Source organism: Canis lupus, chromosome 13 (genome assembly GCF_011100685.1).
Source record: "Canis lupus familiaris isolate Mischka breed German Shepherd chromosome 13, alternate assembly UU_Cfam_GSD_1.0, whole genome shotgun sequence".
In the NCBI taxonomy this organism is placed as follows: domain Eukaryota; kingdom Metazoa; phylum Chordata; class Mammalia; order Carnivora; family Canidae; genus Canis; species Canis lupus.
The window spans coordinates 33,511,429-33,655,607 of record NC_049234.1 but is presented as its reverse complement, the minus strand read 5'-3'; the positions used below and the strand labels follow the sequence as shown (position 1 = coordinate 33,655,607).

At 40.1% G+C, this 144,179-nt stretch overlaps 2 long non-coding RNA genes across 8 annotated transcripts; one reads left to right on the top strand and one right to left on the bottom strand.

Annotated features, from left to right (window-relative positions):
• Positions 1 to 38,664: 38,664 nt before the first annotated feature.
• Positions 38,665 to 75,796, top strand: LOC111098567. The gene is made up of 3 exons (XR_005368788.1): positions 38,665 to 38,834; positions 64,201 to 64,350; positions 75,249 to 75,796. It is a non-coding gene; the product is annotated as an uncharacterized LOC111098567 (long non-coding RNA).
• On the bottom strand, positions 69,884 to 98,048 carry LOC102154983. 7 transcript variants are annotated; one of them, XR_005368784.1, is made up of 8 exons: positions 97,965 to 98,048; positions 94,984 to 95,173; positions 94,722 to 94,892; positions 89,132 to 89,335; positions 87,246 to 87,393; positions 82,663 to 82,717; positions 81,710 to 81,805; positions 80,241 to 80,311 (listed from the first exon to the last, which is right to left on the bottom strand). It is a non-coding gene; the product is annotated as an uncharacterized LOC102154983 (long non-coding RNA). The 7 variants fall into 7 exon arrangements; XR_005368785.1 differs by lacking the exons at positions 80,241 to 80,311; positions 81,710 to 81,805 and adding an exon at positions 69,884 to 70,240; XR_005368786.1 differs by lacking the exons at positions 87,246 to 87,393; positions 89,132 to 89,335.
• Positions 98,049 to 144,179: the final 46,131 nt, after the last annotated feature.

The following is a 144,179-nucleotide window of genomic DNA, read 5'->3' as shown; positions in this document are numbered from 1 at the left end:
AATTTTAGATATCAGCTAAGGTTTGAATTTTTCTAAATGGATCTACTGATAATTAGAAGGCAATACATAATTGTTGTAAGGGAGGATCAATGTAGTCAGATGCAGAGAACAAAAACTGGAATATTGACTGTAAAGCTTCTATAATTCTGGACTTTGGGCTTCCAATGGTCTGGTTTACTGGCATAAACAATAGGCTCATAAAAATCTTTTTCTCCCCTGAATTTTCCCTTTTTCTTTTTTTCTCCTGGTGAAAGGATAAAAAAGTCACTGATGCTAATGCAGCAGCTGAAAATGTTTAAAACACAAGAGATTTAGATGTAGCATCAGGGATCTCCTCCCATCTCACTTACAGTGAGGAAGTGACAGAAAGTAAACAGATGGGGGGGACCAAGTGTATATTAGACTTGTCTTTGCTTTTTGAATAAAACTAAAATATATGGCAATTTCCATATGGAAGTCCCCCTATTGTGGCAAATATAGAATAGGAATGGTGGTGATTCTTATTTATTCTGGCATGTATGATCAAGAAAGACTGGATACAGCCCCGGGCATTTTCCATAGACTCAGAATGGGAGGGGAGAGAACCCACATGGTCCTAATGCTCAGAGATAGGGAGAGAGCATTGCTGAGCTCAAAATTAGTTAAGAGAGCTAACAGATAGGATGGGAAAATGTAAATTATCAGCATGAATATATGTGTCAGAGGAAGCAGGTAAACCATACCTCCAGGGTTCTGATGCAAGTACAGTCACGTCTTGGCAGGTGGAACTCCTCATCATAGACATACTTAAGGGCTTCTCCAAACATTAGAATCAACCACTGGGATCAGAAAGGGGCTATAGGTTGACAAAATTTTTACTTTATTCGATTGAATCTATGTGGAACTTCCAAGATAAAGTTCTCTGCTATAGGTGGAAAGAGGCTCAAGATAAAAATACAGGAAGACAAAGAAACTTCTAGAAAGACAAGGAAAATCTAACGATAGGATGACATTCAATAAATAAAGATTGAAGTATTTCTGAATCTACTTGGACCAGTTATAAAGCCACGTTCTCCAATGAGAATTTATTTGTAATAAAGTTGGTATGTTCATCTTTATCCATCTACTTTTTAATTTTTAGTTTCTCAATTGTTTTTGAACTTCCTCGCAAAACAGGATACTGCTAATTGCTCTTTCCAGCTCCTGTATCTAGTGATGGTAATGGAAAGTTACAAATAATTCAGTGGGAAGCAGGGCTTTAATGTTTTGATGGGTGAATACCCAGCAAATGTAGACCACTACAGAAGAGGTCAGCGTGGTCTGGGTGGAAGAGTGTGTGTAGGAAGAACACAGTACTTATACTTAGTCTTGGAAGATGAAGAGATGAGCCAGTCAACATGGAAAGAGAATTCCAGGGAAAGGTTCATGCTATCAAAGCAAGGAAGCTGAAAAAGCAGTCTCTTTTTCAAAACAGAGACTGTTTGTGAAACTCAGAGCCAATTTCAATGACCAGAGTGTGTAGCATTCAAGGAGAGACACAGCAAGTGAGATCACCAACATTCTTGTTAACCGTGCTCAATGGGTGGATAGATTAATCGCTACCAATTTATTTTTTTAAAGATTTTATTTATTTATTCATGAGAGACGCAGAGAGAGAGAGAGGCAGAGACACAGGTAGAGGGAGAAGCAGGCTCCATGCAGGGAGCCTGATGAGGGACCCGATCCCAGGACTCTGGGATCACGCCCTGAGCCAAAGGCAGCCACTCAACCACTGAGCCACCTGGGCATCGCAATAGCTACCAATAGCAAATGCAGGTGATTTTCATAATAGTTGTAAAGGCTTGGCCAGAGAAATACTCAAAACTGTAGCAACAGAAAATGATCTGTAGAGATGGCTTGTGACTGGTTTTATAGGGATAATCACAGTAAGTACTTTTAAAAAAATTTGTCTTAATACTAGCAAAGAAAGCCGTATAAATCAATAATGAGAACTAATATTAAATGGACTCTCTAAATGATCTAAATGAAGTATTCTTGCCCACAGCCACAACTGCGACAGATTTCTACAAAGACCTGACTCTAAGGTGCTCATGTACCGTCAGAAAACAGCGTAGCTAAATAGACATATTTCAGAGCATATTACAATAGCAAAGGGGAAAGTTACACCGAAGGGACAACTTGGTTGAGAATATACAATGAAAAATTATTTAAAATATCTATTTTCATCCTGAAAATGAGTGTTGTGGGAGTAGCTCTCTAGACAAGGGGCCAGTTAAGAGAGCTAAATCTTCCCACATTTTTTACAATTAATGGCATTACCATGTTTAGGTACCTGCCTCTCATGAAACTTTTCACACATATATTGGAGTCAGAAATGTTTAGTGCTGTATAGTTCATCACATGTATGATTTTTTAAAGAATCTGACATTCTTTATTTTTTGCTGAAACTCAGAACCATATTAATCAAGTTCTGGGTTGTGGCACTCCATTGGTTCAAGCATAGCCCTCTTTGCTGCTGTTCAATCTTCAGGCCTTCCTCCCTTTCTAAAATGATATAAGTTTATACTGTCATTTATTATATGATTATACATAATGTAGACACATATGTGATTTTTATAAATAAGAAAATGAACACCTCTATATCTGCCAATATATGGACCAAGTTCTAGAAGATATCCAATAACTTTGATCTCTCCTTAAGTGCCACCTTCATCTCATACACTACCTCCCCACTGGTGTAGATAAGATTATCAATTCAAATTAATGTTTATTTATTTGGCACTGACATTGAGCAATCCATTTACGATTTATTAATTTCACACATTTACAGAACACCTACTATATGCTGGCAGCCTGGTGGCAAAATCAGGCTTGGTTGTGACTTTTATCCGATTTATAGTCTAGCAACAACAAAACACTAAATGCATAACTACTGGAAAAATACTTGTGATCCCTGTCCTACCATGGTGTACAGTCCAGACACATCTAAAGTCTGATTAAAATGTTGCTTGTTATTTTCAAAACATCATAGTCATCTCTTCTTCTGTAGGTTTGTTTTTGTTTTGTTCTGTTGTGTTGTGTTTTTAATTCAAAGCACAGGATTCATGTTGGCATGGCCTGGCAAACAGTTTTGTTTGGGATCTGGACATGCTTGAATTCTGGTTCCACACTGATGAGTTTTTCAAACTGGGGCAAGTTTATTCACTTCTCCGTCTGTTTTTGTTTTCTTTTGAAAAAAATTCCTGCTTGCTAACTTTGGAAGGATGGATTGTTTTGTGAGCTATACTTAAATAGTTGTGCAAGTCTCTTGGAAAATGTAAAACAGCCACGCATGAGTATCATTTAATATATTTGGCATGCAGTTTTGTAAGACTCTTATCTTCTCTCATGCACTGATCATCTCAGGAAATTGTGACCTTCATTTCCAACAGGCATCCCCACATCTTTCTACCTTTTGTTTGCTGCTGGAATGTCCTTTCTTTTTGCCTCCTCCAGAGATCATATTCATCCTAAGGTTGTTTTCCAGAATCTGAAGCACTCAGATCCAGATTATACACAAGACATAAAAAGGCCTCTTTTTTTCTGTGAAACCTACCTTCCTCTTCCCCAACTCTTTCACTAGTCAAACTGAGGTAATAATTAGCTCAGTTAAATCACCTACAGCCTATTCCAGGGAGGATACATAATGCATAATAGAAGTGCCTCTAACTAAGTGACTTTAAGATATAGCTGCTAGGATGTGGGCATCAGTTCAGTTCAAAAACAAGTCTGAGAGTTCCAGCTGAAATCCAGTCCCATCCAGGTGAGATCAGATCAGATGAAGAAGGGTATGATAGAGATGTACCGTTTGCTCTAAAACCATGAGTTGAACAGTAGGAGCATAAATGATGTTGTGAGTGTCCACTGTAGATGATAAGATTCTATGCATTGCCAATAATCCAAACATATGTGCCTTATTTGTGTCCCTTAAAGAAAGCAGCACACAGTTCCAACAACTAATATTTTAATGTGCTTATGGTCAATTTCCTTACAAACTTCCGAAATTAGTTTTGAAGTGACTAATATTTGATATTTTTAAACTAGAATTAGTGCATAAGTAGAATTTCCTGAAGATTCTAATTTAGTATTCTAACCAAAAAATATGGTTGCCACGCAACACTTTGTCTGCAATATTGCAAAATTCCTACTGTGCATACGTAATCAGAGATAATTGGGATTCTCATAATTTTGTTCTGAAGTATGTCATCTGTACTGTCTTGGGTTGGTTGAGAATTTTGATTGCTGCTATTTTGGTCATCATTAATATATATGATGGATGGATTATACAGTTCAGTTTAATTTTGCTGATCATTTGGTTCTTGTATAATTACTGTGTTTTTAAGACTCTGATTCTTATTTGTTTTTTTTGTTTGTTTGTTTTGTTTTCCCAATGTCTTTATCATCAATGAATTACTTCTCTCTCTCTCTCTCTCTCTTTTTGCACATCAGAATTGGGAAAGAGTAGAAAAGATCTTCATGGTCATGGTCATGTAAGAGATTCTATGGCCCCTAATAGGTCCATAAGATCCCGTAGTGCCAAGATGCTCTGTTCTCAGGGATGCCGACTGCTTCTGAGGTGGGCACGTGAGGTCCCTACACGTGGAGCCACATATGATGTGATTATGAGCCTCTCTATATCTCAGTTTATAAACTGTAAACATCAAATGAGCATAAGACAGATCAGGGCCACCTTGGTCACCACATGGTAGCCAGACTCAAAGATGTTAAAGAAGTCAGAGAGAAAAGAATTCATGAGAACTTTTGGGCACTGTATCTAGTTATGAGCAGAGGAATTTCTACAGATACACTCATCATGGTGTTTATATTTATTTTTGCTTATTTGTTTTATACATTAGTTGAATTTCTGCTACTTGAAAGTAAAAGAGTCTCTATTAAATCTGATCTGTCTGGTTGCACAGTCCTTCTTATCAGGGCAGAAATTCCACTCCGTATCCTCTCTGGCTTCACTGACTATAATGTAATGAAAGAGAAGTAAAGATCGTTGTCAATCACGAATAACCCTACTTTGGATTAGTATACCTCTTCATCCTCCTCATTGCTTTTGAGATGCCTTCTTTTCTTATTCCAAGTATGAAATTCCACTGTTAGTAGAACAGGTGACAGTTCTTAGAGATGCAAGTCTGGAGGGCCCAATGGAGACAGGTGGGTGGAGGGAAATGCAGTGGAGATGGTAAGAGAAGCAGAGCTACAGAGGAAAAAGTGAGACCTTCCAGAGGCCTGCCGCCATACCTGAACGTCACTCCTGAACCTCTGCCCCTCTGAGTAACAAGAGAAAAGTCTCCTTTTTGCCTATATTATTTTTTTTAAGATTTTATTTATTTATTCATGAGAGACAGAGAGAGGGAGGCAGAGACACAGGCAGAAGGAGAAGCAGGCTCCATGCCGGTACCTGACGTGGGACTTGATCCCAGGTCCCCAGGATCACGCCCTGGGCTAAAGGCGATGCAAAACTGCTGAGTCGCCCAGGCTGCCTCCCTATACTAGTTTGACTTGGTTGTGCATCATTTGTATCTAAAAAATAGCTGAAACTGATATGAGTATTGCTTATGATATGAGGGGAACAGAAATGGCCCCCCAAAACATGCTACTTTGGCATATTGATTATTTTGAATTAAAGTTATTTAAGAAACAGCTGGTGCAAAGACACTCTGACCTCCTCTGGCCCCCTGAAAGTAGGAAATAAATCTCTCTTGTGAAAGGTCCTTTCTCTGTACGGGGGGTAGAAGTCTTCCTTACCACTAGACAGAGGGAGTTTACATAGCTGAGAAGGCAAATAAACTTGGTTACTTCTTCACTAATTTACTACCCTAAGCCTGAACACCTTCGTCTTATTTGTTTCTTTGTCTAACAACACTTGCTGCTTTGTCTAACCATATCTGCCTGCTTTGCTCACTTCTTTGAATCTCATAGTTTTATGGACCCTGATACATATGAAATTAAAATTAAAAATTTTCTCCTATTAGTCTGTCTTACATCAATCTAATTGCTAGGCCAGCCAAAGAACCCAGAAGGAAAGAAGAGAACATATTTCTTACACTGCAGTTCACATGGTAGAGACAACAAAAGCTGTTGGTGTTGACTTCGGGTTGCTCTATTACTCTATCAAACTTCTATCCACTTCTAAGGTTCTCCCCATACATTTGTTTGACTGTAATCCTGCCTCTGGCTGGTTGTAGACCACCCTGGTAGCAGGCTGATGAGTTTAGAGAATGGAGTATCCATTCCCCCACTGGGAGGGACCCGACAATCTGGCATCTTCATTCTAAGAACACATCACTTTGAGAAATAACTTGCTTATGATCATCTCTTAAAACTTTATTTTGGTGGTTTAGAATCATTCCTTTTTACAAGTTACTTATTTATTTACTTGAGAGAGAGTAGAGTGAGAGAGCACGAATGGGGATGAGGGGCAGTGGGAGAAGCAGACTCCCAGCAGGGAGCCCAAGACAGGACTCAATCCCAGGACCCTGGGATCATGACCTGAGCTGAAGGGAGTCACTTAACCAACTGAGCCACCCAGGCACCCTGAATCATTTTTTTTTTAAAGGAGGCTAAACACAGAATAAACTACTCAAGACATTAAAAAAAAAAAAATCCATCAGGCTCAGGAAACATGTGTGAAGAATGTGATGATGTTCTGTAGCAATCCTAGCACATTATGGGCTTTCTCAACAAGAAGGCATCTGCTCAGCCATCCTTTCTGACCTCCACACCTGATGCTTTCTGCAGAAATTTCTCCACTGTGTTCCCAGAATGTGTTTTCCTTGCCTTTGTACGGTTGACACAAAATATGTCATTATTTCAGAAAGCAGTACATTCCCTTGTGAGACTTCTCAGATGCGTATATAACCTCCCCTTCTTTAGCCTACACTCACTGGCCCTGACTCTTCTGGGACCACAGAGAACAAGTCTACATGCTTCTCACCTTGAACTTCTCCATGTAGCAGAAGCCACTTTCTATGCTCAACCCCCTACCACCTGCCTACATGCTCCCATGATCTTATTTCATCCAATGTGGACTTTCCTTCATTATTCACTTTATCAATGGATCTCATATAAAGGCGACCAGTGAACACCAAAGTCCCAGGGATTTATAAACATAAACAGCACATGCATCCTCCCAGCATAACAAATCTGGTTCTTTGTCTGCTGATTTACCTGTATTTAAAAAAAATCCTTTGTGATTCTGATGAGCACTTTATTTAGAATGAACCACTGATTTGTATAACATACATTAGAGACACAGATATGCTTATTTTCCTCTGACCTTATTTATTTGGGTTGATGTGCCTGCCTGTTGATTATTGATGCCCAGACAAGGTGATTTCTCTTTCTCCTTATCTGTACTAGTGACTGAATCGCAAAGCTGTTGTGCAGATTGAGCACTTAAGATGGCACCTGGCATATGAGAAGCTTTCAATTAACACACCCTCTTACTCTCTAGCACTGAGTGATCATTGGGGATTCTTTCTGAAAAGAGAGCGTGTGTAAGACAGCTTTACCCTTGTATTTCTACTGATCGTCAAAGGGACCACATCCAAGGGCTCTCTGTTCCTTCTTCGGATGCCACATTTTTAACTATTTGAAGAAAGAAATCAATCCCCTCCTTTCCCCAAGACACTGCTGTTGTTTCAAAAAGGAAGTCAATCTGTGGGAACAAGGAGGGTAGAAGCATACATTTATTGAGCTCCTGCCATGTGTCAGATACTGTACCATTTTAAAAATCTTTCTAGTGTATTTATTTTTTCATTTAGTTCTCACCACAACCAAATGAAGTAACTGCTGCAACAGCTCAGAAAAAAAAAAAAAAAAAAAAAGACCCAAAGAGAAGTGAATGTGGAGGATATGGCTACAGGTCTGCCTGCCTCTACTGTCTCCGATCTTCCTTTCCCAAAGTGACAGCAATCTACAGGAGAGAAGCATCCTCATGGGCAGTGTCCCATTCATCACAGACACATGCACTGAGCGACAGCATGTGTGAGGCCATTTAAAAACTCATTTCAACCGAGGAGAAGCCTAATGGGTATGGAAGAGGTCAATTCAGGCGAACAGATGAGGCAAGCATTGCCTAGGATATTTTAAGATGATAATTAATCACCCTTAATATTGCAACCATCTAAATACTGCAGGCATTTGCTCTCAATCCTTATCTAATTCTGATTACTTCTCATAAAGAGATCCATTTTGAAAATGACCATTTTCTTAATGTAGTGGAAATACATTTTCAATTTTCTATCTGCGTAAAACATATCCCCAATGACTCTGAGATTTAACTTAGTAAGTTGCTGAATGGGGCAACAGTGATGAATGGGTTGAAAAACTAAAACGGTCCCCTTATCATCCCCTTCCTTTTGCTTTAATTACTAGAATTATTCATGAGATACCTGCACACATAAAAAAAAAATAAAATGTGCAAATTCACTCCAGGCCAGAAAGAAGTGAAGAAAGGTAAACATGGAATAGGACAGTGGCTTGAAAGCCTCTCCTATGCCCACAGATTCCACTGAGGCCCTAAAAGCAGCTCTGAGAGGCAGGAATGTGTGCTTCTAGTTGTCTGTCCTCAGAGCCTTTATCCACATCCTCTCCTGTCGAAACCCTACTAATCCTTCCATCCTCAGCTCCAACGCCGCCTCCTCCAAGAAGCTTGCTCAGATACTCAGCCTGATGTGGTCTCATGGCCTTCTAGAAGCACACACAGAATGCTTTGGACTGTGGTTGTCTGTGTTGCATTCTCTCCTTACTAGTTCTGCTCATAGGCATTATTGTTGTTCCTCTCCCTATGTTGTCCTTAGGATAATTCACTTTGGTCCCCCTCAGTCTAGGAAGGTAAAATTGCTCTTTCAGGCATAGTAGAATTGATTTATTTGTATCTGTCTTTCAAAGCCAGTCTGCAGATTGTTACACGATCAGTCCTCCTAAAACTCAAACCAAAGAGTCACCACACAAAACCCAGTAAGGTCAACAACAACAACAACCAATAAGCACATGTGATCAGAAATCTTCACTAGATGTCCAGGACAACAGAATCAAATGCCAATACAGGGGTCAGGAAGTAATTATTTGTGGCTCTGTGGGTCTTATGGTGTCAGTTACAAGGACTTGGTTCTGCTGCTGCAACATGACAGGGGCCAGCGGTCACCCATAATCAGTGGGTGTGGCTGGATTCCAACAAAACTTTCTTCACAAAAGCAGGGAGTGGATAGAATTTCACCCACAGACTGTAGTTTTAAAATACCTGCTTTTTGTTTAGTCCACTGAAGTTTAAGCATTTTGGAGCCATGGAGCTTTCTCTCCCAATAAAATCTTAAATGCTCTTCAGCACATCCACGGGATAAATGATGCATCCAATGAAGCATCCTTTTGTCAGTTTCAAGTTACCCATCTCCAAAATGCAGTCTTTCCTGTGCCTTCTCCTTGCAGAGCCAGCACCTTCCTCTTTACATGCAAAGAAGGCCATTTCTGAAAGTCTTTCCTGATTCTCTTCAATCCATTTAAGGGTGTTTTTTTCTTTCTCCTCTAGTGTCTCATTCTGACTTCTCCCAATTCTCAGCAAGCAGTTATGTGTACATTTCTCTCTATTCTGTTGCCTACCACCCAGTTTTAGCCTCCAGACGAGATGTCCATGACTACCTTTGGTAGACTATAGTATTTCTTAAATTCAAATTTAATTTCATTATTCCTCCTGTAACCATAGCTGAAGAATCCCTGCCGCCCTTTCACAAAAACGTGTGTATATATTACTTGGAGGGAAGAGAGAGTGTCCAACATATAGGGGCTAACTTTGGTCACTGGGCAGCCTCAGGAAAGTTCTTGAAGTTCTCATTTCTTTATGATGTTCCACCATATAAACAAGCACACCTAGTACACTGCAGGCACGGAGTAATATGTGCTCTATGAACCATTAAATGCTGCTTTTATTATAAGACTGCCAGGCATATGAAATGGAACCACTTACATAAAGCACTAGGCCTACAGGAAAGCAAATAATACATTAAAAAAAAAACTAGTAGTTGTTATTAATCATGTGATCTTCCCACCTGCAATACGTCTTGCTGTCCTCTAACTATCAGATCACTTTGTGTCTTGGTGCTTATCACTTCATATTTGGCATTACAATTTTTGAATGAATAACTTCATGATCCCTCAAAGCTTGAAGGCACTTGAAAGTAGAATCTCTATGTTGACATCACCCAGCACAACCCCGGGCACAGATGGAGAGGTCAATAAATGTGTTTTGTAGGAATAGATCAGCCAGTGAACCTGTGATCACTTAAATCCATCAGGCAAGAGACTGTTAGGACTCCTTACTTGAGTGACTGGGGAGGGGAGCTTTTCAGGGCCTGAATGGAGCCTCTGAGCACAAGTGTGTGATGTCATATGTGTGGTTACTCCGGGGTGTGCACGCTATGGGGATGGAAACTCTGCAACTGGACAATTAGGTGAAGTTAGGCACCTGCAAATGCAAGTAGTTCAAAGGTGATTTCACATGTACCATCACACCTGGACTTAGGGGTGTGAAGAATACTCTTAGATTGTTGAATTAAGTAATCCTTGAAATATTAACTAGCACACAGGAGACCTTGAGTATTAGATAGATCCCTGGAATAGGAATTCCAACAACTGGACCCCGGTCAAATACTAACCAATGGTGTATCAAATTAATTGGATGATGTTGGATTAACTAAATATCAATTCAGCTATATTACTCACTGGCTGTTTGACTATATAACATTTGGTTACCACTCCAGCCTTAAGATTTATAACATGGGTCAAATATTACCTATTTTGTCCATTTGTTGAAACTGAAGAAAAAGGAAAGAACAAACACCAAACTCTAAAATCGCCTCAGTGTCTCACTAACACATCGATAATCTTGCTATTTCTCTCCCAACATTGCTTCTTTACCTGTTGGCACTCAGCTTAGCCCTCCTAAATTTAGAGGTCTGCAGATAGCTGTCATGGAGGGTTGATGATCCTGTACGATGGTCTACAATCATGTGGTGTATTAAAGACAAGTGTCATTATGAGAAATTTTCAGAAAAGAGCAAGGCCCCAGTTTAGCGGGCCAGAGATGGAAGATCATACGGGCTGGTGTGATATAGCCCCAGGTACCACAGCCCAGTAAGGAAGCAGAGGCCCAGAGAAATGACAAGCAACGTCATCTCAGTGCTGGGTGTGATGCCAGGTATGTAAGTTTTTTTTTTTTTTTTTTTTTTTTGTGTGTGTGTGTGTGTGTGTGTTTTAATGAATAGGAGAAAAATGGAAGAAATGAATAATTGAATCCCCCAAGAAATGAATAATTGAATCCCGCACACAAAGAGGAAATGCAAGAGCACAAGAATGAGTGTGGGCCTGCATTTTGCTGTAGACAGAATGTCAGTTTGGGAGTGAGGAGACTTGATAGGAATGTCCTTCTGCTACCATCAATCTGATCAAACTTGGCTGAGGAGAACCTCAGTGAATGTAACTAGAGAAATACACCAGGAAATATCTGCTACAGAGTTCGACCACAGTGAACCAAAACAAATTTTGACTAGATGCTGTGTAAAGCACAGTTTGTAAATTGTTAACTTCCTCAAATAGTAGGTTTTATTTGTAAATAACAGAGGAGAGAGTCCATTTCTACAACAGCATTCTCTAGATTCTTTTCTTCTTTTGACTATAACATTGAGTGTATCAGGAAGGAGACTTTGGATGAGGCTGAGTTGTGACAGCTGTCCTCAATGGCGAGAGTGTCCGGAGAGCTGGCCACTCTTGAGGGTTGGCACTGGGTTTATTTAACTATCATCTCAATGCTGGGCATGATGCCAGCACATACCAGGTGCTTTTTCTTCTTTTTTTAATGAATAAGGGAGAAAATGAATAATTAAATTCTCCTGCACGTAAAAGAAAATACAGGAGCAGAGGCATGAGTTTGGTCCTACACAAAGAAGTGCTCACTCTCTCTTACACCCTCAGACCTTCACATGTGCTGCGCTCAGATGGTCTGTGGAAGGAAGGGGCTTCAGACCACCCCAACCAGGCTGTCGGCATCCAAGGAAGACTTGGTTCCACATCCCAGATCAATGGGCCCTTCTCTGCTTTCCTCTCACAGAAAATGTCATGAGCCAAGCTCAGTCATTCAAAGCCCTCTGCTCTATTCACTCCTCACCTGCTCCATCTCTAGGCATTAGCCTTGAGCATCAGCTCTGAGAGCCACATCGAAGAGAGATTAATCTAATGAGACTGACAGGGAAAGAGAAGAGAATATGCAGATTTTGGAATAAAATACAGTGAGAAGCCTGTTCCTAGAAGGAGTAATGTATCTGAACACTTGATAGGTAGGTGCCTTTCTCTTCTGACAGAAGCAACCAATAGCCTTGCCAAAGAGGAAACCTCCCTCCAATGGTCTTGATACCAGGCTGGAACATGAGATGAGAAAGGGAGGATGGTTATCTGCCTTTTCCTGCCTTCATTTGTGAGCCCCTCTTCATTCCCCTTGATTCCCATGCCCTGTCTCTTCACTCTCCTGTGTGCACCTAGCCCTAGCCCAACAGCCTAGACCTGCAACTGGCTCCTTTCTCTTCCTTCTACATCTCTTCTTCCTGGGCAATTCCATCCCTGAGATCCTCATATCTGTCACTGAGCCCAAATGACTCCTCCTCCTGAACTCCAGACATCTCCATGAAAGATAGGGGTGAAAGGAGAGGGTACCAAGTCCAGGAACTTAACAGTAACATACCCAAAAAGAGAAACCAGTGGAGCTTTAGCTGAAGATTGCTAACATTAAGTTGAAACCAGAGGGATGGGCAATAAGGTAAAGAGATGATATGCAGTGCAGGAAAGCAGAAGTGGTTTGGAATGTAGACCACAGATGTCAAGAGTGCACAGGGCCTTCCTCTTTCAAAAAATTCCCCTTCATGTCATGCATGCAAATTCTTCTGTTAATGAGCCTCTCAGTGCTTACTGCTTGGTAGATAGTGAGCTTCAGGAATCCGGGGACATTGTTAAGTAGTCATTTCTCATCTAAGTGGTCAGTACAATGCTAAACACATACAACGATTGATACACAGAATGTTTAAAACAAACATGCATTATCAAGCAATCACAAAGACAGTCATACAGCTTGGAAAATATCCCAGCTCTATTTTTTAGGTGCTCTGGTAGCACTTTGTATGAAAAAATCTTTTTGTCAAAAACACAGCAGTATTTTAGAGGAGGATCCGGTTAGCCTAGTTATTGTCAGCAACAAAACCTTCAGAATCTAGGGTTGACCCAGAACCTTTTGCCAAACCATGCCTCTGATGCCAAACCTAAAGGTGCTGATCAGAGAAGTGCTTCTAGATGCATATAACCTTTCTGTGGCATGTAGGGAATTGCTCTAGAATTTTTCAGCCAGTTCCTATATTTTGAATGTTATTAATGATACCAAGAGTCTATTTCTAGAATGTCTTATGTTATTTATAAAGTCTATAATTTCACCAATGACTACTTACATCTCCTTTTATTATGCTAATTGGCAAAACATCTGGTGTTGACCAGAGTTAAAGATAACTGAAACCCCTAGCTGTCATCTATGGAGTGTATATTTTTTATTAAGACAAGTAATAGCTTCTACAGTTTAAACTATCACCTACTAATATCATAACACCCATGCCAAATGATTCTAAAGATGACTGATATATCAATACCTCTTATCCTATCCTTTCTTGGGGCTTTTGGAACTCTTTCTTTGGGCACTTTATTTTTCTGTGCAGCTGACTAAAGATATATACATATGGTAGTCATCATTTTCATCTGTAAAGATTTTAAAATATAGATGTTCTGGATTTCCTCCCTAAGATGAGAAATAACAATGTAGACATTTAGAAGTATAGTACTGAGTTTTCTTTCCTAGGGCAGTGATGGGGGGAAAAAGATGCTAAAGGTTCTAGACCCAATCCCAATGTGTAGGGGAGGTAGGGGTGGGGCTCCTACAATTCAACTCCATCCTGACTGTCTATCTGGAGACAGCATCAGATCCCATGGTTAAGGGTCTGTCCTAAAGGACTGCTTCCTAGCCTCTTCAGGTATCATCAAAAGTCTAGGTTGTCACCTGTGTTTCTGACCAACTGGCTTTAGATTGGGGATTCCAGTAACCCTTTCTTGGATTTCATTAATTTGCTAGACTGCCTTATAGACAAACATTTTACTTACTAGATATTTGTTATAAAAGGATGTAATTGAGGAACAGACAGACCAAAGAGAGGCACAAGGCCAGGCATGGGGGAAAAAACCTCTGTCCTGACAGATAGGTATAAAAGTGATTGGTGCTTTGGAGTGGAAGAGAAGGATTCAGTTTAGTGGAAAAACTAGAACTTTTAGGTGACACTTGTCAGTGGGCACAGTGATGTGGACAAGAAGGCAGAGGGAGAAGAAATGCATCAAGGTAGTTAAGGAAGTCAGAAGGGGGTGTTTGTAACCTCACCTCCATTTGTATTAAGATGCATTCTGATGGAAACGTCAATTTTAAAAAAAAAATATTTACTTATGTATTTTAGAGAGAGAGAGTGAGAGAAAGAGAGAGAGACAGTTCTAGTGGGGGGAGGGGCAGAGGGAGAGAATCTTAAGCAGGCTCCACTCACAGCATGGAGCCTGACGTGGGGCTGGATCTCATGACCCTGAGATCATGACCTGAGCCAAAATCAAGTCAGATGCTTAACCACCTGAGTCACCCAGATACCCCAGAAATATCAATTTTTAAGAAAATAAAAGTGGAGTTGCCCTGCTTACAATAGCAGTGGAGGTCCCAAGCTGTGCTTGTTTGACCCCTACCCCATAATTCCTTCCTTCTGCCCTAGGGATGGCTGAGGAGCCTCCAAGGCATCCCACAGCTCTTGAGAATCTCATTGTAAAGCCTTCACTTTAGAGTTAGTTGTATCAACAAGACGGTGCAGTTCCTTGAAAGCAAGAGAAGCCCATGTCACTGCCCAGAAGTCCTCCAGCCCAATGACTGCCTTTCTAACAAGGACAGAGAGTAGCAATATTGATCACAGTCAGCTGTGCTAACGATGTTTGAGCACCTACTGTATGCTCCAAACTGGCTAGACCTTGACACGTATTGTTCCATTTAATCCTTTCCACAGGCTTATAATAAAGACTTTGTTAGCATTTCCAGCATAGACACCCGAAAACAAGCTCAGAAAGAATTAGTCACTTGTTGGAGTTTGTACCCACGATGTGCCTGGAGCCATGGAGATGGCCACCAGTGCCTCCCTTTCTGGACAGTCTGCCTCTTACTCTCATGTGCAAGACTTCATCACTTAACTCCTTGCCAACCCCCTACCCACCCCAGGTCCCTGAGCTGTTGCTCACAAAGGTGGCCTGCACTAGGGTAGACAGCTAAGATGGGAAAGGCTAAATGTGTTCTTAACCTTTGCTGTTTGACCCTGGGAAAAGTACATAAGCTCTCTGAGTTCCCAACTTCATCTCTTTCTCAGGGTGATAACCCCCTCCAACTGACTGCTGGGAGCATTAAATGGGTGGCTCCTGCAGCTCACTGCAGCCTATCTCAGCAGATAAGAGACCCCCACCCTCTGCTTCTCTGCCTGGGTGCCTCTCTCCAGGCTCAGCCCATTAAAATGTGCTCAGCAAGCAGCTCATTTGGAGGCCGCCACCTCAAATCAGATAATAAGCTGCACAACACTGTCTCCATCACCACCTGTGCTTCGCGGAAATCACATTCCGTTCAATTAAGTTAAGTGGACTCTGAAGTAGAGTCACATGGTTCTGCCATTTGCCTGATTTGGACAGAAAGACAGGAGGGGGTGGGAGGATTGGTATGTGCATCCTGCCCTGCCAGTGTCCTGATACGAGGACATCAACAGGATGCCGTTTCAGAGAGGAGACAGTGCGCCCTCCTGCAGCCTTCACGTCCAAGGCCTTGTGCTCCTTCTAGGCACCAGCCCTGATTACAAACATTTGGAAAACTGGGGTTATGACAAGAGCCACCCAAGGTGACCCTGCGGGGCCACAGCATTCTGCAGGAGTGTCACTGTGTAAGGTTTCTCCTGGAAGGCAGGTCTGCCTGGGAAATCCCCCTGCAGCATCCAGGGCGGTCTGTGTTAGACGTCTTTGTCACCGAACATGGATTATGTCCTTTTGGGGGGGCATGGAACTCAGCTGCCCTGTGGAGACATAAACTGCTCCCCAGGACCTCCTCCAGCATTTGCACTGGACGATCTGAGGTTGCCATGCTCCTCTGGATATCAGTATTCTGTCTCACAAAATGGGCACCACGGTTGTAAATCTTCACCTTGCAGTAGGTGATGGTCAACTTACATAGCATGTGTTAAACCAGTTTGCAAACTGGGAAGCAGTCATGCATTCTTTTCTAAAATATGAGGCTTGAATCAGTAAAGAGTATATTCATGTCCCATTGCTGCTGTAGCAGATTGTCATCAACTGAGTGGCTCAAGGCAACATAGACTTATTATCTTAGAAGTTGGAAGGTCAGGAGTCGAAAATTGGTGAAGGTCACATTGGGCTATAACCAAGGTCACATAGGGCTATAATCACTTGCATTCCTTTCTGGAGGTGCTGGGGAATAATCTGTTTTATCACCTCTGTCAGCTTTTAGAAGCTGCCTGCATTCCTTGACTTCTAGCCTGATTCTTTGTCTTCAAAACCAGCAACACGCAGCCAATCCTTCTCATGCTGTCATCTCTCTGGTTCCCTATTGCCTGCTTTCCTCTCCCACTTAGAAGGAGACTTGGGATTACATTTGGCTACCCAGATGATCTCAAAGTCAGCTGATTGGTGACCTTAACCCATCTGCAATCTTTGCTTTGTAAATTAACATATTCATATGCTTTGGGAAGGAAAACACGTATGTCTTTTTATTTTTTTTATTTTTTTTAACACCTAGAACTTTATATTTTTTTCTATTTTCTATTCATTTTTTTTAATTTATTTTTTATTGGTGTTCAATTTACCAACATACAGAATAACCCCCAGTGCCCGTCACTCCCACCCCCCGCCCTCCTCCCCTTCTACCACCCCTAGTTCGTTTCCCAGAGTTAGCAGTCTTTACGTTCTGTCTCCCTTTCTGATATTTCCCACACATTTCTTCTCCCTTCCCTTATATTCCCTTTCACTATTATTTATATTCCCCAAATGAATGAGAACATATAATGTTTGTCCTTCTCCGATTGACTTACTTCACTCAGCATAATACCCTCCAGTTCCATCCACGTTGAAGCAAATGGTGGGTATTTGTCATTTCTAATAGCTGAGGAATATTCCATTGTACATATGTCTTTATAGGGGGTCTTAGACTTCCCCTAACAAGGGGTTGCTGAGCTGGGGTGGATAAAAGAGGTGATAAACAATAGACAGAACTGCTTCAATTCTTAAGAAACTTACACTCAATTGAATCCTGGTTCACTATTTCTCACTGTGTGGCCTTGGGCAGGTGACTTAACCTCACTGGGCCTTTGGTGTCTCTCATCTGTTCAATGTGGGTAATATCAATAATGACTATTTCCTGGGATTGTGGCTGAGTTTAAATAAGTTAATGCACAGAGAGTGTTGAGTACTGAGAACAGTAGGCCCATAGTAGATAGTGGGTAGCCATCATTAATGTGATAGAAGGGATCTGCTGAATGAATGAATATAGAAAGAAACAAGAGGAGTCTTACCTGAGACAGACTCTGGATATCATATAAACAAATTTCAAACTACATTCTACTGGGGAACAAGAGGTAGAGTCTGTTTGGGCAGGATGTGGAAAGGAGTCTCTGAGAAGAGGATGTAGATGGGGCTTGCAATCCCTGTGCACACACTTCTGAGGATGTCATGAGCATTGTCTCAGGTAATCTACATGGTAACCCATCTGACCAATAAGAACCCTGAAGTTCAGAGGAGTTAAGGATGTCTGAAGTCATGAATCTGTACTGAATTCAAGCCTGCAACCCAGCTTTGTCAGAGTCAAGAGTTCCTGGCACCCAATCATTACTCTGGAGAAATTCAATAGGGTCACCATGCTAGTTAATTTTACAGGTTGACGTGGATAAGCTATGGTGTCTAGTCATGTGGTTAAACACAGGTCTGGATGTTGTTGTGAAGGTATTTTTTTGGATGCAATTGACCTTTACATCAATAGACTTTGAGTCTACTGTCTAAGTCAGGTTACCCTTCATCCACAATGTGGGTGGTCTTCATTTAATCCCTTGACAGCCTCAAGAGCAGAGGCCCAAATTTCCTGAAGAGGAATTCTCAAGAATAGACATAGACAACACAGACACCCTGCCTGAGTTTCCAAACTGTTGCCCTGTGAAATCTGGACTCAAGACCACGACATCACCACCTCCTTGGATCTCCAGGCTGCCAGATTTCAGACTTGTCAGCCCTCACATTGTTATCTTTGTCAGTTTCCCCTATTTTCTCTCTCTCTCTCTCTCTCTCTCTCACCATGGGCAGAGCAGTCATCATATTCTATGTATAAATATACCAAGGCAGAATCATATGATTCAGAGAAGCTTAAATAAGCGAAGGAGAATCCACCGCATTCGCATGGTTTGGTGTGAAGTGAATTGGACTATAGCGGAAATGCTGGCTGTTAACTAATGCTTTCAGTTGGTTAACATCCTCTGCCTTTGGGCAAACCACCCAGCCTCTGGAGGCCCCAGCACCACACAATCCATTTACCCTAGCTCACTTTACAAAGCAATTGACCTGGCTGTTGAGAGACCGATCATGTTTGCTCTGGCAAGAAATAGCATACAAACTCAGGGTGCTTTAGGTTGTGGGGCTACCCTTGATGCAACAAAACTTTGTCAACAAAAGTGTCTGTGGATACTGAAGTTTGGTGCTGGAAGGTTATCAGTGATCCTCACCATCCCTATCCTTTCCATTATGAATATGAGCAACTGTGACCAGACCAGGGTCACCAAGAGTGGGGAGTGAGTCAGAGCAGATTCCGCTCACATTTCCAGTGCATGCCCTCAGGAGTTCAGCTGTGATAAATGATGCCCCTTCTCCCACCTGACAAGAAGAGTAACATTTTATGTCAGGGCTCAAGACTGGAAGTTTTCCAGAAAGGGCGATCAGGGGCCTTTTTAACAGAAGCAGGACATTCACAGGAAATGCCAAATGCTGACTAGTCTCCACGCAGAGCCCTGACCAGAGCCTTCCAAATGTCAGCAGCTCAGGGAACAATATCCAGCTGTGTGAATTCAAGACCCACCTCCCCCAAATAGTAATTATGCAAAAGTATCTCTCAGTGAAAATGGAATGCAAAGCTGATTTTCTTTCTTTTTTTGTTGAATTCCTCTTTGCCACAGATGCTTACTGTGTTTTTCAGGGTCTGGCTCCTTGGACACTGTAGCATCAGGGTACTGGCCATTATAAGCCCCTGTGGATCTTTGGGCTCCAGTACAGTTTACAGGGTGCTGATGCTGGTTGGTTGGTTTAGGAACTGCTCCAGGATATGCCCAACTTTGGGACTTGATGGTAAGATACAGTTTCCCTCAGTCAGGCTTAGGAGAATCTAAGATGTCGATAGATGATTCAGATATGGAGACAGTGGTACAAGGGACATTCGGCTGTATCTGAGCTCCACTTCCCTTTGTTAGCTGCCTGGTCTGAGTTGGAGTTTCTCCTTTACATGAGAAGCCGACCTCTACTGCCAAGAGCTTCGTGCATATCTGTAGAATGCCCAGGGCACGTTCAGCATCCGTTAAGGACTTCTTAGCTGTGAAATTAACATTCCTCTCTACGATCTGTTTTGAAGTCCTCATGAGAGAGAGAAGTTCCTGAGACAAGTCCTGCTAGCTGACCAGGTTGGGTTGTCTGAACCTATTATCTTGCCTTATGGCAGGAGCATTTTGACCATTAAGACCCACAATATGGTAGGATCACGGTAGTAACATGACTAAGATCTACTGACAGTATGTCTCAGGTTACTTTGAAACACAAACATGCATCAGGTATGCAAGGGCCTATGTGATGTGTATTTAGTTACTGGTTAGTTTATATTCAACATAGGTAGTGACCATGTGCCATGGGGTTTCCGGGTACATTAAAACGGGGAAGTAAGGCAGGACGTCGGAAGAGAAGGACGAAGAGAGAGAGGAAGGAGAAGAAAGAAAGAAAGAATAGACAGCAAGACAAGAGGGAAGGAAGGAAGGAAGGGAAGGGAAGGGAGGGAGGACTTTTTCTTCAGGGAAGGGGGGGGAAGGAAGAAATGGAAGGAAGGTAAGTGAAAGGAAATCCTTCCCTTCCTTCACTGCCCTCCCTTCCCTCCCTTCCCTCCCTCCCTCCCCTTACCTCCCTTCCCTTTCCTTTCCTTTAAATCCTTTCCTTTCCTTTCCTTTCCTTTCCTTTCCTTTCCTTTCCTTTTTTCTTTCCTTACCTTCCCTTTTCTTTTTTCCTTTTTTGTATTTTGCTAAGCTGTTTCATATGTATAACACAGACTGAGAGACTCCTCCTGTTCCAGAAAAGTTTAGGTAAATGTGAGCAACTTACCTGTCAGGGCACCTTCATTTGGGATAAAAACAAAACAAAACAACAGCTGCTAAATGATCCTTCAGACACATAACCTCGAACCATAGTTGTCAGAAGAAAAAACTGGAAGGTTGATTTCTACTTTTTAAAAATGGTTTGAAGGAAACATTTTTTAAGGTTTTCTTTTTCAAGACAAATATGATCTGATTTGGGATCTTTGCTATAATTCCTCCTAAATTTCTCAGCCTAAATAGGCTGAGATAAAATATTGGAAGTAGTTTTTCCATGTCAAAATCAAGTGATTTAAAAAATAAATAAGTAGTTGAAACCAATTTATACTAAATGCAAATATTAAATCTCCAAGATATGTCTCGTTCATTAGAAGTCAGATAATCAATGTGAAATGCTGCCTAATAAAGTGTTGGAGTTTCTTTCATTCATTAGCTGGATGACTTTGGGAAACTTGTTTAATCTTTCTGAGCCATTTTCTTTAACTGTGATATAAGGGTTGTTCACACCTCCCAGAGGGCTCTGTGAAGATTAAATACCACTCCTCATGTGACTGTGCTTGGTGCTGTGCCTGGAGTGCCATATGCCAGCCTGATAACCCCATGCCACTAGCTGTGCCTTCCTGATGTGGATCCTTGTGATGCAGCAATATCCCATGATCCTTTCTTCTAGATCCCAGTACCTCTTTCATCTCTGAAAGTTCATGATTTTAAGTCAGAGCAAGCCTGTGGACAATCAGAGGGTAGGTCTGGTGCACTGTCTATCGTGATGGGTGTGCATATCCATGCACTTCTAGAATAGTGTCCAATGGGACTTTCCTTTCTTCAATGATGTAAAGATTCTATGTCTGCACTATCCAGTTTGCTAGCAGCTGACCACATGTGGGTAGGATGACCAAAGGACTGAGTTTGAGATTTCATTTAATTGTAATTAATTCAATTATAAAAAAGACACAGTGTCTAGGGACTTCCTGTTGTATTACTCAACTGCAAAACCCGCCCCAGAGTCATCCTAGATCTGTATAATTCTCTTACAGCTGATCACTCCCTGATCTAACATTTTATTCTACAAAAGGGTCAGAATGATGACAAGCATATAGAAGACACCAACTTGATATTTATTAGGAAGAAGGAGATGAGGAAAGAGAATAGAAAAGCAATTTGAAAGGGTAATAATAGCCTTAATCTAGAGCTTTCTGAAGGGTTTATAGTGTTGATGATACAGATGCTGATCTTACTGATGTAGAGTTCCAGCCACTAACTCTCTGCTATTCCTGTTACCAGTATCATGTAAGTGTTTACTAATGTTTTTTATCCATCAGTCATTGCTTTAAGAATTCAATCATGTGTTACCACAAATTGCCTCTTCAATGGTGCTATCAGGTAGGTATTCTTTCTGTCTTGGCTTTTCAAGCATCTAAGAGGAGCACAGAGGTCCTGCCTCTCTCTGTCTGGCATAGGCATCCATGGTCCATCAGTGACAGCTGTCCATTCTTTATCAGAAACAAGTTAAGGATGAAAATCTCCCTGCTTTCTGTGGTCACTAATTCTATGTTTGAGTGTCACTGGCAGGTTCCTTCTTTGTAGCAAAATATGCCTTCTTCTTATTCCATCCAGAATCTTGCCCTCAAAGCAAAGCAGAACATGGTAGACCTGAATGGAAAAGTCACCCAGTGGCTTGGGCAGATAAAAGACCACACTTTTGGAGCAGAGGTTAAGTTTTCATAGAATTGTGGACTCCAGCTTCATCATGGCCAGGGTGACAGGCCTTTTGAAGGTTTCCAAATGGTCCCCTGCCTCTAAATACTGTATTAAACCCCACAGGAGGCAGTGAGCGCCTAAACATTCCCAGGTCAGGAAGAGGGCAGCAAGTCCCTCCTCAAACTCCCCAATTTCTTTACATGTTGCCTTCTCTGAGCACTCCCTGTCCATCCCACCTCCACTGTCACTGCCCCGGCAGGGTGACTCCAACCATTTATTCATTTGCACTTCTTCCTTTGACTATTGTGTCCAGCACCATTAACTCTAGCACCTGGAATAGTGCATAGCTCAGAGCAAGTTCTACATATTTGTTAAATAAACAAGTCAAGAGCAATGGTTCTGCTTTGTAAATACTTGTCTGTAGGTCTGTCTCCCACCCAAGCATGAAAGCACCTGCATTCAGGGCTGTGGTGAATGGCTGGCTGGTAATGTATGTGCATGTGGGGGCGGGGAATGCAGACCTTCATGTATTCAGAGTGTGCTGAGCATGATGCTGGGCACTTTATTTGAGCAGTTCTCATTAATTTTTCCACAAACCTGTGGGGAGATATTTTAAAGGGAAGAACACCGTGACCCAGAGAGCTTTTATAGTTTGTCCACCTTAGTCACTGCACTTTGGGATAGCCATAGCAATAGGCAAATCTAGTTCTCAAAATCCTGCCTTGCCTCTGCTCCACATATATCCCCAAACCCACCCAAGCATTATCTTGTTTCTCTTTCTAACGTAAACTTATTTCTACTTACTTTTTCTACTTACTTTTAGTGTTTTCAGGTTGGGAAAATGTGTGATGTTCTGTATTTCTGTAGCTGGACATTTTAATTTCTTATCTCTTTTATCACTTACACAAAGCAGTTTATTTGCTCTCAGAAATCTACAAAGTGAGAGGAAGGACAAGTGGTTCATAGGGTGATTGAGGCCTTAGCACGTCTAGTTGGAGCAATACCTATCATAGACAGTAAGGTTCAGAAAGAAGGAGGGAGGGAAAGAAGGAAGAAAAGCATATGTAGGTGAAAGACAGATTTTGGTGTGGGAAGATCTGGTCGCTCACAATGTGTGAGCTTGGAAGTGACCTCACTCTCTGGGCCACCTTTTCCTGCATCTGTGCAGTGGGGAGTACGACACTCATTTGTAAGACTTGTTTTTAGAATAATCTAAAATCAAGGATAACCATAGCTCAATCACTAGAAGGCACACTACAAGGGTTCCTGTGTTCCTCTTCACTCTGTAACATTTTGTCATTTGAAGGGGTTCTCCTTGGGTTGAATATTAAGTAATATCCACAGTGGGGTGGGAGCCACAGCACATTGAATCTGTCCATTACACTGATGCCCACTGAAGTCTCCAGGATGAAACAGTTGCAAATTATTACTCCAGATGCTCTGTTGGCTGGATTTGTCCTGATAGGTAAGGACGGATAATGATGATGATATTTTTCTTAAAAAATAATAAAAGCAAGACATGTTTATGGTGGGAATTTGGAAAATAAAAATAGTAAGAATGCCAAGAAGATATCAACAATGGTTTCATGATTCAGAGAAGTCATCCTCACATTCCAGTGTGTTCCCTACAGATGCATTTTCTTTGCATCTCTATCTACCCGGACATACTAATCATGTATGACTGGTTGTACATCTAGATTTTAAGTTCCTTGAGGGCAAAGCTCTTCACAAAGAGTTTTGTTGTTTGACTTTATCTTTGATCCCTAAAGTAATGCCTGGCACATGAAGCAGGTTCTCAAAACATGAACATTTATTGGATGAATGGTGATTTACATGACTAGAATTGTATTTTCTATAAATCTGAACATTTTACACTTTCACTTTAGAGTGTTTTTATACAGCATTCAACATTCTTTGACACACTATGTAAATAAGTGCATAACACTAAACCTTTGGACCTGCTGTGGTGTATGCAACTGATTCTCAATGTAGAAGACTTTACATATCTTAAATATTTAAAAAATTACAAGTGATACTGTCATAAATATCTTCATACAGAAATATAGAGAGATAATTGAGGCACAGCGTTCAGGACCTTCGGAGACATAAAAATCATATTAGACTATTTCTTTCAGGATGACTCCTTAATATAGATACATCTCAGTTTGTTTTGAGGCTGTTGATGTACATTGTGAAATTGCATCTAGAAGGATTCGATATTTTCCAGTTCTACCAGTAGCATCTGAGAGTAGTCCTCTCAACCTTTGTTCATTACCAATATATATTTTCATTTTTGCTAGTTTGTGGTTGACACATGGTACCAAACTGTTATGTTAATAAGCATTTCAGTAAGGCAAGGCTATTTATTTTCGTTAAAATTATTCGATTGTGTCAAGATGCTTTGTGAAAAGGCAAGCCAGCACTGGCATCCAGAGCTTACATATGCCTTCAGAAGAAAGACTAACACAACTGGAAAGTAAAACAGTAAACCCTCAGGCTTGCAGTCACAGAGCCAAAGTGGCAGAGGATGTGTGGCTGTGAGGAGCAGAGAGTATTATTTATTAATAGCCCATAACACAGATAAACCAAATTAATCATCTCTGCTAAAAACACAAATTTCATTAGATATCTTTGATGTATAGTCAATACTAAGTAAATATTTGTTGGGTTAATTTAATAAATATGCTAGGTACTTGGACAAATAATATTTGTCTTATTTATCTCCTAGCTAAATTGAGGCTTCTTGTCGTGGTAGGTGCACTATAAGAGATACTTAGAATTCTAAGTCTTAGATGGTACTGTTAAAAAAAATAGTGCACCGTAATAAGAGGGATATGGCTAAGAATGCCTGAAAAAAACGCATGAAAGTTGGGCCTCCAAGCAGGGGGGTGTTTTACTAGGTAGTACAGAGTTTTTAAATAATGGACTTGTAAATGTTTGCTCAGTTTTTGCATAGCCAGTGCAAGCCATGCTTACCCATACATCGCCCCAGCCAACTAACCACACTGGGAAGGGCAGCTTTAAATAATAGAGCTAGACACTAGGATTTATGAAGCCAGTATTCTGTGGAATTGCATAAAATGCTTAAGCATACAATTTCCCAGATCCACTTTTGCATTTTGAATTCTGTTGTATTCCTATTGCTATTTTGTCAATAAAGTTTCTCCAGTGGATGCACTTTTATTTTCCCCAGGTCACTGCTCTATAACATTGAATAAAACCCGTGCCAGAATTAATCTCTGCGGAGCTTAATCTCGGCCGTTTGTGCTTTTAATTATTCCACTTGCCATTTTATTTTGCTGAGCCTACATGGTAGGAGAAAAGGAAAAAATTGATGAACAGCAGAATGAAGCATAAACTCATAGTCATATGTACACATTTTGCACAAGCTCCCATACAGATGTGCACAAAAGTCTCACATTATAGTTGATCTATATATCCAAATTATTCAGTCTCATGTTAGTCCTTCCTGGATTGGAAACTGGTGCAAACCTAACTGTGATTGAGAAAAATATGACCATCCTAAACCTTTCCAGACCCCTTCTTTCAGCACCTTCGTCTGTTCCACATGGCTACTTTTAATCTGTTCCATGCCATTTATATGTCCTAAATTATCTCTACTAGAAATACACCTCTTTCTCTCCCTGGCATCACATGCTTTTTCTACGAGTACCCTTAGAAAACTTGACCCTCCAAGTCTTAGAATGAGCTGTCAACATTCTCCATGACTCTTACTCATTTCTCTGGATGGATATCAGTAACCTGAACCAGGGAGATGCAATTCAGTGATTGGACTGGAAAAATTTTGATTTTTCCTCAGAAATTCAGAACTGGGATATTAAAACAGATTTAATTAATCATAGGCTCCAGACTAGATGAAAAGATTCATGTAATTCAATGCTGCAGGCTAAATTGGGGTTTCCAAGATGGACTACATGCAAAAAAAAAAAAAAAAAAAAAAAGGAAATTTGTTTGCAGAGAGAAAAAATATATAGATGAGGAAAGATGCAAAATTAAGAGAGCATAAGTATACTGGTCTTCTGTTGTTGCTGTAACAAATTACCACACATTTAGCAGCTTAACAGAGCATAGCATTATTATCTCACGGTTCAGTCAGAAGTTGGACGTGGGTCTCACTAGGCTAAAATTAAGGTCTGTATTCCTTTCTGGAGGCTCTGGGGACCATCCACGTTCAAGCTCATTCAGGCTGTTGGCAGAATTTAGGTCCCTGAGAATGTAGGACTGACATCCCTGTGTACTTGCTGCCTATCAGCAGCAAGGAGAGGTCCCAGCTTCTCAAGGTCACCCAACTTCTCTGGCTTGTTGCCTTCTTCCTCCATCCCCGGAGGCAGCAATGGTGGTGATTCAAGTCCTTGTCACTGCAAATCTCACCTCACTGCCGCCTTGCTTCTCCTCTGTTTTCTCTTACTGCTGTATCTCTCTCATGCCAGCCCCCACATTCCCTGTTTTTGAGGTTTCATGCAATTAGATTGGCTTCACCAAATGATCCAGGGCCATCTTCTGGTCCCTGCCCTCAGTAATTGATGCAGAGTCCCTTTCCAGCAGGACTTAGGTGGGTGTTTGATTGAGTCACCAGGATTTGGGGTGCTGGAGGAACATGTGTAGAGCCTGCTGCCACAGGGAGAGACAGACAGAGGGTGGACGCAGGGAGCCAGATGCTTGGAGGAGTAGACTGCATACCTGATACCACTTGAACCTCTGGTTCAAATCCTTCCTGAGGCTTCAAACCATCTCTTTCCCTGAGTTTCCATGAGCTGTCCCTACATCCTTGCATCAGCACCCCTGTTTGCTTACCCTGGCTCAACAGGGTTCTGTTAACAAAAAGAAAAATAAACAATGCCCTCCATCTAAGACTTTTTGTCACAGTGAAAAGTTCTAGACATTAAATAACAATATAGTGTTTAAGAAAGTGTACTCAGGGTTCATTCTATACGGATTCAACCAAGCTTCCTATTCTCTACAAGTTTAAGTTCTCAGAGCCTCAGTTTTCTTATCTGCACAAGTGAGATTATGTAGAAGTTAACTCATTGACTGCTGGTAAGGATTAAGCAGAGAATGTGAGCAAAAATTATCTCTGCCAGCAACATATAATAAAAGCAGATGTGAAGAAGTGACCCATTCAAACTTTTATGTTCATTTTTAAGTTTTCTTCACCCTTAGTTAGTAAGGAATACAATAGGCAAACTCAGTTTCTCTAGATTCTCCAAATATGCACCAAAACTCTCATGTATTTTTTTTCTTTTTTTTCTCTGTCCTTTCAAAGCCATCCAGACTTCATCCAGATTTCACCCTTCTCCCCCCAGTAGTATTTACTGGGCTTGGGTCTACTAAGCAAAATGTGGCTTGTCTTACTATGCTGTGTGCCAGTCTCAGCCTATTGATAACCAGTGTTGTGGCTGGACCAGCCCTTTTTGTTTTGATTGTGATTGTAAGACATCACCAGTGATAACAGCCAAGAAACTTTAAAAAGACCCAGCAATTGTACTGCTGGGGATTTACCACAAAGATACAGATGCAGTGAAATGCCAGGACACCTGTACCCCGATGTTTCTAGCAGCAATGTCCACAATAGCTAAACTGTGGAAGGAGCCTCGGTGTCCATCAAAAGATGAATGGATAAAGATGATGTAGTCTATGTATGCATTGGAATATTACTCAGCCATCAGAAACGACGAATACCCACCATTTGCTTTGACGTGGATAGAACTAGAGGGTATTATGCTGAGTGAGGTAAGTCAATTGGAGAAGGACAAACATTATATGATCTCATTCATTTGGGGAATATAAAAAATAGTGAAAGGGAAAAAGGGGAAAGGAGAGAAAATGAGTGGAAAATATCAGTGAGGGTGACAAAACATGAGAGACTCCTTTCTGGGAAACGAACAAGGGGTGGTGGAAGGGGAGGAGGGCAGTGGTTGTGGTGACTGGGTGATGGGCACTGAGGGGGCATTTGATGGGAAGAGCACTGGGTGTTATACTATATGTCGGCAAATTGAACTCCAATAAAAAATATACAATAAAAGGAAAAGAAAGAAAAGAAAAGAGCAAAAACAAAAACAAAAAACGTTGTTACTTACAAGTCCTGAAAATTTCAGAGCCACACAGTGAGTTTAGAGAGAGAAAGAGAGTGGGAAAGCCTGAAGTTCTGTATTTATTGGGGTAGATGGTGGGGGCCTAGAGATTTATGGGCTCAATCTCTCTCTCTTTTTTTTTTAAATTTATTCAGAGGCAGAGAGAGAGAGGCAGGCAGAGAGGCAGAGACACAAGCAGAGGGAGAAGCAGGCTCCATGCAGGGAGCCCAATGTGGGACTCCATCCCGGGTCTCCAGGATCACACCCCAGGCTGCAGGCGGCGCTAAACCGCTGCGCCACCGGGGCTGCCCTATGGGCTCAATCTCAATTGGTGAATTAAAAATAGGAGACTAGGAATTTAAAATATGAGAGTCTAAAGTGTGGGGAGAGAAAAGTACAAGTAGTCCAAAAGGTCAATTATCCAGATGAACTAAGGTATCTAAAACAAAGGGGCCTGGATGGGGAGGGGAGGATTGGCTCTTCATCTAGTCTTGTGGCTGGAAATGTATTTATTGGAGATAGCCATCTCTGCAGTGGGTGCCTTGGCAATCAAAGCTTAAGACATATACTTCCGTTATGAAAGAAAAAACAACTCTCAGAGCCTATACTACATTTTATAATCCTATTAACATTATGAGTAATACTTTTACTTTAAAGAAAACGGAGAATTATGAGTTTTGAGCACTAGGATCACATATTTTTTTTTCCTTAAAATATTCATTTGTTTAGTGTAGAGAGCAGCTTTGAGAATCCATACTAGATAGGAGCCAGGAGACCAGCTGGATAAACAGAGGGATGGAACAAATGTCTACAGGTGTGGACACGGATGGGGCAAGAGCCAGAAGTTCCTTTCTGATGGAGGCTATTTTGCCTGGGACGGCTGTGGCAAGGTTGTCAGGTGAAAATAAATGAAACATTTAAGGTGTCACCAGACTGCAGAGTTTGAAGTAGTCCTTGTGGGAACAGCAGGATGATTGGGAATCATATAAGAACTTATGGGCAGTGCTGAATCACAGACAGCATGGGATTTGCTGTGATAGAATCATAGTTAGCAAACTCTCAGGGCTGTAAGGATGAAATGGATGACGGTATTCAGAAAACTAAATGCAGTGATTTTAATAATAGTCATTAATAGTTAACAATGCCTGAGAGCCAGCTTAGTGCTGGTATTGGATAAATTCTCTTGTAAGTAATACCAGCCATCCAAAAGAATGAAATCTTGCCAACATGGATGGAACTAGAGGGTATTATGCTAAGTGAGATAAGTTAGAGAAAGACAAATACCATATGATTTCAACTCATAAAATTTAAGAAAAAAACAGATGAGCATAGGGAAATGGAAAGAAAAAAAAAAGTAAGATAAAAATTGAGAAGGAGGCAAACCATAAGAGATGCTGAACTCTAGGAAACACACTGATTGTCACTGGAGGGGAGGTGGGCAGGGGGATGGGGTAACTGGGGGATGTGCATGAAGGAGGGCATGTGATGTGATGAGCACTGGGTGGCCTAAGCACCTGATGAGCCACTAAATTCTACCTCTAAAAACAAACAAATAAAAGTAACACCACAAAGCAAGAAGGAAAGCCAATAGTCAACCTTTTAAACAAGTAAACAGAGAAACAGAGAGGTTAATGAACCAACCTCCAACCACATCAATGTAAATGGAGGATGCAGAATTTGAACACAGGTCACCTGAGGTCAGAACTGAAAATCTTAGTAGCTGTCTATCTGGGAGAAGGCCCGAGGGAGAAACATAGGCAGGGAGGGAGCTCTCCTAAGAGTAATTGCTCTAGCCTTTAATCTGTTATTTTTTTTTTTATTTTTTATTTTATTTTATTTTATTTTTTGTGGTAAGAGGAAAGCAGAAGAGAAATAGAGTGGTGAGAAAACTCTTTGCCATGACCACCACTGGTATGTTTTATGAATACTTCTCTTTGATGGTATAGGTGGTTTCCACCTGGAGATGATTCAGTTCTCTCAGTGGAAAACTACATTCCTACACACACAGCTGTTGCAGTGAGCCTGCAGAGCTGATGGAGTGTTGCACATGGAACATTTTCTCATCGCCTGTGGTCTCACACCTGTCATTAAATTAAGACTTCCAAAAGAGAGAGGCTATCAAGTTTATACCAACAGATGAATTGAGATTGTACTTAGAGTTTACAAGAGCTAGGAAAGCTGGTTCAGAAGCTGGTTATATGTGCGTTCTTGTAACTGGAGCTAATAAAATTGACATAAATCAAGACTAATGGGTGTTCTCTAGTGAGCACTTCCACAGATTAAATTAATGCTTAAGCAATATTTATAGTCATTTATAAAAGCCTTTGAAGATGAAAACCATTCTAACTTTTAAGTTTTATTGTTATGTAAATGAGGAAGATCAATCTCTTACAAACTCTTTAAGATAACTTAAAAATGAAGAGGTGGCACAATTATTTTAAAATTCTTCAAATTGGATCAATGATATGATTCTCTTTATTGTGTTATTTCATGATGTTCGGGGTTTTTTCATCAAATATTTAAATTTCACGAAATGCAAACAAAATATTCCTTTTACTGTCCCATCCTTCTTTCTCTTTGTATGCATATACAGAGAGAAGAATATATAGATACCAATAATATGGATAAGTCAAGGAACACTTATTAACATAAATATCTTCTTATATATTTGATTCTTGTGTAGTTCATTTATCTACCTATTTGTCCAAATATCCAACTCCTACATTCCATTTCTTTTTTTTAATAAATTAATTTTTTATTGGTGTTCAATTTACCAACATACAGAATAACACCGAGTGCTCATCCTGTCAAGCGTCCCCCTAGGTGCCCGTCACCTAGTCACCCCCACCCCCCGCCTTCCTCCCCTTCTACCACCTCTAGTTCATTTCCCAGAGTTAGGAGTCTTTATGTTCTGTCTCCCTTCTGATATTTCCCACACATTTCTTCTCCCTTCCCTTATATTCCCTTTCACTATTATTTATATTCCCCAAATAAATGAGAACATACACTGTTTGTCCTTCTCCGATTGACTTACTTCACTCAGCATAATACCCTCCAGTTCCATCCACGTCGAAGCAAATGGTGGGTATTTGTCGTTTCTCCTGGCTGAGGAATATTCCATTGTATACATAAACCACATCTCCTTTATCCATTCATCTTTCGATGGACACCGAGGCTCCTTCCACAGTTTGGCTATTGTGGACATTGCTGCTAGAAACATCGGGGTACAGGTGTCCCGGCATTTCATTGCATCTGAATCTTTGGGGTAAATCCCCAGCACTGCAATTGCTGGGTCGTAGGGCAGGTCTATTTTTAACTCTTTGAGGAACCTCCACACAGTTTTCCAGAGTGGCTGCACCAGTTCACATTCCCACCAACAGTGTAAGAGGGTTCCCTTTTCTCCTAATCCTCTCCAACATTTGTTGTTTTCTGCCTTGTTAATTTTCCCCATTCTCACTGGTGTGAGGTGGTATCTCGTTGTGGTTTTGATTTGTATTTCCCTGATGGCAAGTGATGCAGAGCATTTTCTCAAGTGCATGTTAGCCATGTCTATGTCTTCCTCTGTGAGATTTCTGTTCATGTCTTTTGCCCATTTCATGATTGGATTGTTTGTTTCTTTGGTGTTGAGTTTAATAAGTTCTTTATAGATCTTGGAAACTAGCCCTTTATCTGATATGTCATTTGCAAATATCTTCTCCCATTCTGTAGGTTGTCTTTGAGTTTTGTTGACTGTGTCCTTTGCTGTGCAAAAGCTTCTCATCTTGATGAAGTCCCAATAGTTCATTTTTGCTTTTGTTTCTTTTGCCTTCGTGGATGTATCTTGCAAGAAGTTACTGTGGCCGAGTTCAAAAAGGATGTTGCCTGTGTTCTCCTCTAGGATTTTGATGGAATCTTGTCTCACATTTAGATCTTTCATCCATTTTGAGTTTATCTTTGTGTATGGTGCAAGGGAGTGGTCTAGTTGCATTCTTCTGGGTGTGGATATCCAATTTTCCCAGCACCATTTATTGAAGAGACTGTCTTTCTTCCAATGGATAGTCTTTCCTCCTTTATCGAATATTAGTTGACCATAAAGTTCAGGGTCCACTTCTGGATTCTTTATTCTTTTCCATTGATCTATGTGTCTGTTTTTGTGCCAGTACCACACTGTCTTGATGACCACAGCTTTGTAGTACAACCTGAAATCTGGCATTGTGATGCCCCCAGCTATGGTTTTCTTTTTTAAAATTCCCCTGGCTATTCGGGGTCTTTTCTGATTCCACACAAATCTTAAAATAATTTGTTCTAACTCTCTGAAGAAAGTCCATGGTATTTTGATAGGGATTGCATTAAATGTGTAAATTGACCTGGGTAACATTGACATTTTCACAATATTAATTCTGCCAATCCATGAGCATGGAATATTTTTCCATCTCTTTGTGTCTTCCTCAATTTCTTTCAGAAGTGTTCTATAGTTTTTAGGGTATAGGTCCTTTACCTCTTTGGATAGGTTTATTCCTAGGTATCTTATGCTTGTGGGTGCAATTGTAAATGGGATTGACTCCTTAATTTCTCTTTCTTCAGTCTCATTGTTAGTGTATAGAAATGCCATTGATTTCTGGGCACGCTACCTGCCATGCTACCAAATTGCTGTATGAGTTCTAGCAATCTTGGGGTGGAGGCTTCTGGGTTTTCTTTTTTTTAATTTTTTATTTATTTATGATAGTCACAGAGAGAGAGAGAGGTACAGAGACACAGGCAGAGGGAGAAGCAGGCTCCATGCACCGGGAGCCCGATGTGGGATTTGATCCTGGGTCTCCAGGATCGTGCCCTGGGCCAAAAGCAGGCGCCAAACCGCTGCGCCACCCAGGGATCCCGCTTTTGGGTTTTCTATGTAGAGTATCATGTCATCGGCGAAGAGGGAGAGTTTGACTTCTTCTTTGCCAATTTGAATCCCTTTAATGTCTTTTTGTTGTCTGATTGCTGAGGCTAGGACTTCCAATACTTTGTTGAATAGCAGTGGTGAGAGTGGACATCCCTGTGTTTTCCTGATCTTAGGAGAAAGGCTCCCAGTGCTTCCCCATTGAGAATGATATTTGCTGTAGGCTTTTCGTAGATGGCTTTTAAGTTGTCGAGGAAAGTTCCCTCTATCCCTACACTCTGAAGAGTTTTGATCAGGAATGGATGCTGTATTTTGTCAAATGCTTTCTCTGCATCTAATGAGAGGATCATATGGTTCTTGGTTTTTCTCTTGCTGATATGATGAATCACATTGATTGTTTTACGAGTGTTGAACCAGCCTTGTGTCCCAGGGATAAATCCTACTTGGTCATGGTGAATAATTTTCTTAATGTGTTGCTGGATCCTATTGGCTAGTATCTCGTTGAGAATTTTTGCATCCATGTTCATCAGGAATATTGGTCTGTAATTCTCCTTTTTGGTGGGGTCTTTGTCTGGTTTTGGAATTAAGGTGATGCTGGCCTCATAGAACGAATTTGGAAGTACTCCATCTCTTTCTATCTTTCCCAACAGCTTTAGTAGTATAGGTATGGTTTCTTCTTTAAACGTTTGATAGAATTCCCCTGGGAAGCCATCTGGACCTGGACTCTTGTGTCTTGGGAGGTTTTTGATGACTGCTTCAATTTCCTCCCTGGTTATTGGCCTGTTCATGTTTTCTATTTCTTCCTGTTCCAGTTTTGGTAGTTTGTGGCTTTCCAGGAATGCATCCATTTCTTCTAGATTGCCTAATTTATTGACATATAGCTGTTCATAGTATGTTTTTAAAATCGTTTGTATTTCCTTGGTGTTGGTAGTGATCTCTCCTTTCTCATTCATGATTTTATTAATTTGAGTCTTCTCTCTCTTCTTTTTAATAAGGTTGGCTAATGGTTTATCTATCTTATTAATTCTTTCAAAGAACCAACTCCTGGTTCTGTCGATCTGTTCCACAGTTCTTCTGGTCTCGATTTCGTTGAGTTCTGCTCAAATTTTAATTAACTCTCTTCTTCTGCTGGGCGTAGGGTCCATCTGCTGTTTTTTTTCTCTAGCTCCTTTATGTGTCAAGTTAGCTTTTGTATTCTTTCTTTTGAGTTCTTTCCAGTTTTTGAATGGATGCTTGTATTGCGATGTATTTCCCCCTTAGGACTGCTTTTGCTGCATCCCAAAGATTTTGAACGGTTGTATCTTCATTCTCATTAGTTTCCATGAATCTTTTTAATTCTTCCTTAATTTCCTGGTTGACCCTTTCATCTCTTAGCATGATGGTCCTTAACCTCCACGTGTTTGAGGTCCTTCCAAACTTCTTGTTGTGATTTAGTTCTAATTTCAAGGCATTATGGTCTGAGAATATGCAGGGGATGATCCCAATCTTTTGGTATCAGTTCAGACCCAATTTGTGACCCAGTATGTGGTCTATTCTGGAGAAAGTTCCATGTGCACTTGAGAAGAATGTGTATTCAGTTGAGTTTGGATGTAAAGTTCTGTAGATATCTGTGAAATCCATCTGGTCCAGTGTATCATTTAAAGCTCTCATTTCTTTGGAGATGTTGTGCTTAGAAGACCTATCGAGGGTAGAAAGAGCTAGATTGAAGTCACCAAGTATAAGTGTATTATTATCTAAGTATTTCTTCACTTTCATTATTAATTGGTTTAAATATTTGGCAGCTCCCACATTCGGGGCATATATATTGAGGATTGTTAAGTCCTCTTGTTGGATAGATCCTTTAAGTATGATCTAGTGTCCCTCTTCATCTCTCACTACAGTCTTCGGGGTAAATTTTAGTTTATCTGATATAAGGATGGCTACCCCTGCTTTCTTTTGAGGACCATTTGAATGGTAAATGGTTCTCCAACCTTTTATTTTCAGGCTGTAGGTGTCCTTCTGTCTAAAATGAGTCTCTTGTAGACAGCAAATAGATGGGTCCTGCTTTTTTATCCAGTCTGAAACCCTGCGCCTTTTGATGGGGTCATTAAGCCTGTTCACGTTCAGAGTTACTATTGAAAGATATGAGTTTAGTGTCATCATGATATCTATTCAGTCCTTGTTTTTGTGGATTGTTGCCACTGAACTTCTTCTTAAAGGGGAATTTTAAGAGTCCCCCTTAAAATTTCTTGCAGAGCTGGTTTGGAGGTCACATATTCTTTCAGTTCCTGCCTGTCTTGTAAGCTCTTTATCTCTCCTTCCATTTTGAATGAGAGCCTTGCTGGATAAAGTATTCTTGGTTGCATGTTCTTCTCATTTAGGACCCTGAATATATCCTGCCAGCCCTTTCTGGCCTGCCAGGTCTCTGTGGAGAGGTCTGCTTTTACCCTAATATTCCTCCCCATAAAAGTCAGGGATTTCTTGTCTCTTGCTGCTTTAAGGATCTTCTCCTTATCTTTGGAATTTGCAAGCTTCACTATTAAATGTCGAGGTGTTGAATGGTTTTTATTGATTTTAGGGGGGGGGGATCTCTCTATTTCCTGGATCTGAATGCCTGTTTCCCTTCCCAGATTAGGAAAGTTTTCAGCTAGGATTTGTTCAAATACATATTCTGGCCCTCTGGCCCTTTCGGCACCCTGGGGAACCCCAATTACACGTAGGTTTTTCTTCCTCAGGCCATCGTTTATTTCCCTTAATCTGTCTTCATGGTCTTTTAATTGTCTGTCTCTTTTTTCCTCAGTTTCCCTCTTTGCCATCAACTTGTCTTCTATGTCACTCACTCGTTCTTCCATCTCATTAACCCTCGTCGTTAGGACTTCTAGTTTGGATTGCATCTCATTCAATTGATTTTTAATTTCTGCCTGATTGGATCTAAATTCTGCAGTCATGAAATCTCTTGAGTCCTTTATGCTTTTTTCTAGAGCCACCAGTAGCTGTATAATAGTGCTTCTGAATTGGCTTTCTGACATTGAATTGTAATCCAGATTTTGTAACTCTGTGGGAGAGAGGACTGTTTCTGATTCTTTCTTTTGAGGCTGAGGTTTTCCTTCTAGTCATTTTGCTCAGTGCAGAGTGGCCAAAAACAAGTTGTATTGGGAAAAGGAGAAAAAGAGAGAGAAGGAAAGAAAAGAGAAAAAGAAAAAAGAAAAAAGGAAGAAAAAAAAGGAAAAAAGAGATGAAAAAGAGAAAGAAAAATAAAGAAAGGGGGGAAAAAAGTGTGGGGGAATCAATCAGAAATAAAAAAAAAAAAAAGAACATGGGGAGTATCTTCTGATTGTGTATACTTTAAGTCCCTTGACTTCCCCTGGAACTTGTCCGTCTAGCTGGTCTTCTGGGGGAGGGGCCTGTTGTGTTGAGTTTCAGGTGTTAGCACTTGGGGGAGCTGCTCTGCCCCCTGCCTGGTGCAGGGCTCAGTGGGGGTTGTTTATCCCTTGAGGCCCCAGGAGGAACAACCCCAGTGGCTGCGGCAGCTCTGGAGCCCTGGAGTCAGCTACTGCAGTAACTATGGAGCTCTCCCTCTGCAGGGGCCTGGATGCGCTGGGGGCGGGGCTGCTGTTCTGCTCAGCTCGGGGCAGGAGCGTCCTTGCTGTCCTTGGCCCTCCCGGCCTCTGCCTGTCCCAGGGGGAGGCCGGATCCTGGGGTGTGTCCCGGCGCCCTGGGCTCCCGGTCTGCGCTGTTGGATTCGTGCTCCCTGCCGCGCAGCCCCCTTGGCGGAGCCGCCACCCGAGCCCCTCCGAGCTGCTCCAGGTCCCGCCGTGCGCGCTGCAGCCCTTAGGGACCTCGGCGCACTCTCCTGGGCGCAGGTGTCTGTTAGTGTCCCAGGGAGCCCGAGGGCATCCCCGCCCTCCTGGGTCCTGCTCCAACTCCCTGCGAGCCCCTTTCTGCCAGGGAAGGTTGGTGCAGCTCCTGCTTCTCCGGGACGGGGCTCTCCTGTCCTGAGGACACTCGCCTCGGCCTCAGCCCGGCTCCTCGCGGGGCCCCTCCCCCTTGGAGGCCTCTCGTTTCTTTATTTCTTTTTCCCCGTCTTCCTACCTCGATAGAAGCGTGAACTCTTCTCACTGTAGCATTCCAGCTGGTCTCTCTTTAAATATCAGGCCGAATTCATAGATTTTCAGGAATGATTTGAAGGTTATCTAGGTAATTTGGTGGGGACAGGTGACTTGGGGACCCTACTCTTCCGCCATCCTGCCCCTCCTCCTCTACATTCCATTTCTTATCTAACTCCTAGTTAATCTGTCACATCCATTGCAGGAATCACTTTTCCAAGAAAATCTCTTGGATTCTTGTGAGGTGTGAAGAGGAAACCTATTTTTACATTAATATTCACATTTGTATTCAAAATGTTTATGTACCTGGGAAAATCCCCGGTATGCTGCCCCAGGCACAGCCCCCAGCAGTGTCTTGCACACAGCAGATGTTTGTAGTTTTTGTGCTATTACCACGGCGCTGAAATTAACTGATAGAGTGGTCAACGAAGTGAGCCCACAAATGTCAAAATTATAATTAAAATCCCAGTGTTCTGTCTTTAAATCCTCTAGCATGAAGCAAAAATGTCAACTTTATTGCTCAGTGTACTTTATTAATTAGCTAGCAAATATTTATGTAATGTCTGCTGTGGATTTGGGTACTGTTCTTTGTGGGGAGAGTATGAAATAAGGTCACTAAGCTACTGCTCTTCATGGAGCTTAAATTCTCAACTCAACTAAGTTTGTTTTGGTGTGTTAATGGACAAGAAAGAATATTATGCATTTGAGAATGATTTTCAAAGTTGAAGAAAGAGGGAAGCCTGGGTGGCTCAGCGGTTTAGTGCCGCCTTCAGCCCAGGGAGTGATCCCGGAGACCCAGGATCGAGTCCCACATCGGGCTCCCTGCATGGAGCCTGCTTCTCCCTCTGCCTGTGTCTTTGCCTCTCTCTCCCTCTCTGTGACTCTCATGAATAAATAAATAAAATCCAAAAACAAACAAACAAACAAAAACAAAGTTGAAGAAAGAAACAGAAGTACCTGCTCAAAACTTACTTCCTACTCGGTAAATTTATACCATCAATTTCAGGTACAACCCATTCCATCCTACTATCTAAGAGATGCTTTTTAAAGCTCAAAGCAGTTCCTTCTTATAATTAGGAGCTTGTTTGTATTAAATATGGATCCCTTATGTCTTTTTAGGACCTACTTTTATGTTCCACTGCAAATGCTGTTTTTTTTTTTTTTTTTTCCTCCAAAAGAATATTAGTTAATGAATGTCCTTTTGGGATTAGATTCTCTGGTTTAATCACAGACAATCCTTGACTTAATGATGGTTCAATTAGATTTTCATACTTCACGATGCTACCCTAGTGATCTGCATTCAGTAGAATCCATACTAGAGATTTGGAACGTGGATCGTTTTACAGGGTAGGGATCCAGGGTGTGCTACTCTCACAATCCTCTCAGATGATGTCATAGGGTGGCAGCACTCAGTCAGCCAGCGATCACGAAGGGCAACAACTGACACACTGATGACCATTCTGTACCCATATAGACTTTCCATGTGTCACTTTCAGCACAGTATTCAATAAATTACATGAGGTAGTCAACACTTTATTGTAAAATACGCTTTGTGTTAGATGATGCTGCCCAACTTTAGGCTCAAGTAAGTGTTCTCAATGCATCTGAGGTAAGCTAATATAAGGTGTGATGATGTTCGGTAGGTTTGGTGTATTACATGCATTTTGACTTACAATATTTCCAATTTACCATCGGTTTATTGGGACAAAACTTCATCATAAGTCAAGGAAGATCTGTATTATTCTTCCAAGATCCTGGATCTGTAAATTAATCTATTTGTTTTTATTTTTTTATTATAGCATGATACTACTAAATTACTTAAACTCTATCAGATTATCAGGAGATAAATGTTAATAATACATTGATTGAGGGGCACCTGGGTTGCTCAGTTGGTTAAACATCTGCCTTCCAGCTCAGGTCATGATCTCAGGGTCCTGGGATCGAGCCCCACATTAGGCTCCATGCTCAGCAGGGAGTCAGCCTCTCCCTCCTGCTCTCCATCTGCCTCTCTCCCAGCTTGATCTCTTTCTGTCTCTCAAATAAATAAATAAAATCTTTAAAAATAATAATATATTGATATAGCCATATATTTTACAGAGCACTTTCACTTTCTTTATCTCACTTGATGGCATTGCTTGAAACTTATATTTTCATGGGTTGTAATTTAGACACTTTTAGAAATTCTATAAGTATGGGATCCCTGGGTGGCGCAGCGGTTTAGCGCCTGCCTTTGGCCCAGGGCGCGATCCTGGAGACCCAGGATCGAATCCCACTTCGGGCTCCCAGTGCATGGAGCCTGCTTCTCCCTCTGCCTGTGTCTCTGCCTCTCTCTCTCTCTCTGTGACTATCATAAATAAATTTAAAAAAAAAAGAAATTCTATAAGTAAAATTAAAATCATTTAATACCAAGATATTCAAGAAAAGGGCTCATGTATACTATATAAATATAAAACACAAATCAGTGAAGAAAACAAAAATACAAAATTAATTCTACCAGATAGATAATTTATAAATTGGATTTGCACCCAATCAGAATGCTATTTGGAAAGATAGTCAAAACTTAACAACAATCAAAGGAAGTAAAATTTACAGCAATGGACATTTCAAAACCTAAAACTAACCTTAGTTCAAAAATTTGATTGTGCTATTAATTATTAATGAGTATAATGTAACATCAAACAAATGTGCTGAATAAAAGCAAGGATGAATGACCAGAGAAAAATTGCCCTCAGGATTGTAACACTTGATAACAGAAGTGTGGTAAGAAGATGTGAAATAGGAAATGCAGTGTAAGATAATAATGGAAATATACATACCTTTTATCTATGTTTCTTCCAGTTTAACCTAAGGGAATATTATAGACGCATGAAACGGTGCATGTATTAACATGCTGGAGGGAAAGCAAAATTTTACTTCTGCCCTCTCAGTCTTTTTTTGCTATCCCAGAGAGTTCAAGGGACATGAGACATTTCTAGGAGTTGTGCATGGCATAGGAGTCCTCTTAAGGAATGAAGACCCAAAGAAATGGTGCAACTTATGGCTTTTCTATCAGGTTGAACAAAGGCCATTGTGAGAAATCAACTAACCTCTGTGGGGAGTCCTAAGGGAGATAAGAATTATTTCAACAAGGTCTGTTTGTAGAATTCTCTTGGTCTCAACTTCTCATCCTTGATGACAGAAGTGTGACTTTCCTTCTAGTGTAGGGAGAGTATCATTTATGAGCGTTTTCATCTCCTATTTCCTGGAAGAATAAGGAGATTAGAATGCTCTTTTCAGATCTGTTGTTTTTCAAGTGCCTTTAGCTCAAAATAGTCCATATGCAGACGTGGCATATTCTGGGATGACATATTCTGTTACCCTTCAATACTTACCACAGCACTATCTATACACAGGAAAAAGAAAACAGTGTGAGATTATAGTATTATATGGGTTGTTTTGATACATTATCCCAGTAAAATATTATAAAAACATTAGAAAATCATAATTACACAAGATAATGAAGGAATGCTATGAACAACTCCATGCCCACAAAATTGATGAATTAGACAAAATGAGCTAATACCTTGAAAGACATGAACTACCCAAACTTAAACAAAAAGAAAAACTTCTGAATCACCTGTGCCTATTAAATTGGACAAAGAATTAAAAAATTTAAGGAAGAAATGATACCAGCTCTCATCAAACTATTCCAGAAAACAAAGGTAGAAGAAACACTTCTTAATTCATTTTATGTGAACGTAATTATCTGAATACTAAGTACTACAACCAGATAAGGACTTTACAAAGGAAGAAAATTATAGACCAATATCTCTCATGGATATAAATGAAAAGATCCTCAACAAAATATTAGCAATATTGATCCAACAAAGTTTTAGGACTCACACCACCCTATTTCAAGAATTATTACAAATTCACAGTATTCAAGACAATGTGGTATTGGTAGAAGAATGGATGCATAGATCAATGGAACAAAATAAAGAACTCAGAAGTACATCTACTGAATATTAGTGATAACACAGCCCAAATATAGCCCACTAAAATTCAGCAAAGGCACAAAGGCAACTCGATGGAAAAGGATCGGCTCTTCAGCAAAGACACTAGACCAACTGGACACCCATTTACAAACAGAAAGAAAAAACAAACCAAGACCTTGCATCTTATGTAAGAGTTAACTTAAATGCATCTCAAAGATAAAATGAAACTATTCAGTGTGCCAACTTATATCTAGAGACTGCCATGACTGTGTAGACAGAACTACAGAAAGAATGGTGCTTAGCTAGGGATAATAGTTAACTATCCAGAATAATTGTTTTATTCTTTTCCAAATTTGTGCATCTTGCAGATTTTCTGTAATGAGTGTCTATTATTTTTATAAGGGGAGAATTACACGAGACCTTTAAAGGCATAGAGTAAAATCCATTAATTGAAACCAGAATGAAGACTGTTGACACAGCCAGTTTACTGCTGCCTGAGGGAACAGAGGGTCAATGTCCTGTCAGCCCCACTGGTGTGAGTCTTCATCTCTTCTATGGCTCTTTGGCAAGACATGGCTGCCAGAGGATGCCAGTGAACATGGTGCTCTGAGGAGCTGCACATCCTTCACTTTCATAAAAGCAATGATAAGATAAGGGGAAAAATAGTCAGAATTCACCTTTTTTTTTTGTACTTTGGAAATGAATCAAAGGCTTTCACCCCCGCCCCCCCAAGGACCCTCTGTTCCACAACATCAAAAAGGCTGGGTCTTGGAACGGTGAGCTTTGTGGCATCTTAACATACTTCAGTCCTATCTTGCATAATTTCATTCAGGACAGTCAGAAAGGTACCCTTGAATTCCTTGTGCTGTAGGGAGGACAACAGGCCTCACTCACAAAGAATGGCAGTTTATCATTTATTCTCAGGGTCTGGTGGCTCTTTGTTAGACTGGCTCCAATGAATTGTCATTATTTTGACTAACTTGATACTAGCTTCCTGCTCAAGGTTCTGGGAAGTGGAAGGGGACATTTGTGGAAGTGGAAGACAAGCCATTGTCTTGGCTGCCATTGCCTGGAGGACAAATCCCAGCTGCTGCAACAATGGAACTAAAATGCTTGGGAGGAAAGGCTAGGGAATTAGGTGTCTCTAAAGACTTTGAGAAACTCTACCATATTCCAGAAATCTAGGAAGTCAGCTCCTGCTCAGCAAAGACCTGAGAAGACCAGAGACTAAAATCTCCTGATAGTGTTGAGGCTCTGTGGAAGCTGAGCCTGATAGCTCAAGTGTTGCAGGAGGTTAGGGAGAGACCTCAGGTTGACTACAGAGTTGCTGTTGGCAATGGGAGTCTCCCCTGTCCTTGGAACATACACTCTGCCCCCATCCTATTCACACAGTGGGGGCCATTTCTAAGGGCGCAGCCCTGAGAGAGCCTCATGGAAGTGATTGTTTCCTCTGAGGCCTCTCTGTAATCTCAGAAGATCCCGTGGCCAGGAGGGATACACCTGGTCCTGCAGCTAAGACCAGCCTCCTAAGTAAGTCCCCCTGCTTCTCCCATCTATCTCCTCTCCTAGAGTGCCTGCCCTTTCCTTCTTCACTCCCTGTCCTCCCTGCACAGCACAGCTGGTTGGGATTTCCCAGAAAGCTACCAAGAATCCTTGGGACAACATTGGGCAGTCAGTTAGTGGTTGGGTCCTAGGACCTGGGCCCTGGGAAAGGGGCATCCTGGGGACCCCAGCTTGGTCACAGCTCTGTGGGAAGAGTGGTGGCTAGTGTGTTTGGCACTTGGGGACATAGAGCATGCCCTGGCAGCCCTGGGCCTAACAAGTTGCAAAGCAAGGGTGTGGCACATAGAGTGGGAGTGGGGGGGAGTGTTAGGGGGGTGGGAGGTAGAGGTAGGGGGCTGGGGTGAACCTGCTGTGGGGCAAGCTCATGGGCCACCAGCACCCAAGCAGAGGTTGGGACTGGGGGCTGGTGGGCATGTGGAGGAAGAGCCACTGCCCTGCTGGCTCCACGGCTGGCAGACCAGGCAGGAGAGAAGGACAGGCAGGTGGGGACCTTGGCTGCCCTTTGGCAAAACCAAGAGAGTGCAGGCTGCCTGGCTTATGGCCCAGACACTGTGACACGGTCTGATGGCAGTGCTATGGGGTGGAATCCCAGGGAAAGTAAGAGAAGAGGAGGAGGGCATACTGGGTTGGGGAATAAAGCGAGCAAAGCACCTCTACCACTGAACCTCTAATACAAAGGAAAGCAGCCAGTGGGATCGCCTCCCCACTTCTGGAAATGTTTATCATGAGAGAATCTACACCTGCTGAGCTAATTGATTAAACTGGCAAATTCAGGGATTATCCAGGCATGGTTGGCAGAGATGGGATCGGGGTGATGGCATTTTCCTGACTGGGCAGGAGGCAGAGAAAATGAGCGATGTCGCCCCACACCCTGCCCTTTGGCAGTGCCTGCAGGAAGCACAGTTTTAAAATAATCCACTGTTTTACTAAATGGATTATTCTAGCCTGTGGGGGAAGCTGAGGCCAATGAGGCAGACCTCCTTGAGCTCATGGAACCCTGGAAATCTAGAGAGGAGTTACAGCAAATCCTTAGCAATTTGGGAATAAGACAGGCCATCTATGCCCCTGTTTTTTAGGTCCCTGATTGGGCCACATTCACTTCAGGAATGAAAGCTAAGATGATCCTTTTTTGCCCCCAGTACCAGATATGGAACGTGAATAAGTATGTTAAGCACAGTTGTCAGGCAAAACATTTATGATGTTGGGCAATCCACTGCTGATCTGGGGAAGCTGACAAATCCAAGGTATGAACTATGGGAAAGACCAGAGAGAGAGCTGGAGTTTGAAAACTTAAAAGGCTATTCCAATCTGTGGTAAAGAAGGTGGTAAAAGTGACCTGGAAGCAAATGCAGTTTGTTCTCACTGATGTGGGGAATCCCACTAGAAAAGTTAGACCAGCCACCCCATGCTGTGTGTGTTGGTCAGCCTGTGGAGGGCCTTAAAGCCTGAGCAGGGTTCAGATCTGCCCCACATGCAAGTTTTTTTAATTTAAATTCTAGTTAGCTAACATATAGTGTAATATTGGTTTCAGGAGTAGAATTTAGTGATTCATCACTTACATACAACACCCAGTGCTCAACACAACAAGTGCCCTCCTTAATACCCATCACTCATGGAGCCCGTCCCCCCACCCATCTCCCTCCATCATCCCTCAGTTTGTTCTCTATCATTGAGTCTCTTATGATGTGTTTCCCTCTCTCCTTCTCTTTTTTCTTTCACACATTTCATCCGTTTTATATCCTAAATTCCACATACGAATGAAATCATATGGTATTTGTCTTTCTCTAACTTATTTCACTTAGCATAAAACACTCTAGCTCTAACCACGTCATTGCAAATGGCAAGATTTCATACTTTTTGATGGCTGAGCAATATTCATCAGTTGATGGACATTTGGACTCTTTTTATAGTTTGGCTATTGTTGATAATACTGCTAAAAACATTGAGGTGCATGTGCCCTTTGAATCTGTATATTTGTATCCTTTAAATACCTAGTAGTGCAATTGCTGGATTGTAGGGTAGTTCTCTTTGTAACTTTTTGAGAAAACTCCATACTGTTTTCCAGAGTGGCTGCACCAGTTTGCATTCCCAAGTTATGGTCCCTTTGACACTGCAAATTGTGTACCCCCTCAACCCCAACCAAGAATGGGAGGATTTTATCCCCCCAATACCAGAGAGCATACTGGGCGATGATATCCTACAAGGTAAGACTTTGTAAGCCTCTATTGGTGAATTCTGTCTCTGGTTAGAGTAATCAGACCAATGCTGAGTGGGAATACCAATTGATAACAAAAATGTCTACAATTCCTACAAGGGGTGGTGACTTCTCAGTGGTACAAACTGCCTGGGAAACAGGGAATAAGAGGAACTATTCAAGAACTGCACCCAAGGGGTACTGCATACCATGTCATGGTGCTTTTAACAGTCCTATGTGAAGTAAAGAAAAGTAAACCTAAAAGATGTGTAGGATGCCATCAAATGTCAACACTCATGGAGTAAGTTCCAGAAGAGACAAAATGGATGAGAAAAAAAAATATTTGAAGATACAATTGGTAAACCTTCCTCAAATTAGATGAAAACATTAGTCTACTTATACAATAAGCTGAACAAATTCCAAGTAGGATAAATTTAAAGAGATTCACAGCAAACCACATAATAATTAAATTCCACATAATGAATGTAAAGACAAAGACCTTTGAAAACAGCAAGAAAGAAGCAACTCATAAGGAACAAGGAATCTTCAAAAAGATGAACAAGTAGGTTCTCATCAGAAATCACAAGGGCTGGAAGGGAGTTGGAAGACTTACTCAAATCGCTGAAAGAAAAATTGCTGACAGCCAAAGAATTCTGTATTTGGCAAAACTGTCTTCAAAATAGGAGAAATTCAGAAATTCTCAGAGAAAAAGTGAGATTTTGTTGCTATCAGATCTGCCCTACAACAAATGCTAGAGGGAGTTTTGCAGCCTGGAAAGAAAAGACACTAAGCAGTAACTCAAACCCACATGAAAAAAATAACAGTGAGAAATATAACTATGTAGGCAAATATTGAGGAAAAAACGATACAAATGTATTTTTTAAATCCTCTCAAAACTTCAAGATTTCAACTCTTTGTGCTCATTTTATTTCCAATTCATTACAAGTTCCAACTATTATGGATCCTCATGTTAATCCTAAAGAGCCCTCCTATGAATCCTGTGTTCCAGGTAATTTAAATGATCCATTTCCTTTATAAAAATTTGACAGTCGTGTTTCTCATTGTTCATGACTCTGCTATAGCTAGGGCGAATCTAATAGGCTCATTTGGGAAGTATTACTGCATTGTTAGCTCAAGGATAAAGCTGAGGTCCTTGGTACTTCCCAATTTTATCTGGATATTTAGGAATATCTCCAGTGGTTTTATGTGTGGATGTGATGCTAGAAAGTGGATTAGAAAATAAATACTTTAGGTGATTTTTTATTAAAGTATAATTGGCATGCAATATCCTGTTAGTTTCAGGTGTACATCAGAATGATTTCATATTTTATGTTATAAAATGATCCCTGTGATAAATCTACTTAACATCTGTCATCAGGGATGCCTGGGTGGCACAGTGGTTAAGCATCTGCCTTTGGCTTAGGGTGTGATCCCAGTCCCGGGATCGAGTCCCACATCGGGCTCCCTGTGAGGGTCCTGCTTCTCCCTCTGCCTGTGTCTTTGCCTCTCTTTGTGTGTCTCTCATGAATAAATAAATAAAATCTTTAAATAAATCTGTCATCGTATAAAGTTATTACAGTATTATTGACCATATATCCTACACTGTGCATTACATCATCATGACTTATTTATAATTGGAAATTTGTATCCCTTTATCCCCTTCACCTGTTTCACCCATCCCACAACCCTTCCACAACCTTCTGGTAAATGAGTTTATTTTCTGTATCTATATATCTGCTTCTGTTTTGTTTTTTCATTTGTCTTGTTTATTTAGATTCCACATATACATGAAATCATACAATATTTGTCTTACTTTCTCTGACTTATTTCACTTAATATAGTAACCTCTAGGCCCATCCATGTTGTTGCAAATAGCAAGATTTCATTATTTTCATAGCTGAAAAATTTCCATTTATGTCTCTTCTTTATCCATTCATATATTGATGGACACTTAGGTTGTTTCCATATTTTGGCTATTATAAAAAGTTCTACAACAAAACAGGAATGCATATATCTCTTTGAATTTGTGCTTCCATTTTCTTTGGATAAATACTTAGAAGGAGAATTGCTGGATTTTATGGTATTCTATTTTTAAATTTTTTGAAGAACCTCCATACTAGCTGTACCAGTTTGCAATCCCACCACCAACAGTACACAAGGGTACATTTTTCCTCTCGTCCTCACCAACTATTATTTTTTTTGTCTTTTGGATAATAGTCAGTTTGACAGGTATAAGGTAACATCTCCTTGTAGTTTTGATTTATATTTCTCTGATGATTAGTGCTGCTGAGCATTTTTTCAAGTGCCTGTTGATCATTTGTACATCTTTTTTGGAAAAATGTTTATTCAAGTTATCTGTCCATTTTTGTTTGTTTGTTTGGAGGGGGTGCAGAGGGAGAATCTTAAACAGACTCCACACCCAGCGTGGAGCCCACTGCATGGCTCAGTTTCACAACCTTGAGATCATGACCCTAGCTGAAATCAAGAGTCAGACACTTAACTAACTGAGCCACCAAGGCAATAGATAACTGGCTTTTGATTTGTGGTGCCAATTAGGTTTATACATAGTAACTTTTGCATACTGAAGTCTATATTAAGTTGATTATCACTTAAGTTTGAACCCACTCTTTACTCTTCTCCCTTCGATATTTTAAGTATATGTTTTTATACTTCAAATCCTTTTATTTTGTGCATCCTTTGACTGATTTTTACAGACACACTTGATTGTACTGCTTTTTACCTTCCTACTGTTTTTAATCCTTCTTATGGTCTTTCTTTCCATTCAAAAATCTCCCGTTAAGGGCAGCCCCCGTGGCACAGTGGTTTAATGCCTCCTGCAGCCCAGGGTGTGATCCTGGGGACCCGGGATCGAGTCCCATGTTGGGCTCCCTACGTGGAGCCTGCTTCTCCCTCTGCCTGTGTCTCTTCCTCTGTGTGTGTGTGTGTATGTGTGTGTGTCTAGGAATAAATAATAAAATATTTTTTTAAAAAAATCCCCCTTTAAAATATCTTGTAGGGCTTGTTTAGTGGTCATGAATTACTTTAACTTATCTGGGAAACTGTGTCTCCTTGTAGCATGAATGATAGCCCTGCTAAGTGGAAATTTTTTGGTTGCAGACTTTTTTCTTTCAGGACTATGAACATATCATGCCACTCTCTTGTGGCCTGCAAAGTTTCTGCTGAAAAATCCACTGATAGCTTTAAAGGGTTTCCCTTGTATGTAACTGTTTTATTTTTCTGCTTTTCAAATTCTCTCTTTATCACCACTTTTTCCATTTTATTACTATGTGTCTAGGTGTGGAACAATTTGGGCTTGAGTTGGTATCTGCCAGAGATGCAGTAGCACCAAACTTCAGGAAGATTTCCCTATGTTGTTCCCTGGGAAGCTTTGGTTGGTAAATGGAGCCTGCAGGAAGGCCAGATGTCTGCCCCTCGTCCACTGCTGGGGCCCTAGTCAGATTTAGTGTCAAAACTTGGAGCACAGCTTTGAATAGGATCCAGCTAAGGGTATATGAGAAGGGGCAGATCTGCAGGAGAACACTGGGGCAGGATGTGCAGTAGCAGTAAGGTTTGTACAGGTCTGCTCTTTGAGGAGACATAGATCCAAGGGCTGGCTCTAGGGGGTGTGTCCTCAGGGGAATATAAAGACATGTTGTTACTAAGTTAGGTGGTGAGTATTGGCACTGTGCTGGTTCCCACAGGTGTCCATGTATTTAGGCTGGTGGGGAGGGGAGGGGAAATGGTGTCTACCAGCTCTTTTTTTCTTAGAGAATTCTCCAAAATATTCCTGCCCCTCCAGCACAGGCTCTGAGATTATTAAATATATCTCCTTTCCATATGTCCCACGTGTTTTTCAAGCCGTTTTTCTCTGCTGTATCTCAGTAGGGCTGTTGGTTCTGTGTCTCTTTAATGGTGGGCCTCAGTTTCCTATCACCTTCCACCTTTCCCAGAGCTGAGCTTCCTGATTTTTATTTTTTTATTTATTTTTTATTTATTTTTTATTTTTTTATGATAGTCACAGAGAGAGAGAGAGAGAGAGAGAGGCAAAGACATAGGCAGAGGGAGAAGCAGGCTCCATGCACCAGGAGCCTGATGTGGGATTTGATCCTGGGTCGCCAGGATCGCACCCTGGGCCAAAGGCAGTCACCAAACCGCTGCGCCACCCAGGGATCCCTATTTTTATTTTTTAAAATTCCAGGTGGTAAGCCCTATTGATTGTGAGAACTCATGAAATTAGGTCCCTCTGGTTTTTAAACCTGAATGTTATAGGAATTTGTTTTCCCTATGCAGGTCTCCTTGTGCCTGGGGGGCCTGGTGTGGGATCTGTTTCTCTCCCTTCTTTGCAACTGTAGCATCTCTCCCTCCCATAGATGGTTGCACTGGTCAGTTTAGCTTCCTACCCTCTTCTATATGGATTTGTCTCTACATTTTACTCTGGAGAGTTTGTTCTTCCCGTCTTTGGGTCATTTTCTGGGTTGTTTATACTGATGTGGGTGTTATCTAGTTGTATCCATGAGATAAGGTGAGCTTAGGTGAGTGTAGATCTACTCTATCATCTTCCCCAGAGGTCTTCTCTGCCCATTTTTAAAATTAAGTTGTTTATTGTTTTGGTATTAAGCTGTGTAAGTTCTTTATATATGTAGGATATTAAACCTTTACCAGATGTATGATTTGCAATTATCTTCTGCCATTTAGTAGGTTTCCTTTTTATTTTGTTGATAGTTTCCTTCACTTTAAAAAAGGTTTTTAATGTAATATAAACCAACCTGTTTATTTTAGTTTTTGTTGCCCGTACCTGAAGAGCCCTGTCTGAAAAAAATGTCACTAAGATAGATGTCAAGGAGATAACTGCTTATGTTTTCTTCTAGGAATTTTATGATTTCAGATCTTACATTCAAGTCTTTGATCTATTTTGAATTTATTTTTGTATGAGGTGTAAAATAGTGGTTGAGTTTCCTTCTTTTACCTATTTTAGGTGAATTTTTAGTCAATCATTGAGAACTTCTTCTAATCCCTGCCACACTGACACATAAAATGTGCAGGCTAATAATTGGGAAATCTCCATTTACAGTAGGATATTGACAGGCTGGATTACAGGCTGAGAAAGGTTAATAGAGTGGAGTGTGTTTAGAAACTATCTCTCAATAGGAACAGAAGAGACTGATAACATGAATCTTAGAAAAGAAGTGATTAAAATAGTGCTTTTCAAAAATGCTTTTAAATTACTAGAAGACTTTGATTTTGTGACAATTAAAATCCTAAGTCACAAAGCTGATAAAAAGGAGAGCTGCTGTGGTTGAAACAAGGTCAAAACCTTGAGACCAGTCTCTGAAACTTAATTCAGCCCTTTTATCTTGGAATCCTTCCTGGAGTTACAGAAAAGCACTTTTCTAAGAAGATAGTCTAGGTGCTGTACTATGTGATACTTCAAATTTCATCATAAGGAATAAATAAAAATAAATTATATTGACATAAAAGAGAGCCTCAATATTATCTTTAATATGGGCAACTGGCTTATAATAGAACACATGGCTTTATGTCTGATGATTGTTTTGATAATAATAATTATTTTTACCAATTATTGGCTGATTACCATGGTTATGAATCAGGAGTTAAAACCAGAATTTTAACATTCCCACGTACTAATTGTTTTACTTTGAGCAAATAACTTAAGCTATCTATGATTGAATTTCCTCATCTGTAAAATGGGCATATAATATGTCTTTCTCATAAGTTTTATGTTAAATGTTTAAATAATCTGTGATGCAGTTAGAATGGTGTCTGGTACCTAGGTGCTATTAATTATGTGCTTGATGTATATACATATATAACAAGTCAATGCCCAAACAAATCTATGAACAAAAATTTACAGATGTGTAAACATTAATTATTTATAAAATTAAAACAACAGAGGTTTAATGACAAAGGAGAGTTTGTTTAGAACATCCCTGTTTTAGCTAAGGAAGAGAAGTTCAACATTGTATCTGATAATGAATTCATGATTAAAAAAATATTTTTAATTTATTCATTTGAGAGAGAGACAGACAGACAGACAAAAGGGAGGAGAAGAGAGAAGGGGACAAGCAGACTCTGTGCTGAGCACAGAGCCTGATGTGGGGTCTAATCCAGGACCCAAAGGTCATGACCTGAGCCTGATCAAGACTGAGACACTTAACTGACTGAGCCAGCCAGGCACCCTGATTTTGTGATATTTTTAAAATCAACGTGCTGTATTCATCTCAATCACTTCAGAACAAATAAGCTCAAATGAACATCTAGCATTAGATTCCTGATATATCTGGATTTGTTTCTAATATACAAACTTCTAAGGGGATCTGTTGTGGTGAGTTCTGAATACTGGCACTAGCCCTAATATTAGGCTGATTGACAAAAAATGTGCAAGGGTCTGAGTAGAAAGGAGTAATTAAACTACCAAAACTAGAGAGGATGCAGAACAAACCAGAAGATGCTCCTGGGTCCATGGTAGCAGTCAGATAAATCATTTAAGTTATAGCAACAACCTGGTGTAATTAGTGAAATAGGAAGTGAGTTTAGGGTTGAAACACCTAGTGTCAGCTTTAGTGACTCTTCTGTCTTCCTTCTCCTGATGGTAACAGAGCCAGGGTGTGGCTGACAAGGCAATAAGCTGGGGGTCCTGGTAGACATTTTCCTGGGAGTCTGCTCAACCTAAATCTCATACTAACATGACAAGGAATTTGCAGTAAAGTTGAAATGATTCATCATTAATGGGTAAATTCCCCTGAGACATTGCAACTCGGGATGTTAATCCATTAGAAAGATTCCAGTATTCTCAAGGATGTTATTTCTTTTTCAGAGGCCATTTTGAAAAGTTTCTCTAAACAAATAGTTTCTCTGTCATAGGACTTCTTTGCCTGCATCTTCTCCTCACATAAAATATTGATATAAAAGAGAGCAAAAATGCTAGGTATTATATTTTCTTCATAATATTTTTTTCTGCCGAATGGCTTCAGAGTAGGAATCTCTGATTGCACAGCTTCATTGTGGGAACTGGTACTTCCCCCTCTCCCCCAGCTGGGATGAAAAAGCAGAAAGTCCTTATACTAGGCTTCTAGGATCCTCCTGCTTTTGAGTGTCAGGACAAACTAGGCCATCTGGTTTTCACAGTACTGTCTTTCGTGCCTCCATTCAAACAGATGGATTCTTGGATTAATACAAGAAATGGACCAGCTGATGGCTCTATTTATCAAATATAAAGTGTAAAGGGTTGGAAATAAGTGTAACAGTATTTCTGACTCAATTATTATCACCTTCAAGAACATAAAAGCTGTCAGATGGTTTAAAAGAAATAGAGAAGAACCTTAATTCTGTATAAAAAAGAATTACCCCTTTGAAGGGGTAAAACAATTATTCTGACTTCTTTTTAAAATGTTATGGTAAGAAGAATAAAAATGAGGTATTGATTAGCAAAAACGAAACAAAAGACACGATGTCTATAAAGGAGAATGTACCCAGGAGAATGGCAAAAGAGAAAGTGTTTATTCATTGATTTATTGCTTGATGGAATGATTAGTTAGTTCATATATTTGTTCTCTCAGCAAATGGATATTGAGTACGTAGCCCTGGGATTTCCCATAGTGCCTTTTTTTGCACTTGTCTCCTACCATTGATATTTGTGTTTCCTATGCTCTAACTGTACTGAACTAATTACAGTTCTTAGAAGTCACTGTGCCATGTTATGTTCCCAAATAGTTAAGTTTGTATTAATTTGAAATACTCACTTTCCTGCCAAGGACTTTCCTATCATTTTTAAAAGACCTTATTCAAATTTTACATCTGTGACATCACCTAAGACCTCTTAAGGCAGTTTGCATACCTGTTGCCATGTCCCTACAACCTACAACTTTGCAAATGCCATGATTCTAGAGAACTTAGGAGGAATGTCATGTGAGGTACCAAAGTGTGCCAACCTCATTCTCATACGTTGACATTTGAAGAAGAGAGAAAAATCCGTGGTGAAAAACTAATCCTGAAGAGGAAAAATGAGGAAATAGGAAATCACTTCAAAATTTCATTTAGTGTCCTCTGTGATTTGTAGGTGGAGATTGCCTCCATCAGAAAGAGAACTGGAATGCTCAATAGTACATGTGGTGAAAGTTTGGAGAAAAGGAACTGCTGAGTTAAGATGAACACTCTAGGACCTGGTAGGAGGGGACGCTGGTAGAAGGCAGAGCTGAGTGTGAAGCATGTGAGCTAATAAAGCTGCTAACTATCTGCATCATGAGCAGGTGATTCACAGCCACTCTACCTTTCAAGGCCATTAATGCCCCGTTTAGAATATCCAGGAGATGGATTACTGTACTAACTACTTTGCACACTGGATTTACAAGGAGGATTTACTGGAATATTTCCTCCTCCAATAAATCACAGTATGAATATTGATTGTGGTGCCCTCTACTTATCTAAAAGTTTTATGTGAATTATAAAAAAAAAAAGCAGCGACTCTTTCAGTGGAAGGATTTGAAGGGGACGGATCTTGTCGAGAAAACAAATCTATGGATGTGTTCTAAAATATGCCAGGCCAATGTTATACAGTGAGGGATGAGTATATAACACAGCACAGCCAATTGGGACCAATTTATTAGATGCTATACAAGTGCTAAACTGCCTTAAATCAATAGTTTGCAAGGCAGCAGAAGGTTGGGCGTAATAAGTCATCATCTTAATGAAATATAGATTATTCCAAAACTATTAAACAAGCAGTTGGTGTCAGGAAAATTGTTCACTTTTTCAGAGCTAAACAAAACCATCTATTTCAGAAGAGGGAAATCAATAGACGTCTGCAGGCTGGCATGGAGCTTGAATATATAAATAAACGTATAGCTCAAATTATTCATTGGCATCTAGTTAGATTATACTATCTTCATCATTACTTAATTTCTAAAAAAATAATTTTATTGAATTATACTGAATTAGAGAATAAAAGCAAATATTTCTCTTTCACTTCTGTTCATTTTCCTTCCCCTATTGTTTCTCCTCTCTTTGCTGCCATTTAGAGTATCTATTATCTGATAATAGATAATGTCCTGGGTGATTGGTGGGGGTTAATTTAGTTAGTGTTTAAAACAGTTTTGAGAAATAGGTATTACTACTTGGTGCCACTGTGTAGGTAATAGGTGTTCAGAATAATTTTTATAACTTCCCAATGTTGAACATTCAGTCATATAGAATTGAGCATGTAATGTAGGCATTTGAATGGACTCTGCTTTACATCTGGACACCTCGAGGACTTTCAAATCAATCTCTCCATATGGACACCAGATGGACACATGCTGCCCACATTCCCATTTGCAGACACCCACCTCATCTAGGTGGCTACAGGGCTCAGTCCTATCCCAAGACAATCATCTTCCAAACAGGCATTTTCCAAGATGGCCCATCATCAAAGTAACCTTGGGCCAAGGTCAATAATACAGAATCCCTAGATCATGCTGAAATTGCAAGTGAGATATCTAAGAGGAAATCTGGAAACTTTTCTTTCTCTCCATTAAGATTTCAAGTTTGGGAAACATCCCAATCACATATATTTTAAGCTCCTTGCTGAGATTCTTGGGTTCTGAAGTCTGCCATTAAAGTCCATATCCTCTAATAAAGGAATAAGGAAACACTGCAGTGTTTTCTCTGTTAATATGATCTTTCTTCCCTCTCCATTTCATTTTTTGTTTTCTTCCTCTACCATGTTCCATTAGCATCATCAGTATATCCCTGACCCTCATCTTTTATTATAGATATTTTAGTAGATTTTCATACATTCATTCACTTAGCATTCAATGAATGTTTATTGAATGCCTATGTGTGAAAGGAGTGGTGCTATTTAATGATCCTGACATTTTAACATAGACTTTAAGATGATGGCATGGGAGTATTCACTTATTTAAATTAGTGAAAGATCCAAGGCCACCTGGGTGGCTTAGTCTGTTAAGGGTCTGTCTTCAGCTCAGGTCATGATCTTGGGGTCCTTGTATGGAGCCCTGAGTTGGGCACCCTGCTTAGTGGGGAGTCTGCTTCTCCCTCTCCCCCTGACTCTCCTCTCGGCTTGTGCTCTTGCTCTCCCGCAAATAAATAAATAAATAAACATATAAATAAATAATCTTTAAAAAATGAATTAATTAATCAATTAAGGGGAAGATCCAGAACTTGATTTAAGTTATTATGATTGGGATTTTGCATCTTTCCAAGGGGTTTCCACGTGTGTCAGTTCACCTGAACCCTTAATAACTTCTAATATTGTCCTCTTAGGAGTGACTTCACTTATTCATTTATTTATTTTAATTATTTATTTTTATTTATTTATTTGACAGAGATAGAGAGCATAAGCAGGGTGAGCGGCAGAGGGAGAGGGAGAAGCAGGCTTCCAGGATGACCAGGAAGCCCAATAGGGCTTGATCCCATGACCCTGGGATCATGACCTCAACCAACTGAACCACACAAGCACCTCTATCATTTATTAAAAAACAACAACAACAACAACAACAACAAAACATTTTTAAGTGTCTTTTTTATACTAGTTTCCAGGGATAAAATGTTAAGTTTAAAAGAAACATAAACTCTAGCTTCCTGAAGTTTGGAGTGCTGGGGAAAGCAGTAACTGAAAAACAGCTATCCAAATAATATATGATTATAATTGATGATGAATGCTACAAAGATACAGAATGCTAAGAGAGAATGTAAGGTGAGGCAGGACCTTGTTGGGTTGGCACAATTTCCTTAAAGAAGTGATGCTGGAGGTGATTCTTGAGACCTGAAACCTGGATGAAATAGAGAATCTCACCAAGGACTCAGAGCAGCAGCAGCTTGTGCAAAGCCCCTGAGGCAGCAGGATGCATTGCATTTTGAAGGAAAATAAAATAGAGCTACTGTGGCTGAGCAGAAAGGGAGAAGGGGGAACATAGGGCTATAAAGGAAGAGAGTGCAAGTTATGCTAGAGTTTCCATGTTGTGTGAGCATTTTGGTGTTTACCCTTAGAGAAAGGGACATACAAGCATATTGAACAAGAGACTGATATAACCAGCCAAGTTGAAAGGTAGGAGGCTTGCTCTCCACTCTAAGACACCTCCTCCTCTAGGAGGAAATGTGACCTCTTGTAACCGTCAGAGTCCTGTCTGCTTGACTTCACACCCGCACCCACCTACTCACTGCTGGCCTCCACTGACATCACACTCATGGGTGGCATTACTGGGAAAAGTTCAAAAAAAGTATTAGCTCCATGCGCTGTTCTGTGAAACGTACACCCATATCTGGTGAGACCTACCAGGATATGGGCAGGTGGCTATCATCCAACACAATCATTAGAAGTTTTGACTTTGGAAGGAGGGTGATTGATTCCTTTTGGTCCCATCATAAACTAACCAGACTTGAAGTCATGTCAGGCTTATACTGAGAAAAGGTAAGAGGGAAATCATAAAAGCAGGCAAAGAGGCGAATCTTAACAGAATCATGGCAGATGTGTGCAGAGGAAATGTAGGACAAGCGTGATAGCATACACCAGAGGACCTGGTGGTGGAGGTGAGGCTGTGTCAGGGGAGATGGCTGCAAATTCATCTGAAGTGACTGTTAGAAACAAGGGTGGAGAGATTTGTTTGGCCTTCAAACAGAGCTTCCTCCAATCAGATAGCACAATTGGGAGGCTATCATAATGCAACTGGAGGTAATGCATGTGATTTGTAAATGCTGGGAATCACTGCTGCTCCCAGCAGCGCACGATGGATTGCATAATAATCTTGTACAAATCCACACCAAATGTTATAAAGTAGGAACTCCAAACGCATTCATCTTTCCTGGCAAACCGATGCTCAATTTTTTATTAAATAATGAGTGGTAAAATGCAATTTGCTTCTGTTTTTACTCTGAATACCAGAATGCTCTCAAATAAAGTTAATGCGTTTTAGTCATTTCCCATGTACTAGAGTTTTTGAATAATTGATTTCCTTGCCCCAGCTACCATTATTTAAACAATAGATTTTAGCCTTTATATTCTTCTCTTTTCCTTCAAAAATGCGTGCAATTTTTAATGCGTGCTATTCCAGATTCTGTTATGCATGATGGTGTAATGTGTACCAAAAAAAAACCCCAAAAAACAAAACAAAACAAAACAAAACAAAAAACCAAACAATGAATGAGCTTCTATATATTTTTTTTTATCTATCAATGCATTTGTCTGTATGTGTGTTGGATAGAATTTGTTAGAAATAAAGACCACATATTTAATGATCTAACTGGAGCCAATCTATGATGACTTGTTTTGAAACTGGGCTTTAATTTTTAGGGAAAGCTAGTATTCAGTCATGGTAACTTTTTAGCTGTGTGCCTTCAGGCAAGCTGCTTCACCTCTATGTGCTTTCAATCTCTTTGCAAACAGGGACAGCAGTAACTCTTGCTTTCACCACCGGGAGGATGAGCAATATGGTGATGCCCATGAGGCTGTCTGCAAGAGTTACTCCTTTTCCTTTTTAATAATTTCACCCATATGAAAGTGGTTAATGATTCTAACAAAGACAAAAGCTGGCAAGATTTAAATTTCATTCCTACCAAATGGTGCTGGTGAACATAGAGGAATAAAATGCTAATGAAATCTCCTCTAATTTCTCAAGGCTGCTAAATTCAGCTGGAAATAGCAAAGCACCAGGATTCTTCACAGACGCTTTCAATACTTCAGCTGGCACTCCTTTCTGGAAATACCACCCAACCCAGCTTCTGTATGGTAGCTTCATGCTTAGGGCTCTGGGCCCAGCTGGATCTCTAAATACTGAGAAAGGAAGAATGCAATTGTTAGCATTCAGCATTCAGTGAATATCATAATCTTGAAAACTCCCTGCCTAGGAGGACTTACACTCTGGACAATAAATGTAGGAAGACATTTTGGCACTTAGAAAAAAATAGCCAAAAATAAATCTTTCCAAGCCCAGTTGGTTTAGAAAATGAAGTAAGCAAGGATTCGAGGAGATCCTTTTCCTTCTTTTCTGGGCGTGTTTTCATTATAATCCTTGTCATCATGAACACTGTTTCGGGAGGACCATCTGAATCTCTGTAAGTGAAAACAGTGTTCCTGGGCCCACACGTTGCTGTAAGGAAATGTAGAGGAACTGAATGTCAATATGCAGTTTTCAGATAATGAATTTATGCCCTGTCTTTGTGCACAGCATTCCCTCTACCGGAATATTTTTACCATCTGTCCTTCAAATCCCAGCTCATCTGTCACTTCTTCTAAGAGGTTACCCAGACCCCTTCTCTGTATGCAGGCCATTGATTCCTTGCCCGGGGTCACTTGACCCCCTACATTTGAACCATCACCCTCTGTGGAGTGCAGTGCTCAGTGATATGCTAGCATTGTGTCACTTAATCCTGAGAATTAGTGTGCTATTATCTCCGTGATGGAGGTGTTGAAACCCAAGTGACTTTGGGTTATTTGCTTAAGGTTATATACCCAGCCAATACCTGGATCTGAATTTGAATCCAGGTATAATTGGCCCCATTAATGGGGTCTCTAACCTACCCTACCTCACTAACTTTGATCAAAAGTCTTATCCCAATCTTGAAGGGGTGTAGAGATTACTCACACCTGCTATTCTCCATGGTATTTAGACCGACACAACGGTGGATCACATAAGAGCACTCCAGATGTAGATTCTTGACTTGCAGAAGGATGGGCCTGCATTCAGTTTCAAGTCCTGTCCCATGGCTTAGTAGCTTTAGCTAATTCAATTAAACTTTAAGCTGCAGTTTCCTGACGTGGAAAAAGAAAAACTTAATGCTTCACACACACAAATTATTACTTTATGATTTTGTGAAAGTTAATTGAGATACTGATATAAAGTGATTGATCTAGTACCTGTTCTACAGTGTTGGTACATGATAGCTATAAAGATAATAGGAGTCTTTATCATTATCATCTTAATTATATTTCAAAACTAGAAAGGAGAGTGAATTAAAAAAATATCTGAGCCCAGATATTTTGAAATGGTCTGGGCACTTAGATCTCCCTCTTCTTAAATGTTCTTCTCTGTAACATTCATATTAATGTACTCATTCATTCAACACATATTCTTAAATAGCTACTATATGTTGGGTGCTATCCTAGTGCTGGGCTTGTCATTCTTTAAGTTGTGGGTTAACTCATTCTACAGGGAAGCAGCTCCTGCTCACCTTATCTAAAATACCTCAGAGAATTCTCTACTCAGTTCTCTCCTTAGTCCGTTGTTTGCTTCCTTCATATGTACTTGTATTAAATTTGTTTTTCTGTTTACTTGTTTACTGTTCTTCCCCATGGAGAGCAGGAAACAGGACTTAGAGCACAGTGCTCAGTTCATTAGAGTTATCCAGTCGATATTAAAGAATGAATGGCATAAGCTAAAGAGAAATCTATAAACTGCCAAGTAAAAGGAGCCACATCAATTAACCCAAACTAGAAGGCGTACATGATATGTATATGAAGAGAGAGAAAGAGAAATATTACATAGATAAAAGCCAGGAAAATCAGGTAAAGGACAAATGAAGTAGAAAACTGAAAATATATAACAAATCTCCTACAAAATTCCTGAGGGAGTAAACAAAATACAGACCAGTTATTTCTAAATTATTTAGAAACAAAAATCAGACAAGGAAAGGAACATGAATTAATTGGTGACTGAGGGACACAAACAAGGTAGTATGGAGTAGAATAATCCCAACTTTATAAAATATTGCTCTCTTTCATCATACTCACACATGTGCCTCCATATTGGTGTGGACTTACTGAAAGGCGCTAACCATGCTGGCGCCTAGTGCTTCTGATGGTTACCTTCAGGTAGTGAGCCTGGCAGTGATATTTTGTTGCCTTTGTTCTTATGCATGTAAACTTTTTTATAATCATGCATCATTTTTATGAAACTTACTTTTCTTTAACATAAAAATAGACAATGACTAGATTCTAACAGTGATTGATTTTTGGAGATGTAGACAAGGACTAGTGTCATATTATTCTCTGTAATTTTACGTGTATTTTTCAATTGAAATTGAATTTTTTTTCAATGAAAACTATAGAGCAAATGCTGAATGATCTGAGGCAATCATACAAAACAGTTCCTGTGGTCCTCTGGTGGTATTTATATGCCAGCACAGTGGGACAGTTTTGGGAAATGTGTAGGTCAAGTTTGAAGAATTGGAGCAAAGTTATACACCTTGTGCACTGATTCATTCGCGGGTTTATGACAGCATTATGAATGTATCTGTTTATATGTCTGTTCTACTAGAATATGAGGCCCTCAGGGCAGGATATTTGTCAAATAAGAAATAACTTTACTTTCTACAGAGGCTGACACATTATAAGTGCTTAGTAGCAGTTTCTTGAAAGAAAGTGCATTGACTTGGCTCTAACCAGCTGCGAAGGCTTAGCCTTGCCAGGGGACTTCACTTTGTCCCTCTTGAAAGGAACATTTCCTGTTATTTTCCCCATCAGCAATATAACGTAATCTGCCCTGTGCTGAGACTCAGGTCTTCAGATGATGAAAATCCTTAGACACTTGACTCAGGTAAGACACTTGGGTTTCCTCCAAATAGAAGCAGGGCTTCAGAAGCTCATCATATGCTCCATTTAATTACTTGCCAATTCACAGCGTTGAGTTTCTCATGGTGCTAATGGAGCCCCCAAGAAAGCTGAGAGAATGGCATAAAATGTGCTGGTATTTTAATGGGGTTGGGGGTGGTGAGTGTTAGATACAATTTAATCTATAGGAACTAATAGCTTTTGAAATAATGATGCCTCTTGACTATTGATTTGAAAGCTACTCAAAGTAATTGAACATTTATTCCAACTCAGAGAAGTGTTGCTTTTATTTTTGTGTTCTTGATTTAAGGCTGTAGCAATTGGTTCACACTTTGAGACACCATAGGGCATGCAATTATGGCTTAATTGAGTTACCATTAAAAAATTTAAATACATGCAAGCTTAAAACGATGAACATGCATCATGCTGGAGGTATATGTATTTAAATTAAAATTACATATATCTTAAGGTATTGCTATATGTATTCACATATATGAATGTATTAAATATTTTAATTTTTAAAACTGAGAAAAATATAAATGAAAATTTTAATATTTTCTTCTGGCATCCAGCAGACCAATTTGGGCATCCATAGAGTGATAGTACTCTACAGTAGGGATTACTCACTCATGAATGGCTTGAATCATACTATCTGGGTTAATCCTGAGTCCCCCAGAATCAGCTGGTTCTGAGACACAGGGGAAATTTTGTCTTTTCTTTGCTTCATTTGTCCTTTATAAAATGGTCTTCCCTGGCAACCACAGGCAGGTGTCTCCCTGTCACTTCTCTCTACTATGAAATTTTGTACATGCCTCTATTCAGCCTCTTTTATATTTCCTTGTGGAGGCTGTCTATCTCCCACACAGAATTGCTCCGAGAGCTCCGTACTTTGCTTTTAACCCAGTCTGATGAGGCTCCAGGAAGTTCCAGGAAGGTCAAAGGAAGATGGCACTGTTTATTTTATTTGCTTTGTCTTGTGTTTCTTTTTATTCAAAAAATATTTGTTGAGTTCTTCCTATGTACAAATGACTGCCTTATAGGAAGTACTCAACAAATATTAGTTGCTATATTATGTATGATGGCCTCTTGATAGGAAGGTAACATCCTACAAACAGCAGTCTTTTGAGTGTTTTCTATGTGTATCCCATTGTTTTTGTTATTCTGCTGGCATCTAAGGATTAGTCCTTGCAAGGGTTCTAAAATGGAGACCATTCTGTTAAAATACCCATCTTAAGATTACTTATGTTTGAGTTAGGCATACATTGTCCTACATTTTCAAGTTTTCAATTAACAAGTGTACTAAATGGTGCCACGATATAATCTCCTAATATTTATTTGCTTTCTTCTTTGTAACATGACCCCTCAATTATCTTAGTAGTAGGACTCCTGCACATACTGCTAGAGGGACACACATTTTCTAACACAGCAAAACCCTACCTATACAGATGATTGCCAAAAGGTATACAAATTAAAAATCATACAATGAAAGAATAGGTTCTGAGGCTCTGTTCAAACAAAGACCATGCAAAGATACACAGAAGTGGTATGACTCATAGAATCTTGGGCAGCCCAGGTGGCTCAGCGGTTTAGTGCTGCCTTCGGCCCAGGGCCTGATCTGGAGACCTGGGATCGAGTCCCACGTGGGGCTCCTGCATGAGGCCAGCTTCTCCCTCTGCCTGTGTCTCTGCCTCTCTCTCTGTGTCTCTAATGAATAAATAGATGAAATTTAAAAAAAAAAATCTTAACATATTAAGATTCAAGGTGTGGTGGTTTTATTTTTTTAATCTTTTATTTTTTAAAGATTTTATTTATTTATTCATGAGAGACACACACAGAGAAAAGCAGAGACACAGGCAGAGGGAGAAGCAGGCTCCAGGCAGGGAGCCCGATGTGGGACTTGATCCCAGGACCCCAGGATGACTCCCTGGACTCAAGGCAGGTGCTAAACCACTAAGCCACCCATGTGTCCTGGTGTGGTGGTTTTAAAATGCACCTCTAAATTCTCTGATGGTTTGCCTATAAAAAGTGAAGGGTATTTCCTTTACTCATGAATATGGGCTGGTCTTTGTGACTCTTAATAATGAATAAAATGGGCAAAAGCAATGCAGTGTGACTTCCAAGGCTAGATTAGAAAGGGGATATATTTTCTACTTGTCTCTCCCTGTCTTTCTTACTCTCCTTTGCCATGTGGTTTAGAGCTCCAAGCTGCCATGTTAAAAGGCCACCTGTCCTGAAACCACCATGCTAGAGAACCCACTTGAAGAGCCAGTCTGGAGGAGTCTCATCTCTTCTAGAGCTACTCCTGCCCAGCTGAAGCTTACCCCTGCCAATCCTTGTTTAAACTGTAGTTTCATGAGAGAAAATGAATGTCGCTATAGTTTTATGTGAGTAAATATCAAGGTGGCTTGTTATGCCAATAAATAGAAGGGATTTTCAGGGAAGCAGGGCAATATATGCTGAAAAGCACAAAGAATTTCAAAGTCCCATAATTAGGCTTTTTCCCCAAAATTGTTTGGCTCCACCTACCTTCTGGATTTTAGACATTGGCTCATTGGTGGACCCAGAAGTTCTGTCCCACCATCTTCTAGCTCTACTATCTTTTTCAGCATCCATTTTGGTAAGGATCGGGCTTCAGGAGGAGCTCCACTGTGCTGGAAAGAGCCACCGGTATCAGCTCCAGTGCCTGGTGTGATCTGATGGGATCTGTAGAATCTCTGGCTTCTTCTGGCAATAGGTCAGCCAGGAGAGAGTCCTAGTTTTCACAGGATTTAGTAGATATGAAAATTCAGAAGGAGGGATGTTAACCATACTAGCTAACATTATTTTTGCTGCTTGGCATGTATTAATTCATTCTCTGGTAATCTTAATTGAATTTCTTTTATTATTTTACTACTTGAAACATAGGGTTTATTATATGTGGGCTCTTCTCTGATCTATGAATTTTAGCTGTAAAGAAAAACGGTAGAGATATCTTAGGTGAGAGAAGAGATGAAAAAACCCCAAAGCATGGGTCCTCAAAATCTCCTTCTAAGGCTTGTGGGTAAATGTTTAATGTTAGAAAAACCCATAGGTTACATGAAGACTAAATGGTAGCCTACACATTTTTTCCTTGTTATGTGTCTACTGCTTTGTCATGAGGGGTGGAGTCATTGTGTGGGGAATGGTTGATCCTGGGGGTGTATTGTGACAAGTTCCATTGGAGGAAAGTAGAAATATTTTTATACTCCTTAATCAGAATCTTCCCCTTGTGACTGGTCTTGTTCTAGTGAAGCAACAGAAGGCTGCCATTAATAACAATTCTTTAAAAATATTTATGTGTCTTTGTCTGGTTGTTCTAATTAGTTTTTACACTATATAAAAGTTCAAAAAAAGCCATAGCAGAGTGTGGGAGGGAGGGATTCCAGGATCTAATGGATGTTGTTCAGTAGCAGTGGGATACATTCAAAGCTTTGGATAAGTCTAGAAAGAGAAATAAATCTTTAAAGCAACCAAGAGTATGGCTTTGGGTGCTGAGGTTAAATGGAATCAAATTCATAGAGAGTCCATAAAATAGTGAGATTTTTACTTCATGTACATCTATGACAGCTTCCTCAAGTTCCAAATGGAATTTGGGCTTAAAACCTACCTAAAAATGAATCATCATTTGGGCTTTGACTTGCAGGTGTCTCAATGTGTTTGACTCACATGTGGAGCCAAGTTGGGCCAAAGAGCTGAAGTAGGCAGCATGCTTAGGTCATTGGCTGCTGCATCGCACAAATGCACCATGCCACCATCAAGATAGGCAGCCAACTTCATGGAGCTCTTCTGAAATGTAAGTCATTGTACATAAACCTGCAGAAATTGCTTCTACCAGCAAACAGTGGTATAGTAGGAGGAAGATCAGGGGTTACTTAATGACCATCCTTACCTTCATTGGCATTCCAAACTGAAATTTGTTCCAAAAAGTAACCAGCAAATCAATACCAAACAACCAGCAAGCAACAAACATGGTAGTACTTTCCATCCAGTGGAGATCAGAAGCTCAAAGCTACAGGTGGCTGTTCCCCACACAGAGGCCAGACCCAGACTGGTTCTGACCAAGTAGCAGTGAGAGAAAGGATGAAGTGTTCAGAAAATGAGAGAAACCAACAGACAGCTGAGTGATTTGATTGCAGCTCAGGGGCAATATTCTTTATGTAATAATATTCTGGTCTGTTAAATTTAATAAATCTCCTTTTGATATAGTGCCAGGCACTTGCTGTGGTGAGAGAGCCAATCCACATGGCCTCAAAGGAAGAGTTTATCTTTGAAGAGGGTTCTCAAATGGCAAAGAACCTCGACACTCATGACTCCCACTAAATGGTCCATCAGATGCTTGTCCCACTTCAGTTGTTTTATTCTCTCCCAAACCAATTCAAGTCCCCTTCCTTCCAAGTACCACTCAGGGGTGCTAGCTCTGCATTTCGGAAAGCAAATATATGTATTTCCTCACCCCAAAGCCCTTCAATATTTCCATTTGTTTATATAATAGATTTATGGTGCATCTACCATTTGCAGGACACTTCGGGACTCTGGAGACTTAATAATTTAAAAGAAGATGGAAAGCTCTGCCCCCAGGGAGTGCATGGTCCAGTCAAAAATATAGTGCATGAAATTAGAAAAAAATATAATAGGATTCTCAGTTATGAAATAATGCATTATGGAATTATTATGTTAACAAGTAGTTTAACTTTTCTAAGTCAACAGTCTTCCATTCTTTAACCATCTCTATCTGAGGATTCTGAATATATGTATTGTGTATCTAATATATATATATATATATATATATATATATATATATATATATATATGAGATAAAAAGAGCAAGTATATGTGAAAGCACCACAGTTGTATTGGTAACAACCACTCCTGTTTTTAGATGTACTCTAATAAGAGCCATGATGGAAATAGGAATGTTTCTTAGTGGGACTTCATAACAAGAGCACCCAGTTCATATTAAGGGTGGAAAGGGAAGGCTTCCTGGAAGAGGGGAATGGAGACTTAGTGTTAGGCACACAATTTCACTAACAATAGCAGTTGGGGTGTTAAGAAGGTATATGAAGCAGAAATAGTGCCTGTCACAGCCACTCTTCTACCTTTGGTGGAACTGCACAGACCATACAAAACTAACACTTATGTGCAATTTAAATAAAAAACAAAGACAAAACAAAAAAATGTGGGCCAGATCAAATCCAGGTGACACAGGGATCTGGCCCTGGAGAAGGAGGCCCAGAGGTTCAGAGGGAAGCCTGGGGGTGAGGAAGCTGGCAGGGCTCAGGACAGCCTGCTGTATCTCCACTAGAATTCAAGGGATGGGTTTTCACCCACACATGCTCTTCAGGGAGATCAGCCCCTCCCCTGGTACATGCGGACCCAGGAATACTTCTCTGATATGGTGAGTTTGGGCCCCGCTTCCCAAGTGATATGCCGTGACTATCCTCTAAGACTTGACTTTCCCTTTAGCTTAGAAGTTGGCAAAGTGGCTCCTTGGTTCCTTACCTACTAGTTTTTTTTTGGAAACTTGACTTTTGCTGTGTGAAAAGAAACATCAAAGACAGGTGGTGATATTCAGCTCATTCAGTACCCTCTTCAATCCCTGCTGGCACTCAAGAAGCCTCATCTGTGAACTTGCAGTGAACACGGGCACACTTGATTTATGGATGCCTGCATCCTGAGGAAGACAGGAGTCCTTTGGTGAGTCCCTACCTCCTCTAAATGGGAGACGCTGGCACTGCATGACATGGGTACTCAAGGAAGATGACACCTGCTCCCACTCCAAACTGTCCTTTTCTTCAACATTTGAATTCTCCATGACTTGGCTCTCTGCTATACTGAGAGCATCACAAAACATATTCTGGCACTTTCTCACCAGTGGCAATTTCGTTGGATGTCTTAAGCTAGGTCCCCAGCCCAGGCTGACTATAGAGGAAGACCAGCATTGGGAGGGAGCAGTGGCTCTCATGCTATCCACCAAAGACTGCACATCTGTGCCCTCTCCATTTGGATATGATACTTCCTTGCTTCAGGAAATGATTTGATTCCCCGCAGCAAGCCCAGATCCTGGCTCCATGGCCAATGCCCGTCCCTGCCTACTTCCCATGAACTGTTTTGTCTGCAGGAAAGCCAGGTGCTTTGTCATTTCAGTTTTCTTAGCCGATCCTTCTTCCAGTCCATCTTTGCCTTTATTTGCAGATCACTGCTGGCTCTCACGGTGACTATGCCAGGGAAACGCCAGAGATATTCGCAGGCCCGACCTTGGGGTCCTAGACTAGTTTTGAGTTGCCATCCTAAGTTTCCAATAGTACATGAAAAGGACAAACTCAGAGGAAATGAGTACTTAATTCTCTTCCTGCTTTCAGTATTTGACACCCAAATCTCTCCGAAGATTATAGCCTGGTGAGCTACGCATGACCGCAAATGAACTTCCAGGACTCGTTCTGTTTCCTGATTCAAAGCCTCGAGAAAGACCACTCAGACGATTTCACTGTATGTCACACCTGAAGAAATGATGAGAGTATGTCTCGCACACCTGTCACTTGGTGCACTGTAGGTTTTAAAGGATGTGACATAGAGAAGAGAGGTTGGACACACTTTTTAGCACAGTCTGTAATGATCGTGACAAATGGCTGGCCTGATAGAGCAGCGGGAAGCCTTAGTTTGTACTGGCTAAGCTCATGTACTGCTGGCAGATGTAGAAGCTATACTATTTTGGTAGGGGTATCAGGCATAGGAAATTGAACACAAGGAAGAGCTCTTATGATAGGCAACTGACTCTCTATATGTTTATTTTAAAAAGTCCTCGGTTGCCTATTTCATGGAGGAGAAATAAGGTCAATGTTAAGATAGGTGTGCTCACATTTGTGTGCTGGGACAGTCTCTCAAAGTCATGGATTGATGGTGACAATTGGGTTGGCATGCAGGCACATTGGGCATTGATCAAAAAGACATAGGAGAGGTAGAGATAAAACCTACATGAGGAGCAGCCCATGTTTGTCGGGAAAGTGAGCCTGACCATCTTTTCTAAGATGACAGAGCCAGGGAAGGATAAGAGAAAGGAGGGATACCTGAGGCTTCTACTTCCCTCTTAAGCTGTATTATGAAAGATTTAACACAGGAACAGAGAGATGGTCTGAGCATTGAGGAGTAAAATATTAAATATATCTCTTGTCCTGGATTCTTACCCCCAAATACATTAATCACTGACATAACTGTACCACTGCTCTAAGAAGACGGTGTCCCTGCCTCCTGGCTCAGGAATCCCTGGTGCTATTTCCTGCCACCCTGGAGCTGCCTCAGGTTGCCTTGGTAGCCTGGAAGCATATCTAGAGGAGGTGACATGTGTGCCTCTGGCAGGAACTAGCCTCACAATAGCCTCAGGCTTACAACTATCAGGACCCAGAAACAGGTTACTTAGAATCCAGTGGGGAAAAAGGATGAGGCTCTTCTTAGCAGTCAGGAAGATTAAGGCCAGTTTCTAACAAAAGACCACAAAAAACTCTGTTTACTTGGCATTATTTAAACTTTTCTAATCTCCCATAAGAATATCATTTTTTTTTACTGTGGTTATGTTTGCAATCTGTTACAGACCTAGAGGAAGGATGGAAGGGGATGGTACATTCCCCTGTACCTGGGATGGCTTTCCATCTCTCCTCCCCTAATGATAATGGTGGCTGCCCTTTATGGAGCCATACCTTGCATATAGATTGCCGGTACTTCTCATAAAACCTTGCCAAGTATTGCCATCATGGAAATGAAGGAACTTCAGTTAAATCCAATGATAAACACGTAAATGTTTACAAATGGCCATTGATTATTGAATCTATACCATTAATAATATATTGTGCTAGAAGCCTTGCATGCATTCTTAGTTTCTCCTTCACAGTTAACCTACAAAGTAGGTTCAATTACTTCTATTTTACAGGTGTCAAACAGAAATCCATAAAGGTAGAGTAACTAAGGTTTTATACAATTAGCAATTAAGTCCAGGATACAAATACATGTTCTTCTGGCTGCAAAATCCATTTTCTGACCATCGAGGCAATGCAATATTTAGAAAACATTCTACATAACTCCTGTCATTACTAAATAAATCTGATATTTCAGGCTTCTAATAACCGACTGAGTCCATATTAGTACTATAAATACTCTAGAGAAAAAGAGTACATTTGCTTAAATTCAAAATGATATATAAATTGATGCCCCAAATATATTGGTAAAAATAATTTAGGGGCTTTTGAGGGGCACAGCCAATTAATTGTCTGACTCTTGGCTTTGGCTCAAGTCATGATCTTCCAGTCATGAGATCAAATCCCTCTTTGGGCTCCAAGCTCAACGAGGAATTGATAAAGTTTCATTAACCCTCTCCCTCTGTTCCTCCCCATGCATTCTCACTCGCACTATCTGTCTCTCTCTCTCGCTAAAATAAATAGATAATTCTTAAAAAAATCATCATAATAAGGTGAGACTAATTCATAATACTCTGTAGGTGGTTTGTTTGTTGTTAATACATGTATTTGTGTTAGTTGGAGTCCCCACAGGACACATGGAAAAGAATGACTGAAGAAGGAGCCTTTCTAAGGCTGTGGCAAGGTTAAAGCCACCTAGTATGAAGCTTCCTTGGGCTAGGCTAGGCACAAGAAGCCAATGACTCCTGGGCTTGATGTTTCAAGAGGAGGGAGTAGTCACTCAAACAGTAGCTGTAGGACAAGGCCCCTCGACAAGAGCTGAGGCAGAAGCAGGGGAGTGTAGGCATTCACAACTCATGGAAAGAATCAGAAACATGAACATGGGGACCTCTATCTCCTGCCATACTCAGGGTTCCTCATTGTTCTCACCTTTCCACCCCCAAGAGATCGTAATGCAAGTAAAGCTACTCAGGGCATAGGGAAGGGAGTAGGAGGGTATAAAATGGATCTAGGGGGATCAACACAGAATATTCAACACAATATCTACTTTCATGGTAGGTGGTTATAGCAGAGTAAAGGTTAGATATCCTTACCATTAACTCTAGAATCAGATTACATCTGCCTCAATCTGTTCACTGGTTGTAAACAGGAGACACTGACCTTAGCTCTGTTTTAGAAGAGATTCTCCCAGGATAGACCCTGAGTAAAGAATGTGGGTGCTGGTGATTTTTTATAAAAGAATTTCAGGTTGGGTTGTCAGATAAAATAGAGGATATGCAGTTAAGTTTGAATTTGAGACAAATAACAAAGAAGTTTTTGGTATAACTATATCTCAAATATCCTATCAGACATAGATATACAAAACACAAAACAAAACAAATTTTATTTTTCTAAGACAAGGAAAAAAAAAAAACAATAAGGGGATAGTTGAAACATGGAGGGGCATGGGAAGGAATCCAACAAGGCCGCATTTCCCTAAGTCCTAGACTCAGCTTGGTCAGGAAGGGAGCTCTGGAGTATGGGTTATACCTCAGAATCAATCTCTCATCCTTGCAAAGGGACTGGGTCCCTGCTGTCTCACATCTCACCAGTTGGTCATGGAGAATGAGCTCTGCGTGTGGCGCAGGGCAGTGGAAGATGTACAGTTCCATTCTCAGGCATTCTGGATCTTCCTAACAGCTGCCAGTGTGGCTGTAGTGTCCAAAGCATTCCTCGGAACGTCACACAGGCAATCAGTTAGTGTTGGTCACACAGAAATTGAGGGATGAATACACGGATCTGGTAAAAGAAATAGGAAGGGAAATGGCTAGGGCCATACAGTTTCTACTACAATATCTTAAGCAAAATGCAAATTTGTTAAAATGTTTCAGGGAATGCATAGTAAGACCTGGAAATGGAGGCCACCACCAGTTGTTTCTAGAGGCTATGCTTTTGGAATGTTGGCCATCCCTTTGGAATGGCCTGGACTAGCTGCCTCTGCCACTGTGGCTCTTAACTTGCAGAACCAGGTGAGGGCTCTGACTGCCCCCCCTAAGCTGCAGTCTGCCCTCCTTCCCTCTGAATGACTGCCCTCAAAAAGAGCATCAGGTGCTAATATCAAGCGATGGCTAGGGACAGGCAGCCAAACAATGACAAATGCTGGAAATCCATTCACACACATGCGGCAAGTAGGCATCATTTATTTCACACTATAAGTGACAAAAATCAGAGAAAGGAATAAATAACTTGAGTTTTTTTTAATTAAATTTTCATTGAGCACCTACCATGTATTTTTCAGAATTATCTATTTCTATCTTTGTGATTATTGTCCACAGAGCATTTCAGATGAAAATCGTATCACACTTCTGTTCAGTCTTCTCCAAAGTCTTCTCACACTTGGAACACATGATAAACTCTACACGCTCTTGTCGCACCTCTCCCACCCTTATTTCTATGACATCCTTGCTTGTTCGGCTGCAGGTGTCCTGACTTTTTACTCTCGTTTGAACCTAAAGACCATTCCCACTTTACTCCTTGATATTTTCTCTGCCTGAAACATTCTTCCCCGGAATATCTACACAATTGTTACTTTATTGCTTCATTTAGGTATCTGTTCATCTCTCATCTCCACAGAGGCATCCTTCCCTAATTTCTCATTATGCACATTTTGCAAGAGCAGCTTCTAGCCCCATCATCTCTATCCCTATATCTTGGTTTATTTTTTCTCACAATTAGTATCATGCAGACTATAACATATAGTTATTTGCTTATGCTCTATTTCATTCCCTATCTCAAATATATATATATATTTATATATTTATAAATATTATAAAAAATATTTATATATATAAAATATATAAAATATATAAAATATATAAAATATATTTATATTATATATATATATATATATATATATATATATATAGTAACATTTCCAAGAGGGCGGTTGCTTAGTTTGTTGTGTTCAGTGCTGGTCCCCAGGCCCTAAAACAGAGTCTGGCACATAGAGGATGTTTGAAGTGTTAGTAGAAATGAGGAAGAGAAGAAAGGTGGAAGGAAGGAAGGAAGGAAGGAAGGAAGGAAGGAAGGAAGGAAGGAAGGAAGGAAGGAAGGAAATTCAAGATCAACAGATGCAGAGAGTGGTAATCAAGAACCTTGCACACATCTTCCTGTTCTTTTCCCTTTTTTTTTTAGATTTTATTTATTTATTCATGAGACACACACACACAGAGAGAGAGAGAGAGAGAGAGAGAGAGGCAGAGACACAAGCAGAGGGAGAAGCAGGCTCCATGCAGGGAGCTTGACATGGGACTCCAGGATCACACCCTGGGCTGAAGGTGGCGTTAAACCGCCGAGCCACCCAGGCTGCCTTTCCTGTTCTTTTCTGAATGATTTCCTCACCTCCCTGCTTAAGCAAAAACGTGTCTGACTTCAGAAAAAGCTGCAGCCCTCAGAAGGGGAAGCGCCCCCTTACCTTATAGCCAAGTGTACATGGGCATGTCCGTGTTATGATTATTGCTCTCTCTGGAAACACCTACTCTAGATTTCTGGGGGTCATACCATCCAGGCAGGTCCACCCTTACCTCTGCTTTTGTAAATGTGATCTTGAACCCTGAGCCTCTATTTCGGGTTCACGGTCTTTCTCCCCTTATAAGACCCTGTTTTTATTCCATCAGTAGCAGTTTCTTAACTCAGCAACACAGTGTCAGCAGATTCTCAAACTTAAGATTCCATGGACTGATGGTGCTTTAATAGAGCAAGAAATAGAAACCTTTAATTAAAGAGAATGCAGATACTACATCTGATTTACTAAGCAGCCTGGGCCCTGTAGAGGCAATTGTGACTACCAGTAAGATGTGTTATGAGCCATATAATATTGGCATCAAAGAGCAGAAGTCTAAAAATTTGGGGAGCAGGTAAAACATTAGATACTTTTAAAGTATTATTATAATTCTTAGGATATTAAATAGGCTATGAAAACCACCATTCAGAGACGGTTTGCTACATTGGGATGTAATATTAAAGAAAGAACTTGGATGTGTATTGCATGCGCTGAAGAATATTTTTCTAATTTTTTTCCTGTGAAATTAGATTGCTGAAAGTCATGAAAATAAGTGAAAAGTTGAATGATGTGTCACTCCCTTTCCTGACCATTGGTTTGCAGCTGTGATCACGCTTGAGGGAGGCCAGGCCATTCTTTTAGAAATGAGGGCTGCTCATAGTGGCATACAATAGGATTGTTCTTTCCCATTCCTATTGAAACTAGACACTGTAACATGACTTGACCAAAAAGAATAAAAAAGGAGTTCTATGAGTCACTTCAACAATGATGCTCTGCAAGTCAGTGGATAATTTGCTTCCTTCCCTTCATCTTGTTTGCTTCTCATGTTTGTTAGATGGGGTCTCCATCTTCTTGGGTCATAGTGACAATAATAAGATAAAGCACCTGTTGACCATGGTGTAACTAAAAACTTGGCTTTCTTAAGTCACTAGTTTGGGGGTTGTTACTGCAGCACAAACCTGCTTATTCTGACAGCTACAGAAATTGGCAGCCAAAATTGGGAGAAAGAATCATGGCAAATACTATGTTTGTGGGAGTTTTAGCATAGAACGATGGGATGATAAATGTGGCTGTTAGACCATGATTGGGAGAAAGGGATCAAACCTAAACAACCAAGTCCAGGAAAGAAAATGCTATAAAAATAAAGAAAGCCTTGAGGCATGGGATCAAATCCAGGAATTGACACTTATTTATGAGAATATGGAAGGTAATGAAAACCAGATATCTGTTTTGGCAAGTTCATGGGATTGCTTGCAAAATTCTCCTGGGTTGGAGAATGCACTAGGCTGTTATCTGCCTTGGTTAGTCTCATATTAGGTAGGAAATAAAGCAAACAAGACAACAATAGAACAGTGATACTTAAATGCCTGTTGAGTGTTTTCTTTATTTCCAGTCCACAGGAGACCATAACTGCTAAGTGAAGTGACATGAATTTTAAATTATCAATTAGTCCTAGTGATCTGTATAGTGTAGGAATACTGCAGAGTCACACACAATAGGACTGGAGACACAGCATGATCCCACACCAGCCAAATAACACTGGAGACAGATGCACCAACATAGTGTTGGTAAAGACACTGCAGGTTCATTATGAGGATATAAATCTTGTACAGGAAAGCCATCATGGCATATTTTTAGAAAGCAGCACTTGATGGTAGTCAAGAGGATGACTTGGTGGAGGGAACAGATTGCTGAGTGGCTGAGTGTTGAACTACAACCCTACGACAGTCACTAAGCTGTTGAAATTCTTTGCTCTTTGGGTTCTTTTTCTTTAAGATTAGAAGAGTGCCCACCTGGAATATAGCATTTCCCAGTAAATGTTAACTATATGTACTGAAGTAAACTATTTTAAGGCCATGCATGGTAACAGGAACAGAAAACACGTTGGAGCCTGATCCATCTGTGGGAAGCACCAATGAGATAGTATCTATGCAGATAATAGAAGGAGGAAGTAATCAATACATTTGCTAGTTACTGTTTTTATAGATGGGAAGATTTCTGGTACTACGCCTACTGCCCCCATCTCAACAGCATGGCATCACTGGATGAGCAAACCTTCAGGCTCTTCTTGAAGAGCTCTGGAGTATGGATTATACCTCAGAATCAATCTCTCATCCTTGCAACGGGACTGGGTCCCTGCTCTCTCACATCTCACCAGTTGGTCATGGAGAATGAGCTCTGTGTGTGACGCAGGGCAGTGAGAGATGTACAGTTCCATTCTCAGGCATTCTGGATCTTCCTAACAGCTTCCAATGTGGCTCTAGTGTCCAAAGCACTCAAGGCTGCCATCTTGCACTCACCACCCACTTCTTCGCTCCTGCCCATTTCCCCCTGTAGTCCACTCCCAGGTTGTTTGGACAAGACTCAGGCTTCTGGCCCATCTGGACAATTTATGGTTGGAGCCATTGAACCAGTTCAGAATGCTCTCAAGCCATGGGGTTTGGAAGGCTTTTGCCATTTCCTCTTCTTCTTGAAAAAAAAATCATAATAATGATCCTTATTTTATGTATTACTTAGTTCTAAACAATTAATTGAAAAGAAGACTGACATTCAGTTTTAAAACATTATTAAATTTGATAAAAGCTTCCAGTAGAATCTGGACTAGACTCTGTACTCACTGAGCAGAAACCTCACATCTCCTAATCCAGACACTGCTTCACTGCTTTACACATTAAATCCAAATAAAAACTGCAAGTGGTCACCAAGGAGGACAGAGCTGTGCACAAACACACGTGCTTTTCTATGTCTTTGCAATCTCTGTGCCATCACTGTTCACCATGAATCTGCCGCTCTAACGTGAAGACATGTGGTGGGCACCACAAGGGATGGGACCGTGGACTGCTCCCAAAGCAGGCTCGGATGATTCGAAACTTCATCAACTTATTCTTGAAGCAAATCTGTGTGCTGAGCCCAGGTGCGTGTCAGAGTCTGGTTCAATAGCTGAGCATCCCGAGGACTGACCTTTATATAGAATTACGTGTTTATTTAAAGAGAAGTCATGAGAATCTGCTCATTCGAAGCAAATATACATGCATGAGAACATGTGTGATGTGTGGTCCTGTGTTGTGTGCTTGGGACTCTAGCAGGTGTAGTAGTTCTGTAAAACTCAAATGAAGAGTTTTTGTTCATTTGTTTCAGGGAAGAATATCTCATCATTGATGTTGTTAAGAATTTCTGTTCATGTGATTCTAAGGCAGGCATTTGGTCAGCCTCATTGTGTTTTGTTTTTTTCCTACATTTTCCAAGACAATAAAGCTCCTTATGGCCTACCTTCAGGACAAGCACCCCAGAGCCCAGCATTCAGAGCCAGTGTGTCGAGTTTCCTTTCTGCAGGGCCCTGGCCCCCATCTCAACTTCTTGCTGCTGGATGAAGAACCATGTTCACCTCTCAATGAAGCGCGGGCCTGATGAAGATGGACAAATGCCCAGAGACTCCAAAAATCTCCCTAGAATATTTGCAGTGGTTTCTACCTGTGTGGCCAGTGCTATCCAGGTCACTGAGAAGGGGCAGAGGTCGGAGGCCATGCTTTTCCATGTTCCTCCTGTTCTATTTCTGGCTCCTCATGCTTCTGAAATCTGCCTGTTGTGCAGTTAAGGACACAGTTAAGTCTTCATGCACCCAGTGGAGATCTGTGCTGATTCATGTGTGTGGAGTGCGTTGGGTAGGGGGGTGAGGTGGGGGTAGAGAGAGGATCCCAATGCAGCAGAAACAGCCCTCAAACATGTACAGTGTCTTGAGCCTCTGTGACATCAGCATTATTGTGCCACTCTTCCCCCAACCCGGTGTGGATAAAGCAGAGAGAAATCTATGAGATGCATACATGTGTGCATTTTCTATATCTATGTGTGCATAGACACATGCATACATAAGGACTTAATGTGTTTGCTTTCTCTCCAAACAACTGATTATATAAAAAAGAATGATAAGAAAAAATTACAGAGAAAACAATGAGTTTAATCATGGCTTTGTTGTCACACATGCACGAAGCACAGCAGCTGTCAGAACTGTGATAAGAAGGTGACTTTGCTACCAAGACAGAAGTGTTGTCCTCCTCCTCCTTCTTCACCCCATACCTACCTTTCTCTGGTTGTTATTCAGCTTCAAAACCCCCAAATTCCATGCATAATTGACTGCAGTTTTAGAGGTTTCAAAGAAAAGCCTTCTGGACAAAATTTTTCATTAATTTATTTTTAGCCAGAGAGAAACAGGTGATAACCTTTAAAAATAAGTAAATGGAACAACTGAAAAAAACACACACATGCAAGGGAAATGAATTATTTTCCTTTTGTTACCATTTTCCTGAAAGTTTAGCATTTTTTTCTGTGATATATTTTTTTTTTTTTTTTTAGTCTTGTTAAACTTCCTGAAAAGACATTGTGCCATAAAATGCAAGAAGGGAATAAAGTCTCTCATTAGACTTGGCACCTGAGATAAGGTCTTAGGGGAGCTCAGGAGACAAAAGTACTGTCTACCTGAGACATGCTGTAAAAGACTAATAGTTTGAACCGTGGTTCAAAACATATCTTAGTAGAGACATTTTAATTAAATTCCTTAATATAACACTATCAAGAGCTAATATGTGCTGTGCCTCTTAAAACAAAATCAGACACATTTCCCATCCTAAGAGATCTTTTCATCTGGGAAAGCAGTAGGATGGGATGGATGGGTAGATGGTAGGAGGTTGAAGGATATTTACATGATTATTTCATTTAATTCTCACTGCATTCCCGTGATGGCCATGTCCTTGTTTTGTAGTTGGGAAACTGGTGTTCAGGAACATCAGTGAGGGAAGTAGGTGTAAACCACACAGCTGTTTGGTACCTCAGGTTGGATTCAACGAGCCATAAAAAGAGACACAAAAAATGTCGTGGGCTTCCAGAGGAAGGGCAGATACCATTTTCCTGTTGTGGGGATGGTAGGAATAGGAGCAATCCATGGAAGTTTGTTTAGACGGACCTCAAATACGGCAGTTTCTCAGGAAGCTGGGGAAGGGGTGTTTTGGGTGGGAAAGGTAGCATAAGGAGAACAGGGGAAGGAGGAGCATGGTGTCTGTGGAAGAAGTGACCTGAGAGCAGGGATGGGCTGTGTAGGGTCCATGGTGTGCAAGGGGATAGGAAGACCAGAGAATGGAGAAGTTGTTCTGGTTAAGATTATGTAGGACAAAAGTTACAGTCTGAAAAAGTTAGTTATTTCAGGTAATAACAAACCACTGGAGTTTATGAACTAAACAGTGGTGTGGTCAGTATTGGCTTGGAATATCAATCTGTCGCAATGCATAAAACGCTCTGATGTGAGAAATCCCTTACACAGCTCCATGGGAAATATAGTGGAGATGGAATGCTCTGGAAGCAGAAGACATGGGTTGCATTCTTTCTCCGGGAAACAAAAATAACTGATGTTTGTTGAGTACTTATCATATTCTTGCTTTTAATAGTCCTTCCAAAATTTTCCAAATCCCGTGGAACTGTAATCCTAGGAAATGCCTTCTTCCTGTCTGTTGAGGACAAATATAAAGTAATTTGCTGAACACACATTATTGGTTTTGCCATCAGAGCAGTGGAGGGTGACATGGTGCTTCAGCGGGAGGGGCTGGGTGTAGCAGAGGCTGCTGGCACTTCTCAATACCTGAGCTTACCCCTCCTTAGCACGTAGGGGAAATGATGTTTATCCACCCCTTGATGCTGACCTTGAAATGGGGTCAACTACTCGGTAAAGCAGCCGGCCAGGGTAACGTGAGAGTCATACCACAAGAACTGTTGAGCTTCTGTTTGCAAGGAAATGCATCACTGACCTCCACAGAAACACAAATAGATAAATAAAAATAAATAAAACAGTAAAACAAGCCCTGTCATATCAAACCACTGAGATCCACTGAGATTTTAATATGCTGGCAAACAGCTCCATGGTAGGCATTAGGATGGCCCTGTTGAGAATGATGGAGACACCGCATGCAGCAAGTGATAGTCCGTCCTAGTTAGAAGCCTGAATTCTGGATTAAAGCAGAGCTTTTCTTCTCAGCCCTAGGTCTGGAAACTGACAGCTATTAAGCTACTGCTATGTGTCAGGTGCTTTAAATGCTAAACATAATATTTGAAAGAGCAGATTATTAGATATTTTTGTTTAGATGGGGACAAAGGTTAAATATGTTTCCTGAGGACACAGAAATGGTAATGGGAGACACCAGGTTTCCATCCTCCAGTCCCAGGGATGTGTGAGCATTCTGTTTTTGGCTTTTGCAGGTGAAGTGTTAAGGTGATTATTGAAGTTTAAATCTCATTTCAAAAGAAGACCGATAACACATTTTTTTTTTAAACAAGGGCACAATCTCTTTATGTAAACTGTTTCCATGGGCTAAAGGAGTCAATCTAGAAAGTGCTTTAAAAAAAAAAAATCTGTGATTTTTTTTTTGCCAACTTATTTCTAGATATCTTCCCCTTGTAGATATTTTAGTTTATGAATTAAGTTCCTGACAAATATTGTCATGATTCTTTACTCCTTGGTAATAGAGCAGGATTACACGTCCATACCCTGGAGGAGCCTGGTGGTGATAGAATATATTTTTCTTATCCCTTGACTTTGTGCTGAGCCACTAGCTCATGTGGCCAATGCCTGGTGCAGACACAAGGCATGTTAAAGCTTCACATGTGCCTATGTACTCACGCCAGCCTTTTCGTCCTCCTGTCATTACCGTGGAAAGATTATGTCACGTTTTGTCAGTGATCTTATAAGAACAAGACATATGGGCAGACCTGGACTCAGTTTACAGTGTGGACACATGTGAAACCCCAGCTGAGTCACCAACACTCAAGACAGGCTTCACCTTTATGGTGCTTAGCACCATATGCTATGGTGCTTAGCATCTCTTGGAAATAGCTAGCCAATGCAATAAGCTATCCCGCTCTGAGGTCTTTGCTATTGCAGGGATTGTATCTGTGCACTTCCCAAAATAGCATCTACTCGAAGCAGGGAACTTTTGTGTCTTCCTAAAATATTACCTCTTTCTTTTACCAATATTTACCCAGTGGCTGAAAGGTGTCACAGATCAGATTAGCTACAGTGGACACAAGGATGAATTAGCGTCTGTTTGATTTTCTAGAATCTTGTGATATAGTAAACCTTTATGTCAGCAGATCTGTATTAAGCAAGGTTTTCCCTTTCTCTGCCTTTGATACCAACTCTATTTACCAGAAGGGCCCAAACATGGTATTTTTAAAACTTAGCCAGCTTCTACTGGCCTGAATCCTCAGATTGCTATTATCATAACTTAAGACAGGACAAGGACACAGGTCTTGGTGAGGAGCCTTGGATCCTACCCCCACCCCAGAGCAGTGACAAAGCAGTGGGAATACTGGGTAAATGAGAACACAGAATCCGTGCACATCTAGCTCCGAGTGTGAAGAGCACAGTTGGGATTCAGGGGGGGCATGATGCTTAGATCTTAATGTACCTCGAAATATATACCTACCAAATATATCCTCTTGGGGAAACTGCTTAATCAGAATCTCTTTGTTTCCACTTCTGAGTTGATATATTTAAGCTGCTACCTGGTTCCTACCACCAACTCTGCTCTCCCATAGCAGAGCAAGTTCGTATTCCATACTCCTGACGCTTTGCTCCAAGCTCAGCAAAAACCCACCAAATAATTAAGCAGCTCCATTAAGCCATTCACCTCATTGTGTTTTATTTTGATTAGTTTAAAAATCCAGCTCTTTCCTCCATGGGTGGGTGTGGTGGGGGAAATGATAGATAGATAGATAGATAGATAGATAGATAGATAGATAGATACCTATAGAAATACATGTCTTTTGTTTTGTCTAAAAAAGAATAACGATGCTCTATTTCTGATTGTTTCACCACCAAGTAGCATTATGACTGTTTTGTGAAAGCTTGAAACAAATGGGTTTAAAATAAATGTAGGAGTGGGTCACACGGGTGGCTCAGCTAGCTGGTTGAGCATCTGACTCCTGATTTCAGCTCAGGTCGTGATCTCAGGGTCCTGAGATCGACCCCACATTAGGCTCCCCATTCAACAGGGAGTCTGCTGGAAGATTCCTTTTCCTTCTCCCTCTGCTTCTCCCCTGCACTCACACATGCTCCTGCATGCTCTCTCTCTCTCACTCTCAAATACATACATACATACATATATACATACATAAAATATTTAAGAAATAAATATAGGAATGAAAAAAAGAGGTTTGAAAGATGTATTAAATTTGAAGGGAAAACACATTTATTTCTGAAAGAAATTTTTATTTTTAAGTCCCGCTGCAGTTCATTTTCTGTCCAGAGCATTGCATGATGAGTAAAACTAATAGGGAAATGAGTAAGTAAGAAAGTAAATAAATAAACAGTGTTTTCAAACATAATTATGAAGTAAGACATTAATACTAAAATAAACTGGAACTAATATAAGCTGTGTTTCTCCTCTTCCCATTATGCCCTCAAACTAGAAACTAAATTACACTGTACTCTTTAATCTCTGGCACTGTCCAAATTGAGGGAAGCAATTTACAAAGGCTCATGCATAATTTATTAAAGGTTCCCTGTGTAGTGTATTTGCCCTAATTCAATAACATCACACTATTATAATTTGACTTTTAATATATTATGGTTATTTATTAAATTTTTAATTAGTCTCAGAATTGCTTTTAGCAGACTCTAAAATCCATTTTAATAACAGAACTGGACAAAATGAACTACTTTAAGTTTCTGAGTCTCTATGAAAATCTTTGGAAATTGCACTCCATGCACGAGTGTGAATGCGCGCACACACACACACACACACACACTCCTAAATGGCCATGGCCAAAGGTGGAAGGGAGGCTAGCATCCACAGGGAAGGCAGACTGATGCCAAATGGGTGGAAAGCTATAGCTAAGGTTCCATTCCAGGACCAGTTGTGCACTCACTATGAAATGCTCAGGCCTGCCTGGAACACATCGATATTCTTGGAGGAAAATTATTTTCTTTATTTTTCTTCTCCGCAAGTAAGTTTGAATTTCACAGCAGGAAGCAATACTACGCCAGAGCATTGTTTCATAAACATATAATATCAACAAATAGGATAGGTCCAAAGCATATCATGATGATACACATTAGAAGCTCTGCTTTATGAATTCAACATTTTCCTTCCTCACTTTGTATATCAGTGGTGTCAGGGTATAAACCACAGTGTGTTTGTTAGGAGCCTATGGAACACATAGAAGGAAGCTGGTACAGATTTCTTGAATGACTCTAGGAAAAATTCCTATGCTAAGTGCTTAGCAAAATTTTGAAAATGTATTATAGGTTTCATCTCAAAAAGTCTATTCCTTTAACTCTTCAAGAACACAGGGTCACTCACCGCTGATTATAAAATGAAATTCAAACTCCTTTTCAGCATAATATGGGTTCTATTTTCTTTCTTGCCACCTCCTGCCCACCCAAGTGATTATGTAACTGTGTGGATAAACTCCTCACCTGCCTTTCATGCTTCCTGAGTTTTTCTCAATTTTTCTGCCTAACAAATCGGGAAAACAAAGTTCTATGGAGCTGAACTGAAATTTGGACCACTGTTCAATTCCAAATTGACTCCAGAAATATACATGCATGGAAAAGATCCAGACCAATGTTATCGCAGGCTTAGAGAACTGAACTGGTATCAAAACTGGACACTTGACAAACAGATAACCCCTCCATTATAGGTATGTATGAATAAGCCCCACACCTGCAGAAGAAACTTTGGGACCTGAACTGAGATTTGAACTACCATAGATGGAAGATGAGACGGCCTCTGTGCTCTGAGCCTGTCTGGGTTGATTGCCTGCCAACACAAAAACAACATTTCCCATGGGATGACAACAGAAACCAGTATCCAAGTGACAAAAAATTCACAATGTCCACACTAGATTCCAATTTACTTAATATATAAAAAGAAAGAAAGAGAAAAAGAAAGAAGAAAGAAAGAAAGAAAGAAAGAAAGAAAGAAAGAAAGAAAGAAAGAAAAAATAACCAGTTTTCAAATGAAAAAAGCAACTGATAAATGCTAATCCCAATAGGATTCAGGTAATGAAATTATCAAAAACAACAAAGCACCCTCCAAAAAACCTTTAAGCTAATTATTAATAGCATGCTCCATGAGGTAGAGAGATACACACTCAAATTTAATGGAGAAAGGGAAGTTCTCAGGTCAGGAACAAAAACTATTTTTAAAGGAATCAAGTGAAAATATTGAGCTAAAAAAATACAGAATCTGAAATAAAATTTCCGTAGATGGGTTCAATAAGAGAATGGCTATAATAGAGGGAAAAGTCAGTGAAATTGAAGATAGAACAACAGGTGTATCAAACCATTTAGAGAAAAATATAGGACAAAAATAACAGGTGGAGGGGAGACTTACGGGAGCTTTTCAAAATATGTCAATGAGATCATTGAAACAGAAGATAAATACATCAATGTTGAAAAAATTTGAAAAAAATTGTAGCTGAAAAAGTTCCAAATTTGCTGAAAGATTTAAACTTATAGTAAAATAAATAAATAAATAAATAAATAAATAAATAAAGCAGTAAACCTCAAACACAACACAATCAAAGTTAATCATGTTTAGACATATTCTATTAAAGTCCTAACCATTAACTATAAGGTCAATCTTGAAAGTAGCTAGAGTAAAGGATATATTACCGGAAGGAGACCTGGAGCTGAATGATTGTGAATTTCTCATCAGAAAGCATGGAGGCTAAAAAGATAGTGAAAAAAACACATATTGCCATTACTCAAAGGAAGCGATGTCATACCAAAATTCTGTATCAAGCAAAAATATTCTTCTAGACTGAAAGTAAGAAAAAAAAAGAAGTTTTCAGATAAAGGAAAACTAAAGAATATATCACCTACAAACCTTTTCAAAAAGAGATTCTAAAAGGAGTTCTTCAAGCTGAAGAGAAATAACCAAGGGTAACATAAGTCTTTGAGAATGGAAGAACAGGAGAAATGGGTAAACATCTGGGTAAATATAAAAAACTGCATGTCCCCTCTTACATTCTTTAAACTTATGTATGCATCTTAAAACAAATATTGTAACATTTTCAGGTGATTTTTTTAATGCCTGCAAGTATAACACATTTATGTGAAGGGGGTAAAAAGGTCCTATATCACTTCAAGTTTTCAACATTTTATTTCAATATTTTCTGTAAGTAGAATGTGAAAGGTTAAATATGCAAAGCATATAGTCTCTAGAGCAACCAATAAAAAATACAGAAATGACCAAAATATCAATAGAAAAATTGAAATGGAATACTAAAAATGATTCAAATAATCCAATGCAGGGAAGACAATGGGGAATAAAGAGAAAAACAAAACAAAACAAAACAGGGCAAAGTGAAAACAAATAATAAAATGACAGACTGAAATCCAAGCATATCAACATTTACACGGTATTTTAATTCTCTAAAAATTCTAAATATAATCCTAAATACAATGGAGAACAGAGGAGATCCTATTATAAGCTGCCTACAAGAGAGATTTTTATTACAAAGACACAGATACGTTGAAAGAAGATGTACAGAAAAAGGTACATCATGAGTAGTAAGCATAGAAGTACAGAGTGGCTGGCTATTTTAGTTATCAGGTAACATAGACACCGAGAAACTGTTTTCCGGAGATAAAGAGGTACATATCATGATGATAAAAGGAACAATTAATCAGAAATTTATATGCATTATAATTATCCATGCACCTAATAAAAAAGCCTCAAATTGGATAAAGCACACTTGATAGAATTAAAGGCAGACAGAGAAGGATCCCACAGTTACTGTAGTTGACCGTAATACCACTCTGTCAGTGATGGATATGGCAAGAACAAAAAATCAGTAGTAACATATAAAATCCAAGGAACACTATCCACTGCTTGAAATTTATGGATCACTACCTTCAACCCATATCAAATGCATACCTTTCTAACCAGCCCATGGCACATTTTCCAAGATGGTTGCATTCATGGGCCACAAAACAAGTATCGACATCTTTTTTAATCACACAAATATATTCTCATCACAATAGAGTTAATTTAGAAACTGGAAACAAGATATCTAGAGAATTCTCAAACATCTGGAAATTAAGCAGCACATCTATAAATAATTTATTGACTGAAAATAAAATCACAAAAGAGAATTGGAAAATGCTTTGAACTGAAGGACAATACACCTAACTTGGAGGAAACAGAGCTTTAAAATGCTTAAAAAGAGAAAATAATGACATAAAATCCCTAAGGATCTATGCTAGCAAAAGAAAAAAATAAATGAAATAAAACTGAGGCAGAAGACGAGAAATAATATAAATAATAATTTGATGATATAGAGAACAAACAGGACCAACAGTCAACAGTAGCCTGGAAACATCAAGAATTACTAGACTAAGCTGACCACAGAAGGAGGAACACAGATCATCTATAGCAAGAGTCAGAAAGAAGCAATTACTACATGTTTTATGAATAGGAAAAGGGTAATAAGACAATATACCAACAATTTTATATCAGCACATCTGATGATTTAGATCATATGGACAAATTTCTTTAAAAAAATTGGCATAAGACATTTGCTCTCTTATTGAAGAAGTTGAATTTGTTAGCGAAACCTTCCTAAAATGACAACTCTAGACCAATTTTCTTTTTCTGGTAAGTACACCAGACAATCAAGGATAGAGAGATAATAGAGAAACAAAGAATTTACATGTGTATGAGGAGACTGGGTATGTTTTAAGATGTTTTGTGGATTGAAAGATCTATAACATTCCCAAAATTATTTTTCCAATATAATCCATATATCTTTGTAAAAATTCAGAGATTACAGAATTGAAAACTATGAAATGTGAAGGTGTACCATTTCTTTTCATTTTTTGACTATACCAATCCCCTTCCTCTCTATCTTCATTTTAAGACTTTTTTTAATATTCCCTCAATAATTTCTCTACACTCCTATACACACATGCTTCTAAATAAGCCCATCCTAAAATCCTTCAAAATGCCATATATCTTGTATTTCTCAGGGGACACCTAGACTTGGTTGTTTCTGATAATGATAAATGTACCAAAAATGACTCATTTAAACTAATCAATTAGTGGCCTTGAATATTTCCACTCAAGTTCTGTCTATCCTTTACCACCTAACTCAGATAAGGAAGCATATAGGTGAACTTATGAATAAATCAGTGGCTTAATATCCTATTCAATCCAGACCCTAACTCATAATTTTGCCAGGGTTTCCTGGTACTTCTATCCCAACACAGTGGCCGGGTTAGCTATGAATCTTTTGTTGAAAATACTAGATATCTGGAAATAATTTATTTAAATAAAGCCAGCAGTTAGGCATTATGTGTCTTTCTCTCCTTGTATCTGTACCCATATTCAACCCTCTAGCTTATGAGCCCTTTTCTTTTATAAAAAAACAAACAAAATTCATATTCTAGTTTTGCTTTGTTTTAATTTTTGTTTCCTGGGGTTTTGTTGTATCTGAAAGTAACTTGCTGCTTTTCTGATATGTGGTAGAAACAAAGAAAATGTGGAATGAATTTGATTTTTTTTTAAAGATTTTATTTATTCATGAAAGACACACAGAGAGAAAGGCAGAGACATAGGCAGAGGGAGAAGCAGGCTCCATGCAGGGAGCCAAGGATCACACCCTGAGCCAGGGGCAGGTGCTCAACCGCTGAGTCACCCAGGTGTCCCTGAATTTGAAATTTAAAACAAGGGCCTTTTGGGATCCCTCCCTAGGTGGTTCAGTGGTTTGGTGCCTGCCTTCGGCTGGGGGTGTGATCCTGGAGACCTGGGGTGGAGTCCTGCACTGGGCTCCCTGCAGGGAGCCTGCTTCTCCCTCTGCCTGTGTCTGTGTCTCTGTGTGTGTGTGTGTCTCTCATGAATGAATAAATAAAATCTTAAAAAAAAAATAAAAATAAAATAAAACAAGGGCTAACTTTTAGGAAAGATACCTGCATTTCAGGTAAGCAGGGATGATTGAGAGCTGGTATCCTCTAGACATTTCAGTATGTTTCTTGAAAATTAAGCCCTCACTCTATTCCTTAATATACTCTTGTAAAGCAGATTTTCATAATATATTTGCAAAGCACCTTTAATGTCAAATGAGTTCCTGTACTCAACTTCATTATCATAAAAATGCCAGTTCTTCTGTAGTGAGGAAATCCAATTACTTATGACTAAGGTGTTTGGATGAAAATGACAAAACCAACAACTGTTAGTGGAAAAAAAGGCCAGCGTTCTCTATAATCTCACTGGGGTTCCAGTAAGGCTCTATGAATATGGAAACAGGGAACCAAAAGAGGAGGCTTTGCAAAGCTTAGACCACATTCAGTTCTTTCTTCAATTCAATTTTGTTGGCTTTCAAGAACAGTATCAGAGGGAGATTATTCCTCATTACATTTTCTTTTTCACTAATTTGTCAGATTTGCAGGAAATGAGGGAAATTCACAGAGACCAAGATGAACAGTCAGGAACAGAAGAGAACAGGTTTATATACTGTTTATTTATCAGAAGGGGCTTTAGTGAACAGAGCACAGGGTTTTAAAATGAGAAGCATTGTTATTGAATCAGGGCTTGACCACAGGGTGCATTCCTTGGGCAGCCTGCTTAGATGCTCTGACCCTCATATCCCATCCTTACAACGAGGGGGAACATGGCCACCTCAGGGTGACATTGTTAGGGCAATATAGTTGAATATGGTTGAAATTCATTATTATATGCAAAGTTGCAACATAGAGTACATGCACATTGCAGGAGTTCATAGTCAGTTTCTGACATCAAACAGTATCTAATATTTAATAAAGTTGAGAGTGCTCTAGGTGAAGATCCTGGATCTGCGTTTGCTATCTCCTTGATCTAGGGCAACATACTTAATTATTCTTCATCTCAGTTTTCCATCCTGAAAACCAGAGATGATAAGTCTCACTTGCGAGGTTGTCAGGAGTCCAATGAGATGGGAATGACATGCGTGGTGCATGGTCAACGTCAACGTCGAGACCTTAACCCATTCCCTAGTTCCTCGAATGCTTTTCCTCATTTCTTCAGCCTGTGCAGAGAATGAGTGGAGGGTGATGCTCACAGTAAAGGGTAAGTGCAGTGAGGAATAACCAGGAAGCTTTTCTTTTGAAGATAGATCTTATTACTGCAAATGTGAATGCCGACTCACTTTTTCTGAGGGGGTTCCTAATCCAAGTACCCCTTTTCCCAACCCAGATGAAATAACTCCGACAGCACTGACCTTCCTATGTTCTCATAACTCGAGGAACCGATTGCTCCCCAAATCTGGCTTTCTCTTTTTGAAATTATCCCTAGACAACCCTTAATGGTAATGGCTTCATCCAATAGGGAGCGTTGCAAGGATGTGATCCAGGAAGAACAGAGTCCTCCTAAGAAAATGACAGAGTTATTTATTTGTGAAAGTCCCTGGGGGAAATATGTCCCTGAACTCTGTCCCTGCAGCTGACACTAGGAAAAATGATTATCTGCTTTCCAGAGCTTTCTAAAACTAGCTTTACAGCTAAATGATTTTAAGATTCTGACAGCCTATAATTTTATGGCCCTTGGGTTCTAACTCTGTGATCATAAAGATTAAAATTTGTAAAGTGTGTTAATCTAAAATTTAACATGCTGAAGGTCTATGATTTCAGCTCTTCTTTGAATGTTTCCATAAAATACGTAGACTCTACATATTGCATCTGACTGGTCAGAGACCACTCTGGTCTTCCTAGCTAGTCTCTTTCTCTTCCACTCTAGACCCTAAAAATAATAAATCCCTCATACTTTCATGTAGCATCGAATGAATGAGTTGAACACCTATGCACCATGTTTTTTTTAATCATGCTGGTTATTAATCCCTTTAACCAAATCCAATTTTGATATGTAGTACAGCATAAGGGGGTAAATGCCTCATCCAGAAATAACTGGGCTTTTAAACTGATGCAAAGGCAATGCCTCCTTCATCAATAACTACTTCCATGCCCTCATTTTAAAAATCACAAATCTAGGATACCATCCTCTTGGAAGCCTGCCTAGATTAACCAGAGATAATTTCCAAACATATGAAATCTCAATTAAAATTTTTCCTGTAATAAAACCATAATATTCCATCTCTTTAACCTTTTTGAATACATGCTGTAGTCTTTAATTAGTCTGTTTAGATGCAGATTCCCTGTTGGCAAGATCACATCTGGAATATAAGTAATGGCCAGGGACAAGTGTGCAAAGTTGTGCACGCTCAGGGCTGCTTAGTCTGTCAGACTGTGCACAACTTGATGTAGTGACCACTAGGTGGGGGTGTTGCCTTGCATTCTAGGGCGAGGGCGGGGTCCATGCTCACCAGATCCACCATTGTTAGTGCAAAATCCATCGATAAAGCCCTTCCAAGTAAGTGCATTACTTCTTGTCCAAACAGGTGAATCAATCAGCAGTTTCCACTTTTATAAGGATGGCACATTTTTTTTTTTAGGATGGCACATTTTTACAGAGGATTTTGGACACAGAAATACCAGTCCTTGCCACATGAAGTGTAGGGATATTCCCAAGGGAAACACATCCCCCCACACACACCTCCCCCAAAATCAGTAGTTCATTTTGATGTGAAATTTTAATCTATTTTGTGAAGGGTGGCATATGACACAAATGCCTTGGTGTTTAGATTGCCATTAACTTTTCCTCTCCTATTAAATAGGGTATTTGATAAGTCTGGGTTCTGGCTGTCTCTGTGTAAAGATGAGTTTGGTTTATATAAGGTGACAGGCATCTTCATTGAAGGTCATGCACTTCTTAGGTATAATCTGTGGACCTACAATCAAGTTCCAGGCTTTGCCTCTGGCCTCGTGTTCCAGGAATTCTGAGATATGTGATGTGTGGAAATCTTGCTGGTAGGCCAAGATGGGTTTGTCTGGGTGTGATCCATCATAGGGAAGGAGATGTATGATGTTCACTGACATGTATGATCCCACACCACCCTAATGCAAGCCACATAAACTTTTCTAATAGTTGTATTTAAAAAAATGAAAGAAAAGGGTAAATTAAATTGAATTATGCATTCAGGTAACCCAGTGTATCTAATATGTCATTTCAACATGCAATCAACATAAAACATTTATTAATGAGATAGCTTACCTTCTGTTTCCTTTGTGCTAAATTGTAGAAATGAGTGTGTATTTTATACTTTTAGCCCATCTCAATCCAGTTACTATGCTCTTATAGGAAATACGTGATCCATATGTAGGATTTCATACTCCTTGCAGTTGCAAAAGTAGATCTACATACCCAAGTTGTTGCAAACATAAAGATTTTCCAGTAACTGATTGAGTACCAGATTCTCTAAATTTTAAAATAATTACAATGACATAAAACAAAACACTTCAGTCTTTCGAATGCACATGCCATATATCAAGCGCTCAATAACTATGAGAGGCTAACATGTAAGGTATCATGCTACACTGAAAATGATCTCTGTGGATCTTGCTATGAAAAAAAAAAAAAAAAGAGGGCAGCCCAGGTGGCTCAGCAGTTTAGTGCCACCTTCACCCCAGGGCATGATCCTAGAGACCTGGGATCGAGTCCCACATCAGGCTCCCTGCATGGAGCCTGCTTCTCCCTCTGCCTCTGCCTGTGTCTCTGCCTCTTCCTCTCTGTGTGTCTCTCATGAATAAATAAATAAAATCTTAAAAAAAAAAAGAGAGAGAGAGACAATCACTGTATAACCCTCCAGGAATTTCCTGAGCTGAGAACAACTGTATCATTGGCGTAACTCATCTCTCCAACATGATCAGATATCTTTCCAACGCAGGACCCTACATTTATGAATGCTTTGTTTTTACTGAGTCTAGTACAGTATTTGTCAGAGTTTAGGAATTTGATAAATACTTGTTGATTTAAATTGAATAATGAGGGACTCCTGGGTGGCTCAGTGGTTGAGCATCTGCCTTTGGCTCAGGGTTTGAGAGGTCCTGGGATCCAGTCCCACAGCAGGTGCTCTGTGGGGACTCGATCCCATCACACGCTGAAAAGTCTCATCATGTGATGAACCTCAGCAGCCAGGAAGTGATGGCACGTATCACATATGATACTGCAGGAAGAACAGTGGCACAAAAGTAGCTTTGGGAGGGCCTGCATGGTCCCAACTCTGCCTCCTTGAGTTACCAGCACCCCCTATCTAATTGCTGTCCTAGCACTTGCACACACTGCTGCATTTTTCTGCAATCGTATGTCATCATTAACCATATGTCTTCTTTCCACCACTTTTTTCCTAGCAATTCACCATCATTAATTTTTAGTACTCTTTCCTGAGGACAGTTGGCTCCCATCCAAATGTAATGAGGTTGAGATTCGTAAAGTTCGATAATTGTCAGGGGCAGAGTATAAATGTGATAAAAGGCAAGTTTCCTTCTTTCTTTTTTTCTTTTCTTTTTCTTTCTTTCTTTCTTTCTTTCTTTCTTTCTTTCTTTCTTTCTTTCTTTCTTTCTTTCTTCCTTTCTTCTTTCTTTTTGGTCTCTCAGTCAAATAGATTGACAATGGTCATCTCTGTGAGCTTCATTTGAGTTGGGATTATCAGGGTCATGAGGAAGATTTAGCTCAATACCAGGCAACTAGCAGTCATATTTGATGAATGTTGCAAACATATTAATAATAATTAATGAATTTCATCAATTTTTGTGGGTTAAATTATATCTACAAAGAGATGCATTATTCAATTTATTTATTTTTTTAAGATTTATTTATTTATTCATGAGAGACACAAAGAGGCAGAGACATAGGCAGAGGGAGAAGCAAGCTCCCTGCAGGGACCCCGATGTGGGACTCAATTCCAGGACCCTGGGATCATGCTCCTGAGCCAAAGGCAGATGCTCAAACCCTGAGCCTCCCACATATCCCTACAGAATGATTACTAACATTGAAGTAGCATTAGAGAATAGATTGCAGAAAAGCCTTGATCCTGCCCAAACCCACAGTCCATCCTGTCAGCAAGCTCCTGAAAGCAAATGCATAAAGCAGAAAGAATGACCAACATACATCAAAGAATATTTATTCTTAGCAGGCTTGGCAACAAAACTCTGAAACACAGGTTTGAGCCTCATTTTATTCTTCTTTATAATGGAGGGAACAAAAAGGTCAACTTCATTATTTTTATAAAGGGTTGAACACTTGTCAGTATCCTAGGACCTGAAAAATAGCAAGTTAGGGCTGCATGTTTGTTAATTGACTAAACTAGTGAATGTATAAACACTTTATGGGGCCACATGACAGTGCCTATAACTTCTATGCAGGTGTGTATATTTATTTTAATTTTTTAAAAATTTAAGATAATAGGAGATTTGCATACAGTCATAAGAAACAATCTAGAAAGATCCTGGATACCCTTCCCTCCGTTTTTCCCTAATTTTAACATCTCTGTCATGACTTTAAGAATCTATGTCTCCCCTACTCTTTTTTGTGTGAGGTGCTGAAGATAGTAGCAGCTGAAGTTCAGTGGAATTTGAAATGAAGTAGCATAAATCAGGATTCGGAGTGAAGATGTTGTTGGCATCTCTGTGACTGCCCCTCGCCAAGTGAGCAATGAAACTCCCAAAGAGAAGGATAAGTGTTTTCTTCAGACTGCCTTGTTTCTGCGCCACCTGCATGCGCTGCTTTAGCTGTCTGGGGGTTTAGAGCCAAGACTATAAACTGGGGTTTATAGACTTGGGTTGACCTGGTGCCCGGCTGGGGAGGAGCGTGGTTTTTCTGCCCTGGGGAGCCTGACCAAGTGTCACTCCTCTGGCAGTGTCAAAGGAGTGCAGTTCTCTCTCCCTGGGGAAGTCCAGCTTTGCAGTCACAGCTGGAAAACTGGTCGACCAGGTGGACCAGGCCTGCACCCAGGGAAGGCGGTGGGTGATCCTTGTGCTTTCATAGCCCTGCTACTGCTCTGCCAGGGAGGAGGCAGCAGGCACCCCAGAAGATAGTAGCAGGGGAGCCCAGTGTTTGGGTTGGTGAGTGAGAAACACATAGGGGTTCTGGTTCAGACTGTTGGTTTTAACCGAGATGCCAGTTGGAGTGCATTGAGTGGGCAACCAACTAAGCTCTCCAGTACCACGCAGGGCCCTCAGTTCTCTATCCAAGGCTTCCCTGAGGCATGTTTCAAACCTACACCCCACTCCCCAGTCCCAGAGCCTTCCTCATCTTTCTCAGGAAATAGAGGGCTCAGTTGAGGCTGCCTCTACATCCTACTGCTTCCTATTAATGCATATCTTCTGGTGGATTAGGACAATCCATGTCAGCCCCATCCAACTGTTGGTTGTGAGAGGCAGTTGTGTGCACTGTGGGATGTTTAGCAGCATCCTGGCCTCTCCTCACTAGATGCAGATAACATAGCTTTTGTTTTAAGATTTGATTTATTTATTCATGAAAGACAGAGAGAGAGGCAGACACAGGCAGAGGGAGAAGCAGGCTCCTCGCAGGGAGCCCGATGCAGGACTCGCTTCCAGGACCCCGGGATCACGCCCTGGGCTGAAGGCAGATGCTCAACTGCTGAGCCACCCAGGGGTCCCAACACAGCTCTGAGAACCAGGAGTGACTCCTGACCTGGCCCCACATCCCCTGGGGAAGGGGGGTGGGGTGGAAATCTCCCCTTGCTTGAGAAGTACTGCAAAAGACTTCTCTCTTTCATAACTGTCCTCTCTTGCTGTCTCAAGCATCTTATTGCATTACATATTTATGATTTGTTTTCCCATTCTACATCCTTATGTCCACTGCCTCCTTTCATGGTGTACACAAAGCCACACCTGTTACTCCTAGTGAAAAATAAATCAATAGCAAAACTATACAAAAGAAACCCAAATCAAATGGCCTTGACTTTGTGATCCCCCTAGCCACCGGACCACCTCTCTTGGATCCTTCTACTTCCAAGAAAGAGCTACGCTTAATGCCCATGTGTGCACCCTGTGTCCTGTCTATCCTGGTTTCTGATCCCACAACTCCTGGGATTATTTTGCCAACATTTCCAATAGCCTCCCCTTGCTAAATCCTGTGGAGACTTCTAATTTCTCAGGTTTTACAAAGCCTCTGCAAATTATACAACTTTTGACCAGTTCTCTACCCACACACATTTTATACAATTCCCTATTCCTTTAACTTCTAAGTTAATATATTTTCTGGCATTGAATCTTGTGCCAGGCTGGTGTATAATTCATTGGATCCTGTACGTGCATCTAATTTCTCCCTCATTGTTGTTTTAAGTGATTGCTTCTTATGACAGCTGTTGGGGCTCTTCAGTGACCCCCTCATCTTTCTCAGGAAATAGAGGGCTCAGTTGTGCCTGTTCACTTGCACAGCATCCACCGAGTGTGGTGTCTAACATAGAGTCTGTAGTTGACATGATGGCCATTGACAGTCCACTCAGCTGTCTTCCCTCTGTTGATGGCACCCTTTCTGTCTTTTCCACTGGCTACTCTTCATCTTTACCACTACAACCTGGAAACATAGGTGTTTTTCTTTCATCCAAACATCTTCCTGTTCACTAACAACCTCCCAAGGTGAACACAACAAGTTCTGTAACTTCAACAGCCTTAAAATTGTATCAAAAACATCTCTGGTCAAGACGTCTGCCCTCGACTCCATGCTCATATTTTCAGAAGCTCTCTAGACAGATATCACCAAGACGTTACCAAGACACCTCAAGCAAAGAATGTACAAAACTGAACTAATTACATTCGAACCCTCAGTGCCTAACTCATGGAAGAAGAAAAATAAAGAGAAAAAAGAGAAAAATATATTTTAAAAGAAGAAAAGGAGAAGGGGAAAAAAACCCCACATTTTCCCTGTATGTTCCTTTCCTACATCCTGTATCTGGAATCAATTTGACAAAACTAGCAAATGGTGTCTTTCCTATAGCTGCCTCCCTAAAATCCCCACAAATGTCACCAGATCTTTAACTCCTACCTTCTGTATCTCTTCTTAATTAGTAACTGCACTCCCTTTCCTCCATTCCTGTTGCTATTACCTAAACTCAAATATGTTTCATCTCCGTCTCAGTTCTCTTCCTGTTCTGATGTCCATGCTAGAACACAACAGTGCGCACATCAGTTGCTGAGCTACCTCTTTCCCCGCAAGAGAAATGCAATAAGCCTGTACCATACAGCTCAGCATCTTCCTCCACTCCCAAGCAGCTTTGTCCCTGCAGCTTCAGCCTCTCTCCTGATACACTCCAGACTACTTACTGAGGTACAGGGGAGCTGCTCCCCATGTCACCAGGCCTTGGCTCCATTCCCATATCTCATGCAGCCAGCAAGCCTTTACTCTACCTTTAAAAATAACTGGAGAATTGCATTCCACTGGAAAGTCTTTCTCAGGACACGTTCTTCACATTCTGACTCTTCCCCTGAGCTTCCAGAAAGCTCTCTATGTCATAGCTATTTACATACATGGTGCCCTGTTTCCCACCAGCAACTCTGTCTTAATGGGGACCATAGGTTGTGCACATCTTTATCTACAGAGCTTAGCGAATATCCAGCACTTAGTAGATCAGTAAATGTTTATTGATGCAAGGAAACAAAATGATAACATTCTTGTTCCCCTTTTCCTTTCTTTGTGAACTAAGTAGTACTGTGTCTCCATTCTCAGTGGAATACATGGTGAATTTATACTAAAAGGTAACATTTAAATGAATATAATTAAGTCCACAGCTTAGAACAGTCATGTGGCTTGCCAGTCTTAGGAAAACAGAGAGAGTCACCTGCTAAAATTGAAATTTCCACTCTGAATGGCTCACTCAATGATGCTTAGGGTGTGCAGTTTGCAGACAGACTTGTGTACCAGTGCTGGATTTGGTTGGCTTCATATGACTTTTCTACATTTGCAAACTCCTGGTATTTGGGCTTGATATCACATACATAGTCCATGGATACTGCCATGAAGGATGAAAAAGAGATTTTTGCTACCTCTATAAATATTATTTCCACTTAAAATATTTGAATTAATGGGATTTCATAGCTCACCTCATTCCTTATGATACAGACTTCAGTGTCTTCAAATTGACTTCTAGTTCAAGGCTTATTTTATTATTTTATTACGACAAGGGCAAGCATTAAATCCTGCTTCTCCAAGCAGTTACATGTGCCTTGTCACAGAACATGTTCGACTCAGGTAGGCGTTATTGTCTCCATTTTCTGGGTAGAATGGCTGAGCCTGTTGAGATGGCAAATATAGGATTTGAAGTTAGGTCTCCCAGCTGTAAATATATAGCTCAGTTCTGTGCATCCAAACTTCTTCTCAAGTCAACAAATGCAAGTAAGGGGAACACTGGGCCAAAATTTCACCCAAATTCTGGGATGGGGTTAGAGAGAAGAAGGAAATGAAAAACAAGGACTTCTTTGAGGCAGAGTCCCCCTCAGATTAATTTCTAATAGAAACTGCTTACCAGGCAAAATCTCCAGTATGTTCAATTCTGTCGCCAGCTTCATGCTGCATTTAAGGTATTATTGAAAGAAACAGACAGTGACAAGTATGACATTGGGGATTCTCTGGGAGCAATTTATATGGCCAAAAGATGTAGTCGGTTTTCTTCGTCTGATGTGACTTTTGGCTTCCTTTTCCATCAAGATAAGATGATACACCTTAAATACATCAAGCTCGAGGGAACTCAAGGTTTCCACTTGCCTGTCCAGTATAGCAGTCGTTAATCATATCTGACTATTCACAATAAAATTTAAATGAATGGAAATGAAATAAAATTTAAAATTCTATCCCTCCATTGCACTATCCACATTTCAGTGGTTCCATAGCTAAGAGTCCCAAATGAACATCTCCATCATCACAGAAGATTCTATGGGGCAGTCCTATCAGACCCAATACCATTTGCTGCTCTCTGCAGAATCCAGGGTAAGGTACATACCAAGAATTCAGTTCCACGTTTATAAAAATTTCTTATTTGCCCTCCAAAAAATACATGGGGAAAAAACTCTCACTAGCTTTGGAGATCTTGGGATTGTAAATCTCATTTTATTTATGTTTTTGTTTGCTGAGACCTGAACAGGCATGATGATGTACAATAGCTATCCTATATAAGCTTGCTGAAAGAATAAACAAATGTATGAATTTATTTGTTTTTCCTTCAATGCTAGGATTTGTGATATTCCTGCAGTCAATTCTACTCATTTTCTAGAAAATATATTCAACTGCTCAGGAAAGTGACCAAAACGTATTGGATAGCCATTGCTTAACCACGCACTAGACTCATACATTTATTATTTAATCTTGTTTCCTACAGAGACACCTGGGTGGCTCAGTGGTTGAGCATCTGCCTTTGGACAGGATCCTGGGATCAAGTCCCACATCGGGCTCCCCACAAGGAGCCTGCTTTTCCCTCTGCCTATGTCTCTGCCTCTATGTCTCTCATGAAGAAATAGATAATCTTGTTTCCAACAAGAAACTCACTGAAGAAAATATTACAATATGCAGATATTTGCCCAGAAATAACTGCAGAATTGGCTGCATCAGGATTCGCACTCAAGTCTATCAGGAGGCGAACCCATGTTTGCCCTACACCCCAGTCTTCTTGTGCGAGACAGCACCACATCTGGGGAAGGCTAAGAAAAATGAGTTCCTATTTAACATCATGGCTTAATTAAAATGTTTAACATTTATACTCTCCTTCCATTTCTGGAAATGAAGCCCTTCCTTGACTTTCAGGATATCACATTACCTCCCCATTCTTTGACTCTTCCAGTTGTTTCTTTCAAGTCCTCTTACATATCTAAGCATGTTGGCCCCCAAGGTGGAGAGAAGGTTAAGTCTTTGTATTCTTGGACATCGACAAAAATGTGAGTACATAGGGGGACTTTTCAAATATTGGCTGAATGTTAAAGAAAACTGAATGAAATAGTGGACAAGAAACACAAACACACAAAACTACAGGTTCAAGGTTACCCTAAATATAATTAATCCCTGCCTATCACCCTGATACTATCATATTCTTGATAGCAGTCACTTGGTCACTGGAAACTTCCAATGAGGGGGGAAAACTAATTGTCTCAATCAGCTTTTGCTTTTAGAAGAGGATTCCCTGTGATGAGAGCGACCCTCTCCCTCCAAATACTTGTGCACTCTACCTCCCTGTGCTCCCTTGGGTCTCACTCAAGGAGCCTGTCACCTTTTCCATGTGGTAGCTTTTCTGATGTAAGAAGGCACAAAGGTCACTTAACAACCTAAAATTGGCCTGGGACCACAGATATCAGGCTCCAGGTCACTTGAGTCCTCTCCTATAAGGTGAAAATAGGATTTCCTTGATGCCACCACACTGGCCTTTCCTTGCTTCATTACAATTCTTCTTTCAACTTTTGATAAGTGCCTGCAGACACAGTGCCACGCATCTTAACACATGCTCTCTCTTAGCTTAAATTCATAGAGGCACGCCATGTTTCAATACAAAGGACTGCAAACATTATGTATTTTACTCCTTCACACCTCCTTTCTTGTGTCCAGATGAACAAAGAGAAGTCCAAGAGGGTATAGTGACTCAGTCAATGTTACATAACTGGTGACTAATAAAGAGCCAGGATTGTTTTGTTTTGTTTTCTTACTGGTGGAATGCTATCTTCTTGAGTAAGGATTTTTCTTTTTTAAAATAGGCCCCATGCCCAGTGTGGAGCCCAATGCAGGGCTTGAACTCAGGACACAAGATCTGAGCTGAGGTCAAGAGTCCAGCCCTTAACTGGCTGAGCCACCCAGGTACTCCTTCTTGAGTGTACTTCTTAATACAATTTATCTTTCACTTTTGGAAAGTATTATTCTACCTCAAAGACATGAGGAACGCTGATGGCCAACTGAAGAGTTTGAGAAGTAGCAATCATTTATCCCATTTGATCTAGCAAGTGACATAGTGAACTGCTATTTTCCCCATTGGCCAAAGATTACAAACTTTAAGAGTGGAAGGAAAGAATAGTAGACTGAGTTGAAATACTCTAGGTTGTCATCTTACCCTTGTCAAGAACTGTCAATTTCCATAACTGGTAAATGTGGTAATGATCTCTACCCCACAGTCACTTACCTCTGTGACTCTCTGTTTAAAACCCATTAACTCCAGGAAATTGTGACATCACACAGTGGTAACCATGTCCATTGTATTCAGCCCCATATTCTGGGGGACTTGTTCATGTGAACCAAACCCCATTTGTTGACTTTGCTGAGATGATGGATGGGAAAGTACAGTGAAGTATCTCAGAGCCATGTGCCCCAACTTAGGCTTTAAGGCCAGAATAAAATCTCCACTTGCCATGTCACAGTTATTGATTACAGAGCATTTTGAGTACTCTAATGCTGTACAAAGCCCAAATTGTGTCTCAAGTGGACTTTTTCTTTGTTGTCACTCTCTTCCTGTGGTAATGCTCTCCTGCTGTATTTTTGGCTCTGTCATTCCAGGACCCACAGACACCCTTAAGGAGCACTAACTATTCCTGGGTGACCAGTGGCAGGCACACTGTTTTAGAAATGAGTTGCATTTTTATCTTCTTTCATTTAATTATATACTTCTGTCTTCTTTCACTTTTGGCTGGATTGCTGTCCAAATTGATCAAGCCTTGGCCAAGAGGCCAGATTCTGGCACTAATATTTGGAATGTGTCCCTTATGGAATTCCCTTAGCCCTTCAAGGAGATAAATACAAATTAGTCTAAATTAGGCTTAGAGGAAGTTCTGGAGTTTTCATCATCTATTTTTTTCCTAGCTTATTCCAGCTGCCATATACCATGGACACAGTAGACATTCATCTCAGCTCATGGTACTCATTTGTTTAACTAGAACTGGTTCTGCCTGTCAGCATCTGGACTTGAGGTAGAATCAGCTAAGTGTCAAGATGGTTAAATTTTCCCCAGTTTCCCAGGGCTTGCCAAACATGGTCTTTGCTTTTATTGTTGTACCTTCCAACCCATTCTCTACCTTGTAACCAGCACAATCTGTTAACAATATAAATCAGATTATGTCTTTCCTCTGTCTAAATACCCTTCAATAAATTCTCATTGCACTCATAATAAAGTTCAGATGCTTCTCCATGATGAATGAGGGCCCGTTTAAATTACACCCGCCTCCTCTTCAGCTCCATCCCCATTTTGTCCTTGCTGCTTCCTCTCCTGGGATGCTGCTCTCACAGCTCAGCTCACTGTATTTCTGGTGCCGTTGTGGCCTTCCACACTTGGCATTAAAGTATTTATCTAAAACAGATCACTTAAGTATCATGCATCAGGACGTTCTGTTTGTTTTATAGTTTGCTTTCCAATTTGCATCTACTTAATTCATGTGTTTAGTAGTTACCTGTGTTCTGTCCTCTACTCTCTTGGCATGTAAACTCCATCCAGGCACCACTCTTTTTGAGCTTGTTTTCCATTATCACGTCAGCACCTCACGTGGGGCCCAAGCATGAAAGGCCACGAATAACTTATGATTGAAGATTTATTTGGGGTAATATCATTAGAAGAATTTTTATACTATTAGGAGCCATGTCTGTTACTTACCACATGCCTTTGCATCCAGTAACAGGTGTTTTCTAGTACCTAATCAAAGCATCTTTGATATAAATAAATCTTTGATGTCATTAAGATGATTTTATCACCAGAGGACCCGAGGATGACTAAATTCATCTCTGCCAATCACTTAGCTTTTCCCCAGAGGCCTCCAAAACAGATGTATGTATAAGCCACATGGAAAGGAAAAGATGTAGCAATTGAATGCTTCCTGCCCTATTCATATAGTCCCAGGGTAACATTTGGTATTTGGGGCTATAGCACCTCATCCAGAATGTGGTCACTGTTCCTATTTTACTCGTCTAAGCTTAAAAAATGTGCCATAGGAAGGGAGAGATGAATGAGAAAAAGGAGGAAGACCAAAAGACAGGGAAAGGTCGAGATGCCCCTGTCTCTCTATGCTACTGTGGTCCTGTTTCTTTCATATGGAAGAATGGGAGAAAAGAGAAACCATGCCCAAACTCAGGACCTTTAAGTCACCATGATCCCATTCACCATTCACCATACAATGTAGTGACAGTGGCACAGACTCCTTTTTGCTATGCTCACAGGAAGGGGAAGCCAAAGTGCAAAGCATTAGGAACATCTGCTGTCTGCATGGTCCCTGCTGTCATGGTCTTGCACCCACATGTTTTCAGATGGTAAAGACTGCTAGATTGGGGAATGGGACATTTGGAAGGGGTGGAGGAGGAGGGCCTTTCCGACATTATGGCATTTGAACAGATACCTTGTGAAATGATGGAGGAAACTATATGAATGCTGGGGGGAAGAGAACTCTGGGCAGAAGGGCATTAAGTGCAAAGGCCCTAAGGTTGAGTGTGCTTAGCACGCTCTAGAAGAAGCAGGGAGGTCAGCACATTGCCAGAGCAGAAAAGAAGAGTCAGGCTGAGGTCAAATGACAACACCATAGATCCTACAATAATTTTAAAATTTGGAACACTTGGATTTTCTTTTGAATGAGATAGGAAGTGTTGAGCAGAAGAATCATCAATTGACTTAAACATCCAATTTTGATTTAAAAATGAGAGAATATGGGATGCCTGGGTGGCTCAATGGTTAAGCATCTGCCTTTGGCTCAGGACATGATCCTGGAGTCCCGGGATCAAGTCCCACATCGGGCTCCCTGCGTGGAGCCTGCTTCTCCCTCTGTCTGTGTCTCTGCCTCTCTGTCTGTGTCTCTCCTGAATAAATAAATAAAATCTTTAAAAAAATAAATAATAACAAACCGTAAATGAGAGAATATGTGTCCAGGAAGTTGGATGAATAGACTGGGTTCACTCGGTGAGTAGCACAGGGCCAGCACTGGAATGCTGGTCTTCTGGAATGTCAGACAGCCCTATTTCAATAACCACATCACATGGAATACAGTAGATTGGACAGAGACAACACAGGTAACTGAGAGAAGATGAGTTCAAGCTTGGCAAGAAAGAGGAGCCACTGGTCACAACCGATCTCATGATGTCATATTAGTGGGTTTTAGAATTTTTTTTGTATGCAATTTTGTGGTTATCCTGGTCCTTAGAGGATAAACTGTTGTAAGGAGTCTCCTCACGGCTATTTGGTGTGGTAGTGGGGGGGTGGTAAAGAAACACTTAACAGCTCCATCTATTATCTGACTTTCTTCAGACCTGAAACACACTGGTTTCCCTCTACCCTCAATGTTCTGGAAAGAGGGGCCAAGTTAGGACTGCCTACTTTGTCAATCAGGGTTGCAGGACCACTAGCATGTCCAAAATATTTGTCTTTGTTGTGAGTAGCTATTTCATGGCTTCACTAGCTGAAGATTTTATTTTACAGTCTTGAGAAGAGAAAATAAATAAGGAGACTAAAAGCAACCACGTCAGATACATCTTTCAAAGATCCTGCCAAGATCTGTCAACCTGAGCGTCTCTAAATAACCAGTGACAAATGTTGTGTTGACATATTTCTCCATTTCCCAGTGAATAATTAACAGCAAATGTCAGGGAAGGCTGGTGAAATAATTTCAAACAAATAAAAACCCACTTCCAACTCATTTCAAGCATCCATAACCCTCTCTGCGACAGACACAGTTAGGAAACAAAGCAAACTATTCCCCCAAATTATCAGAAAACTGGGAACCTTCTAAGCAGAATTCTTTCTTTCTTTCATGTCAAAGTGAAAACACGTGGAGAGCTAAAAGTGTGGAAAGCACTTGGAGACACCTAACGAAGGGAGTCTGTTATTTCCATGGCCATGGAGGCAGTGTGGTGTTAAATGAGCAGAACCTCTATGTCAAATAAATGCAAGTTCATATCTTGGTACCAACACCTTCTCCTTCTCGTACCATGATCTTAAGCTCCTGAATTCTTGTTTTAGACTTTTCATTCCTTAAACAGTAGTAATAACTTCCAGTTTGCAAGGTTGTTGGAAGTTTGAGGTAATACACTTACTTTATAAGGGTCACACCAGGTTTGATGGCACTGGCACTTGAGAGATCATCCATGAGTCCATGAGATTGATGAATGGATATGCTTTGTACCTCCCATAATGCCCTGCACATAGTAGACACCCACAGATTGTGCCCCCTCCACTTACTCTCCCATTGAATACCTCTTCTTTAATAACTGTCTTCATGTGTATTCACTCCCACAGTTGTGGGAATATTGAGGTAGGAACGACAAGTTAACAAAATTCTCTAGGTTTCTTCATGTATCAAGCTGAAATTGTATAATCTGCCACAAAGTTCTTTTGTGTATTATAGAACTGAAGTTAGAATACTATATTTATATGTTACATTAGCTGGATAAGAGAAGGCACTCTACACATAAAAATGAAATTTGAATAATCTGGGTTTTTTTTTGTTTTGTTTTTTGGCCTTTTTTAAGCTGATAGCCAAACTTAGACTTTGTTCTTCCTAATATTTAGAAGGAAAAATTCTTCTCTGAGTATAGCTAAGCACTTTTCATAGCAGAAACATTGAAAAAAAATACATCTCACCTTGGTAGAGATTAATTAATTTACATCTACTCTTCAATTACACAGTTTACACAAACTTTGTATCAAAAGAGAATTAGCAATGAAGACTGAAATGGGAATATCATGCTTATTTCCTGATGCGTACTCCATAATGATCTATGGCTATTTCTTGCCTTATAAGATTAAGAAACTCATATTTTTAATTAAAAAAGATGATTTTAAGTTTTATTTCCACTGCTGTCTTCCTGATGAAAGTGGAATAGTTTCTGCATCTAGATGAAATATCAGATTTTCTAGAGCAGTACTAATCAGTATGTTTGTCTATTTTTTTTAAATTTTATTTTTATTTGATATTATGAAAATATCATCTTAAAGTACTTTTTTGTATTTTCAATTTTGTTATATTTTTTACATACCTCTAAGATTAAAGTAGTACCGTTTTACAACAGAAGTCAGCAAACAATGGCTCACTGGTTAAATATGATCCACCACCTGTCTCCATATGGCCCTCAAACCTAAGAAAGGTTCTTAGCTTTAGAATTATTTAAGAAAAAAAAAAAAGAAGAGCAATTTTTGTGACATATGAAAATTATAAAACATTCAAATTTCAGTGTCCCATAAGTAAAGTTCTGTGGGGACACAGTCAAGATCGTTTGTTTACTCCTTGCCCACACTGCTTTGATGCTACAGTAGCCAAGTTGAGTAGTTGTGTTAAAGATTGCAAGGCCTGCAAAGCCCTAAATATTTGCTATCTTGCCCTTTACAGGAAAAGTTTGCCAAATTCCACTTTGCAGTATATTAAGAGATTTCCATATATCCAAACATAAATTTTGAACCAATAGGACAGCAGAGACCCTGAGAACTTGTGCTTTATGCCTTTTAGGCATATCGCTAATCAGAGATGCAGCTTACATTAGAAAGTAAATCTTCTTGTGAAGGAATTTGGTGAATAAAGATGTAAAGAAGTGATGATATTATTATATTAAAAATGCTCCATAAATTGCATGAAGGATTTATGAAAATTCAAACTTGCTAACTATGAATTTTTCCATGAATGTCTAAAACTGCTGTGCTTCACAAAAAATATTCCTTCCCAATTGAAATCAAATTTGTTTTCTTTTTTTGTGGATTAAACATTTATGAGTTACATTTATTGGATCCTGAATAGAATTTTCATTTGCTGATACAAATACTTTGCTGGCCAAGGGCTCTGTCTGATTGATGCATGGTCTTCTTTCTTCTCCATCCAAATTTTTAGGTTTCCTATTTCCACCTTTTCTTTGTTGGCATCCAGGCAGTTTGATCTTCTCAGAAAAAAAAAATAAGTGGGAGCACAGGGGACACAAGCTTTTTGATTCAAAAAGCTGATGAAGTTTACAAAACTCTGACCTAAAATAAGATGGTCAGTGGATTTTAATCAGACTTTCTTTTTATTAGAAATCCAATTTTTTTTCTAATACAATTCAACCCTGAGACTGGAGTTATTTTTCTCAGTGATTTCACCAGCAAAAAATGGGGAAAATAGGTGTTCTGCTCTTTCTCTTTGTGGTATAATGGCTCAACAAAAAAACAGTCTATCTCGAAATTTAGTTAGTTGTACTGCTTTTCTTTCCAGTAGGCAAGAGAAGACCAGCTGTGAACATGAAAAGAGGTTAACTGTAGGCAAAGCAACCCAGTCGGATGGTCTGGAACATCCAGACAACTTTGCTGCTTATTTGGTCTGTGATTAAATCTGATTTATAGGGAAAGTTATAGCTCATCCAAGCAAAAGATTGACAGAGCTTTGGAAGCTGAGGTTATTACAGATAAACCATATTGGCCTATAAGCATGGGTTTGAGATTCAGATGAGTCTGAGTTGAAATACAGCTTTATCACATAAATGTTATATCTGTAAGAATATTTTTTGACTTTCTGAATCCCTTACCTAAAAATGATGATGATGATGATGATGATGATGGTGATGATAATGACAGTGTCCCTAGTTAGTTCCTTCTATGTAAAGTCCTTAGCATAGTTCCTGGTACACATAGGAATAATACCTGCCATTCAGAATAATAAATATGAAATAAGAACACCAACTACTATTGGTTTTATACCATCACATAGAGGGACATACTCTGACTGTAAGATGGAGTATTGGCATCTCAACTGGAATACCAAATAACAAAACCTACCTCATCTGTTAGTAGATATATTGGCAAATTACCAGAAGAAATCATTGAGGGTAAAATCCAACACAGCAAATTGGTCAAAATCCAGGCTCCATGGGGGTAGTTGGGACAAAGAGAGGGGGAGGCTCAGTTGTCAGTACTGGGGATCTGGTTTTTGTCAGATAAACATAGATGTCTAGATATGATATGGGCACCACCATCATGAAGGTAGAGATGCTTATTTACCAAGCTCCCCCAACTGGGTGGTTGAGAAGAATGAGTTCAAGTCCCAGAAAGAATCCAACAAAAATCCAACAAAAAAGTCAGCATGCATTGATAAGAAAACTCAGACTTCATTTTTCATCTACTTCCTTAAAATCTCAGAAAATATTGCTAATTACATTATATACATTATAAACATCTCCAAGCTGTACAAAGTGGCTGCAACATCGAAGATACATAGTAAGTGCCAGTTGAATTAATAAACATGTGAAATTTATATGGACCAAAGGGTATTGTTTCTGTATTGAGTATGTGTTGGTGAATAAGCTACCATACCTGAATTTAAGGAGCTCACAGTTTAGTGGTGTGAGGAGACATTTTAGTGAAAATTAACATACCTCTTTGATATAATTAATTTGAGGCCTACATTGTAGAATTTTTGAAGTGCCTTCAAACATATTCCCTCATTTGAATTTCAAAACAGCTATGTGAGAAAGACATTTTATTCCTAAGCTACAGTTCAGAAAACAAAAGTCCAAAGGAGTTATATCATTAACCTTAGACTGGATGTTTTTAGACAATGTAATGGTTAATTTTATATGTAAGCTAGACTGAACCATGGTGCCCAAATATGTGAGCAAACATTATTGAGGGCTTTTTGGTGGTGAGATTACAATTTAAATTGGTGGATTTCAAATAAAACAGATTGCCCCCATTTATATGGGTGGGCCTTATCTAATCAGTCGAAGACTTCACTAGCACAAAAGACTGATCTGAAGCAAGAGGGAATAATGTCAGCAGACAAGATTTAGACTTGAACTACAATTTCAACTCTTCCTTGGGTCTCCAGGCTGCCAGCTCACTCTGCAGATTTTGGACTTGCCAGTCTCCATACTTGCATGAGCCAATTCCTTAAAATCTCTCTTTCAACAGATAGATTTTTATATATGCATATATAAAAGATACAGGAGGATAAATGATAAATTCACTCCTACATGCAAACAATCCTTAGTTTGTAATCCCTAGAGAATCAAGATTCAAGTGGAGCCAGGGAGGAGATATTTGCAAGGAGATATTCAAAGGACATCTGGATATAGAGTCTATTATTATTTCTAGGATATATAATGGATTGTTCTTGAGACTATGTTTCATCATGAGGCTGAGTCCCAAAGATAGGGTTGACTGACTTGGAACATAGTAACCAATGGCCACATGATTAACCAGTTGAGATTGGCATGTCACCAAGCTGCTGAGTGAGGGCTTTGGCAGCAGGAGTGGCTGTATCAAGATGGTTAAAGTTAGGCCCATAATATCCTCTCTGTTCTACATGGGTAAGTTCATTTAAGTTAACACAAGACCCAGCCAGCCCAGTAGGATCATCCCCTTGGGGGACAACTGACTCCCAAGGCAAGAGTCCTTGGAGCCACTGAAGGAGCCCCAATCACATTGACTAAGACAGAGGACAGAACTTCGGATCCAGTGAAGAATTTGAGTTCACTTTGTGATTCAAAGGAGAGACTAAATCATGTAATCAAGGACAGATTTAGGGTTTATAGAGGAGAATGGTGCTCTAGGGTATGTACATACCTACGATCTCACCATGAGCAAATTTAGTCTGAGACAGGCAAACAAAAACCAGGTCTTACACGAACACATTACAAGGATTAGTTTGAAAGGGTCACAGAACAGAGAAGACTGCATCTTAATGGATGAAGACTTTTATTCCTGGCAGCTTTATTGGACTCCAGCCATCTGAGGCCAGTTGCTGAAGCAGTGACCAGCCTAAAGAACTTCTGTACTATACACAGTAGCATCAATGCAATGGGAAATTGGAAACATAGCTTTGGATCATGCATGTACTGAATTTGGATAAAGGGACGTCAGATTTTACCATTATCAACTGATATTAGTCATTGAGACAGATTTTTTTCCTCTGGTCTCTTTTAAGACAGACAAATAAGAACACAGCCTGGAGAATCATAATCCTGGCTGACCTCACAATCAATACCTATCTGCAGTTGACAGAGCAATCTTCTGGAGATGAGAAATAATAATAAAAAAATCTTAACATTTAAATTCCATTTGCTCAGTGCTATCCAGGTGTGGTTGTCATTTTGTTTCATTGGTCCAGAGATTTATCAAATCCTAATTTGGCACCATAACTTCTGTCATCCATCCTGCACATCCCTTCTCTGGGGAGACTGCAAATTCTTCCAAACTGGGTCTTCGTGCACCTGTAGAACTGCTAAGCTAGAAAGTAGCTATAAAACCCACTGTGTTTTAAACCTCTCGTTTTGAAGATATGAAAACCCAGGGAATTGCAAGGGTGAAGATGTCTATCATATGCAAATTTCCAAGTGCTCCGAAGTAAAATCAAAGGAAGAAAGACAGATGTGGTCCTGAGGTTAGGACACTTAGCCACATGCTAGCTTCTGAATGCTCTCAAAGCTCCTGCCAGATTTCTCCCACAAGTGGGGTAAAGAAACACAGATGTTGGTCAAGGCCAAGCTTCTGGGACAATGGAGCTAGACAAAGCTAGATAAAATTTAAAATCACTTGCATTTTTATGGCAGATTATGTAGAATAATGGTGTTGCCTCCTTTTTTCCAAAAGGATGTGGCAATAAGGCTGGAGCCTCCTTCTGGCTGGGAGATGTAGCTTCTTCATCCTTGTAAGTCAAAGCAGGAACAGTTGGGCTTAGAGAGAGGGAAATGGGAATAAAGGTTGGCCTTTTTCTAGTTCAGGCCAAATATATCCCCATAGTTCATTCATAGTTCAGATGACCCCACTGAATTCACAATTGTACGCTATTGAACACTGAGTTGGAAATTGCTTATTTTAAAGGGATTTTGTCTGGTCTAGCTGTCTCTAAGCACACATCTGTGTTAGCCAGGCTGGTGGTTGTGACCATGCTAAGTAGGTGGCAGGTTCACTACCAACAAACCCCTTCCTTTCAAGGTTCCGCCTGACCTTTGCTGACCTCCCTATGCCCCAGACACTTTAATCTCATCCCTGTCCTCTCCCCTAGCAAGATGCTAGATCCCCTCCACCCTTTAATAAATATTTGCATCTTCTCATCCTGGCTTATCATTTGGAGGGTAAAACATTATAATATTGTTGCTTATAGTACTGAATAAGTATTTGATCTTTGTTCCAGTTCCTGGCACAGAATTCCTAAAACCCCTGGAATTTCCTAAGTATGGAAAGCAGTAAAGACATATTATGTTATGTTAATGAAGTGACTTTTGGAAGCACCTAAGGATGGAGAGCCGGTTGCCAGTGGAGTCAGTCCTGTGACTAGAGGGTTAGAACTTCCACCCCTTGACCTCCAGGAGGAGAGGAGCTGGGGATTGAGTTAAATCAACAATGGCCAACACCCCATGTATCTCTTCATCTGGCATTATTCATATCTTTTACTATCTTTTATAATAAATCGGGAATCTAGTGACTAAACAGGTTCCATGAGTCTTGTTAGTCACTCTAGCAAATTAACACAACCCAAGAAGGGGGTTATGGGAACTTCCAAACTATAGCCAGTTGGTCAAAAGCCCTGGAAGCAACCTGGTCTTGAAATTGGCATCTCAAGTGAGGGCAGTCTTATAGGACTCAGCCCTGAACCTGTGGAATCCGATGCATCTCTAGGTAGGCACTATCAGAATTGAGTTGAATTATAGTACACCCAGATGGTGTCAGAGAACTGCTTGGTAGTGTGGGAAACACACCTCTCCACCTCCAACATACACACACACACACACACACACACATTGGAGATCAGATTCAGAATTTTTCATTCATGGAAACATGCATCCACATTATCGATATGATGGAAATCCCACATCATTTCTCATAGACCCTCATAGCTTTCTTGAGAATATGTCCCATATCAGACTAATAACAGTTCATGGCTCTCCACGGTAAGGAGAATTTAACATGAAGTTATATGAAGAGGTGTAAAGAACAAAATATAAGAAATCTTCAAATGATAAATTCCATCTGTACCTTTCTCCAAAATGAAGAATCAAGCAATCAAAGAAAATCCTTAGAAACCAAAAGTAAAGGAATACATTCAGTCTTTTGAATGGCTCTTCCCCAATCACAGACACAGAGGGCAAGTGAGTCTCCCTGGCTTTGACCTGGAATGTCCCTCGGAGGTGCAGTCACACATGGTAAGACGTGCATGCAATCTGCTTTCTCATGTATCCCAGAGCTTTGCTCACAGATTGTCACTATCTCTTGCATGCCCAGCTCTCCTTCTCGAAGCTCTGTTCTCTGCTCCATCAATTTCTTTGAAGGTGACATTGATAGCTTCATTTCAATATCCAGGAGACTTTTTACAAAGGGAAAAAATAATAACCAACTTCTATGTCTGTTTCCACGTGATTGCAATGCCTCCCCCTCATTTTTCTTCCTTATACTTTGCTCATTTTTGAAAATGTCTTGCAAGAGATTCAGGAACACATATCTTAAACTCAAGAAAACCAAACCAATGTTCTATTCTGACAATATGAATGAAACTAAGAAGCAGGAACAACCCACATGTACTCAGCAGTCCAGGAGGTAGGTTTGGGAACTATATATTTTTAAGCTCAGATGATGGAAAGGAAATAATCTTGGGAGAGAAAGAAATAAAACACTCACATGTGTGCATCATCTTTTCAATTGCTGAAACCCCAGTTACTCTCAATGTGGCCAGAAAAGTACCTTTAATCTGCCAGGCTGCACTTGTATTTGTTTCTTGTGGGAAATACTGAATGAAGAGATGGTGAAGAGTCTGTATCCTCTTAGATTCCTATCCCTGCTATGAACACAAACCCAGGGGTTATGCTATAAAAGACACAAGACCAAGCCTCTTTGGGATGTCCTTCAACAGAAGAAAGCGAAAAATTTTTCAGCTCACAATCTTTAAATAGTCAAATAAATATAATGTCTATGCTTAGAAATCTTAGATTTGTTCTTCACTTTGAAAGACATCATTCCATTCTTTTCTGGCTTACATCTTCCTCGTTGCTGCAAGGTCAGCCATCAGCATTACTGTTGCTCTAATAAATATAATGTGTTTTTTTCTCCAGCTGATTTAATGATTTTTCTTATTGTATATAATTTGGTAAGTTTGGATGTGCCTCAATAGGGTTTTTCTTGCTGTTTTTAAGATGTGTGTATTGATTTTAGAGGTGAGGGGCAGCAGGAGAGGGAGAGAGAATCTTAAGCAGACTCCTCACTGAGTGAGGAGCCTGACACAGGGCTCAATCTCATGACCCCGAGATCATGACTTTGACTTGAGTCAAAACCAAGAGTCTGATGCTTAAACAACTGATCCACCCTGGGGCCCCTTCTTTATGTTTTTGAGCATGGAGTTTATCAAGCTTCTTAAATTTGTGGGTTGATATTTTTCATCACTTTTGAACATTCCTGGATATTATTTCTGCAAAGTTTACTTCTAACATATATTCCACATCAACATGAGAACTGTGTCCCACATGTCTCTTAAGCTCTTCTGTGTTCTTCCTTTTATTTTTTCCCCCTTTCTGTGTTTGCTTGGATAGTATCAATGAGTGGGAAATATCAGAAAGGGAGGCAGAACATGAAAGACTCCTAACTCTGGGAAATGAATGGGTGGTGGAAGGGGAGGTGGGCGGGGGTGGGGGTGATTGGGTGACGGGCACTGAAGTGGGCACTTGATGGGATGAGCACTGGGTGTTATTCTATATGTTGGCAAATTGAACACCAATAAAAATATATATATATATATATATAGGATTGTTTCAATTGATCTTTCTTTGTCTTTCCATTCAATGAGTTTTTTATTTTTGGTTTTGTAGTTTTGGGATCTAGAATACCTATTTGAATTTTCTCTTAAAATATTATTTGTCTGTTATTGTCTCATTTTTCAGAGCTGTTTTAAAATCCTTTTGTGCCATTCAGTGGGCCATAAGTGGATCTGCCTTCGTGTCCTTTTTACCTTGGTTATCAGTTACATTTTTCTGCTTCCACACAAATATATATACATCTGGCATGGTATATACGAGAAACATATTGGTCAGAATTAATGTTATTTGCAGTCATAGTTTGCTCTCTTCCCAGATAAATTAGGGGCTGTTCAGGAACAGAGCTGAGTCAAGATTGATTCTCAATTTTCGGGAGTCTCAAGTGTGTGCCTCTTTTAACCCAGCCCCTTCTTCAAGCACCATCCACTCTGGGTTTTTGTTTGAGAGTACTGCCTGCCTCTATCTTAAATCCTAATAATTCTGTGGTTCAGAGATTTTGATTTCATCTTCTTATTCCTCTACTGCATGCAGGATCCAATTCTGACAAAGTTCCTCAGGGCAGGATCTGCATGAGCTTACTGTGGGTTCCTCCTTCTGGTGGGACATTATTCTCCTAGGTAATCTGTGATCTCACTCTGAATTCCCAGCCCAGGCCCAAGCTTGCTGGCAGCTGTAAAACATGATGAGGGTGTTTTGGCTCTGCTTGGTCAAGGTAGCAATTGCTGTCCTTAGGACCCCCACTGGCTGAGCTCTGTCATGCAGAGTCCCTTACCTCTGTAAGCCCAGAGTCAGAGTCAGCATGTGTCCCCATGAAAGAAAAGCGCAGGAAGTCTTAGCTCTGGAATTTTAGTTCATACAGTCTATTTCCATAAGTATCCAATCATTATAAACATGCACATTTAATCATTTATCTGTCTTCCTATATATTTATCTCTGGTGGTTGCAGTGTGAGTGACAGCCAGCCACAGTTAGTCTACCCACTCAGAAATAGGGGTGTGGAAAGCTGGATCTGAATCCCAACTCATGCACTTGTCAGCACTGTGAACAATTCTGGACAAGCACTTCTCTCTGAGTGTCAGTCTTTTCATACAGAAAGTGAGGCTGGTATTGCATAAAATGTGTGACCTCTGTCTAGAAGGTACACTATCATGTTTCATATTTCCAACCTACAAGTTTTCATCTTTCTCCCACAAGATTTTTGACCTTTTATTATTAATCCAACAATGACATGTGTTTAGGTTTGCTTTCTTTTGTAACAAATTCTCTTTGTGTCACCTGCTACATTGTGGTGAAAGATTGTGAGCTTCTGGGCATGATATTCATAGGGTGTAAAATATGAAACCGCGCCGAGGAGCAATGTTCTGGAGCACAAGCATCAAACCAACAGAGACTTGACTCATTCAAATGGAACAGCTGCCTGTAGACCATCCAAGGGGAAGTCAAGGTCAAAACAAACCAGAGAAATCATCACGTGTCATTCCCTAACAACACAAGCCTGGTGTCATTGTATAGATTGAGCATATAGCACATACTAATGGGGAGAGGCTGCATTTGAAGGGAAGGGAAAGGAGGATAGAGGAAGAGGGGCAAATAGTGAGGTGGTGTAACAAACAAATGAGCAGGAGAGGATAGGAGGCAAAGCCTGAAAGATAGGCTGGGACACAAGGACACCCATGGGAAAAGGCACAGAAAATCAAGGTCAATACATTTGCAGTGAGGGAGATAATCTGACAAGAGATGGACGGAGAAATAAGGAGACTGAGTGAAAAAGCTTATCAAGTTGTAAAAAGAACAGGAGAGCTGTGCTCTGAGAGAGGGGCAGGGAGAGACCAGGACTAACCGAACATAAAGAGTTTAGCAGGATAAGGGGACAGGAAACAAGGGGAGACAGTCTTGGAGAGCTAAGGTCTCTAGGAAGAGACTGAATGGAAGCCAAATGCAGATGCAGAGAGAACGGAGAGATGGCTGGAGAAAAGGCAGGTGAGAAGTGCAGGAAAACCCAGGAAAATACGGTGAAACATAACATTCAATTCAATTAAACAACTGCAGTGGGCTGCACACCTGGCAAACTTAAGCTGAAGTAATTCACCCCAAGAGTGTGCAATGGCATCTACTGTTTTCTCTCGATTTTCTAAAGGTTGAAACTATGCCCAAGGCCGTGGGGTTGGTGGTTAAGCTGGAAATCCATTCCAGGTTGGTGTGTCTCAAAAGATCATGTCTTTTCCACTCTGTCAAGCACAGTGATAGGAGCGGGCACAGTAAAAAGGGGATGGCTGTTCAAAGGGATGAAGGATGGAGACAGAGGGGCCTCTGATAGAGGGCTGTGGCCTCAAGGCTCTCTTTGTCAAGACCGCAAGTTGTCTTGCTCTAAAACAAATTAAGTTTGCCAGGTTGATTTACCCAGTGTAGGACTGTCTCTAAAGCAAATCACGATCTCCTGGTGTTACATCACCCTGATTTAGGAAGGTGGACAACCTAACTTACTCAAGCAAGTTGGAGATATAGTTTCTGTTTTCCAGTGGTAGCTTGATGTCAGAGAGAATCTGAGCCTTTCGAGGAGGCTGCCCTGGCTTCCTGGGCTGCCTCCTAGAGAAAGCCAGGCTGTTTGCCCCAGGGACGTGCATCTATCAAGAAAAAAACAGGGGAACATTACAAAACAGGATTGGAGCAAGTGCAGGTTAAGTGCATATCACAAACACATACAGGGGAAATCAGAGCCGCGCTGTGATCCAAGGGGCTCTGAAGAAGTGCTGTGTGCAGAATGGCCCTGTTGGAAAGGGATCTCAGAATAACCAGAGGTGCAAACAATCTTGTCTTTCCTGATCTCTAATTCTGGTCATCTCCATCCTTCTGCAGTTATCACCTAGGGACAGCCTTGTGCTCTTCTGTCTCATCACGCATGTGTCTCCTGGATGCATCCTCTTACAGGCTACTGCGCCACCCCATTCTGTGGCTTGTGAGCCATTTGCTGCCCACTTGCTAGCATGACTGTGAAGACTATTCACGATTAGCCTTGAAGAAAAAAAAAATCTACCTTGATCTCCAGTACCTTCCTTTGCTGCATTTTAAGCTTGAAATATGTTTTCATTTTCCCCCGGCCATGAACATGTCTTAGGATAGTTAACTTCACAGATAGGAGGGTTTTGCTGCAGCCTGGAGTTGTCTGGCACTGGGCTTTAGAGATGAACTTGAGTGAGGATAAGAGGCACTGCAGACTGGCCACAGGTAAGGGCTCCGGATAGTAAGCTGTTCTCTGCTAATCTGAAGTCCCTAACTCTCTAAGGGCAAGAAAGGCCAAGCATCTCCAGGGCTTCCTCTGTGGATGCATAGGTACCCTGGTCAAACCTTCACCTGCATGCAGACGTGGCACATGGCTCTTGGGCTCAGGGCCTGAAATACAAAGTGAAATGAACACAGAGCACATTCCAAGGTCTTGACTGTTGATAATCAGGTGTCATTTCCTTGCATGCACGACACATGCAATTAGAAAGCAGAGTACCAGACCACCTTCTGGATTTACCTCTGTGTCTCACTGTCTTGTGCATCCTCGGAGAAGTCCCTTCGATTCTCGAGGACTCAATCATTACATCTGGGAAAAATAAAAAGCTAAGTTAGAATGAGTCTTCAAAATTTCTTTCACACTTACCAGTGATCCTGTGATTTTTTTTCTAGCATAGAAAGTAGCCCTATGAAAATATAATTCACTTTGTCACTAACTTGTCAGAACGCTATTGGATAAGTCAGTTATGTCCTTTCTCTAGGACTCAGTTGTCTCAGCTGGACTAAATTAGGTGCAAACTGGTAGCTCAGGGCCCCAAATCCTGTTGAATATATATGTATTTTATTTAGTCCTGTCACTATGTGTGTGTGTGTGTGTGTGTGTGTGTACGTGTGTGATGGCATTCAAATACCAAGTATTGTTAAACTATTTATAAATATTTATAAAAGTTGGGGATCCCTGGGTGGCTCAGTGGTTTAGTGCCATCTGCAGCCTGGGGCTTGATCCTGGAGACCCGGGATCGAGTCCCGCAGCAGGGTCCCTGCATGAAGCCTGCTTCTCCCTCTGCCTGTGTCTCTGCCTATCTCTCTCTCTGTCTCTCTCTCTCTCTCTCTCTTTCTCTCTGTCTCTCATGAATAAATAAATAAAATCTTTTAAAAATATAATTATAAAAGTTATCTGTAAAAGAGGATATCATGAGGAGTCAGTGGACCTGGTAACACTGGGTCAGCCGCCCCTCCTGGAGCATCAGATCCTGGATGCGAGCAGCTGCTTTCTTTTGACCTGGTTTGTGTTTTCCGGGCTGCCTCCTCCTTGTGATGCATTATTACTCATTAATATCATCTGCCCAGCCCCTAAAGCTTCTGAGTTTCTGCTTGTTGAGATAATTTCTAGGATCCTTTCAACTTTAAAATTGTGTGATTCCAAGCATAAGACGTGACCTCTGCTCTCCAGAATGTATTTTCAATCAATCAAGAAAATGATTGGGAATATAATGGGTCTAAGGATCATGGGGGGTGTTTTCCTGATTATCTGCCAAATTATTATTTTTCTCCTCTCTTTGTATTTTTTTTCATGAAGGCTGCCTGCATCAACTCCCCTTGACATTAATTCTATTGTTCGTGTGCATATGACAGGTACATAAAACTGACACTACAAAATCCTTACAAGGGATTTCTTTATCACAGCCAAAGTTAAGAGGTCTGCTAATTGTTAATGCTAATAAAAGTAACTGCTATTACTTGGCTTTTAAAATATAATTACATGACAGGAATGCTCTGCTTCATTTTCCTCACACAGCCCATGTAATCACCATGTAACAAAATTAGCGATGGAAGAGGCTTCAGTAAAAAGGCAGACTTATCCATTTAAGAGATGGGAAGTGTCCGAGATTAAAAAAAAAAAAAATCATTGCAAACTTTTTAGTGGATCCAGGAAGAAATTAAAGCACAGCCAGAGGGATTTTTTTTTTTTTTTAAGTATGAGTCAGATGAGGTAACTCCACCTTTGGAACCCTGCAAAGGTTTCCCATCTGTGATAATGTCACCTTGCCCCGTGCGACCTTCACAACCTCACGCCTTGCCCCATGTCTCAGGTTCTCAATGGCTTCCTCATCTCACATTGCCCCAGCCGCCTGGGCTTTGTTCCCCGTTTCCTTCCTTGAAGCTTCCAGGCATGCTTTTACACAGAATTTTCACATTTCACATTTCACATTTCCCTCTACCTGACACACTCCTCTTCTAGATATATATGCACTGGCCACTTCTTCACCTCCATCAGCTGTGAGCTCAGGAGGCCCCTGCTCCATGGGTCCTTTTCAGACCTCCTTAGGACGCTGAGACACCACCCTGCAGGTGCTCCTACGTCCTTTCCTGCTCTTGGCACACACCACTAGCTGGCACACTGGGCATCACACCATGTGTTTACTATCTGTCTTCATCCACAAACAGGTGCACCCCTGAAGACAACTGTTTTTGTCTGGTGTGTTCAATGATGCATCTCCAGGAACTAAGAATAGAGTCTGGTGTATTGTAAGCATTTACTAAGTATTGGTGGAATATCGAATAATTGTGCATTTATCTACACAAATGATTTGTGTAGATAAAAAAGATTCCAAAAAAGATTTGAAATGGCATCAAACATTAAGTCATGCATATGTCTTGTCAATGGTGAAGGATAAAAACTGGATTTGACCTTGAACTTGAGTGCAAAAACAATCTTATGGCATCTTCTTTAAGATTCACCTTATTTTAACACTTTAGGTCACTTCTCAGAAAGTGGAGGCCCACTGTGACCTGCTGGTCCCACCCAGAGAGCAACCTCTGTCTCTCCCACCACCCCTCCCGGTTCCTGAAGGGACGCTTGGAAGCTGGTGAGTCCCCATTTATCCCTCTGTCCCCTATCTGTGCACTGAGCCCCATGGACTACATCGCGTGGCTCCTTTCCCCCTGATATTCAGGAGGGTCTTCAAAGGGGTACATCCAATGAGGAAAGAGCAGAGGGACTTCAGGCTGGCCCTCTGTGTCTACAGTCTGGTGGGCAGCTCCTTTACAAGACTTAGCTTCCATCCAGGCTCCTATAATGATCCTCCTCCCCTGTGGCCTTTCAGACTGAAGGGGGCAATGATTTTCTCTCGCCAGCACCTCAGCGTGACCTGCTCATTCCTTCATCCAGCCTCACCTCTTAAAGAGTCCCTAAGTATCTCCTCAGGAACCCCAGTGGAGTGTGCCTCCTATCTCTCCTGTCCATCTGCATCCTGTCTGTCTGCCAGTCTTTCCTCTTGTTTCCTGCCTAATCCAACACTTTCTTAAGGAGGAAGAGTCAAACTCAATGTGGACTGCCAGGGTTCACAATCCCACACACAAATCATTGGTCTTTCCCAACATGGAAGATTTCTCTTCGTTTGTCCAAAACATGTCTTGAATGCCTACTGTGTGCTAGATGTTAAGGCAAAAACCTTGCTATGAAAAATGCATGTTTTCTAGTGTGGACAGATACCACGGACATCACTGGTGTGGTTGTTAAGGGTGGAATATCACAGGAGTGTGGAAGCATTCTGTGAACCCCACCCCACACACCCACCCAGAAGAGGGTTTTCAATTTGCCATGGGCATGCCGCATACGATGGAAGATGGTCTTAGGTCTGACAGGTACCCTGGTCACCTCCAACCCCTTGTGTTCTGAGAAACACACAAAACAAAAGAAAAGACTTGAGGGATCCCTGGGTGGCGCAGTGGTTTGGCGCCTGTCTTTGGCCCAGGGCGCGATCCTGGAGACCCGGGATCGAATCCCACATCGGGCTCCCGGTGCATGGAGCCTGCTTCTCCCTCTGCCTGTGTCTCTGCCTCTCTCTCTCTCTCTCTCTCTCTGTGTGTGTGTGTGAGAGATCATAAATAAATAAATACAAATTTAAAAAAAAAAGAAAGAAAATACTTGAGAATCTTTTGAGGACTTGTTAGAATGAAACTCATCTTTTCCATGAGTTGAAGAAAGGGAAAAAGATCATAATCTTCCCAACAGTGGCAGGTTAGTGTGGATGCTTCTACCTCAACCTTGTTTCTTTTATCAGGATTCACCTGTTACCATGAGATTGATAACATTTGTTAAATCATGTCTCTTGTTAACTCTGTGACCAGTAGTACCTAAGGACAAGGGATATCAAGGCTGCCTTTGCTTAAAAAAACTATAACAAATGCCTAGCATTTCTACCCTGGAACTCCGTGTAAGACACAGACAATCCTAGCCATCACTCTGAACACCCTCCTTCAGCTCTGCTCACAGACAAAGCCAGAAGGAACAATGACCCTGGCATCTGGGGCATGGCCTTCTTGATTTGATGTATCCCTTTGTCTCCACTACTTTCTGCCACTCAGTGTGCTGTGTAAATTCAAGCTTCTCCCACTGTCCTTACTTCATACCCTGCTTGATCCTGCCCCCTTCCAAATCCAGCCTCATCTAATCCTAGCTCTCACTCAACAACCTGCATCAGAGTGACCCAGAACACTTGTCCCCCTGCAACATTTGAGCAAATATTTTCCATTTTGGGCCCCAGGAAGTGTTCACAAGTAAATTTTTGTCTGGGGTCTTATTTTCTGTGTTAATTAGTATAGTTGACATCGGTAGAGTAATTCAGGTGTTCAGTGTGGCAATATGGCTCTGTTCAGTGTCAGATGGCTATAAGCTTTGTTTTGAACAGTCAGTCATTTATTGGTAAGTGCATAGTTTCAGTGGCAACGATAAAACCACATGAACAGGAGACAATATCAGGTCAAACAAATAACGCTTTCTAATCATCACAAAATCTGTTGCCATTAGGAAATTCAAAGTTGCTCAGAAGCCACATCTTAAGAAGACAGGTTGTCTTATTAGTCTATATGGAATAGTTCCGTACTACCTGAACTCTGTAGAATCTTGTAGATCATCACCTTCTAACTAAACATGACCTGTTGGCACATAATCATGGCTTGTAAAGAAATCTGGAGGACTGTTGATGAGGATTTTGTCTCCTTGCAAACCAAGTATTCTTACACATATTAGATTTGGATTAGTAGAGCTTTCGGCAATCACAATGTCATCTATTTGGACACCGTGAAAATGTTGGTAAGATTTTCTGCAAAGAAAATGTCTCAATTTTGTATGGAAGGCTCCACTGATGGTCCAATACATAGGGGTACCACCAGTGTCTTCAGAAGCATAATGATATGCATAGCCATAACGAAAAATATAGATAAGTGGGAAGTTTTTTTTTTTTTTTTTCCCCAGAACACCATAAAGCAAGGTTCTATGTAGATTTTGTCACCACTGGCCATTGATATGTTCTATAATACTTTCAAATTTGAGGATGCTTTGAGACTTCCAGAGAACAAACAAAACAAAAATATCCAAAGCATGTCTCAAAGCCTATGTGGGTGACCTATAATTTCAGGATTCCTCTAGCTCCAAAGAACCCCACAAGACTCTAAGGACATATGCTTTTTAACTTAATGAATATTTCTTATATTTTTCCCTGCAATAATTTGTGTATTTTGCCTCTGTCCACTAGAGAGCTGCTATATTATACTCTCACTACATTGGATTCTGGAGATCTGTCATTGAGAAAACCCCATCCCCTCCCTGTCCACTGTCCATTAGCCTAGGGTAGGCAGAGGGAGTCAGGAGGAGGAGGAGCTAGAGGAGGAAGATGAGAAAACGCTCTTTAGTTCTGGAACCAGGAGACACATTATCTCTCTACCCCTGTAGAGTCTTGGCACCAATGAATGGCTGCCTTTGCTTTCATGAGTTTAAGTTAGAATTATCTCACTTGTTACCAAATTGTTCTGAATAGTACAGTAACAGGAGAGTATTTTTACTCACAGTGTAAGTTAATACCTACCTCTGGGATTATTGTTAGCATGAAAATTTAAAACAGATATCATGAAAGTGTTGGTGAAATATAAAGTCCTAGATAGCCATTACATGGAGTTTTTGTTGGTGTTAATTATGGCTTGGGACTGGCTGACTTAGCAGATGTGTAGATTCCATGTTAATTTAAATAAATAGGGCATCTGGCTAAACTTTTTCTGTATTATTTACCAAATAAAAGGACTAGGCAAGGAAGAAAAGCTTCCCAATCATCATCTTTGTCCTTTCGCTTAGAATCCTGATGCCCATGAACCGAGTTGTATGCCATCTGGCTTCTGGAATTGGGGGGAAAAAAGCTGATCTGTTCAGGATGAGATGTCCCTAAAGCCATGGTTCTTAGGACTGGTTGAGTATCATACTATATTTGTAACTAACAAAATAAATACATTCCTAATGATACTCCGTTTTTGTAGGTCTTGGGTGAGTGGGTCTGCCTTTAAGTTTCTGATTTATTCAGCAAGTATTTATGAGTGGTTCCCTATGTGTCTGACACTTACTAATGATGAGCAAGACAAAGCTCTGCCCCTACAGAGCACAGAATGCCCTGCCCTGGATATGTGGGTAGAGCAGAGAAGTATTCTAAACATTTCCACTCACAAAATCTTCTCCATGATTCACTGGTTAATTGGAACTGTGTCACTTTAAATCCAATCCATGGCTTAGGCCCCTGGGTTATATTCAGCTTAGTTAGCTGAATGTCTTAGCTAGATGTCTTTATTTAGTCCTATTATATTTGTTACGCATGAGGACTTTTCAGGAAAGTGAAAATTCTGTCATTAAGAATTTGAGATAATGGACATTTTAGATTATTGTACTAATGGTCAGCAAAATATACCCCAGGTTAAACGAAGGGCTCTATCCCTCTCGTGGGCATTATTTACAGTGAGACTGAGGGGTCTTGGATGACTTAACAGTTCATACCTTCCAACAAAGAGATCTGATCGTGTGTTTGTGCGCTGCCACACGAGAGCCCAGAGAATCAACATTTGTGACTGAAGAGAGGAGAGCCTTTCTTTGAGAGGGCACGTGGGGTTGACATTTTACCTTTGACTTACTAAAAGCAGTGAGGTGGGAGTGGACTCACCACAGGTCAATGAGATGAGACAGATCAACCCTGGAAACCATAAAGTGGAAGGTACAAAGGCCATAATCTTCCTGCAGAACAAAAAATAATACCATTCTCATTTGCTTATTTTGCAAAGAAGACAAAGCCTCTGCCTACCCCACTCATTTTGTTTTATTGACCTCTCACCTTTGTACCCATCAGGGGTGGTGAGAAGATGTGGGCTGATTGGAGCAGTGAGGACGTCTAAGTGTTACTCCTGAGGCGCGACTCACTCAACATGTCCCTGAAATATTCATGTTCCCGGTTTTCTCCCTGAGGATAAAGAGAGTTTAGAGACGCTCTCCAGCTCTAACCTTCTGATTCCATCTGCTTTGTTTGCAAATTCATCATTGTCTTATCCATCAATTATTAAGATAAAATCTTTTGAATCAATGCTGCTATAAATAAAAGCCTCCCAAATCTTTTATCTAAGCCACAGGTGAAATTGGGCAATATTTCTACTCAATCTCCTTAGAAAAGTTTCCCGTTTAGTTGTTTCTGGCAATGCATGAATTTTTTATCAACATCCCAGCAATGTTTACATTTAAGAGGTTCAGACTCTACCTTTTGATGCTGTAAAACTGGCATCTGGAGTTCTGGTTTCAAGGATATTCAATGAGGGTGTTCATTTTATTTGTGTGTGTGGGTGTGGACTTAATGGGTCTTAATCATCCCTAGTAATTTTTTTCTTTCCCATTTTCCCTCTTCATGTTCCACAAAAGAGTCTTTTAGATGTTAGAAATGACATTCCATTGGAAGAAAGGGTTAGGGAGGATTATACTTAGACAATGTTGCTTCTTTGTCAGACCAGTAGCCTGAATATGCCTTGTACTTTTGGAATACTGGTTGTTTCTTATGCCATGTTTGCTGGGTGATTTCAGAATAAAATCTTCTCATGTGAAGGATTTCACTGGTTTTGAACAAGATCTAGGCATTCTCCTCTTTAAATTGTGGCTTCTTTTAACTGCCATCAGCAGAGCAGCAATAAACAGATCATTAGCACTGATGATGTCATAATGGATAATGGAAAAGCATTAATTTTCATAATATCATCATTAATTATAGCTAACTTTGAAATGCAGTGGGGCTGACTTTGTCTTATTAAATGAAGCAAATGCTTTGAAATATTAATTAGTAAAATCAATCTCAATAAATTGGTGATAGCAAAATTTATTGTTTAAAAATGTTTAAGCACACAAAGTAAAGAAAGTTTTGTAGTTTAAGAAGACACCATTAATATAATTTAGTGCTTCCATTTTACATCGCATTATGCCTTGGAAAATCACCAGAATATTCCAGGAATGTCTGTTAATTTCCCTCAATCTCAGTTTTCATCATCATACTGAGAATGACAGGGCCTATCTCCTACGTTAGTGTGTGGAATAAATGAAATCATTAATGGGAAAGCATTTATAAATAATCAAACACCTTATACCTGTGAAGGATTTCTTATTATTCCAATAGGCAAGATGGGCTTGGCTGGAGGAAGGTAGCCCTTCACTTTGCATTTCCAAAACAATAATCACAGTTTCACCAAAGATCACAAATAGTCAACAGTTATTAAGTAATCCTGTTTGCCAGCCACTCTGTTAAACGCTTTAGAGAGATTATTTTATGTAATCTTCATAACAAACATTTGAGGAAGATATTTTAATGCTCGCTTCACCAAAGACAAAACAGACTCATGAGGATAAGTTCCTTGCTCAAGCTCATGAAGGTGATGAATGATGGCACCAGACCTCTGTTACCACAGAGCCCACATCCTTAAACACAAGGCTATTCCATCTCAGAGAGTATCTAGGCAGTTTGCCTGGATCAGTCTGCAACATCAAGCCTCTGGTGGACCAGTTGGTTTTCTGTAATTATTTTATTTAGATGAACATGTGAGGGAGGAATCAGTGAAGAGACTGAGATTGGAGAAAGAATCCTAAGGGCAAGTACCTGAGCTGGCATGACACATGGAAAAAGGAATTGGTGAGAAGACTTCACGTGTCTGGTCTCCAACTGAGTGAATGGCAATTTTGCTATTATCATCATGTCAGTACTCAAAGTTTAAGGAGATGTAAGTTTGTTGTTAAGGAATGTATGGCATTTTATCTGATCCTAAGTAGTAAATATTGATCCTTATTTTTAAAAGAAATTGAATTTGCAAAACAAACAGAAATAAAATCTAATAGTATGTGTTCCTGTGTTCTCATAATACTGTGTACATATGCCATTTATTACCGTTCCCAAGTTATACCTCAAGGCATTTGTTTTTGTGGTTTCCTCTTGACTCTACAATTCTCAGGGACTGTGGGCATCACTCATCTTAGGAATTAGCATGTCATGGGGATTAAGACTCTGTCTCCATCCCCAAAACAAGGTAGTGGTATGACTATAGGAAAATTATCTTTTATTTTTTAAAAAATATTTTATTTATTTATTCACAAGAGACACAAAGAGAGAGAGAGGCAGAGACATAAGCAGAGGGAGAAGCAGTCTCCATGCATGGAGCCTGATGTGGGACTCGAACCTGGGACTCGAGGACTGGGACTGAGCCGAAGGCAGACGCTCAACCGCGGAGCCACTCAGGCGTTCCGGCAAATTCTTTTAAAACATCACTTTTTCCATATTAAAATAGGGCTGATAATAATGTGAAATTATAGGTTCCTTGGGATGATTAAATGAAACAGCACATAGTACATGGCTTATAGAGGGAACTCAAAATATGGAACTCAAAATATGTTATTGTCACCCACCCACAACTAACCTGAAACAGGAAACCATTAATTTTGAATTAGTTAATTGATTAATTGATAGGTTGATAATATCCAGAGCTGTCTATAAATAAAACCACTTCCTGTGAAACAGTAAAACTCCTTTCACTAATAAGAGAGATATTAGATGACACCTGGCAGGTGTGTAACAAGATGATAGCTTATGAAACTATAGATTCAATCCTCCCAAACTTTCATGCCTGTGAGTCTATGAGCTGCAAATTAAATTCAGTATCATCTAAGATTCTTTTATAGACATATTTCCATTTGTCTCTGAAGTAATGAAACTGTATAATATTGATATAATTTACACTTAGGGATCACATTAGCAAGAGGTTTATTTATAAACCATGGCATTTGCATGTAGAAATTTATGTTTTCATGTCCACTGCTTAAAGGATTGTATTAGGAGCTATTTCTCAATCTCTCACTTTGCCAAGAAGATGGTTGCAAAATGAATATTGTCAGCTTAATTATTGATGCTGCATTGATTTGTTCTCTCATAGTCCAAGCAACAACAACAAAAATCCATTCAGAAATATAAGCAATAAAGTCACAGATAAAACTTATGGTTTGACTCAAGAGAAAAAAATTTATTTAGCTCGATCTGGCTAATCTTTCAAATTTAATTTTCATTCAAAATGGAGGTTATAAGAAGTGGAGGACAATTTTAGCAAAACAATATAAATATTGATAGTGTTAATGGCATTCTTTATTACTTACTATGTGTTAAGCATAGACTAAACATTTTTATACACCCTATCACAATTGATCCAATGTGTCCCTCAAGACTGGCTGGATTATGTTTATTTTACAAATAGACAGTGACAGAGAATGAGCTTCCTTAAATTTTCTATCTGTTTTTGAGAAAGCAACAAAATAGAGATTGATCAGAACCACATGTCCTTTCTCTTTCCATTGCTACTTTTGATTTAAATCATGATCCTTTCCATAAAGGATTCCCTTAGTATTCCCCACTGTTCTCTCCTCTAAGCATCTGCTGTGATAGGATTGGTGTGGGCCAAGGTCCTAGAACCCCAAACAATGTCAATGGGCTTTATATAAGCAAAATAGAAATAATACACATTGTTAGGCTGTTCACATAATAACACATAAGTACCAGGCGAAATCAGCTGAGACGTCAGAAAGAGGGTCAGAATGCTAAAAATGGAACATGGTGTTTGAGTTCAAGTTATATGTGCCAGTTCCATAATCTAAGTGATATCCTTGTTGTTATGGAATACTGGGCCCCAAAGATATCCATCTTATAATCCCAGGGATTTATATGTCATGTTATATGAAAGGAGGAAATTAAGGATGGAGTTAATTGCTAATCAGCTGACCTTGACATGGGGGATTAGCCTCGGTTACCTGTACAGGCTCAATGTAATCCTTATGAAGGAAAGAAGGCAAGAGAGCCAGAGTCAGGGTCACAGAGACATTTGAAGAAGCTACACTTCTGGCTTTGAACATGGAGACAGAGGCCATGAGCCAGGAAATACAGGAAGCTTCCAGAAAAGATACAGAGAAAAGATTCTTTCCTATAAATTGAGAAGGAACATAACTTTATTGATATCTTGATATTAACTCAGTGAGATCCCTCTCAGATTCCGGTCACCAGAACTTTAAGATAATACATTTGTGTTGCTTTAAGGCTAATTTTATAGTAACCTGTTACAACAACGATAGGAAACTATGCACTTACTCAGCTAAAGTAGAAGTTATTTGGTCAGCAGCCGACGTATTTCCTCCTATCTTTCATGGCACCTAGAATGTTACCTGGCCCAAATTTGACCCTTACTCTAAAGCTGACGGAAAGGTATAAAGCCCAGCATGGCTCTTAGAAGTAGTCATAGAAAATCAAGGCAGAAATGTTTTCCTAAGCGAACTTTAACCAGCTACAAAAGCACGGTTTGTGACAAATGATATAGAAACACAGAGTTGTCATAGCTTCTCTGGGTAGCGTGTGTGTGTGTACAATCCAAATGCAACAGGAGCCCCTGAAGTGAACCTTGTCATATGCAATCAACATTCATCCAAGGATTCTGGCCAAATGTACCGATAAATACCAGTAGACAGGTCTGGGACAATTTAGGAGAGATGTGTCTGTTGAGAATAGAGAAAATCAGCTATAGGGCTCATCAGGGTCATTTTTATTAATGCATCCACTGAGGGCACAAAGGATGCCAAACCAGAAAGGGATGCAAACATGAATCAGGGTAAATGCAACACAGAGGGGGTTGGAGTGAGACACAGATTTGTGGAAGCGCACGTTGGTTTTTTACAGATGCCATTAAAAGGGACGCATTCCCGCGCACTCCACTTTTTAGCTCTTGTGTTCTTTTCTCCCTGAAAATACTGCAGAAGTGTCTTACATTTTATTATTGTTATTAATATTACATAGAACAGTTATTGCAGTACTAATAAAAAGGAATATTTTGTGCTTATAATCTCTCTTTCTAGGAGAAGAATAAGCCTCTCTTGAAAGTCCAGAGTAAAGCATTTGCATCTTCATTTTATGAGTGTAATTAGCACATTCGTTGGTGCTGTCATCAATGATAATCAACATCATAATAACCCCTTATGTTTATATAGCCATATACAATTTACCAAGCATTTCCCCATCCTTTATAATGTTATATACACCGTCTCTCTGGATTTTGTTAATGATTCTTAGGGGAAAGCAGGACAGGGAGGGATGCCTCCACATTTTTTTAAGAGAGGGAAATAGAGATTCAAAGAGAGACATAGTTGGGTCTTGGATTAGGTCCTAGTCCCCTAGTCTGCTAAGTTTTGAGTTAGACAAAACCATGTGAAGGTCAATTCCCTCAAAAACTTTCATTCTCGATGCTGTTCTAGGTGTTGTTTAAGGCAACTTCACATCAACATCGTTGTCCTTTCTTGCTATATCATGATGAGATAAGACTATGGTATCACTTGAAAGACATTCCAGATGTCAGCCAAACATTGTCTTCATTTATTTAAACCAAAAATGTGTATAATTCCTTTATGTGACCCCCTCATATGAAAACAATCTATACACTAAGGGAGAGTTTCTAGAGACATGCTTAGTAAATCTGACAGTGTCATTTAAATAGCTGGAGATTTGAGACCTCCGTCAGGTCCTCGGAGTCATTATCTTATATTGTGTAGACTGTTTTATAAGCAGAAATTATTAAGAAGAGCAAGGAATTGGATGAGCATGGTCAGAACCCTGGTTTTACTTTTACCTATAAAATTGAAAGTATATAATTTCCTTGAACAGTATTGATTAAAAAGGAGTTAATGGAACCACTCTAATATTTGGTTGTGAAGAGTTAAATTCAGTAATTCATGCTATGCATAGCAAAGTTTAATTAAGTACGACTATTATAGGATTATTGTTATTATATTGTCCCTCAAATAACAATCCAATTATCTCCAACGATGTTGTGTGGTCAAGTGTGCCAAGACAAATGGACATTGGTGTACTCTATGCTGTAGCTTTCCTGAACCTCTGACTCTATCTCTGTATTGTCTTAAAAATGTTTGGAGCTGATCTGCCACTTTTGGAACCCTGTCACCAAAATTAGACAGCCAGCATTGTCTGAGTTTCTCTCTCTTAAGTCAATTTTCACCATCATTTTGTCTCCATGCTGTGTGTTTACATCTCAGGACAGAATACAGCAGGTCCCTCACACCAGAGAGGTGCCCTCAGGTTAATATATATGTCCTTTTGGGTTTTTATGGAGGCTTCATTACATAGGCATAATTGATTAACTGATTGGCCATTGGTGATTAAATCGACCTCCAGCTCCACCCCTGTCCCCAGAAGTCAGGGGATGCAACTGAAAGCTCCAACCTCTAATCACAGGGTTGGTTGCCTTGACCATGAGCCCCCATCCCTACATGCTTTCCAAAAGCCACCCCATCTCCACAGCAAAAGGCACCTGTCTGCTTCCATCACAGGAAATTCCAAGGATGCTTAGGAGTTCTGTGCTAAGAAAGGGGCCAAAGACCAAATATCTATTTCTTACAAAATAGAGGATCACAGCTGTCATTAATAAACCATATATAATTAATATGTAATATATAATATATAAACAAAGGAAGAAGGCAAAGAGAATTTGGGCCAATATTTACCACTTACATGATGTGATTGTAATGTTTCAGGGTGTCAACCAGGCCTCTCTTTTTTTTTAATATATCTTTCTCTCACTCTCCCTACCATTCCTGTTCTCAGTTCTATTCTTACCCAACAAGTACAAGTACATAACGAATACCTATAAGGTGTCAGACACTGAGCAGAGAAGAAAGAAAAACAAACAGGACAAAAATCACAACTCCTCATCCAGGAGGAGGATTTGGGCAGGTATGGGAACAAAAGTGAGCATGATCCGTGATAGAAGTAGGTATAAGTTTCAGACACTACCGAGATGATTTCACCTCGTGTCTGTTACATCAAGGAAAGTGTTATTATCTCTGTGTTTTCAGATGAGAAGAATTAGGATCACAGTGCCTCAGTAACTGCCCCCAAGTCACATAGCAGGTGCGAGGAGTCTGATTCCCATGTCCCTACACTTTCCTTGGTAATGTGAGTGGGTTAAACTTCAGATATAATGGGTTATATGGTACCTATGTTCTGGATGTAGCTTATAGGAAGAAATAGGGGCAGTAGGTGGAATCAGATGCCCTGGGGAGAGACTTCCTTGTCCAACTCCAGTACCACTTGATTTTTCTAATAACAATTAAGACTGCGCAAGGGGGAAAAAAAAGGAAAGAAAGAAAGCAGACTAAAAAGAGGAATCAGCAGTGTGAACGCAGCCAGGAGTTCACCTCACTACTTATAAACCTTAATTAAACCTAATTTGTAAATCTTAATTGAACCACATGTACAGGCATTAATGAAGCAGTATAATAACACTGCTCTCCCAATAAGACAACACACTAATACTAAATACTTATATTCTTGGAAAATGTACTCACGTGGGCCTCATCAAAGCATAATGGGGAAGTAGATAAACAATTAATCTCATTAATTGCAATCAAAGGACAAAGAGTACAAACTAGTTGCCTAGAGGAATCAACTTTGCCAGATTTCCTCACAAACAGATATGGTGCTAATGAAGTGACAGTGTGAAGTAAGCGAACATCTGAGGAATTAAAAATCTCCCTTGGAATGTCAAGAGAAGGACAAGTAAACTGGAGAAAACCAAGGCCTTCTCATGCAAAAGTCAAACTTTGCAGGATTCCTCTGAAGTTCGCCCCTTCATTCATTCAACAAACCTACACTTAACATCCGCTCTGGTAATCCTTTTGCAATATCATGTATGATATGTCTCTCTATATATCTTAAGCCTACACGATGTAACATGTCAATTATATCTCAATAAAGCAGGAGGAAAAAAACACCTGCTCTGTATGCTGCTTGCATGTTCTTGAAAATGAGGATTGAAACATTGGGCCTTGATAAGACGTGTAGCAAGAGAGATTGAGGGACTACTTTGGGTCAGATACTTTCACAAGTATCTCATTCATTGTTTAAAAAAGAAAAAAAAAACAACAAACTTAGAAGCTTGAGAGTCGGTGTTACTAATCACATTTTACAGACAAAAATATTTTGAGGTTCAGTAATTTGCTCCCTGCATATTTAGTGAGTATGTAGACAAGAGGGCTTATTAAGTCATCTGACTTGCAAGGTCATGGTTATTATTACAATGTCTATATTAATATATATATATATATATATATATACACATAGACACAGATATATAGATATACAGATAGATATAGATATAAATATAGATAATATATCTGTCTATATATATCTAGACCAGCTTGGTAAGTGGACTTATTTGTGGACATTGGACTCTTGTTTCCTCTTCTGTCAAGCTGCAGAGGTTGTACTCTAGGGAATCACCTCTCAGCCTTGATTAAACTGCTTGATTAAAATGCTGACACCCCCAGATATCTAGGCTTTTACCGTAGGCACCATGTGGATGTTCTTTCTTTTCAGTGGCCCCTACATCTGCTTGCCACAAAGCAGCTGTTACCTTCTGTACTCTTGTTGCCACTTCCCTGAGTGTCCTTCTGATCTTCCCAGTATCTTTACTCCAGTGGTGGTCCCATGATCCTGAAAAGGAAGGCTAACTTTCCCCAATGGGATTGACAATGATCTGGATCTTTCCTGATCTTCACATATTAGCTCCAGAGTAAATCCAACGGTGTTGCTTTACAAGTGTGTCTGTTCCTTGTCCTTTCACTTTGTCTGGCTTGAATGTCCTTCTTTCACCCTAGAGACATCTCAGCTGACCCCTCAATATTGGGTTTAGGTGACACTTCTGTGACTCCTTCCTTTTGTCTGTGAAAAAGGCACAACCTCCCAGGTTTGTGCTTTGTCAATTTTTCTACTAATGGAGCACAGTCACTTGTTTATACGTGCTGCATTCAGCATATGGTGAATTTCTAAACTGAAAGCTTCACCATACTTATCTTGGCATCCCCAGTGTGGGGCAATGGGGAATATTTCTGTTGAATATATGAATAAAACTGAAAGGGTCTGACACCAAACTACATGCAATTTGATCTCCCCAATGTCCTCACTCCCCAGAAGCAGAGAAAGGAAGAGTTCAGTTCTTCCTGACTGTAAACAGACTGCTTAAGGAAGTTATTACTCAGACCAAGAGCTCTGGTTTGCAACTACATATAGCAAATAGGGATCTCCTTCTTCCAAAATGAGAGAGGAATTTAATTTGCTCACGATGTATGATGTCTGCAGAGGCCTCAGATAGCAAAACATCTGCTTCCCCTCTTTATGCTCCAACTGACCCAAGTTCTCAGGACTCAATATCAATTTTGCTTTTGCCTACCAAATCCTTCTAAGTGATGCTTCATAATTTGATTGATTGATTTCTGAATCTCTTCAATCTATTCTCCTAAGAGTTCCTTGAAGAATCTCACAACACAACACATCACACACACACACACACACACACACACACTGATATTTGATGGTATTACTTCACTGTTGAAATAATTTAATTTCTTAGGGATGAAGGCCTAAATCATCAGATTGTCCTTGAAGGCTTCCATGATCCAGCTCTTGCTCATCTCCAAAGGTGCTCTTTCTCCATCCTCTCTGTTGATATTACATATTCTAATTGTGCATTGCATTGTTACTTTATGTTCTCTAAACCAAGGCATCTCTAATGTAGCCTTTTAAAAGACTTAGTATTTCTTTTAGTGGTTTGGGATTTATAGAAAAATTGAGCAGAAAATACATAGAGTTCTCTTATACTCTTCTTCACATGCCCCAACCCTCACAGTCTCCCCTATTATTAATATTTTGTATTAGAGTTTAATGTTACAATTGATGAACCAATATTTATACACTCTGATGAACTGAAGTGCATAGTTTACATTAAGTTCACTTTTTTGTGTTGTTCATTCTATGACTTTAAGCTTTTTAAGTGTTGTTTCCTTCAAGTAAAAGGCACTGCTACCTGTTGGCCCACTAATCCCTCAGGTTTCAGCTTAGAGGTCACCTCCTCCAGAAAGTTCCCATTGGCACTTATACTGCCCTAGGTCACATTATTAGAGAGTAAGTGGATAAGTAAAGGCTTAAGTTTATTTTAAACAGGCACACATTCAGTGTGCTCCAGATGTCCTCTCTGATTAGCTTTATTTTGGCACTTATGTTACTGTAGTTTAATACCATCCTTCTTAACTGATATTCTTAAATATAGAAATTATGTCTCACTTATTCTTATATGTTCATTGCCTAGCAGAGTAACTGGCAAGCAGTAGATCATAAGTATTTTTTTGTTGTTGTTGACTGGATAAATGAGTCTATCTTTAATTTTCTAATGTTTGGTGTCCTTAAACAGTGGAATTACATTTGGCTGCTGGGGTCCACAGCCCCCAGTGCCTTAGAGAGGGACAGAGCTGAAATCCTCAGCTAAAATATCTATAGAATAGCCCATGCCTCATCTAACTGCTACGTGATCCAGAGACACTAATCACTGTATCAAATAGAGCAACTCACAACAGATTTCGGCCTTAAGGACATCTCCTTTACAAAAGAGAACATTATTTTTGCTTTGCCTTACTGGATTGCTGTGAGGTGAATATCAAAAGAACAAATGGTATTGGAGAGTTGTATGTACTATAAAATAACTCAACAAATGACAGTGGGTAGAAACATCTTACATATTCCCTTCCAACTCTGCCTTAGAAGGGGGCCAGAACCATCTTGTGTGGGCATAATTCTACTCCCCCCTCCAGGTACCCTTGACCTACAACACACGGTGCAACAGGAAACAATATGATAGGCCAATCATTTTATTTTATTTTTATTTTATTTTATTATTTTTTAGGCCAATCATTTTAAAATATACTTTATATCTATGTCATTTTCAGTGATCTGATAGTATGAAATTAAAGATGACCCTCGATTATTAAACATACTCTTGAACTGTGAAGCATTCTTATCTCCAAATTGTATAATATTGAAGATACATTAGATTTAAAAATATTCATCCACTTTCCAGGCATGCATTGTCTTTATCCTACATTTGATTAACTACTGTGTCTTAAAAAATAAATACAGATGAGCTGAGTAAAAGCAAGAAGCTGGTGGACAGTGAGAAGAAGCAAAGCAAAAGAATCATGTCCCTGAGATAATACCCAACATGTCATTATTGGATACTCGAATAAACCAAAGGAGCTTTGCCCGTTCAGTAAGCCACTGTGTGTAATTTTCCCATGCATCAACACTTACTTTGGGCCAGGAAGTCATTGCACCCATTATTTCTTTAATGTTTATCTCTTCAATTTACAGAGGAGGAAATTACCACTCAGAAATGTTAATCACTCTTCTGAATTTATACACTAAGTCAAAGATTTAGGATTATAACCCCTTAGGTCTCATTCTAGTCTGTTATTTGTTTTGTTTTGTTTTGTTTTTATGAGAGAGAGAGAGAGAGAGAGAGAATGCATGCACACAAGGTGGGGTGCCTGGGAGGGATGGGTAGGGAAGAGGGAAAGGAGAGAATGAATCTGAAGCAGGCTCTTAGCCCAACTCAGAGCTGATGTGGGGCTCGATCTCAGGACCCTAAATTCACAACCTGAGCTGAAATCAAGTGCCAGTCCCCTTACCAGCTGAACTACCCAGGCATCCCTAGTCTGTGTTCTTAACCACGGGTTTAAGAGCCTCTGATGATAGTATTTTCCATGATAGATTTAGTTAGAAGGATTCACAGTTTCGGGGGGCAGGGGGTGCGTACAGTCTCTGTTGGCAACTACTCAACTCTGCGTGAAAGCTGCCACAGACTATATGTAAATGAGTAAGGATATCTGTGTTCCAATAAATCTTTATTTGCAAAAACGGGCAGCAGGCTAGATATGGTCTATGCAGCACAATGTGGAAATATTTCAAGGCGGTGGTTCTCAAATTATACAGAGCCCAGAACTATTGTACATTATTTACATGCATCCATATTATTTATTATTAATAAAAGAGATTCTCAGAAAATACTTCAATCCTTCTAGACTTGATGCACATTGATTTATTTTGTATTTCCTTTCATTAAAAGAAAAAAAAGTTCTAGTCCTGAACCATTAAAATGACTTCAAAATCTATTACTGTGTCATGATGAACATTTTGAAAAATAAAATGTAATGAAGATTAAAAAGAACCTGAATTACAGAAAATTCTTATGAAGGATCCCGAATTACAGGCATTAACAATAATAAAAGGAGCAGAATCTTGGATCTGGATGTGTCCTTAGAATTCCTAAAATAATTGTTTAGTCAATGAACAATTGAATGAATTTTTTAAAACCTGATCTTAAAAAAAAAAAATAAATAAATAAATAAATAAATAAATAAATAAATAAATAAATAAATCTTGATCTTTTTACAAAGCAAAATATCACCATCCATCATCCAAAGAAATGTATCCCTTTCAGTGAGATTTTAGGCTTTAATTTTGCCATGTAGGTAGCTCTGATGAAGGAACCTTCCTGGGATCTCCAAATCTTATTATTTCATTCAAAATATATCTGTGAGATTTCCTTTATGTTGCAGGGAGTATTCTGGATGAGTCAGGTGACAAGAATGGCAAAAATCACCATGTGTGAAAGAGGTGGTGTGAACTGATGGGGTGCCACTTTGTGGGAAGCAGAGTGCATCCTAAAAGCAAAGACATAGGCATCTAAACCAGGTTGAATCTCTTTTTACATGGGCACCTGTCTTTTAATAGGCTTTTTCTAAAATTAGGAAGTCAGAAAAACAGGTAAAAACATTATTTTTAGCTTTCCTAGCAGGAATCCTGAAAGCACAAAACATACTAAATGGCCCAATATGGCTGCCTCTTTACCTCAGGCAACAAAAAATCCCAGAGTTAAATGCAATGGTCTCACTTAGAAATTTAATTATCCTGGGCATCAGGTCCATCTGTCTCTCTTCACCTTAATATTTACATATTTATATATTTGACCACACATGTGTAGCTGCTTTTAGTTTTCTTTATTGTAATTAGTATATAACATACAACTATAACTCTCGTATGTGTGTGTGTGTGTGTGTGTGTGTGTGTAATGTTAGCTTCAGAAAGTTATTATGTCTCTCTATCCTTTTACTGTGTCCTAAATCTATTTGTATCCTGGAATCTGCACACCACAAACCTGTTTTTCTCTGAGAGGGTGTTTGGTTTCTAAGGTCTGATGAGGGCATGGCTTTAAGAGAAGAGCTGGTACTGACCTGCTGGCCCACAGTAGCTGCTCATTAGTCTCATTGCATTCAGCTTTGATCTCTAGAACCTTCATGGGAAAGCACTTCATATGCAACCTTCTCATTTCCTTCTCGGTCCATTAATTTGAACCATAATCTTATCCATTCCAGCATTGAGTTTTTACCGTGCACTGTATAGATGAGCTGTTCAGCCAATAAATCCAATAAAGTCATTTTCCCAAAGTGGAGAGATTTCACCCAGAGAATCCGCACGGTCTCGCAGTAAAGATGTGCCTGATGCTCTCAAACACAGGGAGTGACAGAAACATGGGTCTCGTTTCTAGTTTTCCTGAGGAATTTTGAATGAAGTGAAGTAAAAGCTGATTGGGGCTATCTCATTTCTTACAAAAGGCTTGGGTTTTAAGAATCATACTCATCTGTCACCTGACCTTATTATATTTAAAAACAATGCCACATTGCTTCTCATTAGTGCTTTTCCATTTGGAAGGCAGTCACATGGCCATCATCTCATTTTGGCATCAAAAAAAAAAAAAAAAAACATTGGTCAGAATTAGTCTAAGTTACCTTGCATGGATTGAGATTAGGAGATATTTTATTGACTTTGCCCAAGACCACACCATTCTTCGCTATCTGAAGTTTCTATTGTCTGTGGAGCCACATAAAGTAATCACAATTCAAAATCTAATGGATCGCATTTCAGAATTTTTGTCCAAGTTCATTGTAGACAATGAATCTGATTCTAGTCAGTTTCCATCCTAAAATAACTGGAGGAAACAATTCATAACAATACAGCTACCCTTTGTTGAGTGTCTACCATACCCTCCAAGCTATAAAGCATCCCTATTTTACAGATAAGAAAAGTGAAGTCACTCAGCTCATCTGTAAAAGAATGAGTAGTAGAGCCTATTTCTGCTGGCCTCCAAGCCTGTGTCTTCTCTCTGGAACTTCCTTTTCAGTATTCCATGTGACAGACATTACTGGTACCCCTTTCTGGGAGATGCTGTGTGAGCACAGGCAAAAATTATTGACATGTTTCCTCTTAAGGAACCTTCATGTAGTGTGACAAGCAGAAAATTAACAAGAAAAGACTCACATGCAGGGCAACCCCGGTGGCCAAGTGGTTTAACGCCGCCTTCAGCCCAGGGCATGATTCTGGAGACCTGGATCGAGTCCCACGTCAGGCTCTCTACATGGAGCCTGCTTCTCCCTCTGCCTCTCTCTCTCTCTCTCTCTCTCTCTCTCTCTGTGTGTGTGTGTCTCATGAATAAATAAATAAAATCTTTTTTAAAAAGAGAGAAAATAAAAGACTCACATGCAACATGAGTGTACATTGTGTGACTGCTGTGCTGCACAAGGAGTGATGAACAGGGATGGACAAAGGAGGGTCTTCCCTACACGCTGTTGTTAAGACCTGTCTGAAGCCAAACCTCACCTGAAAGATGGACCAGAGTCTGTCCTGAAGAGAGCATGAGATGAGAATTTGGGGCAGAAATGTGAATGCTTCGAATCAAGCAAGATAATAACAATCCTGAAGGCTGCAAAAGGGGATAGATAGTAAGGCTACCATGTAGACAAACAGGAGGAAGTTGTATAAATTGTGGCAGAGGGGAGGCCATAAATAGAAGAGCTTTATAAGGCAGAGCCTATAGGTCACAAGAAGTGTTCTAAATGTAAGAGGAACTCACTGGAGAGGTGTAAGAAAATAAATGACATATAATGAAACGCTGCAATTCTTTTTTTTTTTTCCATAGTATTTAAGTAAATTTTTTTTAATTTATTTTTTATTTATTTATTTTTTATTGGTGTTCAATTTACTAGCATACAGAATAACACCCAGTGCCCGTCACCCATTCACTCCCACCCCCCGCCCTCCTCCCCTTCTACCACCCCTAGTTCGTTTCCCAGAGTTAGCAGTCTTTACGTTCTGTCTCCCTTTCTGATATTTCCCACACATTTCTTCTCCCTTCCCTTATATTCCCTTTCACTATTATTTATATTCCCCAAATGAATGAGAACATATAATGTTTGTCCTTCTCCGACTGACTTACTTCACTCAGCATAATACCCTCCAGTTCCATCCACGTTGAAGCAAATGGTGGGTATTTGTCATTTCTAATAGCTGAGTAATATTCCATTGTATACATAAACCACATCTTCTTTATCCATTCATCTTTCGTTGGACACCGAGGCTCCTTCCACAGTTTGGCTATCGTGGCCATTGCTGCTATAAACATCGGGGTGCAGGTGTCCCGGCGTTTCATTGCATTTGTATCTTTGGGGTAAATCCCCAACAGTGCAATTGCTGGGTCGTAGGGCAGGTATATTTTTAACTGTTTGAGGAACCTCCACACAGTTTTCCAGAGTGGCTGCACCAGTTCACATTCCCACCAACAGTGTAAGAGGGTTCCCCTTTCTCCGCATCCTCTCCAACATTTGTTGTTTCCTGCCTTGTTAATTTTCCCCATTCTCACTGGTGTGAGGTGGTATCTCATTGTAGTTTTGATTTGTATTTCCCTGATGGCAAAATATTCCATGCTCATGGATTGGCAGAATTAATATTGTGAAAATGTCAATGTTACCCAGGGCAAATATACACGTTTAATGCAATCCCTATCAAAATACCATGGACTTTCTTCAGAGAGTTAGAACAAATTATTTTAAGATTTGTGTGGAATCAGAAAAGACCCCGAATAGCCAGGGGAATTTTAAAAAAGAAAACCATATCTGGGGGCATCATAATGCCAGATTTCAGGTTGTACTACAAAGCTGTGGTCCTCAAGACAGTGTGGTACTGGCACAAAAACAGACACATAGATCAGTGGAACAGAATAGAGAATCCAGAAGTGGACCCTGAACTTTATGGGCAACTAATATTCGTTAAAGGAGGAAAGACTATCCATTGGAAGAAAGACAGTCTCTTCAATAAATGGTGCTGGGAAAATTGGACATCCACATGCAGAAGAATGAAACTAGACCACTCTCTTTCACCATACACAAAGATAAACTCAAAATGGATGAAAGATCTAAATGTGAGACAAGATTCCATCAAAATCCTAGAGAAGAACACAGGCAACACCCTTTTTGAACTCGGCCACAGTAACTTCTTGCAAGATACATCCACGAAGGCAAAAGAAACAAAAGCAAAAATGAACTATTGGGACTTCATCAAGATAAGAAGCTTTTGCACAGCAAAGGATACAGTCAACAAAACTCAAAGACAACCTACAGAATGGGAGAAGATATTTGCAAATGACATATCAGATAAAGGGCTAGTTTCCAAGATCTATAAAGAACTTATTAAACTCAACACCAAAGAAACAAACAATCCAATCATGAAATGGGCAAAAGACATGAAGAGTAATCTCACAGAGGAAGACATAGACATGGCCAACATGCATATGAGAAAATGCTCTGAAACGCTGCAATTCTTGCTTGGAATTCTCTTTGGTCTATGGATTCCAAGTTTATTAGTTTAAAGAAAAATCTGAGTCTTGCTACACTTAATAGGTTCTATGAATTAGAAAAGATTTGTCCATGCTCTTGGATAGGTGATGGCCGAGGGGAGAATCATACCAGGTAGAAGGAACCATTTCTCTCCCACCATCTCTATGGAGAAAGACAACATTTCTTAGGAAAGTTGTAACATGAAGGCAGGCAAGGGAGATAGAAGAGCAGACCACCTCTACTTTCAGGGCATTTCTAGAAAGAGAGCTATAGTTCATTTTTTCTAATTCAAGTGTAGAGTTTAAAAGCTCAGAGTGGAGTTGTATTAGAACTTTTAGAATGCAAAGGGTAACAAATGTGTATGTTTGCTTACCAAAATTTTTTAGAAGATTAAAAGGGGGGCCTGGGTGCCTCAGTTGGTTAAGCATTTGTCTCTTGATTTTGGCTCAGATTGTGATCTCTGGGTCATGAGATTGAGACTGGAATGGGCACCCTGCTCAGCAGGGAGTCTGTTGGAGATTCTCTCTCTCTGAACCTCCTCACCTCACTTTCTCTCTTCCTCTCTCTCTCTCCAATAATAAATACATAAATCTTTTTTAAAAGACTCTAAAATGGTTAGTTTTGCCAAATACAAGTTGCTGAACCTTACACAGTGAAATGTTCTAGCCCAAAGCCATTTGCAAATTCCCTGGTGTCTGGACTGTACAGCAATAGGGTAGTCGTCCAAGTAGAGTCCAGAAGACATGACCCAGAGATCAGTTGGAGGACTTTATTTAGTATTCACAGAAGCTTGTTTCATAGCAGATAACTCCATCCTTTAGCTACAGCTGCTTCTCCTTTCTTAGGGGAAAGGAGTCCATTAAGGAGACACTCTGCTAAGTGAAGCCAACTCTGGAAGCTGGTTAGTTGTTCCCATCTTCATGGGGGCATGCCGGTTAGTTATCCCCATCTTCATGGGGCATGCCAGCATGTAGTTGTCACCTTTGAACTCAAAGATAAGAGTGTGACTCTGAGGATAATACTGGATAATACTGTCCTTATTCTATTTCAATTACATGATCAAGTCCTGCTCCAGTATTATAGATATTTGAAGAGACAAGACTATCATCATCATCATGACTGCTTCTCCTGCCAGCTTCTCTTGCTCTGAGTTGCTGAGATATGAGCTGATCTTGGTGATAGTCTGGGGCAGGACAGGGCATTGCCTTCTATACTTCCTATAACATGCACACCCTGAAGCCAAAGAAAGCAATCCTGGAGATCAAGTTTGGATATTTGATGAAAGCATCAGATATTTAAAAATAAGCCATCAAAGTGAAGAGGCTGGGCAGAGAGAAAATTCTGGGATGATCTGGCATATCAAAATTCAAGAACCCAACACCAGAGAATGGTTGACGAACACCATGAGATGAGCCCTCTTCTATGCACGTGGGATCTGAGGTCTAGTAGACCAGGTGCAAGTCTGTCCTCTACCTCTCCAAGCTCTCATTACTCTCATGGAAATGGTGTTATGCTCTCTACACTTCACTACCAGTCCCAAAATTGGTGCTTACTAACTATGTGATCACTTTTTTAAAACTTTTATATGCTGCCTTGTTTAAAATCATGACAAACCTATGAAATAGGCATTATTTTATTTCTAAGTTACATATGAGAAATTTGAAAACAGAGATACTGAATTTCTTGCTCAAGGTTACACAATCCCTCTGTGGTGGATTCAGTACACAATCTTACACATCTCATCCCAGAGCCCAGTTTCTCAACATCCTTCTGGATGAATTTGTGGAGAATGGTAAAAGACAAATGATAATAGTGGTCATTGGTATTAAAAATATTATTTTCTAGGAATGCCTGGGTTGAGTGTCTATCTTTGGCTCAGGGCAGGACCCCAGGGCTCAGCAGTTGAGCATCTCTCTTTGGCTCAGGGTGGGACCCCAGGATCCTGGGATCAAGTCCTGCATAGGGCTCCCCAGAGGGAGTCTGCTTCTCCCTCTGCCTGTCTCTGCCTCTCTTTCTTCGTGTCTCTTGTCGGGCTCCCCAGAAGGAGTCTGCTTCTCCCTCTGCCTGTCTCTGCCTCTCTCTCTTTGTGTCTCTCATGAATAAATAAATAAAATATTTTTAAAAATATTAATTTTCATCCTTAGAATTACAGTTGGGTATTTTTTTAAGATCTTCAATTTCTCCTCATCATATTTATATTGTCCATTATACACTTGAACATATGGGGAATACAATATTTATAAAAGCTGCTTCCTGCAAATCCTATCATCTCTGCTTTCTGATTTACATTTTCCTAATTCTTTTACTGTCTAGTAACTTTTAATTGGATGCAGACATTGTCCATTTTATGTTGTGAAGTGTTTTGATGCATTCCTTCAGAGATGTTGGACTTTTACTTCCAGGAAGCTGAGTTATTTGTAGATTTATTTGATTCTTTGAGTTCTTCTTTCAGAGTATTTCAAGGCAGGTCAAGATTTACCCTTATTCTAGAGCTATTTGAGCCATAATCCTAAGGTCATTCTGGGATCTCTGTGGAAAGTCCAATGTATTCAACAAAGTCTTTGTACTCGAGCTGGAAGGAATGCCAATAATTTCCTATCTGTGTAAACAATGGGAGATGTTCATTTTATGCCTCCCTGTGTTTCATGTTACATAACTGAGCACTCAGTTATTGCTTTCTGGCAAGTATTTTTGAAAATTGTTCTTGTTTCATTTTCTGAGGCTTCTCTCTAAGCACACATTGGTGTTCACCAGAGACCTAAAGAGGTCCTTGTTGAGTCCACAGATTGTAGCTAGCTCAGCCTCCTCAAACCTTCATCTGTCTCCTCAACTCAGCAAGATGGCTCCCAGTTATTTAAATTTTCCCTTACATGCCAAATTTCTTGTGTTACTTCCTAGGGTAGAAAGCTTGGGTGATGGTTGGGTTCTCCTTGCTTATGTTTCCTTTCTGAGGGATTGCAGTCCTGTAGTGTAGTTGTCCAATATATGACTATCTGTGTTTCTCATGTTGTCTTGTCCTTTTTTTCTGGTTGTGTTTTATAGGAGTATAATTCTGAACCATTTTACTCCCTCATGGGAAAAAACAAAAATCCATTAATATTATTAATTTCTCATGAGACAGTACTTTTGATATCTCCTAAAGGCTGTTAAGCCCCCTGGGTAGGGGCAGGGAGTATACAGTAGGTCCTAACCCAGTCTGGAAAGGTCAAAGTAGACAAGGAAGACTTCTTGGAAGAGGTGAGGCTTGAGCTGGTTCCCAAATGTCAGATGAGTTTTCAAATATTAACACTCTTTTAGTTTAATTAGCATGCTAAATTTAAAGAGAGCATAAATGAGTGATTGAAATGGCTTGACTTAATGAAGCCTTAATAATAACCCTAATTCAGTTTATTCGACATCTATCACTCATAGATGAGTAGCTAATGCCTTTTCTAATAAAACAGTCATAATAAAATAAAGCAAGCTATTAAATATATTATTTTTATTCTCTTAATCACATACTTTCTAAGTGAGGATACTGAATTCATTACAATAGCTCTACAGAATGCTTTATTTTTTCCCTTTTTCTTAAAAGTTCAAAATTGAAATTACTTGATGCTACAACAGGAACATTTCAATGCTATTTTCTTATCCTCCCAATAATTGAATGACAGCTGATTCTAATTACAATTCCACACATTATATTCTGGAAAAGCCACTCTCCCTAGAGGCGGAGAAAACTGACCAAGTGACCTGGATTTTGGTCCACCGCCCCCCCACTGCCCCTGACCAAACTACTTTCTTTGTACACTGCCTTCAGGCATGAGACCAGCAGAATAGAAAATCAGTAGCCTGTGCCCTTGAGTGGGTACAGAGAACCCTCCCCTCAGTTCTACTTACAACAGCTGGACACAGTAGTGTTTTCAAGAAGCTGTGCCAAGTGTGAACAAAACACTACTTGATCACAGGAAATAGGAACGATACTAACCCATTCAGCTTCCCAAATAGCTGTCTCATCCTACCATGGTAGGGTGTCTGCTGGTCTTGGGGTTTCCACACCGTGCACAGCATCTTCCCTCGTTGTCTTGTTTTGTGCTTATAACAACTCTGAGACTATGTCCCCACGATTCTACGAACAAGCCTCTGCTCAGTCACCTGAAAATGGCATCTTCAAAGCCTGGCTTTTTTGGCATCAAGACTAAAGGAGAGAAGAAAATTAAATTTACCACCTGTAACACATCAGGCTCTGTGCTAGAGAGCTAAAAATACTAGTATCCCTTTCCAGTGTCTTTTTTAGTCTCTAACTAAACTCTGAGGGGATTTCTCATTTTACTTTCCATTAATGAGATAAAATGAAGTGAGTTTCCTAATGCCATGCGGGGAGTGAACGGCAGATCTGGAGTTTAGTCTCCCCTGATTCATACACACACAGTTTCAAGCACACAGTCTTCCAGTGTAACCATGCTTCTGGCCAGCATGCTTCCTACTCTTCTGGCTTCTGTGGGAGGAACATGCCCATTTTTTCACAAATTTATCCAACGAATTCTGATTGGGGACTTCCAGGGGTTTTGCCTGAGGCTACCTACGTGGAGGAGCAGAGTAAGCAACCACCAAGCTCTGCACTAGAAAGTCTCGCAAACTAGTGCAAAATCCAGAAAAGGAAATAATTATTTGCCATAGTGTGTGAGAGAGGTTTCAGTAAAAACGAGGGTCAGGTGTGATGGGAGTTGAAAGGAGTGAAAGGTAACCCAGCCCCACTTATGGATGCAGTGAAGGTGGTAGCTAGGCCTGTGGAAGTTATTCTGAGACCATATCTTAAATAAAAAACAAAGCCTTCCAGATGTGTAGGGATGGGAAGGTTCTCAGAACAAGTTTGGCCCTTCAGAGGACAGATGGACACTGATGGTTGGAAACTGTGGTTTGTGTTAACGGAACTCAGTTATTAGAAGAGAGTTAATGATACCTGATGGATAGTGGCATGAGGACTATATATGGGAGATGTCGGGGCTGATCCGTGCCTCCCTCTTTGCTTTCAGGTGTTTCTTGCATCCAAAGTGCTTTCTACCTTCCACTGCAATTTGTCCTCCTGTCAAGATTCATGATTCCAGGATGATGTAAATTCTAAAGCACTCACTCCTTTGCCCATGTTTCTACTGTATGTTACAGGTGCCTCTGGTTTTGTCCTTATCCCCAGCACAACATGTGGTGTGCACCTGCCACCTGACCCCTCTAGATTGGGTGCTAGGAAAGGGAAGGTGGTGTCCTATTTAATTCTTATTCCCAGACCTAGAGTAGTCATGTTGCTAGGCTTGGGGTGGGCACTCAATGGACACTTACTCAGTGCACAGGTAAACTGACGTTTCTGCATGCAGTGAGGAAAATATAATGATGCATTTACATTCTTCCTCCAGACCCTTGGAATTATCTGTTCTACTTACAGGTTATTAAAGTACTGCTTCATACCTCACCCTTTCACCCTGCCATTCCCTCCAGCAAGTATTCTTAGGACATTTGTTTCTTAGTGAATTTGTTTTAACCAAATCCAATTTTTCTATTATCTGCCTGGGTTTCTCACCCCTCAAAGTCCATTTGTATCACGTCTCTATTCACTCTGTTGCTCACGATATCTTCCAATTTAGTGTAATTTGTGAATTTCATTAACATGCTATTTACTCTCACTTTGAAATCTCATGTACTCTTTCGTGTAGCTTATCACCAAGAGTAAAGTAGATGTCTACTAAATTAAATGTGCCAATGGTATTTAATTTGGAAGGGTTATGAATACAAAGGGAGAAAAATAATAGAGGAGGATTGAATAGATTTTCAAGGGAAAAAAAAGCTTGCAGTTGCTTCTCAAGAGTTATTCCTTATGGACAAATATGCTCCAGGAAAATAGATAAAACATATGTGCATGGAAGGTGTGAAATAATTGGGAAATAGTCATTTAGAAGAAAGTAGTAGAAGTGCTAATAGATAATGCATAACTTACATTAACAAAAAAGTAATAACGTATATACTAGAACACTAGAGTGTTGGAGCTGAAAGCCACTCTGGGGGTTATTAAATGTTTCCTTCTCTTTTTATGGAGGAGAAGAATAAGCCCCGAGAGATTTACTGAAGGGCTCACCCCAAATGGTTTCAGAGCAAATTCTAGAAGCCAAGTTTTCTATTTCCTAATTAGCTGTTCTTTCCTCTGAAGCACCAGTCTTTACACATGTAAGCCCCTATGGCTTATAAATGATTGGTACATTAATCATTTTGATTTGTATGATATACTTGTAAAATTAGGGAGAATAGTTATTTTTCTTATTCGACACATTAAAAAAAAGTGTGAGGCTCAGAGAGGCAGAGATCAGTGGAAGGATAGTCTCCAGGTTCATGGCAAGGTCAGATCTGAAGCTCTTTTTTTTTTCTAATTCCAAAATTGGCATTCTTGCAAGTTTACCACACTAACCTCGACACAGAATGAACATCAAGTTATATTTGAAAGGAACATGAGAGCTAACAACTCGTCTTTAGTCTAAATGCTAAGGCAACATGGTGGTTGGTAAAATAACATAAAAATGAATTTTAGAAATATGGTCATGGATATGCAGCCTGGAGGGTGGACAGACCTCACTCTGGATTCAGACAACCCAGGGATGCAACCTAGCTTTGATATTTCTGATCCACATTGACTGTGTGACT